Below are 144,179 nucleotides of genomic sequence, written 5' to 3' on the forward strand. Positions count from 1 at the left end.
TGAGCAGTTTTGGAGATGAGGTGTAGTGTATTCAGTAGGGAATTTATTTTAGGTTGGGAGACCCTGATAGCAAGCTTGGTGTTTCTGGGTCAGAACTGTATTGGTCCTGTTGCTCCTGTCCGTCATTGTGTTCCTGCCTTTGAGTAGGTATCTCAAGCACGCGTTGGAGTGCAAATACACTTTACACCTTTATGGCTACCATAGGCCATCTGTGCTGTTCCCAATCCAGTCTCTTTCCTCTTTTTTCCCCTTCAGCGTACCCAGTTTGATATTGCTGATTACCAAAAATTGTTCATCTTAAGTTCAGTTTTGTCTTCTGTGACAGCAGCAGGAGGGTGGAGAAAACCATACATAATTCTCCATATGGGAAATTATATGAAGTGGAATTAAGAAGTCTGTATTGCCAGGAAAATGAGTGCTCAAGGAGCTTCTCTGGTATGTCAAGAAGCAAGCTCTTTTTGTGACAAAAATGTATTAGGTCAGTTTTTCAGTATGGAGGTAGAAATATTAAATCAGAAATCAGTAAAAAGTATTTGATGGTTGAAAGAGTTGAATGTAAGATTCTTCTGGTTTTTTAGATTTATTTTTTAAATCATAGTGATAACATTATTTTTAGGAATTAAAAGTTACAGTTTCCTGTGATAGCAGGAGAGTTTGGGCCAAATGATGCTTCATATTACTAAGCGCTTTTGATGTGTGATACTGGCTTCTTGAATATATACATATAAGTATTTTCAATGTATGTGTGCATATATATGTATCTGATTATAAACAGCTATACACCTTAGATTTTTTTCCTTGACTCCTTTTTATTCGTCTTCACTGTACTGATTCATTATTTTCTATTTATGTACTGTACTGAAACTTTCTAATGAAAACACTTGTTAAAAATATTTTCTTTCCTTTAATTGCTCTGTACAGATTATGCTATCACTTCTTCATACCTGACCATACTCTTTAGTCTTTTTCTGCGTTAATCTTTGTTTTACTCTTACCTTCACCTCTGTCCCTGTTTTCTTAGTGCTTGGTCCTTTGTAGAAGAATAGCTGTTAGGCTGTGGAGCACTTCAATATTTTTTTTCCACATAAAAGTCAAAGTTGATACTCTCTTTAATTAATTCAAGGTTCCAGTAAGATCTTAAACTGATATGCATTTCTAGTTACTCACTACATCTTTTTCTTTTTTTTTTTTTTTTCTTTCTGGGTTTATTGAAGTGAACATAAAGAAAACAAAATTATCACATGATATTCTTTCAAGGTCAGTTTCCAGTTAGATTTCAGACTCCTTGCTCAGTTCTGTCACAAATCACACTTACTATTTCCAGTATTATTAAACCAAATTACTTTTGGGTGAGGTACAGTAACATCAGTAAACAATCAAAAACCATCTTATTATGCATGGGGCAGAAGGGACTTCTGGTTAGGTTCCAGTTATTGATTTTTTTGATAATACAAGCAAGTACCAACGTTTCTGTTATATAAGGGGAATGGTTTAAGGGGTACAAGACTTCCTGCAGGTATTTTTGAAAGTCACATGATTTGTTTCTGTGTACAGAAACAAATTCAGCTGTACAATATTTGAGAGCTGTAGAACTGTTTGTCGTGTTGTTGGTTGTTCTGAGCTGGGGAAAGTTATCTTCCAATTTATACAGCATTCCAACTACAGAATTTATTTTTGTTTTTTAATGCTGCTCACCAGTCTTGAGAGGCTTGCACAATGGAAAAAAATTGTAGTGAGAAGGCTGCAAGTTTTGAAGTATACTGATACGTTTTTAGTATCTCACGTGCTTGTAAAACTCTAAGGTGAATATCTTGGTTGTAATGTGAGGCCCAAATTTCACCTTTTTTTTTTTTTTTTTTTTTTTAATTCCTGTCTTTCCCAAATATGCAGCCTTAATCGCTTTGGTTTAAGTTTATCCTGTTCTGTGCCGTTACTTCAAATGTTTATGTGGCTGATGTAGTAATGCCAAACTGATTGAATAATCCATTGTTGTGAGATGATCGCTGCATGGGCTTTACATGTGCCTGTGGTGATGTTCTGGATGATGAGTCATTTAACCCTAAATATGTACCTTCAACAATGAGAGAAACCACTCTTATTGTTGGAATTTGAAAATCTTGGAATTGGTTATTGGGGCAGGTGCCAGAACGTTCTTGCTCTGCTATTAGCTATGTTTTTCTGTGTGCATTAAGAATGCAGCTAGGTTAATGACATATTTATGTAGTGTTTACTAGGTAGTACAAAATCTTGAAAGCTGCATACTAGCTGAGAATCCATCTATAACATCTTAGTAATCTTAACACATGGAAATATGTAACAGTTAATGTGATTTGCTGGGATATTGAAATCTAAACCATCTTAGGCTTTCAAGTGTTGAATAAAAATATTTATTTTTTGGTAATCTTTTTATTAGACTTGGAGATTCGAAGTTATTCTAACTCATGTGTTATATGGTCTTTATAAGCTGTTGCATATTGTTAGCAGAACCTTTACAGTAATTTTATCGTGGTCTTTAGAGGTGTATAATAAGTTAGAAGATAATTGATAATGACAGATAAAATAATTTAATTTTTCTGCCTTAAAAACAACTTTTAGGTAGCAATTGTTTCCCCTCCTCTTCCCTGGTTATTGTATCTGCCTTTAGGTTAAGAGGTTGTTTTGGCCATGATCTGTTTTCTGATTTAGGAGGTCTTTAACATTTTGGAAAATTCTATTTTTATATTTTCTGCTTTTTTCCTATTTCAGATTCACTGGAAAGAGAATGAAATAAACATGGAGTCTTCTAAACTGGAATATATTTCATGGGTCAAAGTTAAAAGTAAAAAGAAGATGGAACAAAATGAGAGAACAGGAGTATAACACCTGTCAAGAACTTTCCATTTTTGTAATATATATAAACTTGTGATATAATACAACTAATGATTTAGAGTAATACTTTCTTGATATCCCTGGACGGAGAAGTCTGTTACTGTGCAATTTACTTAATAAGAACTTTTATTCTAATAACTTTTAACATGTTTTAACCTTAACTGGACACCTTTTTTTTTTTTTTTAAAGTCTGAGAGTTAAAAATTTTGTATAGCTGTATTTTAACTGTGAGACTGATCCTGATAGATGACTGACAGCTGCTCATGGGAAATGGACTTAAAGTCATGAATGGTTACTATTGCATGGAGTTGAATGGAATGCCATGACTTCAGAGCAATTCTCTTAGGACCTTCTTCTTTGCCTTGCACCCATCATATCCTTAAATATTTAAGTGTAAATATTGCAATTATAAAGTCTAAAAAATAATGGCATGGGTGAAATTCTTAAGAAAACCTGGGGGTAACCTTGGAAAAGTTTACCAGCCTGGAAGTATACTGTCCCTGGCCCCTACAAAAGGCTTATTAAATGAACCAGGACAAAACAGCTGCTTTCTTAATAGTGCTGTTCAGGTAAGAAAAACTTGATTTATTAAACAGTTCTGGTTTTGTAGCAGCTTAGATGGTCATAGCAGGGAAAGTGTTCTCTTGGCAATGCTGTTTTTACCATTTGTATTGCAGTACGTGTATTCTACAGAAAAATACAGCACATTTCTAATTGGTGTTAAATTCAGTTCTCAGTTAAACTTCTTAACGATTCCAAGTAAGACAGTATAGCATGTATTTTTGGAATGGACTTCCCTAAAAAAAAAAAAAAGTGGCAATCATAGGGGAAAAAAGACAGCTGTGTGGAAGTAATTTTATTTAGCATTTCATTTTAAGGAATTGATTGAGAGTATTAAATATTTAATTTTGCAAAAAATTACAGCATGTTATTGTGTTTGCATGCACTGAGAATATCAGGAAAACTGTATTTGGAAACTTACGACTCACAACTATAAAACTTGCTGCTTGAGTTTGAAAACTAATGTTTCTGTCAAACACAGCAGTTTTATTAATTGGCAAAATTTACAAGACACTACTTAATCTAGGGCAACCAGTACTACTACTTGTATTGACTAGGACACTATTTTTATTAAAATACCATTTTCTCAGAATTAGCACATGATTCTGTGGTACTGGGGCATATCAGAAGATGCACATAGAGTTGAAAGCTTTTATTCTAATCTTAGGAAAGATTTTTGGAATTAGAGTAGGAGATATACTTGATACCAAAGAAATATGACTTAGATGTCTTTTTACTGTTCAGATGTATACGTATTACCGACCAACTTTTGCATGTGTTTACCTACACACTTTTCTATTTTTACTTGAGCTGTAATTGAAAAAATGTTGGCTCTTTAGATCTCTTAAGTGTAGTTTAATAGTACAGGGACATTAGCATGATTAAAATTGAGCTTTTACAAGCCTACTTATGACAGGGAATATGAGGATCTACTTAATTCTGTGACAGAGCAGTGCTAGCCTTTCCACATTGTCTACAAGTCAGAATGCCAGGCAGTTTTTTTAAATCTAGAAATTAACAACAGCAACAACAGATTTCTAGGCTGTGCAAATAGAGCAGAACAGTATATTTTTTTTGTATTGCTTAGATTTTTGGACCTGATCATTTTCAAATTGTACAGAATTATTTGCCAAACTGGCAGAGGGCTTAATAGATGCATAGACTTCCTAAAAAACTGTCAGTCTTAAAAATGGTACAGATTTAAACATAGGAGATATGAGAAAGAGATCTATGTGGTGTGCATGGTATCTAAATATGTTTAAAATAAAAATGTACAATAGATTTAGTAGAATGAGTTTGCTGTTTTACATTCAATGGGAACAGCATGACCTATATTCTCTTGCAGTTTTGCTATTTTCCCTTAGGGTGCCCTAAAATTAAACCCTAAGTAATTTTCAGTTACAGTTTCAGACAATCCTACTAGTTCACAACCTACTGCTGTTTATCAGATGGTGGCTGATGATTGGTGACTGCCCTTTTACAAGGAGGAATGTGTTCCTTTCTTTTCTCTTCTTTTGACCTCTGTTCAACCTTCAGAACTGAGGTTCGGATGTTCATTTTCAAATGCATCCTAGTTCATTTTAGCTTTTGTATTTATAGATAGGATTTTTTTTTTTTTTCTGGATTTGCAGTTATGTTACTGTGCCTTTTGAGAACTGGTTTTTGGGGTTTTATTTATTGGTTTTTTTAACGGGCAACTTTCTCAACTACTGCACTGATTGTATACCTAAGACATTAGATACTGAAAGCAGTGTACTGTAGCCAAGCTGACATTACCTTTATATAGAGTTGTTACACAAATAAAATGTAGAAACATACCTGATTAAGTACCAAGGTTATTTTGATCTGTGGAAAACCAAATGTATTTAGCAATCATTTTAGTAAGAGGGCATAAGAATGTAGTATAGATTTAACTGGAAATGCTGCTTGCATTTTACTTAGCAATTCAGTTTCCGTGTTTCCATCTTCTTTTTTTATTTGAAAGAAAGCACGGAGCAGGGGAGAGGGAAAGAGAAATGAAGTAAACCCCATAGCTGCCTTCCTCTTATGTAAAGCCATAAGATGACTATTACAATCTCTGTACACAGTTTAGCTTGCTGCTTGTTCCCTGAAGAGTACTTCAGCTCTTTTTCCACACAAAGTACACCATTTGCCATTGTTTCAAAAAGTTTCAAAAGGACATCTAAATTTTGAGTGGTGAATGTGAACCTTCCACCTCCACAATTTACCAAACTGATGGAAAAGGATCATAATTCTTGTAGCAATGTTGGTGCTCAAGTTATACATGTTATGTGAAATTAAAAAGAAATTAAAATCTACTATATGTTGCTGTGTTCGATGTAGAACCTTCAGTACTCATTACTTATTTTCTGTAAAACTTTATTTTTATAGGTATTATGGCAACTTGACATATTTCGACGAAGTTTAAGAGGTTTAACTGGACATGTGTGTCAGGGAGATGCGTGCATATTTTGTGCTTTAAAGGTAAATAATAATTTTTGGAAGAATCATCTTTCAAAACGAGGGGAAAATAATTTAACTAATTTTTACTAATTTATATCCCTATCATACATATGTCTGCATGACTCTAAGTCATTCTTGTGTAAAGAAACAATTTAGATTTAAGGACATTTGTAAGAGATCTTTGTAGCAGAAATATTTTCTTGTGTTTAAAGAAGAAATTTTACAGTACACAAATTTTACAGTTTGCTCAAACATAAAACTTTTGTCTATTAAAAGACAGTATAACTTATTTGAAAATTTCTAGCTAGCCTCTTGGAGATACTTTCTTCTATTTGCATGCATATGCTTTTGTTCTTTCCTGTAGTGTTTGAATACAGTTCTTTTACAATAACTGTACTACTGTCTGATAAGGTCTCAAGACTTTTTTTACTCAGTAGTTGATGGTAACGGTGCAGAATTTAATTATTCAGTTCGAGTAATGAAAGGTGGGCAGTGGTACTGGAAAACTACTGAAAGCTGGTAATTTTTTAGTGTTTGAAAGTAAGTCAGATCTGTGTATCTTAACTAGCACATAAAACCGGTGCTTCAAACAGTTTTGTAACTCATCTGAAGTCTGTAAACAAATGTCGAATTCTGTTAGGTTCTTACTGGTTTTACTGCAGTGGTATTTGGCTGCATGCAGTTACTAGGAAAATAGCTGTAAGCATGATACGTCTGTTTCACTGGGATAAAAATCACAATGAAAAAATGTGTAAGGGTATATTTTTTTTTTTTTAGTAGTATGCACTTTATTCTTACTGCAATTTGACAATAAGACACTTTTGGGATTCTAATACAGGACTGTAGAATGTATAGTCATATGGTAGTAGATACGGTGATATACGGAACTGGGAATCACTCATCTGTAGGGAGCTGAAAGGGACAATGCTATTTGAAAACGTAGTTCACTGAGGAAGTGTTTTTTGATGATGCTAAATTGTAGGCAAGGATAAGCCAAGTATTTTAGAATTTATTCTCTGGAAGTTTCACAGACCAAACCTTGTTTCTGAATAAGCGTTTTAGGCAAGAACTGTTTGCGGTGACATTTATTTAATCTTTCAGGAAGTGTATAATCTATGTACCGTGTGGGTTTTTTCAGTCATTTTTAGTGTTCATCATGATTGCAGTATGGTACAGCTGGTTTCGAATGTGTCTCTTGTCTTTTTCCAAACATAGTTTTTTCTAAAAGTGCCATTTTATTTCGTTGGTTAAAATGGTTAATTTTAAAAAGCCAACACGTTGAATTAGGTTGAGACTACACATATTCAGACTAACTTCCTGAGGCTTTTATTCCAACCTTTTTACAAGCTCTTGACGCTACAGAACTTCTTGGGACTTTTTGTTTCATCGGTGTTTTGATGTACATCATGTTCTTCTGTGTGCTGGACATTGATCTTGTTGGTACATAAAGTCCAGACCATACCTCAGGCATACCTATGTTTTCAGATAAAATCTTCTGTCTGTCTTGGGATGATAGCTTTAGTTTCCTGGAGTTTTGTGTGTGTAGGGATTCATGTTCATATCTGATGTCATAATATAGAGTAAACTTTACGGCCTTTTCCTTTTAATTTGACCTGTATTATATGTGAAGTTTTGGTCATATACAATCTTGTTCAATGCTGCACTGGAACCGCCTTTAAGAAATGAAGAGGGATTGAAAGGTGACAATTGCTGGAATATATGTGTTACACTACATAATCTTAATGACTAATATCACTGAAAGCATAGTAAAAAATAATGTAGCAGCTTCAGTGTGCTCAGAAACATGAAGAAGGTAGTGCTCGTGGTGTGTTGCAATTGAACCTGTATGTAATGAATCGTTCCATTCTAATGGTGCACTTGTGAAGATCAGGTGCTTCTTTTTTTCAAGCTGAACATACCACTTGATGTACCCTAATACCTTCTCTCTTCCTGTAGTTTTTGGGGCTCCACTACAAAGTAAGATAGTTTTTGCATCGTTTTAAGTCACCTTCCAAAGCAATACACTAGCTTCAGCTGCTTCATAAAGCCGCTGTAATTTAGGACTTGAAATTTTCTTTATTCTTTCAAGTATCTGTTCTTGAGGGATTGATTACTCCCATGATGCATCATCTTGTACGATTTATCTAAATGGCTTACTGTACCTGAATATTTTGCATTGCCTGGACTGTCATGTCTTCCTATTTTCAAATGTTCCCAAGAATACTGATAAGAAGTGGTATTGCTGCCTGTTCTGAAATTGGTTAGAATGGAACTAGTTATTGTTTTAACAGTATAGTTGTGATCTTTAGAACTCCACGGCTTATAGCCTAGGTACTGAACTCAAAACATTGTGGTTAACTTATTTGGAAATATCTGTCCTCAGTCATTATGTACACTACTGGGTTTGTTTTCTTGGCTTCTTAGAGATATTGGTTGAGTGATTCTGTTTGTTCTGTGTTCAGAACCTGGGACATTTTGATTTTTCACTCAGTGTATATGCTGGATGAGGATGCATTTCAGTAGCTTGTTTGCGTCTTGGGTTGTTTTTTTGGGGTGTGGGGTTTTTTTGGTGGTCTTGGGCTATTTTAACCCTTCTTACTTGTTCACTAATAAAGAAGAATGTTTTATCTATATCAGCCTCTCCTATAAACTAAAAGCATAACCAATAAATTCTGGTTTACTTCAGTTCAATCCATTATCTTTTTCTTTTGGTGGTGTTCTGAGAGTTAAGTATGCTCTTTTCTTCTCTGGATAACACTGGGGTGTGACTTTGACTATGCAGGCCACTAAAATGAGCATACATATCTGCGTAACTGCTTATCTGTACTTCTTTTTTAGCTGGACATGTAAGGCTCTGTTGCATACCAAAAATGACCTAGCAGCCAAAATGAGAAGTGATAAATGTCTTCAAAGCAAAGTTAACTTGTATTACCAGATCTGTTAAAAACTTGATTTTGAATGTTTACATTGAGATACTGACTGTCATTTTTATCAGTAGCCCATGCTTTTTGTTATGAGAGGGGAGTTTAAATATTTGATAGACACTTACCCTGGAATGCATCATGGTTAAAACACTACTTTCTGTTAGCAGTGAAACTTTGCTTCTCTGTTGTATCTTTGCCATCTGTCCAACGGATTTTTTTAACTGTAGGAGGCCTATGTGAAGAATGCATATCCTTATTTAAATTTTACATGGCTTCTCCTGATTTTCACTGCCTTTATTTTCTTCGTTTTTCTCTACAGTTTCACTTAGAATTCTTGACAGTGGAATACACCCTTTAATATCTGCAGATGTTTTCTCATTCATTTAATAGCATTTAACTTCCAGTTCTTTCGAAATCAACCTCCCTTACTTGTGGAATGATGAAATCACTTGCATATGTATCTCTGCCAAAAAGAAAAGAAGTAGCCAACTATCTTTTCTGGGAAATAAAGAAAAAAATCAAATGCAATTTATCTCATGTTCTGGAACTGCAGATATTGAACTGTTCTCTTGTATTGGGTGCACTGGTTTAGCAGAGAGCTGATCTAATAGCAAAGATTATCAGCATTCTATCTAATTTATGGGAGTTTTTTGCATATGCATAATTTTGATAAAGATACACTTCTGTCTGAAGTAGTAATGTAAATGTTACGTTACGTAATGAATGATGGGTGTTAAACTAACCCAAGTGGTGTTACATTGTGCCCTAAGAAATACCATGTGTAAAGGTGAGGTATGTACGCATGAACTGCTATTCCAGTGGCCAAATTAAAAAAAAAATGCATAATTACAGACCAGGGCTTGTGTTTCTTCTGGCAGCTAAGTCAATCACTTGCATTTTTATATATTTCTATGTTGGTTTTCTACTGGATCAAAGTTCGGTTTGGTAGCATAACATCTTATAATGGAATGAGTAATAGAACACAGAACCTAAGGAACTTCAGGAGAAAACAGTAATTTCTAAAGTTGCATAGATGTATAAACATTTTATATATGTGCTGTTTAGGCATGCTGCATAAGAACTGAGGTATTTGTGTAGAACCGCAGTGTCTAGTCAAGCAGCTAATGAAGCTAAGTAATTTTATTTCTTCCTAGGCAATATTTTCACAATTTCAACACAGTCGAGAAAAAGCACTCCCATCAGATAATATGAGACATGCCCTGGCAGAAAGCTTTAAGGATGAACAGCGTTTCCAGCTTGGCTTCATGGATGATGCAGCTGAATGCTTTGTAAGTATTCTTTGTGACAGTTGAGTAGAATTACGTTAGTTTTGTGGATGCTAAGCTGGCCTGTTGTTTTGGTAGCTCCAGGCTCACAGGTGGGATACAAGGGACATAATACTACTGACCACCTTTATGCCAGTTTAGGGGAACAGACGTGTGGAGTAAGTGTCTGGTAATGTGGGATGGGGTAATCTTGCATTCAGTCCATACTTTCTTCCCTAACTCTTGTAGCTGAGGCAGAGGGGTATGTGAAACATCGTTACTACAGGAGGTCAGTGAGGATGATGAACTCTCAATCACTCCTAAAAGTTTTTGGATGGATAGAAGGGTTATCTTCTCGGGAGAAGAGACACCTATGGATTTGAATATATAGTCTGTTTCTCCAAGAATTGTGTCATCAGCTATTGAAATATGTTCCATTACAACTAGCCAGCTCATTACTGAAGTATTCTGCAGAAGAGATTTCCGTTTTCTTATCCAAGAGTGAACAAATACTTGAAGATCTTGACTCTTGCTGCCATTACTTTCTGCTTTTATGAAGTGTCTCATTGAAAAACATGAGCCATTACTGTGGCTGTAAAAGATGACTCAAGATCGCATAGAACGCTGGTAAAGAAGCCTTTCTAAGAAGTCCTGTATTAGACAATGCAAATTTTTCACCATAAAAAAAGAAGAATCAGTATTAACGTTCAGGCACAGTTTTGAGGGATGGAAAATATGGGTGCTGCTTTGATTACTTTCAGCTTTGGACACCCTTTGGAAGTATCCACAAATGAATACCTACCTGCCAGATGCATTTTCATATACATAGGAAAATCCAGTGGAGGACTCCTGAAAGTGTCTGTCTGAGATCTTGCAGTCAGGTTAATGGATTGCGTTCATGAAAGAGAATCTCTCATTAGTGCTTCATCTAATCAAAATGCAATTGGACCCCTGAAGTAATCAGCTGTATGAATGATATACCTGAATAGATTCACTTCTTCCCATTACCTCTGGTATTTTTGGCAAAAGAGAAAAAAATGGCCATGCTGATTCAGGGGTCAAACTCATGACAATCATAGTACTTTTTTTTTCTTTTTCTTTTCCTTTCTTTTAAGGTTAAAAAGTGAGACTTGGGATGGGATCAGGCATGTGCTGTTTATGAGCTTTTTCCATGCTTCTGTCAACAGTAGTTGTTGTGTTGGCGCATGTGCTAAACGTGATCATCTGACCAGATTGATATGCAGAGAAAAAACATAAAAGTGTGAAGAACAACTGAGACAGAGGCCTGATCCAAAAAATATTTTAGTCATTGCATGCAATGACATTAGTGTCATGTCTTACTGTAAGAACAGCTTTTTAAATTTTCCTGTAAGATTCACTTCCTTCGAAGGAGAATGCAATCTGGAAGAACAGTTGGGTAACTGTTGTCTAATGCTGTTTTGTTGATGTTTGGAAACCTTGAGATGAAGAGAATTCCCATCCACTGGGCTGTGAATAGGGACGGAATTAAATATACGTTAAACTTGTAGGTGGACTGTTTGGAGCCAAGGGGAGTAGTTGGAGTATCAAACTGTAATGTTGCTCATATATTCTGACTTCATCAGTTCAGTTTATATTTGCATTATTATTTCTATTTAGGAAAACATCCTTGAGAGGATTCATTTTCACCTAGTGCCAAACAGTGAAACAGATATGTGCACTTCAAAATCCTGTATTTCTCATCAGAAGTTTGCTATGACCCTGTATGAACAGGTCAGACCTTTATTTGATTGCTTTAACAGATAATTTGTTCCCACTGTCCTGAGTAAATAAAAATAAAAGTATTTTTATTTTTGTAGTGTGTATGTCACAGTTGTGGAGCATCATCAGACCCATTGCCTTTTACAGAATTTGTGCGTTATATTTCTACTACTGCCCTGTGGTAAGAGGTTTTATTCTTGCAGCTCTTTTTTCTATATACACCCTTCCAAAAATAAGCAAAGCATGCCAGAGAAATCCTGTAAGTGTTAAAAATAAATGTGTATTCCTTTGTTAAAATGTGTTCTTGAGATACTGTCCAAAAGTAACATTTGGATTTCAAAAGGAAAATGTAGAGAGAGCTTGAGAAAAAAGTATGTATTGCTACTGTTTTACCTCTGTATCTTTTCTTTTTAGTCATAAGATAGAGTTAATTGAAAGTTGACTGAAATATGTTAATTCTTAGGAAGGGAGATCCACCGTTATTTCCTTTTTTTTTTTTACAGTAATGAAGTAGAAAGAATGATGGAGAGGCATGAACGTCTCAAGCCAGAAATGTTTGCAGAATTGCTGCAGGCAGCAAATACTACTGATGACTACAGAAAGTGTCCTGTAAGTAAACAAAGATGTTGCATTACTTTAAGATACAAGTGAGAGCTTTTTAGGGTATTAAATCAGGCTAAAGCATTCCCCTAAAAGCAGGATTACCTGTGGCCACTTCAGCGCAGTCCTGCTTAGTGTAAAAAAGCCCTTAAACTTACATTTTATTGCTCCAGTTATAGATAAACATGGTAGTGTAGGTGCAAGTGGCCTCTTTAGAAAGTCGAGTTAGTAGGTCTGTGTTTTATTCTTCACTTTGTGTTCAAGGTACAGCTAGGTGTTTTTGATTAGTTGGAATAGGTGTATTTTCTGAGTGAAGCTCCTTTAGTTCATATACACTGACAGCTTGACAACATTGTCTTCTATTGTCAATAGAAGCACAAAATTATTCCAAAAAATAGTCTCTTTTAGATGGTTCTACTTAATTCCTCTCTTCCTTAAATGGTCCTGTATAAATACTGTTAATTTAGGAACCATAGAAAAGCACACAAGAACCTACAGACCTAAGCTTAAAAGATGAAATGGAGGGGGAACAAAAGAGAAATTGTGATGGTGACTTGCATGTTTTCAGAGATTTCTGTTTTAAGGTGGTGATTGGGTATAGAAGTTTAGCTATAGTCTTCATTAGAGTGTTTTTATGATGAAGATTTTTATCCTTAAATTGTTAGACACAAACACCATAATTAAATTTGAGAATTAGATGTTAACAGAGTTGGTTTGTTGCACTATTTCTTGTCTAGTAACTCAACTTTGGACTTCCATTTTTTAAACATCTTTGTTTTACCTCCCATCACTTTTTTTTTCTTTTTTCTAGAGTAACTGTGGTCAAAAAATAAAAATTCGTCGTGTTCTTATGAATTGTCCTGAGATTGTCACAATTGGTTTAGTCTGGGATTCAGAACACTCTGACCTGACAGAAGAGGTTATGCGGAATCTGGCAACACAACTTTATCTTCCTGGGGTATCTGATCTAAAACTTACTATTTGCTTATTCTAGAATTTAAATTACATGTGTTTTATGTATATGTAAATATATACAAAATATATATACATACGTATTTTTAAAAAAGCACAATTTAACTTCAAAGTTTTTGTCTACTTTTACCATTCTTTATAATGTGCTACTTGATGTAGTTTCTGTAGGAGGAAGGAGTCCTGTCAGAAGTGTTGGTCTTGTGCCTAAGCACAAAGATGAATGTAGATGCTAGGAATATCATGTTCAGTTTGAAATTTGTGGAATTATTCCAGAGAAAAATTGTTTTACCCTTTCAACTATGCAAAAATAAATGTTAAAATAGACCTAATAAGTGCAAAAATCATTATTTATACTCATGAAAAATTGTATAATGCAACAGGATATTTAATACCAATTGCCTTGGTGAAATGCCAGTAGTAGGTCTGGAAATTGAGGCTAAATGTTTTACTCATATTTTAAAATAGATGACCATTTTTACAGCTGTTTTACAGGGTTACAGATGAAAATGCCAGAAATAGTGAACTTTTTCTTGTGGGAATGATTTGCTACACGAGCCGACATTACTGTGCCTTTGCCTTTCACACCAAGAGTTGCAAATGGGTGCTGTTTGATGATGCTAACGTAAAAGAGGTAAATATTGTTTTTATTGCTACTGAATTTAGTGATCTTTATTTTTCTAGAATGCATTCTTCTAACACCAAACTTGAAACAAGTCAAACAAATGTCTTTTCTAAAATAAACCTTTGGTTTTGTATATCATTGTTCACAACTGAATTTTAGAATTTACTTCACTACTTTATAGTTCTACTTTCCAAATGCAGAATGTTTCAGAATGTTAATGCACTTGTCTACTGTTGAATTTGTACTTCTAATGAAAAAGAAGACCTAATTACTGGCAGCTGTATTCATACTGTTGATGTTATGGTTGTTAGCCCATGTAATACTGATTCTAGCTTTTTGCCATAATTTACATAAGTTTATGTGCCAAAATGTTGACTCTTAATGTACCTTTGGGGGTTTGTTTTGTTTTTTGTTTTTTCTTAGATCGGAACAAAATGGAAAGATGTGGTCTCCAGGTGCATTCGAAGTCACTTTCAGCCATTGTTGCTATTTTATGCTAACCCAGATGGCACAGCTGTATCTCCAGAAGATGCTCCAAAGCAGATTATTCACTGGTCTCAATGCAAAGCAGCAGGAGGAAATGGGGAAGACTTGGGTAATTAAGATTTCTTTATTTTTTTAATAACAGTATCAACTATATGAAATGTGAATTATAAAGAAAGGTAATGGATTAGCTGCTTTGTTCTTAAATACTTTTATCAATAATTACCTAAAGAGTCTCAAAAGAGATTAGTGTATATATTCAATATTAGAACTGTTTGTTTTGTGTCTGATAAGGAAATACAAATTGAGACTCATGGGTAATGGGGAAAAAAGATTTTCTATTGTAGATTGTTCATAACTACTTCACATGTAACTTCAGTAATTTCAGAAGAAAATCATAGTATATTTGTATATGCGGTTGTTCTTACGTGTGCATTGATACTTTTAAAATACCTTTAAAAATGCGATAAAAAGATTCTTTTAAGTAAAACTTCATACAAATACAGAGATATGTTTGGAGCACGTGTGTTTGTATATGTGTCTGTATATATATATATACACACACGCACATATACACACACACACACACACAAAGCACAGTTCAGAACTTTGGGAGAAATCAGGAGCTGCAGGAAAATTCTTTTCTACAAGATTCATATAGCATAGGCCTCAATATGTAAGAATCCAGTCTTTTGGTTCTATTGTTTGTACGGCTGTCTTGGTTGGGGTTTTTTTGGTTTTTTTAATGTTAAGCATAACATACAAATAAATAAAAGGCCAGTTGAATTTGACATATTCCTCTTCACATAATGAGTAGCAATAGGACATAGACTGCTTCAGGGAAGAAATAAATGAGGAACCTATTCCACTGTAGTCTACCACTGTAAATATGGTGGTATAGAAAATATTACAGAACCTTATTGCCTAGCATATTGAAATGTGTTGTGGTTTTTTGTGAGGTTTTTCTTTTGTTTGTTTTTTTTAAATTTGCAATGAAAAAGTTCTCTTATTTTTTAATTTAGATATTGGAAACTTTAAATTAGGAAGCCTTTCATTTCTAACAATAGCTGTGTTATTTGATAGGATTTGAAAAGCATTCTGCTCCTAAATCAGACCACATGAAAGAGAATGGAATTGAAGACCCCACTAATCAAAGGAGTAATAAAAAACTTCAGCCAGATAATTCAGCATTCAGTAGAAGCCATATTCAAGCTAGTGGTGGTAGAGGTCCAGGTATGTATTCCCCACCCCTGACTCCCACCCCCAAAAAAAGCCCTGAATGGGTCTTATTATGAAATATTTCAGTTGATAGCATTTCCGGTATGTGCTAATCTCTGGACTAGAACTATTTCTAAAGGAAGAATTCCGTCATGTACTTGAATGGATCTTTGAATAACAAGTAATGTTTAAGTAATATCTGTGATGGAATGTTAACTTTTCTAGAGAACTGTAAATGCAACATTGTTTTTTATTACCCCTCATTATTCCTGCACTAAAGTGGCTCTTGAGGCCTTGGTCTATTTCTCAAATATCATCATGCCTTCCAATCATATTGTCAGTTAAAAGGCACATTAGAAACTTGAAGCTGATTGATCTTTTGGAGGACATGGTTTGGCTCTGTGGATCATTGGCTATTTGAGGAACACTATTCCCCAACAGTATTGTGATATGCAGAGCTATTTGTAGTCCTGTATATTAATGGACTTTATCTTATGTTTGGAAAGCTTAGTAAAAAAGTTGTCTTAGTGTTGAAAAATGCATTCTATCTCTACATTAGGCTTCCAAGCGAATCAAGCTGTAAGAAGTCATATCAGGGCAGTGACTTCTGCGTTACTTGTCAGTGCCTTTGCTCTAAACTCCCCATGCTTCTCAGGCAGAGAGATGCTGCGTTCTCTTGAGATGTGTTTCTCCTCTGTCTTTATTGTTGAATTCCTAGACTTTTTAAAACTGAGAATGCTTAGCTTGGTAACTTTTTTTTTGATGGAGCGATGACTCAAAAATGATCAGTATTTACCTTTTCAGAAATAGAAAGATTTGTTTTTGTAAACAGTGACTCCACTGTTTTATTAAAAGTAAACTTTCACATTTAGACAAGATTAAACTTAAATTCATTTTTTCAGTATAATTCATAAAATCTTATGTAAGTAGTATATGCTTTGAAAATGCCTCAAGCATTCAATTTTAATACATAAGAGGTGTTTGTAAGACATGCTTGACATAATGCTGCTTTGGTTACTTTCATTAGCTCCATTTAGTGGACTCCTTGGAGATACCCATGCATTTATATCTATACTATACATCTTATTTTCTTAATCTGTGTTATGTAATTCATTAGTCTTTTAAGTAGTATTAATATTAAAAACTAAATGTTATGGTACATAAATATACTTGTGTGTTTTGATGATGAATGACTTTTTAGTAATGATCTTTGACAAAAAGTATTTTTTGCAGCTAAGTTAGGTTACAGCAATCAAAAGGACAGGCTAAAGGACATATCCAGAGAGTGTGCTCAGAAAGCTGCTGATATGAAAAACTTCTCATCTTTACGAAAAGATGCAGACAGAGGACCAAGAAAAGAGTCTGGGAGACAAAGAGGTACATTTTAAAAATATGACCACAGAATCAATGGGTTAAATAGCTTTTATTATCAATACTAGCTGTCCAGATTTTTTTTTCTCTTTTTAAGAGAACACACTGTAAGAGTAGAGTTTCCCAGTTGTCAGTATTTGTTGAGATAGTGTAAGAAACATAAATACTGTGACAATATCAGCTAACTATTAATGAGAACTTTAATGGAGCTTTTTTTCTTCTTATAAGATTTGATTGGGGAAGATTGTTCCAATGTTAAGTCGGGGTCTCCTCCAGTTGGAAATGGACTTAGACACTGTGCTGATCAGCGCATATACAGCAGCCAGGGAAGAGGCTCCTATAAGCATAACAACGCACCTCACCAAGCAAAGCTTTCTGTACAGGTGCTTGGATCAAATAAAACAGAAGCTTTTCCTCCTGGGGAGAAACCTATGATCAGGACCCGGACTGATGGTATCACGGGCTATGATACAGACACCAGTCAAGACTCTAGGGACAAAGGAAGTATCAGCAGCAGCAGAAGCAGAAGTAAAGGTTGGAAACCAATGCGAGAGACATTAAATGTAGACAGCATTTTCAGTGAGACTGAGAAAAAACAGCACAGCCCAAAGCACAAGACAAATCTGAACAGTAAGTCTAAGCATGAAAAGGAGCGAAGCTTTAACCATTGGTCAAAAGAGAACCAAATCAAGAAGGGTTTAATGACTATTTATGAAGATGAAACAAAACAGGATACAGGAAGTCGAAGTTCACTGGATTCGGAGGGAAAAGGGAATGCTGAAAAAAGCAAAGGATTTACAGAGAGAAAAGTCCATGGTGATAACTGGCAAATTCAGAGGACAGAATCTGGATATGAAAGCAGTGATCATATCAGCAATGGATCTGCAAATCCGGACTCGCCTGTTATTGAAGGAATCAATCCGGCAGATGTCAAGAATGTTAAAGAAAGTGCTTCCTGCAGGTAATGCTAATGCTCTTAGAACTTGCATAGATTGTATTTATAGAAAAATAAGTTGTTCTGATGTTCATGTGTTGTTTCAAAAAAAAAATCAAGAAAACATGCTTTGGAACTTTATACGCTTGAGGTCAGATGTCTAGAAAGCTAGCAGCGTATCTAGAATTAAGGGTGTGGACAATCAAGTGTTAAGTTTACCTTCACTCTGAGGTTGCAACTCTAGTTCTGTTTGGAAGGCACTGAGCCACATTACTATGGCACTGAGCCAGAACTGCTAAGCCCTGCTGAGAGGCAGGGTGTGTTAATTTGAAATAATTGCTACACTTCTTTAGTTACAAGTTTTTTAGACTGTGGGTAACTTGTGATCTGTAATGGAATACAAGTGTCTATATAAATCATATCTGTAATAGTTGTACAGACAGGCTGCTGACAAGGAGATGGGAATGGCAGTAGGTGAATCTTCTATACTGTTACTAGTCATTGTTCTGAAATTCAGTTTTTTAGAACACCTCAGATATACATTGATCACTTGATAATTGATTGACCTGTTTGAAAGAAATCTTTGCTGAAAAGTGTAAAATTACTAAAACTGGCCAAAAATGGGATTAGTAGCCAAATTTTATTAAACTTACTAAGAATTGGTATATGCTAGTAACAAGTATGTTGCCCAGAGGCGTCGTGGAGTCTCTGTCTGTGGAGGAACTCATAACCCAACTGGACGTGGTCCTGGGCAGCCCGCTGTAGCTGACCCTGCTTGAGCAAGGCGGGGTTGGACTAGATGATCTAAAGAGGTCCCTTCCAACCTAAATGATTACGTGGTGAAATATAAAGTTATCAACCTTCCACGTGCAGTTTTCTATATTGTGTGTATTTTCTGTATTCTGTATCTGGAATGTAGTTCCTACTAGAATCCATACATTCTTCTTAGAATCTTGCTTATATCCATGGAATGGAAGGGCACAGTTGTGAGACCAAGCCTAGCCACAAATGATTGCTAGGTTTGAGCAAATTTTTGGATATATATTTTCATGAAAAGTTATTTTATGGGGGAAGAAAATAGCAAATACCACTAAATGAAAAGGCTCTGAGTTCTCTAAGCAGAAATACAACATTTTAAAATGTATTTAATGAAGTATTGTATCAAGTTATCAAAACAAGTTTTTTATTTAAAACATACAAAAAACAGCTTCTGTATGAATTTAAATGTCTTTAGATTATTTTGGAACTGCAAGAAAGCAGAATCGGTCATTTGCTTAGTTCTTAGTTTCCTAGGGAATTATTTTATTTTTGCATATAGAAGCATAAATAAGGACTTAAAAATGGCCATGCCAGGATAGGGCCAAATGTTCATCTAACATGCATTCAGTGTATACCAGTAGCCGGTAGCAGATGCTTATGAAAGACAATAGCAGATAGAGTGGTGTTTTTTAAGTGTATTCTTTTGGCCTGTTGTATTTGGCTGCTTCATGGACTTTTTGAACTGGAGATTATGACTGTGGTGTGTACTTCCCATTAAAAAACACTTTTTACCCCATGCCTTTATCTATCCCCCTCTTTTCCCCTCCCCGTCCTGCCTTTCCCCTCCCAACAAACTGTACAAAACCCCACTTATACAAAAACCTTATGGGCTTTTTATTGGTTAATGATATAAATATGTGTAAAGCTACTCCAAGCCATGTTTATATTTTCAGTGTTTACAGTTGCCTCGAACAGTGATTTCTACAATTATAACCATGCCTCATTTTTAAACATGCCCCAGAGGTAATGGGATGCCCAAATGCTGCATGTGTCTTTTTATGAGAGAGAATATGATAAATTTAAAACAACATAGTTCATTAAGAATCTGCTTACACTGTTGTTAAATATTTGTGAAATAAAGAAAAAACCCATACTTTATCAAAATATAAATGACTTCTTGGGACTTCCAGAAAGATTTTATATGACTGGTAATTAGAATTGACTGGCAATACCCAGTAGTGCCCTTCTAACTATTCAGACTTTCTCTCATAAAACTGAAAAAATACAAATGAATTACTTGAAAGTTCTTTTCTTTTAGAAGGTGGAAAAAGATTACTTAGTGTTTTGTTTTCTGTTAGGTTCTTTCTCCATTCTTGCTGTTTCTGTCAGTATTTTTCTTGTTTTCCTGTCCTTTCAATAACAAATCTTTTTTTTTAATTGAAAAATGCCACTGTGTATCTTCTTCCTTGCCTTACTTTTGGTGAAGGAAGTAATTGGCAGGGTGTTTGTCAGCTCCCTATCTGGATTGGTAAGGCATGCTTTTTGCTCAACTAAACCAGCAAGGTTTACTAAACCTGCTGATTTTTTTTAATGATTTTTTTTTTCTCCTCTTGGGTTTGCTGCTGTAATCTTCCAGTTTTCTTCCAGTTTGAGAAAATTTTTTTAAATTAAAATCCCTATGAATGAAAGACCAAGTGACAGTCACAACTTACAGAATGATGTTTGTTGTCACAACAGAGTATTAATGAATAGCAAAATGTCACACTAGGAAAATGGACAAGATAGAATGTTATTGTAACAGGTTACACATACTTAAGATACTGACACTAATGAGATTTTTGCATTTTTAGAAAACTTAAGCTTGTCATAGTCAGATGCTGCTATATATTTAACTTTGAATTATTCACGGTGTAAACTATTAACACTGAAAAATGTATTTATTGCAGACATGGGTGATACTGATGATGAAATTGGAAACCATATAGTACCACATGGGTAGTATTCTTTTGCTGCACTAAAGTGGCAATTTTAGGTAAAACCTCAAATAAATTGAATTAGGTGACCAGTGGTGTCTGTTCCATTTGAAAATCACTACAGAAAACAGGTATTCAAAACTGTCATGCTTTCTTGGTGATCTCTGTTAATAAGCACTTTCTGAAATTTTTACGAAATTCTTTAGTTTACAGTGAGAAAAAGTGCAGTCGGTAGTTCTTTCTCACAGGTGATACATCATTTTTCTATTGCGGTGTTAAAAGTATTAAAGGGCCGCCCCTACTATCTTACGTATCTTATGTAAAGTGCGTGTGTGTTAGTAAAAAATGTGGCAGTGATGATAACAAGAGTTAGTTTCACATAGACAAAGTTTTTATGCTTGTATGCACTCGAGGCAATAAAGTTTGTGATCATACATCAGTAGTTTAAGCCTTCAAATTACATGTGTGCTTCTTTTGCAGCGAACAGAACCTGTTAATGAAAAAAGCTGACAATGTGTTACATTCAGTATCCCAGCAGAACAGAAACTTTTACGGTAAGGACTTTAACTTGTATAAAGAATAAGAAGTTTTCTAAAAATAATTTAGATGTACCAAAATTTTAATACTGTCTTACTCATATCACACAAGAGATGGACAGATTTCTGATTAGCCTTTTGTATTTTATAATTTTGCTCCAAACTTAATGTCATGATGCTTCATAAAATTGAAAAATGTATGTACAATTTATCATTGCTTTTTTTTTTCACAAGCCATAACCAAATATTTCAAAGTTAGACAATTTGTGTATCACGTTGGCTGCATTTAGGTGGATTAGAAGAAAATGGGCATGGAATTTGTGGCTGTTTTGGCCATGATGTTAGGGTTTTTTATATACTTTTTTCAGTAGACAGCTCTCTTGCTGACTCATCATAGCCTGGGTACTCTGTCTTTTTAAAACAGCAAAATAAGTCTGTTTTGTGGGGTTATTTCCTCCACAGTGAATTGCAAATTTTGTTCTTGTGCATGTTTTTAATCTTTTCAGTGGGTTAGACTGATGGATAAAGATGGAAAGTGTTCATTTCCCTTCTTGGTATATTTTGATGGAAATGTGATGGAGCAGCAGTTCAATAACCATATCACTTTTTTCAGGGGCATTTAAAGCATTCTGCTCCACAAAGCACCTTCATTTATTCAGTTTTTTGGCTTTCTTGTAGAGCAAATGTACAGTGTAAATGGATTCCTAGCTATCTGCCGTGATATATGGGTTCCCAAATGGAGGGGTTGGGTTTTTTCAGTGCTCCACCATCATGTGAAGAAAATTGTTTCTGTTATGACAGTAGCAGCAGCAGTAGGTCCCTGCTTCTGTGCTAGGTCATGAATATGCATGGTGGGAATTCACCTTTCTTAGCATCTCCTTTCAGACAGCAGTGGCAGTGCTCAGCTGTGTGCTGAGTCGTGTAAAAGCATGACATGTCTCCCAACCAGTTGTTTCACATGACCTGTAGGACCAAAGCAACAGGCTAGGTGACTTTTTTGTAGCACTTGGATCTATTTTAAATATGGTATTTTGGTGTGGAAAATGTAAGTATTGTTTTGGGAGGCCACAGCTTCCTTATAAATTGTTAGCTAATCAGGATACAATGATTCTTCTTGCCACAGTCTTCCTCCCCTGGTGTGTTTTGTTACAAAGCATTTTCTTTATAGGTTGATAGAACAGTTTGTCCTTCCTTGTGCATGTCGTATACCACTGCTTCTTCAGGAAGTGACCAAGGCGTAACTGCTTCAGGCTGGTGTAGGTTCTCTGTACAGGAACCGAAAACACTATAGTTCACCGGTATTAGTGATTTTTACCAAGGCCTGTAGTGACATGACAAGGGGCAACAGTTTTAAAGTGAAAGAGGGTAGATTTTGATTGGAAGGAAGGAATTGTTTTTATGATGAGGGTGGTGAGACACTGGAACAGGTTGCCCAGAGAAGTTGTGGCCGCCCCATCATTGGAAGTGTCAAGGTCAAGTTGGACGGGGTTCTGAGCAGCCTGATCTAGTGAAAGATGTCCCTGCCCACAGCAGGGGGTTGAACTTGGATGAACTTTAAAGGTCCCTTCCAAACAAAACCATTCTGTCATTCAATGATTCTGTGATTTTTGGATGACCCTATGCTGGCATAAAACATCCAGTATAATTTATTTTCACTGGCCTTAATTGCTGCTTTCTTTTTAATCCAATGGAAATGATTAAATGTCAGTCTCCATTTCTGTTGCTTATATTCTGCTTTGAGAACATATTTCTCAGTTTAATGGTTTGTTTGAGGTTTTTTTAGCAAGTGTGCATGTTCTCTGCTCCACCCCAGCTCCCCACCCCAAAAAAAAACCAACCCCAACCCCAAAAAAGAGAAAACATGGTAATTTTGTTTACTCCCTTTGTTTTCCCCAAAAGCATTTCCGTGAGCTTGCCTGGTGGATACTAAGGAAGATATTTTTTTTTTTTTTTAAATGTCTGGGTGGACTGTGGTACCATTTGTTTTCCTTCAAGATATGAAGCAATATCAGGAAGAAACACTTGTAATAAGGAAATCTACTTCCTTTTACATACTAATATGTCTGTTGGGTTTTTATAAAGTTGATAAATGCCTTGGCATATAAATATTATAGGTCAGCATGAGGCCAGCCAAATTCATTATCTACTGTTGCTAGAACAATGGAATGGTGCTTGTACAAAGAGGTGCAATAAATATTAGGCCACTTCCCCAGGAAATGTTTGATTTTTATAGATATCATACTTCTTTTCAAATAATGTATAGTATAGTTTCTTCTAAGACTTAAACTGGGGGGGGGGGGGTGTGCTTTTCCATACCACTTTTATCTTTTCTGTCATTATTCAAATTTATTTTTTGGTTGTGGAAATAGAACTGATTTGATGTTTGTTTATTTTGAGAACAAAAAAATCAAACCCAAAATTGATGTTGCATGGAATGCAAAGATCTGTTTTTGCATGACATTTATTCTGCTTTAGTTCTGTACTGTACTATACTTCTCATACCACTGGGAAAAAACCCACACTTGGATAGCAAAAAAAAAAAAAAAACACACCAGTGAAAAACACATAAAGGACTCTGTTGGAATGAAAAATATAGGTGGGTTCAAACAATGTTTGAGCTTAATAATGAGTATTCTCTGGAGAGAACTATGTACTGTACTTAAGTATACTTAAAGCTTTCAACATGCATCGTACCTTTTCTTTAAAAACGTGTAGTGGTTCTAGGTGATTCTTAGAGTTATTATAAAACATTGATGATAAGATCCCATCTATTCAGTTATTCTAATCCAATAACTAACTTTTGAATAGTTCTATAACAAAACTGTATGTATTCTAAATCAAATGTGAAGTTCTCACATGTGTGCATGTTTTGGACAATAATACTTTTAGTGGAAGTGATTAATGCACTGAAAAGATACCTGAAGAATTTGATCATTTCACATGTATTTGGGGTTAAAGATTTATTTAGACTCAGTTTTTTGGTTGTCTAAAAAGTGTGTCAGGACACCTTTAGCAAGGGCAACAGTAGTCATTTACAGGTATCAGTTGTATCACTTTATGTTGTATCTCTGAATATTATGAACAATACATGAGTTGGTAGGTGAATACCAAACGGAGTCCTAGAAAATAGTACTTTAAGAAAGAAATGCCCAGTCCTTCCTGAGAGAGGAATGGAATGTAAGAAATCTTTGTTAGCCTCTCGTGGCAACTTGAAAAAAAATATCTGTGTGGTTTTTTGTGTGGAAAACTTCTTATGGAAATAATGTTGGACTTCTAATTATGCCCACCATTTGTATAACTATGCTTTACCAGCGCTGCATTTTTAACTGGAGCTGAGTAAGGCTACTGTTCAGCAGTTGAGGAATTCTGTCCCTGACTTACAAAAATAAACTTATTGTTAGAGCATTATAAAGATAGTGCATTGGATCACACAGTGGTTATGCAGATCAAATAGCTGCCTCTTTCACTGGTAGTCAGCAGCAGATAACTGTTGTGCTGAAGCACGTGTCCCACAAGGCCAATCCCTAATTTGTGTGATCAAATTTTGGCAGGAGAATGTGGCTGTTAAGTACGCAGATACAGTCTCCTTAATTCATATTAATGAGTTAGTGTTTATGAAGTTTGAACTTGATGAATTGTAGAGGCTATTGTTTTTGTTTGTTTGTAAAGAACATGTGACATGAACAGTGTGAGGGCAAAATTTCCAACCTCACATTCTTCAAGTGGAAGAAGGATGACTATAATTCTTGGAAGTTGGAAAGGGCTATAGAATTTTTTTAATGGGTTTTCAGAGCAGTCCGTGTGCTAGCTACCGATAATCATTTTCAATCATAAAGGGGTTTTTGTTGGCTTTTGTGACAACCCTCCCCAATTCCTAAGGCAGAGATGTCTTCATGAAATTGCCACTCCTGACAATTTCAATAAAAGGCATTACTGTTGGGAGGGTTAAGGGGAAAAAAATAATAAATTAAACCCTAGAAGCCTTGTTTTCTAGATTCCTCTCCTCCCACCCCCCCAAAGTTCAGAGCACTTCATTCTTGACCTAACCTGTCAGTAGAATAAGCACTGTGATTAAAATTGGCCAAGTGCTTGATGGGCTCCTATTTAAGATGCAGTATTAAAAGTTGCAGTTCGTGATCTCAAAAATTATGTACTTGGAATCAATGCCTTAAATTAATAATTTCTTCCCTTTGAAAATAAATGCAAAGCAATGCTTGTAATAGTACAAACCCAGAGGTTTTCCCATTAATAATTATTCAGTTCAATAGCATGAGACAACTCCAACTGAAATCTAGAATCATTCTGAAGCTCTGCTGAGTATGTAAGAAGAATCCAAATTGCCTTTGTTTGTCACTTCAGAAAACCCCACAAACCAACCCTAATTCTGAAAAAACTCATCTTCTTAGGAAAACCATACATTTATAGTAATAATTTAAAATATGCAACTATATTTAAGAAAATCCAGTTGTTAACCTTGTGGTGCAGTCAGTGTATGTGACTGTTGTGTTTGAAGAACTGGGTAGTGAATTAAAGTATGCAGCTACTTAATTTACTTAACATGAAACAGAAACAAATAAATGCTTTTCGGGAGTGTCTTTAAAGTATTAAAGATTTTGGTTTAAAAAAAAAACCCAACAGCCCAAACCCTAAACTTTCAGGATTTCTAAATGCAGTCAAGCAGCCCATGAAGACTGAAATGTAAAGCACTCACATTTGTAATTCACTTTATTAATGTGAGAAGTTTTGCAATTTAAAATTAAAGACCTGATAAACTTCTTGAGATGGGCAGATCAGAATGAAGGGAGGGTAATAGTTGGTGTTCTTTGTCGACTGTTGCTTCACTTCAAAACTTACTTGAACTCTCACACATCTGCAAGAATGTACCACCCCACCCCCCAAAAAAAAACAACAGTGGAACTTTATTTTCATTTTTTCCAGATGTTTAAAGCCATGGAAAAAAATTCCACTAATGAATATATAAGAAATGTTTTGCAACTGAATGTTGCTCCAAAAGGAGAATTTCTTGAAAATAAGGGGTTTTTTTCTGAAGGTGGTCATTGTTTTTTTAAAATAATATTATATTTTGGACAAGTTATAATGTGTTTACCTTCTTGACCGGGACTATGTGTTTGCTCCGCATTTCCAAAGCTTCCAGTAAGTTCGTCTGTCATTTCAGTTGAATACAGAAGAATGTCTGGGTTCAGGGAGAGGAATTTGCCATAGTACTTGTTACAAAAAGTATTACACCTTGGGTTTTTTATTGGCAACTTAAAAAAAATAAATTAAAAGATCAGGGAATCAAAACTACAGGAAACATGCAGCTAAAGCACATTAGAAGGAAATTGAATTTAATGTGGTGTGGTTTTTTGGGGGTCCCCCCCCCTCCCCCAAAATTGGGCTTTGCAGATTTTTGCATCTGTATGTGTAAATGGAGATATTAGAGGAGAACTTGCCTGTTTTACCTGTTAGCTACAGAATGATTGTTAATCTTCTGAAAATCTAGATTGGCTATTCAGATGTGAAAATAGATCTTCATGAATCTTAAAAGCAAACTGGTTTGTACTTGAGAAACTGGAGTGACATTTCGTTTATTGGTAAGCTGCTTATGACCCATTGATAAGGATGTCAGTCTCCAGCCGAGCGCAGTGCTTGTGTGCCCCGTATTTAGGTTTGCAAAGAACGTAGAGCCAAAATTCCCAACCGAGGCTGCGTCTGGTTTTAACCATGCATGGATATCCTGTCAGCAGAAGAGAAAATAACACATCTATTTTTAAGTGAGCTGGAATTCTGAAGGCACAAACCAGCTGGTATCGCTGAGCAGCTTTGGCTGAAGGTGTGCCGTGGTCACAGCACCCTTGGGAACAGCTTATTAACCTTTGCTGCCGCCTCCGGACCGACTTGTGGTACTGCCTCTGCGGGGCTGAACGTGCTACAGTCCTTAGGACTTTGGCTTGGAGTAAAGGCAAAAACATGAAAATCTGTAATCTTCACATCAGGCGGTTTGGGGAATTAAAGAGCACTTGTATGAGCGAATTATTTGCGATTTTTAAGTAGAAGTGCTCTTGTATAAAAGTCGATATATTCAAAGTCTGGAAGTTCAAAACACTAGCTTCAGACACGGTTAACCTAGCAAACTGCTTAACTGATTCTTTCTTAGAACTCTATCCTGAAGTTGGGACTAAGATTAAATACTGAATTGGAAATATTCACAGGAAATAATGTGGCAGAGCCTGTGCATTTTTTTTCCAGTAAAGCAATTTACAGTTCATTTAAAAGCTGTAGCAGAATCAAATGTTTTCTGTCGGAAGTATTACCTCAGTGTTAGCTCTGATGCCATGGCCCACTGGAGCAGTTCTGAACTTTCTTTCAGGTTAATGTCTTGTCCCTTGGCAGTGTCACACGGGCTCATTCAGTAACAATATTTTCCTCTAAGTGTTCTTTCTAAGGTTGTGGTGTTGTTTATTGTGCTGGAATAGCAAGAATTTTTTTGTTTTTTTTGTTTCATTTCGAGGCTCGAAGGAAAGCCATATGGGGGCTTTGTCTCTTGTGCTATATGCCATTTTAGCCTCTACAACTTGTGTTCTTTGTCAAAAATTTAGTGTCTTTAGTCTTCCATCAAGTAAAGATAGGGCAGATATTGACCCTCAAAACAAGTATCACCCAACAGCATCACCCAAAGATTTTAGTTTAGTTCTTTTATGTTGTTGAGGTTTTTTACTCATGAAGCAAAAGTTCCAAGACTTTATTTAAACTTGGGGAAATAACAAGTGAATAAAAAAATATTTTATCTTAGTAAGATTACATCATTTAAGAATAGATACAAAATTTTTGTAGCTTTTCTTGATGGGAGTATGGAACTGCCTGTGTTATCCCATTGGAAATGGTCTAATTTAGTACTGTCTACTAAACACAAGATTATTCTACTAGAAATCAGGCAATGTATGCCGCCTTTTTTGAATTTAATTCCCATTTTTCTGAAATAGGCTTAGTAGTTATATGAATCCAGTGCATACATACACAAAATAAGACTTCCTTTGAATGGCTTCAGAGCAGGTGACTGATTATAATGGGCCAATCATTGCATTAGGAAGACTTCTAATATCTATCTCTAAACAAATAGACCATTGCTTGTCACTTGCCAAGCGAGTGTTTTATTCTGTGTGATGTCGACATGATGCTTCAATGCGTCCTTTATTTACTGTTAACTAGGGGCTGCATTGTGCAGAAATTGTGTATTTTTAGAGAATGATTCTTTGCCTTTGCCCGTGAATAAAAGGAGCTTCTAGAGTTGGAGTGTAGTAGTGCTGGTCCAGGCACTCTCGTCTTGCGTGTTTAAGGCACGTGGCTGAGAGCGCTCTCTGTCTGTTCAGCATCTCTAAGAACTGTACAGTTTGCTGTAAGCTTTTTAATCTGTTTCAAATAATGCATAATGCATGTCTTTAAAAAAAATAAAATAAAAATGCGCAAACAACAACAAAAAACCAAAGCACCCCCCAATCCCTACAGTATTAATTCCATTTAATTACTACATGATGTGAAATTTCAGAAATCATAAATAGTTATTATTTTGAAATTTGAATTAGTTTTGGATGTTTGAATAAACATGCTTCTATAAAAAGCTGCTTTTGAAAATGTGCTTTTAATTAGATGAAATATTAAGATGATCTTGAAAACATGTCTATAGGACTTCAAAATTGTGGTAATTACCTATTTTTCTGGTAACATTTTAAAAAAAAAAAAACAGAACATTTCCTCCAGATTATTTTCGATTAATATAAGATCTGACCTTCTGTGACAGATTGTCTTCAAAATGGTTATTTTGATCAATGTCAAATCTTGAAAAGAATTAATTGTCCTGTTGTGTTTTGTTCGGTTTTGTAACCTGTGAGGAATTAGAAAGAAGGAATTGGACTGTATTTCTGATTATTTTGAAATAATTTTTTTTATACCCCCAGATGTGAGGAAAGACCAAATCAATTCAGAAGTTAACTACAGACCTCATGTTAATTTCCCGACAGAATTACATTTGCAGGTGCCCAGTCCTCCAGTAAAGAGGTAACTAATACTGGCATTAATTTACTGTGTAATAGTGTAAGAAATACTGAATTCTGTTACATGATAGCAATCAATATTAAGCATGCAAAAGTTAAGGTATTGAATATTTTTGACAATGTCTTTTGTATGTTACATAATGGATAGGGCTAAATGCTGTCTGTCTTTAATTTTGGTGCTGTCAGTGGAAACAAATAGCTTACATTGTTTTAAATCATCTTAACGAGAGCAAAGGGCTTTAATAGTTTTCTGTTTTGAGTTTATATACTACAACAGGCAGTGGTTAACCAATTTGTGGTTAGCACAATAACCCCATAAAGTTTTGAAAAGTTTGGCTGGAAGGGGAGGAAAAGGTAACTTTTGTTTAGAAACTGCTGCTATATACCCGTTGTTTCTAATTTGAACTGTAAGTACTCAGTACCTCCTAAAAATCAAGAATCTAAATACAAATTTAGCACCCAAAAGTAACATCTAATATTTGAAAAGTGAACGAATCGGACTGAGTCACAGGGATGCTTAGAAGAGAGCAGAGGTCATGTTTGACAGAGTCCTGAATGTTGAAGGAGTTTATCTTACCTTACAGATATTCAGTCTCTTGCAGAGATATTTTGGGGCACCTTACATTTCAAATGAAAGAAACCTTGGAGTGATTTAATACAACTTTTAATCAAATGGCTGTATGTTAAGCAGATCCCAATTCTCTAGTCAGTTTGAATACTTAAGCAGTGTTACCAAGGCCGTCTTTGAAAAAAGGCCTTGGGTTGTTTGAGCTTTTTCTTATGTTTTCATGGATACTTACATCCTGTGTGTTTTTGTATTTTAGAGCTGAAATGCCTGAGACCAATAGGAAACTTTTCCCATCGTCAGCTCTACAGCCAGTTCTTAAAGACATAATTAAGTCGGAAAGTAGGAACAAGGCAAACGAACAGAATTCTTCAGAGTGGCTTAATCCAGATAAGTTTGAGAAGATGAATGTGTCGGTGTATTGTGCTGATGGTGTATCCCACCCCTATACAGAAAATGTCTGTGGAAGGAAGCTGATCAACAATGATTTTCACTCCTCTTCCCAGCCGCAGCCTCATCATGCAAGAACGTTTGGTCCGAAGGTGGGGTTGTCGCCTTATGTGCCACAGAACCTGTCAGAAAGGCCCATGGTGCTTCCCCCTCCTGGTGAACATGCTGGGCACCCACTCCGAAGGGTGGATGCTCTTTGGGTGCCTGAAGCAGTGTACCAGAATCTTCCTCCCCCTTTACCGCCGAAGAAATACGCTCTGAATACTTTGCCAGGATCAGAAAATAACTCGGCAGCTGATGTAAAATCAACAGAAGTGTTGCAAAATAATCCGTTAAGGCAAACAGGTACACCTTTAAAATCTGCGACAGAAGCAAGCGTATTTACAAACGAACAAAGGCTTAAAGAGCAGTTTCAAGGGAATGAACTGTTTGTTCATAAACCAGATTCTCCACCTCACTTATCAGTTAATAACTTTTGGACTGTGTCTGAAAACTTTTTAAAGAAAGGATCTCGTCACACAGGACCAAGTGCTAGCTATGTGGATGGAAATGATAGTGTATCCCTAACGACTTATTTTTCAGTAGATAGTTGTATGACTGACACATACAGGATGAAATACCATCAGAGACCCAAGCTGTATTTTACAGATAGTGGAAGCTTTCACAAAGAAAAGCATCCTCCACCAGCTGGAGTAGAACTGAATGCTACATACCATGCTACTCTTGAGCCCAGGCATCCCACATCCGAGCAAAGGTACAAGGCAAATGTAGAAGGCATACACTGCAGTAGATAGAGTATTAAGAAAAAATAATGATCTGGATCTGACTTTTGCATTTCATGTAGTCTGTAAATGGGCCCAAACCTTTAATCTCTGTGTGTGTGATAACTAGGTACCCAGTTGACTGTACTTTGTTTAGGAGTTACGACTGTTTAAATGAATATGCAAATAGAGGTGAACAGAGGAGAAGAGGTGCTAAACTTCTGGTTCTTCGATTTGTTACTCTAATTGCCTTAATGCTTACCTCTGTTACTCAGCTTGTCTTCTATGGTTTATATTAAAGATGGTCCCTTTAGGTGTATGCATCTTACAGCAGTGGGATCAACGAGATGTTACTAATTTTGTAAGAAGATTTAATTAGTTGCAGTTTAAAAAGTGTTCCTTCAGACTGTGGTTACTACATACTTCTAGACTAACAAAAGGGATAAACGTATTACCATATATAGTGTAGTAAATGTAGTTATAACAGAGCAGTATTTGTCCTGATAGGTAGCATGTGACATGGTTTTTTTCAGCTGACTTCTCTGAGAGTCCGTGCTTTCACAAACCTTCAAGTGTCTTCAATACAAGTTTACCCAGAGAATTTCTAATTTTTTTATTTGAAAAGCCTTAATAATAGTAATTCTTCAAAACTGGTTCTGGTCTGCAAGTGTTAAATATTTAAGATTTTCAAAGGGAATTCAAGTAAACTGCAGTAATGGACTGTCCTGTTAATATACCTGCTCTATGTTAGTGTACGTTTTTAAACACATTTCTCAGATCTGTTCACCCTATAAGCTGTATACTTTAAGTTATTAAAATTAAATTTAACCACATAAGCTACAAACTGATATAGCAGAATAGGATGGTAATTTTAAAATACAGAGTTATCATGCAGCTATGAAAGTTTAATTTTGTAAGGTTTTAGATATATTTACTATTTATGTTTAGTTCTGATTTATTCTACAATTGCATGAAAAGTCAATGCTGCTATTTATTGAACTTCCTATCTTTTTTCAGCTTGACATTTTGAGCGATGTTTAATGGGGATCAGACATTTGACTTTACTGGCAATGTGTTTTCCTGTTCGGAGCAGTCCTACACATGGATATGTTCTGTATTAGCAGATCAGGCTGACTGAACCTGCAGTGGTTCAGACTGTGGTGGCTGAGGAGGCATGAAAAGAAGAGGTTCCTCTCTTTCTCTGCTCTAGCACTCTGCCATGCAGTTTTGGCAGCTCTGACATTTACCACATCTTTTGTTAACCTGACTTATTTCAGTAACAAAGAGGAGGATTTATTTGGCTTTTATTTAGTTCTGTGCACTGATGTAACTAACCATCTAGTGAGTGGTGAGGGCCAGCACGTGCCCCACTGAGGGCTGGGGAGGAAAGAAGGGAGAACAGGATTTCACCCTCATGGCAGCCCTGATTGTTTGAAATGTCCCACTCTGTCTTGTGGTGTCAGAGGCGGGGGCTTAGAGTTCAGTTTCAGTCTTACCATAACATTGAACCATGTATAATTTAGAACTACTGTCAGCAAAGCCTGACACAATCCGAAAAGGTTAAATTTTGCCATTATTCTTATTAAGAGTGTTAGCTTCGGGTGCTGCTGATTACATCTAAACATCAATGCCTTTTAGTTAGGAAAAGAATGCAAGTTTAAATATGCATAATAAACACTCTTGCTTATACTTCTACTGTTAGTCAGAAAGGCTTTTTTATGTTTATAAATCCTACGAGTTTTAGTGCTTCAACCAAATGTTGGCAATTGTTCAGCACGATTATCCAAGGTATACATTTAAACAGTAGTTCTGGTTATTCTGTGTGAAGGTCAGGGTTTGGGTTTTTTTAACTACATGTAAGTTACAGTAGAACTGGAACATGATATATGCAACAAACCAGGTATCTCAGATTAATCTTCTTATTTCTACCTTCTTGATCAAAATTTGTTGTAGCACTTGGAAAAAAAATTAATTCTAGAATTCGTAGTGCAAACAATTATGCATGTTTAGGTATGGCTGCTGGTAAACAGCAACTTAAACTATCCTTTTGTGAGGAAATCAGTTGAATACAGAAAAAGAACCCTGAAAATGTAAGAACTTGGAAGATTCCAAATTGTAACATTTTTGAGAGAGATTTTAGAACCTGTAAATCAAACTTTTCTAGTTCATCTAGCAATGTTACATAATATATGTAGCCAGTTAAGTAAAACTGTCTTCTAATACTTACGTAAAAACAAAGATTGGAATTTGTAAATAATGTATAATTTGTAAAATGTTTTGCAAAAATCTTGTATTTGAAATGACAGTATTTTTATGTATGAATAGCACAGCAACAACTGTGAATGATGTTAGAACACTTATTTTTAAACATGCATAGCAATGTTCATACTTCTGTACAATGAGCAATATGAATGCCTATTACTGATACCAATGAATTTGGCTTCCAGTAAGCACAACTGGTAAACATATTTTTAAAGTAGCTGCGGTAATTTAGGTGTATTTCAGTCTCCTTGCTTTGCTTGAAACAATCTTACCAGACAACTTTCTATGTGACCCATGTTTACCGGGTATTTAATTAAATAGACAGCTAATCGAGGCACCTTTGTTTTTATATTTGACTCTGCACTCCATGTATGTATGTACGTAATATTTGCTAACTAATATGTGTTAACTTGTTTTAACTTACCTAGGGTGCCTATTTATTTTTTTATAAATGTCCCCTTCTGGCTATAGATTTGTATAAGAGCCTAGACAATTTTTGTAACAGTAAAGACATTAACAAGTCTTGTAATTAATATATTTTTCAGTCTTTAGAATTATTTTCTTGCAAAGTTCCGCTTGTTCAAACTATCAGATAAAAATTCAAAATATCTTTTGTCTTCTGTGCTTTTTGTACTCCACATTTTTCTAAAAAAAAAAAAAAAAGTTGGCTTTCCAGAACTACACTTTTAAACAGTGACAGATAGTACTGCCACTAATGGTTCAAAGTTTTGCAGAGATGGTGGTTCAGTTACCTTTTTTGAACAGTAGAATTAATCTTCTGAAGTATTTGTTTATAAAGCTGTTAAATGTATTTAGCTTTCTAAATACCTATGAAATGCATAAAGCAATTTTAATACCATAATCCCACAGACTTGATGATGACCGATGGATTACTTACAGGAGTTGTCTTTCTACCTTACTACCTTAGCTCTGTTAGGGACAAGTGAAACTTGCCTTCAGACATGTATTCATGTGCTCCAGGAGTGCATGCGATAGCTTGAGCCCACTGCATCACAAGCCTGCGCTTTGTCAGCTTTAAGTTTTCTGAGATACGTAAAACCTTGTATGTCAGATCTGGCTGAAGGAGAAAACTAAATTAATTAGAAGATACCTTGAAATTTAACTTTCCAAAGGCTTTTAAGACTTTCTTTCACCTGTCTTCCTTACCAAAAGAGAAATGGAGCAAAATTACAGTGCTTCCCTAATAGGTTGTTCCCTTGTGATTTCCCTGGTGAAATCATGTTAGAGGAAAAAAGAGAGCAGTGAACTTGTCTCTTTAATAGCTTCATTTGAAAAACTGGAGAATTCATTCTTCTGTTTGTGAGAATGCGGTCACAGTTCAGCGCTGTTCTGCACCATGAGTCAAGAACTCTGAAACCGCTGACTTCTTTCAGAGGTACCAGCAGCCAAGATCATAAATGCTAGCAGGTACAGGCATCTCGGTTCTTAAAGCACAGCTCTGATCTGTTGACAGTGGCTTTCTTTATGTAAGAATTGTCTTTAACAATGAAAGAAAAATAGAGCATATGCCCACTTTTGTATCCCAAATCCTATTTGACCTGATAGTAGCCTGTCTTCATTTAATGTGTTAGAAGACACTGAAACACTCTACACTTCAAAGTCTCTGAAATCTAGTTATTTTATTGTATTTATTCCTGAAAAAAACCAAACCAACAACCATGAATTGTACTTCTCAGAACTAGAAACTAGTATTCACAAGGGAAAAATACTCAAGAAAACTGAACCCCCTTCACTGATATTTGAAGACTGTCTTCCCCAAAACCAGATCAGGTAAAAAGCCTACTCCATGTACTTAGCTTCCTTCTGAAAATGCAAGAGACTCCTTGATTTAATGCTGTTTTGAACGTCTCCCTATAGTGAGACAGAGGAAATTTTGATGGGGCATGTGGAAGTTGAAACCTATTACTTACCCATTGCTGTCTACTTACAGTTATCCATGGAAGGCATACGGAAGAGGGCACTTCACATGTAACCTGCCAGCTACTCAAGACAGCTGTTCTTGTAAGCTTACTCCTTCACTGTTTACAGCAAGGAAATCTGAACATGTTTTATCTAAATCAGTAAGTGAGGACAGTAGGCTGCTACTGCTGTTAAACACTGGCATGTTTCAGAAGGCATAGTAACTGCTGAAGCTAGAATCTCACAGGTGCTGTGGTATAAAGAAAGAAATGTGTAATAGAAAACCAAACAGCAAACCCTCATGATTAATTTTTTGAAAGTAAAACAGCTGGATAAGCTTCATCTATTGAGGGAAAAGGTCTGAGTTGCAACTTCAGTCTACATAAGAGCTGGATTTTATTCTCGGCCACTCTGCAGTCTGTCCTTTCAGTTGATTTTATTCAAACAGTACAGATTTTCATTTCTGCTTAACAAACCTTTAGGCACTAATTACAAAAGCACAGTCAAGCTGTCTTACGTGACCTTTAAGGCACAGTTTAGAACACAGAAACAGGATACAGGTTAAAACCTGAACAGTAACACTGGTGATACAGCCAGAGATCTATTATGATACAGCATGTATATATATGCATCGTGCAATCAGATGCAAGCAGAGTCGTGTTCCCAGTTGTTTATACTGCACAAGTGGTCCTCCTCTTCCACTGCTTGTTTTCGTAAGGTGCATCCTGTGATTAGACAGTGGCTCTACAGAGAACAGAGAAAGTCTGGTAACTTTTGCAGTGCTATACAGTCCTTCGGAAGATACAGCAAACAATGAAAGAAAAAGCATCAAGCGTACTTTCTGATCCAAGAACTCACACTGTATTTTTTTTGTTAAAAAAAAATAAAAATCAAGCTGCTGGAATTAGCTTTACGCTTCTTCCGAGGTACTTGTGCTTTCCAGGCCTGTCGAGGCTAGGCTGCTGGGACGCTCGGGGCCGGGCAAGCCAAAGCTGCTGGCCGGTGCCCGCTCCCCGGCCGGCGGCAGCACCTTCCCCGGGCTCGCCCGCGCGGGGCGCCCCCGGGCCCCCCAGCTGCTGACAGCGGGAGCTGCCCCCCCGCGCCGGCCGCCCCTTCTCCTTCCCGGAGCCGGTGCCTGGGCGCAGCGCCTCCCCGCTACTGCTCGCCCAACGGGTGGGCGGAAGCCCGCGCCGGCCCGGGGGCGCCCCGCCCCGCCCAGAGCCGGCCCTGCCCGGGCGGCGGGCGGGACCCCGGCCCGAGCGCACCCGCTCCCCGCCGGCGGCTGACCTGGGCTCGGCGCCTTTAGGGCAGCAGGTAGATGACCACGAAGAGCGCCAGGTCAAAGAGGACGAAGAGCCACAGGTCCAGCCAGTAGGACTGCCCCGACAGCGACAGCGCCTGGCCGCCATCCGCCGCCGCGCCCCGCTGCTCCCGCTGCTGCTGCTCCCGCTCCCGCCGCCGCGCCGCCTCCATCTCCTCGGGGGTCGCAGCGCGGCACGGCGGCACCCAGCGCGCAGGCACCAGCTGCTCTTCCGGGTGGGGAGCCAATGAGAGCGGAGCGCACGTACTGCCGCCTCGCCCTGCGGCCCACGCGGGCGGCACCGCCCTTGCCGCCTCACGTAGCGCCCCGCCCTGCTGGGGGTGGCGGTTGGTGGCCGTTGGGGCGCCGGTGGCGCCGCTGCCGCCTCCGGTGCGGTCTCCGCCGTGGCCCGGTGAGGGCGCTGGTGTTACGCCGCCTGCTCCGAGCGCGGCCGCGCTCCCTCGCTGCCCTCCTGGCAGGCTGCCGCCGCGGCGGCCCCGTTCCCGCTCGCTGCTGAGGGGCTAATGGCGGTGCCAGGCCGCGCTCGTGTGGTAAAGATGGTGGATGTGGAGGGAGCTCCAACTTCTGCTGCTGGTGTGGGGAGGAGTGATGCTTGTGGAGGCTCTCTCTGAGCTGGTGACTGATACTTCTGCGGTACTACCTGGTTGCTGCTCCCTGCCAGTCCTCAGGGTGCTTGGCCAGGTGAGACAAGGGTGGGAGAAAAGCAGGTGGTCTGTTAAGCTGTACTGGGGCTTGTGTGGAAATAAACATTCACAAGTTCTTCCTGGTACGGTTTGTGGGAGAGCAGATGATGCCCTGGAAGAAACTAAAAGACCTTTTGAGAAATCCTTCTGTGAAGAAGTTCAGGAAAATTGAAATTGTTTTAAGATACAGTCTTATCCTTGAAGGTTAGTTGGAGCTTGTACACCCTAAACAAACATGGGAAAGTTCATCTAGATAGTGTCTACTGTGTGCTTGACTTACACAAACACAGAGCTGCGTGAGAAATTAAGGTGCACAACCTGATGCCGTACTCATAGTTGGGATGTACTACCCTCAATCCCGCCAGTTCACTCAGTATCGAAGGGAGTGTAATTATTTTCATTGTGTCTAGAAGAGTGACCAGAAACTTAGGAGTATACTAAATAAAAACTGCCTCCTTGTAGCTATTGACCCTTTTTAGCCTCATATTAAGAGAAAAGGCAATAGTTGCTGCAGAGTGCAGAGCAGGTGTATCTGATCAGAGTTCAGCCTCTCATAAGCATGCACTTAGGGGTACCTATTTTCCTTAATAAGTTGTATCATTGGAAATAAGGATGAACTTGTATTTATCTTTATATAGCAAGTGTTGGTTAAACATACATGTGTTAGGTGAAGTGTATTAGAGATTTTGGGGGAAAACAATGCCAATACTTCCCCTTTAAGTCTTGTACCCCCCTGTATTACCTCATTTGAGCAAAAGAAACTGTGGATTGTAGGTTTCCCCAAAGCAAACGATTTCCTATTAGGTTGCACAGTAATGTAATTCTGAAATTCCTGCTTAGGAAACAAAAGTCTCCTAGTCAAATTTACTAGGCTATCTCATTCACATTCTAATATTATGATCTTATTTATTAATTTACCAAAGCTGTACCACTGTCCTCCATCCCTTTAATTGATGATCTTATCTCAAGTATTGGAAACTGAGTCTTTAAAGATTTTTCCTTATGTTTTAAGTACAGCTGCTGACCACATCTGTCTGCAGTATTTGGGGTTCTTAAATACTTTTGAGCTCTCATCTTTTTTTTATATATATAAATAATTATCAGATTACTTTTCAGTTTGTGGCCTTGTATGTAATCCAGAATTAACTAAAATAATTTCTCAAATACTTGATGGAAAAAATGCCCAACTGATTATTGGAGCCAATCAATCAAACAAATCTGGTAACCTAGATCAAAATAACCATGAATTGGGGTGTTACTGGGCTGGGTGTGGCAGAGGTAAGTGCATTGATACCAGGCATGGGCTAGAGTTCGGTTTTCTGAACCAGAAGGGTGCAAGACTTAAAGGGTCAGCATACTCAGAGAAGAAAGAGGGAACACATTTAGAAACTTAATACAGGTTTCATTCCAGACAGTAAAGTCTTTAAAAGAAAGAAAATGGCATTCTCCAATTTCCTGAAACCTTTGACATGTAACTGTTAGCATACTTCTGTGCAATTTAGAAGCAGTAAGGACATGCAGCTGATAACAAAGGTCAAATTCTGTAACAACATTTTGATGGTTAGGGCTTCTGTCTTACAGTTTAGTCTGCTTTTTCAGTGCGCATAGCTTAACTGAAGGAATCTGTCACATAGCTTATTGCAAGCCGTTATTCTTTATCCCTCTCTCTTTGAAGGGCTTTAGTATATAAACAAAATAGCCTAGAGATAGAGAGAATTTTGTAATAGTGTTGTTTCCAGATTTTAGGGTGTTGGTTTTGTTTGGTGGGGTTTTTTTTTAGTTTTTCATACCTTTGCTTTTCAGTTTTACATCTCTTTGTAATTGAAAATTGAAGGCCTGTTTAAAATAGTATTCTCTTCATTGCGATATATGTGGTATATCTACCCACTGAAAGCTATAAAAGGTATCTACACTGGAAGTTGCATACAATCAATATGTGGGGGAGGAAATCTAAATTCATCAAGAAGGGTGAGCTGTCCTACTATTAACTTGAATACTGTTTGCATCACGAGAGCATTTTGGCAGTAGAGGGAGCTATGAGACGCTGAAGACCCCAAAAATACAGGCTGAGAGAGGATTCAGTTATAAAAATAACTGAAGGAAAAAATGGTTTTCTTTTTTATTCATTTAGGGCCAGCAAGAAGACAGTCAAGGAGAGCCAAGAAAACAGGAGTAAATTTTGCAAGGTGCTTTAAAAACCATTAAAATCACAATGTAAATGGACCTGTTCAGAAATGATATTTGAAATTGGACCTGTAACAGCACGTGAATAAGCACATGGCAGAAGATTATCTAGCTGTTTACCATCACCAGGGAATTCTGTGGGAAGTGCTGTGAGACTTTACAGATACGGCTGCATTCACATTTTGGGTTAGACCTCAGGGCTGTCCTCAGGCCCATGTGGTATTGTGACCTTTTAGCAAAGCCCTACATGAACCAGTCTTTTTCTAATCGTGGTGGTAGAAGCATGGGTGCAAAAAGCTCAGAAGCCAAAAAGAGAGCTTGGGGCATATTTGCTGAAGGACAAGAGTCCCGGCAGCACACAGGTTTGTTCTGCTCATGTGTCAGAAAGGGTCCAGGGCTGGGAAGCAGGCTGCCCTGTACACATGGGGACAGGACTAGATGACCACCAAGAGGCATAGTTAGAGGGACACAGCAGATCTGAACTAGTGCTGACCCTCGAGAGGCAGTTTTACTGCAACCCTAGGAAATAGTGCAACTCAGGGGAGGTGAGGCTGGGTTGAAAATAGCACTTACAGACTGGACGACATGAGCAGATTTGTCACCCATCCGAAACACCAGTGTTTGAAGTCAACGTAGTCTGAAATCATTCTTTAACTTGTTGAGATACCTTCAATATTTTTATTCATGTCCTGACAGAAACTCACTCAGAGCCTGCTAATACTCTTCCTGACGCGGAATGATTTGAACCCCTGATAAATTGGAACAACTCAAAATCTGCATGTTTAAAAGCATGGTCATACTTTTGGAAACAAATACAATGAAGTTACTTTATGTGAGATATCTGCATATCACCAGTATGCGTTTTATTATTCCTATTGATATGAGTGAGGTATCAATGGAGTATCATTTAAGTCCTCCAAGTGAGCTGTATTATCACACCATATTTTATGTTTATTCCATATTTATATTTACATAGAACAGTCCTACAGACTTCAGTGTTGCCAGGTTTCTCTTAGGTTTTGCCATCCTTATTGCACAGTATTCAATACACAGAGAAACTCTTTATCAATATAAATATTATGGTAAGGAAACTAAGTTGCCATTTGAGAACCAGTGCAAAAACATATTTTAAGTTCTGCTTATAAGTTCCTGCAGCCTTTTACAGTATGGCAGTCAGGTAGGGCTTGTACAAATAACATTTTAGCATTTGTATCAAATTGTAATTGGATTTTGTTTATTCAAGGCAAAACAATAAAGAAACTAGGCTTTGTTATCAACAGGGCTAAGTAATTGCAGCTTAGGAGGAGCTTTGAGGGGATAAAAGGAAAAAAAACCAGGCTATGTAGAAAAATGATCTTTTTCCATTGGTTTTTGATTCTGGTGCTGTTCTGGGTGAAGTACTTAGCCCCTTTTGAAGACTCTCTTGGCTTCAACTCCTTCATATACATAGGTCTGTTAAGAAATTAAGAAGAAAAATCAGTGGCTGCTAATACAGTTTCATTTCACAGATGCTATTGAGAGATGGTCAGTAGTGATTTAATTAATTGTGACGGGTGGCCGTGTGGGGCCTACCAGCCCTTGCGCAGGCTCTGAGGAAAGGAACGTAAGGAAAGCAGCCTGTTGTCAACAGGAATAAAATCTCTATGCAAACATTTGAACCGCCATGGGACAACTTTTGGGGTCTTCAGAAAAAGCCCAAAGTGTTGAAGTGCTGTATTCCCAATACCACTACTTAACAAGTTTCATCTATGTCGCTACTTTTATTAGAAGTGTCAAGGAGCACTGAAGGGTTGGACTGTATGTATTTGATATCTCATATCTCACAGCTGTCCATAAGGTTGGGTTTTTTATTTATTCTTTTAAGAAGCTTGTGACCCGATAGTGGAGAGGATCTTAAAGCATTACAGTTCAGTTCAGTTTCTGGCTTTACTGCAGAGCTGTGAAACATTTCCCTTTTGTCTCAAACTTACCCGTCTGTGCCGTCATCCCCTGCCCCAACCCAAACTTTGTTTTAAAAGGGTATTTACCAGCCATTGACAGCATTACCCTGTAGCATCCTCCTGTGGTAAGGTGTTTACAAGGCAGATGCTTGGAAAAGGGCCTTCAGTCAGAACACATCCATCTATCTATCTATCCATCTGTCTATCTATCTTCTCTATACAGCTTGTATTCATAGGCTTCAGAATGCATTGATAAACAGTTCACAAGGGTAGAAAAATGTAAAAATCACAGATTACGAGTTTTATTTTAAAGTTTTACATTTTGAGAGATTACTCAACTTGAGAATTTTAACTAGAGATAAATGAGGTTATTTGGCTTGAAGAAAATATTTCCTATTTTCAGAACAGCTTTTAGAATTTTTTCAGTTCATTATATTGTAAAATTGTATGTAAGTGACTGCTTAACTCACCTGAACAAGTTCATCACCTATGATTTCTCTGTGTGCTTTCAGTGGTTTTCCATTATCTTTTCTAGTAAATGTTCCTACAAGTTTATTTCCTTCCATGTTCCAAGAACCCTATAATGGGAAAAAAACCCAAATATTTTGTAATAGATATGACACTGATTTGATTTAAAGACTGCAGGAATGCTTAAAAGCGAGAAGAGATTAAAACAGTGGAGTAATGCTTTCTTGGACATTGATGGAGAGGCTGTAAAAATGAAATTTTAATAAAACCACTAGTTTATTTAATTGCATAATAATCAATCTAGATATTTTAATGCTCAGTACACCTTATTTTAATTAATTGTCTCAACAGAGAAAAAGTAATTTCTTATAAATACCCACTCTGCACTCTAGGTGGTGTACTCAAGTATTATAACAGGTAAAATTGCAATCACCTGGATTTCATCGTGTGAAAATTGCTACATACTCTGCTTTTTGGGCACTCCATGGAACCCTGAGTTTCATGGTACAGTGTTGAACCATTAACAGTTAAGACTACCTTGTGTTTTTTTATATAAGCTGCAAGCATTCCTGAAAAGTCACACTTTAAAAGTAAAATTTAGATTAAAAACTAGGAAGACAAGACATTAATCTTGAAACTGTACTTCAGAAAGTTATTATCTTATAATAAATAATTATATAGAAAGTGTCTTACAGTAAGTTCAGTCCCATCAGCCAGACTGTACTCAAAATTGACTCCCAGCGTGAATTCAATATCTATGGTACGGAAGTTGCTTGATTCTTTCACAGTAAATTTGTTTCCATCTTGCTGAATAGTGATCTTCAGATTATCATGGGCTCCTAACTTTCTTTTCATCATGTTAACACCTAGAAAAATCAATTAACATCAATCAGAACGCCCTACCCAGAGCATCATATTTGTCTCTTTTTAGTGACTTTTATGTGGTCAAGTGAGTTTATTCCAGCATTCTGACCTGAATTTTTATTATTCTTCACCATTTATTGAGGCCTTATTCACCAGTACAGATACAATACAAACCACTGTCATACTGGAATGGTTGTGTTTATATCCATATAATGCACAGTTTTTGCAAACTTTAAGTATCAGGATGTTAGAATGACTTTAATCATGTGTTTCTATAAAACTGAAGAATGATGATTTCCTCCCTGTGTAATTTTTAAACTAGTTTCATGTTATCAGAATAATATTCCTGCTATAGAATTCTGCTTAAAGTTTATCACTCAAATTCTCTGAGCCTTTTCCTCAAATGTAGACTTAGAGATCCTTTCCTCTGCTGAAATAAATCTGCTGGAATTAGTTAAGTTGCTTAAGATTAACATAATGTAATTAAAATCAGAACATTTCTGAGTATCTTCCCCCCCCTCTCCATGGCATCTTTTGACAAAAAATGCAGTACACTATGCAAGGGCAGAGCAGCAAACAGCAAAAGGTCTGGCTAGCCAGAAGGTAGTTCACAGACAGCTCAAGTTTGTATTCAGCCATAGTGGTGGTATTCTTGTAGAAGGCATTGGAAAAGTGAGACTTACCCATCACCTCCATGAACTTTTCATAGTTTTCATTTCTGTCTATTTTCCAAGTACCATTAAATGCCATGTTTCTGTCTGTAGGGGGACTGTTCTGAAGTAACAGATCTTTGTAAAGAGAATTTATGTACTGGCTTATCTTGAAAGCAATTTACAGGATGATGTGGCTGACTAAAGCTCAACTGATGCACTGATCTTTTCAAGGAGAAGTTTACTGTAGTTTAATCAAATTTCCAGTTGTTACTACACTTCCCTTATTGCCCCCAAATCATGACAGTATCTTTATTGCTCATCTTAATAAAGAATTGCTAATCCACTAATTTTATTCACCGTATTTGAGTTGTAGTAAAAATCAGCTATCTCGTGAAAGCAATAATTAGACTAAGAAAATTTCATGACATTTTCTATCTCTGTTGTATCTTCATGCTTGTGGGAGAGTCTTTATGCAACTGGAGGAACTATATTTACCCAACAAATCAAACACAAATCTCTACTTTGTCTATTATAATTTGGTAGAGATCTCTTCTGCTCAGCCTAATAAGCATGGGGCAGAGGATTTACTGAATGTCTGCAGGTTGTTTCAGAAAACTATCCACTTGCTTCTTGTCTAGTGCTGAACTATGAAAATTGGGATGATACTCTGTATTCATGTGCTCACTCTTTTATATATAGTTTAAATTCTGAGCAGTTTCTACAAAATTTCTTCATTATAACACATTCAGTGAATACTCTTTGCATCTAACCCATTCCTACAACAGAAAAAGATGTGCAGCTAAGAGAATTTATCTGATGTGGTTGATTTCCATAGGTCCCAGATTGTGTCTGTTCAAGGATAATGCAGAACATGAGTCTTCCCTGAATTAGCTGCCTCTTCCCCCACTCCCTCTAATTGGTGCTATTGAAACTGAACAAAACTATTGACCCAGCTTTTGTCTTTACCAAGTATAGGGTTATAATTATTCTGTTCACATGGATGGCATCAGCTTTGCTATCTGTTAGCTTCGAAATGTAAATGTGAATCCTGAACGCCAAATTGGATTTTGCTTAGCACCGAGGTGGTGGGTTGTGCTCTACTTAGCAAATTTTAACAGTGTCTCATGTTATCATAATCTTGTACATCTATGGATTGCAGCCTGGAACAAGAGGTTTTACTGAAGTGTAACTATAAATTTAGAACTTTGCTAGCGATGCCAGAATAGTGTGGCTTGTCACCCCAGTCAGCTTCATTTTGAAATCAGTAGTAATCTGGCTAATAGACTGGAGAGGAAAAATAGCTCAACATGTATTTCTCACTTGATGAAAAGAAAAGAAAAAAGAATGTAAGTTCAGATTGTTGCAAATAATGTAGGGAAGGGTGCCATACTTGCAGCCAAAACAGGGTGCTAGAAGCTGACTATGCGTTAAAATTAACTTTTCCAGACCCTTTGGTGTTTTGAAAGATGGGATTTGGTGCAAGCTAGTCTGCTGTAGTTGTGAACACCTTGTGTTCCAACTACAGCTATTCCCGTTCAGGAAGACTCTCCCAGCAGTCATTTGCAGAAGTTATCTCAGATCTGCCAACAGAGCTCATTTTATGAGCGTTACCTAATTCATTTGAAGTGAGCCACCTTCTTTTACACAGCAGATGTTTCAGACCTGGGGGATTTGCCTAAACTGTGTGGGGAAGAGAGGGGAATACAAAGAATCTCATTTGCCGTTGCTGTGAGGGTGCAGTACCCCCAGCGCAGAGTCATGCTGAACGTGTTGGAGCACTAACCTGGTGAGCCAGCGCAGCTGCAGCTGGGAGAGAGCTTGAACCCCCAGCCACGTCCCTGTTCTGTGTGGGAAGGTTCACCTGCAAGTGACGAGGATTGGGGTTGTGGACATATGTTGTCTTCAGGCTGCAGCTTGTCCTCTTGTCTTCCACTGTTCCAGCTGCTGTTGCTCGCCTTCCTCAAAGCCATGGTCTTCCATCTTAGAAATGCCTTTTTTTCTCTAAGGCTAGGAAGAACTAGAGCCTGCCACTCTTCCTGTACTAGCTACCTGTTCTTTCCTCTTCCTACCTTTTATATTCCTGTCTTGCAGGGTAAAGAAGCCTGCCAGATGGAAGGCGTTCAGGCTGTTTACTCTTAATGGCGGTGAAGGAAGTACCTTACAACATCTATTTAACAACACCATGCAGGTCTCATTATGTAGTTTTTACAAGCAGTTTCTTTCCACATTTTCATGCAGTTTTTATCACCTTGTTTTACATAAAAGTTCTAAAATAAAATTCGCATAATTTCGGTAGAAAAAAATCCTGCCTCTATATAAATACTAGAATTCCAGAATTAACATCTTTTGTGAAGGACAAAATTGAAATACTGCATCTCACTGTGAACTGGAGCATTGTGAGGTACAGGCAAGACATTTGACTTAGGGAAATATATACATGCTAGCCCCTGTAATTGGAACTGGGTTAAAATCGGCTAACTACAAATAGGAATATGAGTAGTTGTGTTAGCATGGTGCTGAATCCAAACTCAGTGTCTCATGTCATAGCCCATGCCTAGTGCTCTGCTAATCATGGATGCCCATCTTACGCTTCAGCCAGCTCAGAAAATGGGCAAAATGAGTTTCTATTAGAGTCAGATTATCTCTTTTTATTGCATTGGAGTGTATTTTGACCTTTGTAGTTATCGTTGTCAATCTATATTATTTATTTAGTACATATACATAAACAAAAATACCTGGTGTCTGGTATTTGTCCAATTTATTGTTGCTTAACAAAATTATTCACTCTCTTTACAGTCTTTGCAGAAGGGTTCTTTCTGACAGTAGTGTAGTGTAATTTTTCAACCACTTCTGTTGTATCCAGTAGAAAATTAAGGCCTGAAATAACGTGAATAACTCACGTTATTTCAGGCATATATGAAATCTAACAAATAAGAAATGACCTTTTATTTTCAGCATTTTAAGAAAGCTTTTCTACTTTTTAGGTGGGTTCTGCATTCTCTCCAAGAACCTGCTGATTCATTTCATTTAAGAAATGCTAAACTATCTGAAGTAGGGAACTAATGTTACTGATTACTTTCCTCATTTGAATCCAGTCTATCTTCTTAACCTCTGAATAAAACAACTCAGAGTAGTGGCATTCTGCAGGTGAAGTATGAATTTCTACATCAAACTTACTTCAGCAGTTTTTCTGAACCTTAAAAAAGGGGGAGGGTCTTCTGGAGTGAGTTCTCAACTAACAGGAAGATCTCTCAGGTGTGCTTTTCCAGTCAGTTATCTCACAACTTGCCTTTCCCCTCTTGTGATTCTTTGGTCTCCCTCTGAAATCAGGCTAACCAGCCAGCTCCAAACCTTTTCATCATGGCAGCAGCGAGTAGCTGGGTCCTGAATTTCATATCAAAGCTTGTTGCTCCATTCCTGTCCCATTTTTCCCTTCCTTAACATTTCTTTTCACTGGGCATGTATCCTTAGGATCCTGTTCAGATCAGCCCCACAGATCTGTCAGTTAAGTAAGAATCTCCACAGGTGGTCAATATTTACGAGTTTCATGGTGTCTCTATGTCGGTGTAGCGCTGACAGCATAAAGAACTGTTCTTCTCTGAGGTCTGATGGAATGTCAGTGCTAGAACAAGCAGCTGTCTTTTTAGTCTCTCACAATTTACATGAGTTACTTAGGACTATTAACGCACTAAAATCAGACTTCGGTTTTCTTACATGTACTAGAATCATACGATATACACTTTATTCAGAGTTCTTTTGAGTTCCTATAAAAGCTGGCTTTCCTTCTAAAATTATAATTAAAATTGGTTTTGTAGATTTTTTTTTTTATGTTGGAATATTCCACAGCCTTTTTCCTTCTTCTGTCTACCTCTTCCTTGTGTGGTTTTCAAAACTACAATTTTTGCTTAGATGGTGCATTGAAAAACTTGGTTTTTAGTATTGCTGGTTGCCTGAAAGTCATGAAAGCTAAGGGTGTGTATTCTTGGCTTCGTGGCTTTCTTCCACGTGCCAGCTTCAGAACACTGAAAATGGACAAGCTTACTAACTTTGAAGTTTGATCTTTAAATGAGGTAGATGGAAGTAAATTATTAACTTATATGGTCATGCCAATCTCATCACGCCAGTCTGTGATAATATACCAAGCTGTATTATGATGGTAATTGACAATGAGGTTCCAAAGATCAGGGTGACAAAAATGCTTTTGCACTGGATTATATTTGTCTATCCAGTTTCTTGTTTGTGGCTCTTCAAGTTGTTCTGCCTAAAATTAGCTAGGACAGCATAACTCAGCTTTACCATGGAGTGATAATGGCTTGGTGCCAGCATAAACATAATACACTTACGTAAATATTATTATATATAATATTATATATTAAGAGAGAGATGAATCCCCTATTAAAGCCATGCAGATTAACTGGTTTCTTTCAGGTAGTTGTGAACTGATCTGGCAGTGTTTATGCATGTTTTCTACTGCATGATTCTTCTGTATGTCTTGGGATGGATTGCAAAGATGGTTGGGCACTTAAATAATTTAAGTGCCCCTGGATCCCTTATTGTGAAATTCTGCTAAGCATTTGAACCACAATACTCAAATTTATATTGCTATGGTAAATAGATAATTCTATGCCAGTAAAGCCAACTTTAGCATAACTATGGGTGGCCTAGCAACAAGGAGCTCAATGGAGCCTAACTAATGCCATCTCTTGAATAAATAATTTCAAAGTACATATTGCAGCTGGATGTTGTATTGCAGCAGGATTAGATCATACTTGAGCTAGATTTTGTCCTACTCCAGCTGCCTGTTTGCTAAGTTTCTGGTTTTATTTTGGTTCAAGGAGAATCTCCTGGATGCTGCTAATGTGCAATCTGCTCAACATGAAGATTCAACATTTGAAGATTACTTAAAAATTCCCAGTGAGTATAGATCCATTTGTCTGATTAGTTAGTAGTGGGCTGTGGATCTTAAAACTTACTCTTAAGTGTCTATATACACTCCTTTTTAATTTCTGTGTAATGGTTCTAATCCATAAAGTGCTGCATGTTTTTGAGAGTCGATTATTGGAGAGAACTGAAGTGCGTGAGCTCATAAGCTCCAGCTTAAAAAAATCTAGAAGCAAAATACAGGATTTTCTTAAAGCAATAACAACTCTGGTATTTACTTCATCCATTATTGCATATTAAGATGAATCCGAGGATTACCTAGAATAGTAGAATCTAGCCTCGTTTCAATGAAAAGAGGGTGACAATGAACAATTGCCAATAAAAATAACTGTGTTTTCCAGTAAAGGTTATATGAACCTCTGAGTATTAGTGCCATTTGTCACTTGTCACATAGAGACTGATATGTCAGTTGACCTGTAGGGCTTTGTGTCAGGCTTATCTAAGGTATTTAAATGTATATCTTAATGCTATTTTCCAGGCAAATACTTAGTAGCTGGTAAATTTAGGGAAGTAGTTTCTTTTTGTTCAGAATATGAAATGTGATCAAAGGGTGGGGTTGAATTATAGTCCAATGAGCTAACAATGTACAGTATTCAGTTTCTCCAAAATTTGAACTGGACTTTTAGTTCATTTCAACATAGCTGTTTGCTGATCTTTTGCTCTTGATTATGATATAGCTCCAAACTCCACCAAAGATTATTGTGATTATCTGGATTAGTGACTTGAATCTAATCTCATCTGTAAAATAGTGAGCTTCAGAGTTCTTCTGAGCTCAGCATAATAGCAAGAGAGCACCCTATATGGCTTAGATATTTAAATATTTGTATATCCAAAAGGAAAAGATGGCTTCAAGACAAAACATTCTTTTGTTCATGTCTCACATAAAAGCAGAACGGACACCCATATCCTGGTTCTCTTTCCAGCTCAGAAATGGACTTTCCATGTAACCTTGATCATATTAACCCTTCTACTTATCTGTAACATGAACTTCCCTTCCATTAAAAAGCCGTTCATATCACAAAATAATGTGCCAGTGAGTTGATTAACTACTACAAAAAAGGATTCTGAAGAAATGCCTATATGTGAATGTATCGTTTAAATTAGTGGTATGATTTAACCATGGATTTTACTCCTAGTTTTTGTTAAAGATCTTTGATGATGTTAAACAAAAGAAACCTGTGTAAAGTATAGATCTATTTATCAGCCATTATGAACCACTGGGTCGGCAGTAGCAGGCTATGGCTGAATTGATTATCCTCATATTTCAGCAGGAAATAGGATTTTATCTTTACTTGATAGTACAGATTCAGAACAGAAAATAATGCAGCTGTTGGGAGAACAGTTCAGTCTCTTATGAAGTGTAAAAATAAATTTCCATGTTAAACAAAGTAAGAGCTTTGGAGTAATGGGAGGAAAACATGCAGCCAGGTATTTCAAGAAACTCTGAATTGTAAATATTGAAGTGAAAATTTACTGTGTTTATAACTTGTGATATTTTTCAACTGAAATTGAAGTTCTAAAGTTCTGTACATGCTAAGAAATGCTACTGTCCTCTGAAGTGCAGAAAAACTCAATGGCTGTCAGAGTCCATAAATTTAGATCCTAAAGCTTACTACTGTAACAAACCTACACAGTTGAATTCTTTCAGAAAAATCTTAAAGGGTGAGATTTCATGGGAATGTGAAATGCATGTCAGAATTAGTTGTCACCGCTGTTACTAAAAATATGGCTGGAGGAAGGAACTATTGTCTTTTCCATTTGTTAAAATGGCGTCATAGCTGTGCAAGATGTGAAAGACTGAGTGTAATATTCTTTTTCTCCTCTTCAATAAAAATGCCCTTGTTCAAGGTTATATTCTTTTCTGAGTTGGGTAAGAAATGTATTCCAGTACTCCTGTTGAAAACTGTGCCACTCTTCAGAAATTAATTGAAACATTCAGTAGACTAGTGAAGACTAAGCAGGAGCATGACTAGGTTGGTGAGTGGCCTGGAAAGACTGTAGTCCCAACAGCAAATGGTTACTTGATATATGTAGATATACATAGACAGTTGCTCAGTTGCACTCATAAATTCCAGTTGGTTCAAGCAAACACTGCTTGTGTTTTGTGCTGAACTAAATCTGGTCCTTCATAACTTTTTGAATGAGACTGTTGTTTGTCAGGGATGTACATACTTTTTGGTTTTGCCTAGAGCTAAAAAAAGTCAAGCCAGAAGTGTTGCTGCGGAGAACCTAATAGGCAAAGAACAGAAATTGCCAAGAAGCCCATTGGTCCAGAATTACTTCTAGGATCAGCAGTTTGCACATGATGAGGCTTTTGCTGTCAAAAGTATTTTTTTCACAGTTTTGTTTGAAGTCACTGGGTTGACTATTTCCATCTCTCTTACATGCTACCCCAGGAATTGATATTTGGGGGCAGATGATGAGGATGGATCTGTGTAACAGTTATATTTGCCAGTTCTACTTATCTGATAAATAAACTGGTTTCTGACAGCTCCTAGTAAGTGTAGCTGCAGTGCTCTCTAGTGGTTAGTAGCAGTGAATTATTTTTCGTTGTTTTTAAACGAGAAGTACTTTACCACTGGCTCATCTCAGTAGTACTCACAAGTATCTTGATATTAATAGTTAAGTTTTTCTCTTCAGGATTTCTAGGACCTAGAAGTTATTATAAAAGATAAATTTACAGAACCAATTTGAATCAGGGAACAATGAGGTATTAAAAATTCAACCTCGATAATATTAATTAACAAACAGTAAAATTTGACATAATCCTTTTTATTTTAAAAAGCATGAAGACAGTAAAAAGAGAAGAATGAGGAAATAAGTAATAAGCAGCAGTTTGACCATAGAAAATAATCTGACTTTATATTCTCTATCATCAGCTGTACAGTAAGTAGGACTAATGATTCTCTTAAGTAATGTAACTAGTTTTACTAAGTAGTCATAGGACAAAAGCAAGCAAGAACACGTAACATTCAGAACACTTTAATACTGCTTAAAGGCAAAACATAATATACAGAGTAACCCCCTTAACCTAGTACAAAAATACTGTGCCCAGAAACTATATATTTGTTCAAATATTTTTAAAAGATAAAAGAATATAAATGCACAAACTCGGTGGCTAGTGACTGTGATTAAGATTTTTATTAACTACAATAGAAATGTCTATTAAAACTATTTACAGTGCATTTCACACTACATTCTTTAAGAGACACATGCAGGTGTCTGCCATGTGAATACATAGAGGGCTCAAATTCTAACTTCGGTTACATCCGTAAGGTACCTTGGGCATCAGCGGAATAGCTGAATACAGCAAAGAGCAGGTGAGGCAGGTGTTACCAAGGGTAAGAGTTTGGTCCCTCTTTGTAGGTAAAAAAGGTGGACTTAACCCATTCTTTCACTTTCTATACAGCTCAATCCAACTCCCGCTGAGGTAAATGTGAATATAACTGACTTCAAATGGGCATTTGAGCATGTCTTAGGCCCTGGCATGACAAGCTCATGCTGTGAAAGTTAGTGGAAACTAGCTATTATGTAGCATTGTTACATAAATACACATATACAGACAGTGGTACTTAGGTATGAGTTTCTCTATGGAAACAAACTTCTTTATGTGGAAAATAAACTTTCCCATGCAATTTCCATTCATCTAGCAATGACAAAGATAAAATATCTTGCTGTCACAATTTGCTGTATTTAGCAAGTGTCACGAATTACCAGGCCAGATTCTGTGATATTTGTTGTTCCTGTGAAAGTCCAAACCAAAAAATCCAGCCCTCATTATTTATCATACTCTGGCCAAACTTAATGGTCAGAGTTGGCCAATGTTGAAGCTTATCTTTCAAATTAGTGCAAGTGCCTGGAGAAGTACAGCAGGGAACTGTGAAATAAAGCTGAAACCTTGTGGAATGTAAACTGCATGTGATTTGACATGAAGAAGAAACTACAGCATCACAGAGACAAGACTCCTAACTAAAGCTAAAGTATAAATTTGCCTGAAATACTAGGTCTCTATAAAATCTTTAAAAATGTATGAATTTATTATGAGTGAGGCATTTTTTCCATCAAAACTCTCTTCTATCTTCTCATGCGTAACTGCAAGGGGCACGAACCAGATCACTCAGGCAACATCCCCTAATTTTAAGGGGCTAGATCTGACTTTTTATAATCTTTCTGTATAATAGGTTGGAAAATCACTTACCTAGTAATTTTGCAAAATCTTATGTATGAATTAGACAGTGTTCTGATTTTGTCAGTTCATGCCACTGCCAGATAAAATGCATTGGATTGGAGTTCAGAAGTTTATCTTTAGATGCATGCAATTGTCAGAGGGTGATGCATAAAACCAGGCTTCAGTCCTCTCTTCTAAAGAGAGATCAGCTGGTCAGCAATGAAATAGATCACTCACTTTTATCACTAGCCCACTTGTACTTGTATTCTGTGAAGATATGAGGGTAATCTGCTCTTAACTTTAAACTGCTACTAATTAAAAATCAATACCATCTCCAAAATCAACATTACATTATTTTCCCCTCCTTTCTTTTATTGTGTGAGATAATAGAAAACCTAGACATTCTACAGCTAATATTGGACATGTGACCAACCTGTTTGAAAAGAAGTACTACCTAGAGCTTAAAAGCCTCACTGTTATTTTTAATTAGAAGAGGTAGGGTTAATCAGTAATTTTGTGTATGTTAATATGTATGAAAAATAATTTTTTCAGAAGGGGAACAAACCAGAAAAATGTATTTTAAGCATTAAACTGTGCTGTAGAGTGGCTTTAAAAGAAAATATGTCCGTGTTTGAGAACAAGTAGGATACTAACTTAGATGTCTTCATTGAGACAAGTATTAAAAATTAGTGGGAGAAATTCTGTACCCAAAGACTTAAATATCAAATTTCACGATGGCTTTAATGGACTTAAGACTGAACTGACAAAGTGATAAACTCCATTTCAGCTTGTTTCTTCTATAATCCACATTGATTGCTTTAGCTAGACAATACAAGTTGGGGAGAGTATGTTTGAGACCCAACTAAAATAATTAGATACACAACTCATGATGAAATTAATGGCAGCTGTATGGCTGCAATCCACTTACTGTGTTTGAAAATGTTGAATTCTGAAGGCAATGAATTTCAGGCAGAAAACAGCCTGGCTTTTTTTCATATTGTCACCTATCTACATTATGAAAGGAATGAGCAATTTTTGCAAACAGTTCACACAAAGCTATAACACAAAACCAGAACACTCTGACTTTGCCTTCAGGCAAAGTAAAACACTATATAAACAATTTGATCACTCTCTGAAATTTCATGAAGTACAGCAATCTGTGCTTTTAAGGTTCTTAAACCAGTAGTTTAAAGGGTTTGGTTTTGTAGAAATACATACAGATACAGGTGTATTATGACATTTAAATGGTTTATTTACTAGGAACTGTATTTCTATGTATGTTCCAATCTTTGTAGTGGAAGAGATTCTGTGGGATAAATGTGTACAGATATGTAATTAAATATATGCACATACTGTATAACTGTGTATTTTAAGTGACCCTTTGAAAAAATGCAATGTCATGTCCATTTTTTTCAAGTCAAAGGTATGAATCCAGCACTCCTTTGTAGTAGTTATAAATTTATGTCATCATAAAGCTTTGCTGAACACACAATATAGCAAAGAAATACTGGGATCTTAATGTAAATGATACATCACTACACTGTAATATCACCATAGTTGATTTGCTGTGTTGTCACCATGAATTACTAGTCTCAACCATACTAGCAAGAATACACCTTTATATACATATACTTTGTTCATATTTATATTAAGTATGTATCTCATCAGTTATATTTCAGTATCTCGAGCATTCAAGGAAAAGAATATACAAGGACTATGCAAATCCTGAAGCAAAGTTTCCTATTTATCAAAAAGTATCTAAAAACTTTTTTTTTTTTTTGGGAGGGGGGCAGGCTGCTGTCATTTTTCTGCATAGCTATGACATACTACATACATATATTGTACTGTGTATGGATATAAATACACATATGGAGCACTGCATAACGGTAGCCCTGGAATTCTTAATTATTGTTGAATTCCATACTTTTTTGAAAATCTGCGAAAAAAAATCAGGAGAAATACTCTCGTAGAAAAATGTTTTCAAATTCAGCTGCAATAATATATTACTGGTAGTCATTAGAGAAGTTTGAGATAGGATTTAATCAGTGACAAATATAATCTAGGTTGGCAGAAATTCTGCAGACTATCAGAATACCTTATTCTACGTTTAAAAAAAAAAATTTACTATGAAACTCATTATCATCAAACATTTTGAAACATTTGCTTCATCTTTTGTTAGCTTCTGGTATAGTTTATCTAAATGCAGACTGATAACAAGAGGTTGTTTTCATTGTCTTTCTGACCAGCTCTTGCAAGGGGGGATTGATAATCTCCTGGGAAGAAGAATTTATTGCAATTTCCAACTAGAATTTTCTGCATTACAGTGATAGAAATAAACTCCCACACTTCAAAGTACAATCCAAAATGTATTACTTTTGCCTAATACTGTTACTGATTTTAACTGAAAAACAATTACTACAGATTAAAAAAATATATAATTTTCTGTGTCTCTGTGCAGCCGAAGTTACACCTACTGCTAACCAGTCTTAGATTGTTGACATTAATCTCCTAATCCTGTGTAGCCAAAGAATAGTACTCTCTTTGCATTACTCTTTTGGGGTTTGTCTAATGTGTATATTTTCTTCAATTGGTTCCCAATTCAAAACAATTTTCATTAGTCATCTTCATTTAAATAAATTATCAATGTTGCTTTTTTTACTAGTGCAAGTTAATCGACTTCTTTCTTTTCTGAATGTTAATGCCTCATACACAAATGGCAAATCCCTGTAGCATTCTCAGCTACTTTTGCTTTCAGTATTCTTTTTTCCTATTCCTGTAAAACATTGTGATTAATCATTGTTAACATTAACTAATGCTAAAAATTATTTTTAAAAGATGTTAACATAAAACTTTCTTCAAAGTGGTCATAGCCATTTCATAATAGCACTGGCCTAAAGAATCAGTCATTGATAGTCACCAGAAGTGTGCCATTCCTGCATCATTCTGATTCAGATTTTCATCTCTTGCTCTTGCAGTCACATTCTCTTCTACTCTTCCTGCCCATGACTCAGTCTGTTGGTTATGATGATGTTAAATTCAACTTCCAAATGAAGTTAAAACCAGCGTATAAAAATGATCCTGTTTAGTTTCCATTTCTCTGTGTGCTTCTTGCAGCTTTCTATGGGAGCCATTCTTCCATGGCAGCCTGTCAGTTATGTTGTGACATTCCATCAATCTTCAAGCATTTTCCATTATTCATGGATAATTATGACACTTCTACCACAAAACTCTTAAGACCCCCATTGCCTAGTAATTCACAGGGGTTTAAAAAATTTCTCCAAATGTAAGACATTTGCTAAGACATTCCTCTAATATGAAAAAAAACTACTGGGTGCACAGATTCTGGGGCTTTTTCACTTCAAAGCCCAGTTCTGTCTCCTGAAAGAGGTTATCATAGTATATGCTGGATTAGGCTCCCCAGAGTTAGTCCCAATCTTTCCTCTGAACCTCTGGGAAAAGAACAGGCAAGACTGCTCATTGCTTTTATAACATAACACAGCAAGATTGGAAGAGGAAAAAAGGTGCGAAATGCAGTAGTCTTGAAGATACTGGCCACAACACGATCACTAAACAACTATATACATCTATAAAGTAATAGGCTCTCGGGGACGGTCGAGTAACTGCACTCGTACCTTCTTGTGGAATAGGGTAGCAAAAACTACCCTTGCAGATCTTTGTCCATCTCAATCAGATGTAATAAAAGAAACATACTATCTTTACATAACCTTGGCATATACATGGTCACACTATATCTTGAAATGTGGAAAAATAATACAGCAGTGGCAAAACATAAGCCAAATTCATACAGTGTTCAGCAAAATGCAGTACTCCCCTATTACTATGTCTTCTATGTGAACTTAAGCTTGTGGTTGTTAAATCAGCATCTCAGTTCCGTTTGGCTTGATTGCTTTCTCCATTAATTAGATTCTTCTCTTGTTGTTCAGCTAAGGATTGCCATTTCTGCCTATTTTTTCTACAGCCATCCAGTAAAGGGTAGCAGGCCTCTGACACATGCGTTAGGGCCTGAAATAAATTAAGAACATGTGAAACAGATTACGTTTAACAACCAAGCAAGTGTTCTTAAAGATGACCAGAGGGAGACCAGAATGACTGAAATACATACCTATCTATAATTGAAATTGAACTTGTATTTTGAACTTCAAGGAAGGCTTCCTGCTGCACATCAAACATGAACACAATTACCTGGCGCTAGTGCAGATTAGACTGAGTGGCAGCGTCCATACAGCACTTGATACATAGGTGCAGAAGGAACCGTGGTAAGTTTGTTGTATTCTGCACAATTGACCTGTCTAGTATTCCTAGTGAAGTACTATGCATGGACTTCGTTTGCAAGCCAGCCCTTTGAATGTATAGCAAGATTGGTCATAAGGGTGACCTTAGAATGGTAATCAGACACAGAGCAGCTATAGTCAATGGGACCATATTCACTGATGGTGTATCAACTGATTCGGAGGAGTTCTCCCAGAAATATTTGAATTCAAGACAGTTAGCACACAATAGATAAACTACATTTGACACTTAGTGCTTTTTAGGAATAACTGTGACTGAAGTCAATCAAGTATTTTTCATGATGTGGTTGTGTTACTATATCAGAGTGAAGGAAAAATGGATTCTGATCTTTAAATATAGAATTGAAAAAATAAATAAAAGAACAATTCATAAGCATTTTCCTATGTTTTTCTTTCCTGATGGAAGTGATGAAGATGTATCCTCGCACTATGACAATCAGTCCTTGCTTGCATAAAGGGTTCTGTTGGCTTTTGGAATGAAGTCACACTATTCAGAAGTGTAAAGTGGGAGTTTAATAGTTCAGATAGTGAGAGACAACAAGGTATGGGAAAGAGTGTTTGAGCCCACTGATTCTGTAACTACTATGACCGACTGCAAAGTACACAGAGAAGAATCCTGGCCCCTCTGCCAGTCACTATACAAAATGTAAAATCAGTCAGTATTTCACATGGAATTCAGGTCTCATTCAAATAACGTGAGGTAGCAATGTCTATTCTCCTGTAACTTTACATAGGGACCCTACTGAATTATCAACTTTTATAAATCTTCATAGTTCCTTTTGGCTTTAGAGGCTGCTTCATTAGTTCCAGTAGACCTAATTGAATTATTCTTGATTTACACCACTATAAGAAGAATGGGGCTGTCAAACGTCTCTGGAGTTTTCCTGTTTTATTTATCTGAATATATCTAAACAGCATTTAAAACTGCTAAATTGTACTTTTTTCAATTAAAAAATGAGGAGAATGAAACACATTTCTCTTTATTTTTTCAGATTTCTGTACTTAAACGGAAGAATTGTAGATCAGTCAGTTTAACTGCAATGGTTACCTAGCTAACACAAGCCACGCAACTTCAGTTCATTGGGATCTGACCTACTCTAAATAACATGGTAAGTCACATACTTGCAGTGCTGTATTGGGAACTCATCTCTGCTTGCATTGTGTGTCAAATTCCTACTGACTGCATGAAAGCTAAGAAAACAGTGAAAAGGCTGTCATGACAACCCTTTTCATTGTTTGCTTTTATAGCATTAGAACGTTGGAGAGTGAACTGTATGCTTGTTCATTTTCAAAGTAACGCTGAAGTCGTTTATATGTTTTACCATTTATTACTAATTGAAGAAAACAAAAATCTCTGTAAGCAGGTAATATACCCTACTTGTACTCCAGTCAAAATAAACACTGGATCCGCTCAAAACATAGCCCCTTCCTTGTATTTACCAGTACTGTTACGGGTTTTGTCACTTCTTCATAGGCTCCCCATCCTCTTTAGTGCTCTCTGCCCCTGCAGGTAAGTCACTCTCACTTATCTGTGAGGTTAGGACACATGCTGGCATACTCTGAGTCTATATAAAGTTCCACTGTCAGCCTGCTACATGCTGTTCCAGTTCAGGTCAGACTTTGAGACAAGATGACAAGTAAGAGTGATACACTGAAAGCTGTAAGAGGCAACATGTTCCGAACAAAAAGATGCTGCTTAGACCCCTCCTGTGGACGTAGCATCTCTTTCTTTCTTCCCCAATTAAAGAGAAGGGAGAAGACTCCAAACATTTGTAGGTGCTTTTGGCTGCTAACAGGAATGGCATTGTATTCACTATGGCATAACAAAACTGCAGTTACAAAGCAGGGGCACAGTAGCTAGAAATTACTTGTGCACCTCATTTCTTTGAAGGAGATGGGTACAGTTTGGACTGGTATCACTTAGTAACTGTTGGTGTAAGCTGCAGTGCATATTTCAGAGTAAATAATTGAAAATTTTCTGGTCCTTTCATAAATGGAAAGGTAAAGCCCTCCCCTAACACGAAAAAGTATAGAAGTTCAGGCTCTGGACCTGTGGGCATTCACACCTGCTCAGGTGTACTGTTCAAAGAATTCTGTTTGTATAGTCTGTACCTTTCCACAGATACTCAGTCTTCTTTCAATGGCCTACTTCCTACAGTTTCTGAGGCTTCCCAGCAAAGGCTGCCTTATTTTCCTGACAAAAAGTTTCTACAGCACAAAAGCATGTGAGTTTCAGGGGCAGCAGCTAGTAGCTCCCTCTCCTTCCTCTATCCTTGTTTTCTTCCAACTGGTGGATGTGGATTCTTTTTAGAAAAGTTTACTGTGTAAGAGGGAAAAATTTGAGTAATCACCTTGTTCCTCTCACTGGAAGATTCTTAAGAGTTAGGCTATCTGTTCCTCACCTTTCTTTTTCTCACCTCAGTTCCTGTAAAATACTTGCTACAGTCCCAATGAAGAGGCTTTCACTCTAGTGCTTTACTGGTTTAAAAAAATCAGAAATCATTATGTTTTGTTTCACACTGTATCTGACCAAGTATCTGCTTATACAGTTTGTGACCAGGATGAAAAACATTACAATGAATTCTCTCATGCACTGCTTTTGTGTGTGATGAAAGAAAAAGAAAAAAATGGGATGGGAAATGTTAAACTCAGGTAAATTTCCTATACATAGCATATCACCTTTTGCATGAAGAATTCTGAATTCTTTAAAACTCTTAAACAACACTTTTTATCAATGTGTTACACGGACACCATTCTTTTCCTAGATAGCAAAGCATTAGTTTTGTGACTTTCCCTGATGATCATGGCAGCTTACTGGAGCTGCTGGAATCCAGAATATAACCCAGGGATCTAACACCAAGTGCACAGGGCACAGCAATTACCACTAGGTTTTAAAAAATTATAACAAAATACATTAATCAGACAAACATACCATTAATGATAAATACAAAAATAATAATTTCTTCAACTGAATAATGAACCATACGTAATATATAACAAAAAAAATCTTTTTTAACTAAGGGACTATTTTTTTATTTGATTTTTATTCTACTTTCAAATCTGCATCTATTAGAGGCTACAGCGAGCAGTTCTGTTTTTAGATATTTGCAATTCTTTCTTAGGCACCATACCTCATACAGCTGCAAGCAAACAGCATCTATGAATCCAACCTGCATGCTGGGAATTTTATTTTTCTTCTCTCTGTTCATTAGATCCTGCAGATAAGAAGTAAACAAGCTCTGTGTTTAAATGCATTAAATAAAAAACCCAACGAAACCCAAAGAGACAGGCTGGAATTAAAAAGCAGCACCTTAAAAAGCACAGCAAGCTCAGCACAGCAGGGTATCAGTACATGTGTTACAACACAGGTAATTTGACTGCATGACTTGACTTAGGAGATTGTCTTTGGACTGAGAGCCCAAATAGCTAGATGAATAGACAAGCTTACTGGGTTTGGATAGGTCGCAAATAGGTACCAATTTAGGAATGTATTTCCTAGACAATTTAGTAATACTGATTTAGAAGAAATAATGCTGTCTGTTCTTCTAGCTCAGAGATAATGACACACTGTTGGTTGTTTGGGAACCGCAGAAGAAAACTGCCTACTAGAAAGACAGGGAAGGAGTTGGTCCTATATTCTGGTCAGTGGGAGAAACTGTGGCTTTTGAAAGGAATGTGAAGTGCTGTTTGTAGAAGCCATTTTGAAAGACGTGATTCTGCATGATTCTGCCACTTACTGTTGGTTCTATGTTGAGTTCCTTCCGCTCTTTATCTCCTTGATCAAAGAACTCTGTGGCTACAAGCTCAGCAATCTGTAAGAGATTTCACACATTGAACGCTCTAAAAGTTTGCTTGCTACCTAGAATCAAAACTGTTGCTTGTGTTTCTGATCTCTCCTTAGGATATGTCAAACTGGGACCCCCCATTAATGAGACTCTCCAGCTTAACAGCTAGCTTTTAGAATTCTTCATGCACACATCTGTGAACAAACAAAACACCTGTGTGTGCTGATATTTACTCTGACAAAGAAAAGTGAGTAAAATGGCACATAGGCATCTTACCACTCTTAACAGTTGGAAGGATCAACACATAGAAAAAGGTCAGCTGATACTAGGGCATTGTATCAATTGCCTGTCTTGTAGTAACACAGAAATGTTGGAAAGAACAAAGATTCCCGGTTTACCTTCAGATTACTGCTAACATGGTGACATAGCTAAATGCACAGATCTTGCTACAGAGACCTGAGAAAGTCTTCCATCCACATACAACATTTTGAAGGACTGCTTTCTAAGGCTCTGCGTTTCGCCACTGCCTTTGCAATAAGGACTGGATGGAGGAAGCAGAAGCTGTTACACAGAGTTTGTATTTAGCAAATCTTAAAATTAAGCATGTACCCGTTGCTGAACTGGCCATGGTTTGGTTATGGCTGATAAATCACAAGCAGTCATCAACATTGCTCTGTAGAAAAAATAGAAGAAAAAACTATTAATTACTGTATTGTGAAATGTATGTAGCCACCAAGTCAAGTGATTAGTAAAATAGAACATAAAATTTCAAGGCACATCAAAGTCAGAAAAACAAGTGAAATTAAAGCACAAATAGGAATAGACATAGAACATGACTAAATTAGACCGGTTTTTAAAGGCACTGAATTTGAAATATGGAATCCTTCCTTTCTGAGACAGACTATGTAAGCCTGCTTTTCTGTAGCTGTGCATTACAATATGTGTCTCTATTCTTAAACGTCTTTCTTCACTGCCAGTAAGGAATCAGCTTCAAAACAAACTGCCTGTCCTGAATCTTTAGTTACTGGTTTCAGCAAGTCAATACTTAAGTATCAAGTATCAACAGCAAAAGAACATGGTACCTAGACAGGAACCCTGCACTCTTCAGGAAGAAGAGAAACGCTCATGTAACTCCACGTGCTACTTAAAGTTTATTATACAGGTTGCAGATTCAGTAATTCAGGCCCAGGGAGTCATTCAGTGACCTAGTTGCCAGTGCCAGCTTGTACAGGCCCAGAGCACCCAGATGTGCTGGTTTTAACAAAATTCACAGCAACATGGCATGGAAAATTGGGTACCTAATAATACTAACTGACTTAATCATTCTGCTTTTACTTACAAAAATAGCTCCTTCTGTGTAGGATCTTCCCAATTAAATTGCTTCTTCCTTAGAAGTTCAAAAAATTCTCCTCTCCTCCTTTAAAAGAAGGTAAAACAAAAGATTTTGCAGCATGCTGGCACAATCCAAACATCCAGCAATGACTATCCAGCCAAACTTTCCTCTGACTTACTTTATGTATAGTGCTAGGTCTGTGGCAAGAATGGCTTGTTTTATCATTTTCAGTGTGGCCTTGTATTCTTCAATGGAAAGGCTGCTGAGAATCTGATTTCCCTTTACAAAAAAACAAAACCAGTATTATCAGTAAAATGGGCAACAGCACATCAGTTTGCTAAAATGTCTCTTAGACACTAAATCATTACGAGTTGCTTGCTGATATCTGATGTCATTCTTTTACCCTGCTTCTTCTTGCAGATTCCGCAATTTAAAAATAAAAATTCCAGTCTTCTTGAGTAATGGCAGAAAGCTGCACAACAGCAGCATCATAATCGACTATTACAAAATGAAACTGCAAGCAGAGCAACATCAAAGCCTTTAAGTCCATTTCGTTCACCAAAATTAAATTTGCCACTAGCTGTATTGTAGCATCTCTCTTTCCTCTTCCCCCCTCCCTGAAGCAGAGGAACTATAACAGATTCTAGTACCTGCCTATACACCTCACGAAAATGAAAATATTTTCTTTTTATGAAGTAACATAAATAACAAGCTATTACATAGAACTATAAGGTCAGCAGCCCACTGTTAAACCAAAGCACTATGGAACTGGTGAAATGGCAGCTTGCCTCCACTTTTTTGTCCATATTTTCCCATCTGAATAGGAAAGAATCATTACAATACAAAGGATGCCAGAAGTACCATACCTGTGATATGAAATGAGCAGTGAAAATACACTGCTTTGAAATGATTGTGCATGCTGAATAACTGGTCTTAGAATTAGTTAATAATATAAAACAAGAAGAATGTAGTTTTATTTGCATATTTACTTAACTTAGGTTTGGCTTCACTTTGGAATGTCAACACTAGCAGTGTTTGGTTTGGTCTCATCAGGACTGCTTTGTGTATGTTTTTTGAAAAGAGAGCAAGGACTTGGGTTTGTTTGGTGGTTCATAAGAGGTCATGAAAATGGCAACAAAACCTTCTGTTTCCTTTGGTCCAAGGAAGCAGGTACTCAAAAGGCTATTAGCAAGGCTTCCCTTATCAGGCAACACTTGGAAGGGTTTGGTGGCACTCAGCAATGGAACTGTGATTTCAAAACTGCTGCATTAGCTTTCTTTACCCAAAAAGGAATAAAGATCACTTAGGAATGTATAAGGGTGGGAATCTATCCAAAAGCTAAAAATAAAAAGTAAACTAGGGAATAGTTTCCTTCAGCATACATGAAAATGTGGCACTCACTGGACTATTCAGGATCATAAGGCATTGATCAAAATGATGATGCTCCATGATTGAGTGGCAATACAGTTGAGCCAGTGGATGTTCACTTCTGAGGAGTAAAAAGACCCATCAGATGGAGAAATCAAATTAAACATACTACTAATCCAGAAATAAATTCCCTTTAATGTCCTTTTCTTATTATCAGTTCACCCCCACCCACCCACGCTTGTTCTTAACCAGTTTCTTTCCCCCTTCTGTGTAACTGGCCAAACAAAATGAATACATTTGGAAGGATGCAGGGGGAGTACAGATAGAAAGACAATGCTGTTACTTCGTCAGAGCACTGATAACTCTAGTTTTCTGCCTTCTGTTACTTGTAGAGACTAGCTGCACACAAGGAGTGAGAATGTAATACAAGGTTTTATAAAGAGTGAAACTTCTTGTATGAAAAGCAAAGGCAACAAGAAGGGTTCATTCACAAGCAAAATTTCAGTGACAAGTTTTGGGTTTGGTAACATTTTAAACACCTGCCTGGCATATTTGATCAGCTCAGCTACTGAGCTTGTACGTAATAATGCAGACCTGATCAGAAGCCCAGTGGTACCAATGGAAAATTTGGGCCCCTGGTGCAGGGCCCAAAATGTTGATAAGGTAATTTCCCAGTATTAGTAACTGTACTGGTACTTCATTCATCACCACTCTCTTCACGACCAAACTACTGCAATATTGTTACCTACCCTTTGCCCAGGGTAAAATCCAAAAGGGAAACAAGATGATGGCAGTGAAAACAGCATGAAACCAACTGTGTGGATGCAGAATTTAAAGTTATCTTAGTCTAGAAAATAGAATCTACTGTTTGAGTGGCTTTAGACAAAATAGAGAAACTCCTCCTCTCTGAGGATTTCTAATTTCCCCCTGTTCCTCATTGCATAATACGGTTCTTAGCTTTTGCTACTGTATCTTCATTTTTCAGTCCCTGGTCCCACATTGCTTATGTCATTTCTTCAACTAAATCAGGATTCTTTTGGAAGTCTGTTTTGCTGCTGATCCTGAATCTATTACTCCAATTACAATCTGACCTGCAGATGTTTAATCATGTAAGAAACTCTTTTTTAGCATACAGTTCCATGGGACTTTGTGTATGGTTAAGGATCATTCACATGAATTAATGGTTGCAGGATTGGGTCCCCATGTAAGTGAGTGCACACAGAGACTCAAATAAGTCATAAGTGGAGACTCTGGGGATTTAAGAAGCACAAAAATGTGGAGAGAAAGATGGAAAGACAAACAAAAATGCGGAAAGAGAGATTAAAGGATGCAAGCCCCTGAGGATTATGGGCTGGCTGCCCAGCACCTCCTCTGAGACCACTGCAAAAGCAGTATAGAGCAAATATGCTTGCGTGTTTCTGTAAGGAAACAAACTGTAGGATGGTGCCAACACATGCTGGGTGAAATTCCCATTGAGTTAAGTGGGATGCATACTGTGTCCCCTAAAGTTCATCCTGACTGAAGGGAGAAATGTGTGAGAAATATCTTAGGTTATCTTCCCAAGTACTACATCGAACGAGAGCTTGCTCAGTACTTACGGACCCTGGCTGCCTGGGAAGACACAAGTGCTGGAAATAAACTCAGGTCCTACTTTGGTAGTACACAGCATTTCTATTAAGCCACCACGCCAGGCCAAAGGACACCATTCCTTTCTGAACACAGTAGTTTGGTTATGCAGTTTTCATACTCTGTGCTTGCCTACTTTACATGTGGGTTTGGAAGAAAAAGAAAATAAACCCCCTGCATATCTACCAAAAGACCTTTAAGCAGTTAATTTCCTGTAATTTCTACTACCAGGACCATTCTAATTTTTGAAACCCTGTTGCTTCAGAAAAGAATCATATGCTAAGTATCCACTCTCCCTGCTTCCAAGGAAGAAACACAAGGGATACGTTCCTGGAAAAAATAACTTTTCATTTAGATTTAAATGAGGGATTTAAAAACAAAATTCATGGAACTTTCTATTGAAAAAGAATTACTAAGCTGTAATCACCTCCGCTTTACAGCATGTGCGAATGTTAGATTTTGCTATCTCTGAGACTTTCCCAGGACATTTTTGAGAGGAGATGACGCATCTCCAGATGTCTTCCAGGAAATTTATTTTTAAATAAATAAAGCAAAAAATAGCTAACCAGTTCCAATCACTGCAAGGCTACAGTTACTGCTGGAATCCCCTATTAGGGAACTAGAAAAAGGTAACTTTTTCAATTTTGTGGGGTTTTGGGTTTGGTGGTTTTTTTTTTTCTTTACACATCAGTGTTAGTGTTATTCTGAAGATATATCTGAAAGGCAGGAATTCTGCTTCAGCTTACTTATTTTCTGCCTTTCAGTATTGTCTGCCTCAAACAAACTTTTCCTCCCCTAGTATCTTACTTTACACACAGCAAAAACAGCAGACCACTTCCTCCAAAGGTAGCTTCAAAACCACTCTCCAACTCTGCCAGAAAAAGATACAAGTATACGTTTCTGGGTATCTTTTACCCCATCTCTGGTCAGATCAGGACACATTGCCATATCACAGTAATCACATTATACCATGTTTTAAGTCAAGCTGTTTATTTAATCAAAGAATCATATACTGTTATTTGAAGTGAGTACTAAATTCACTGAAAAACACATCTGGGGCAGATCTGAAACTATTAATAAAGTCTAAAAAATCAAGTAGTTTTAGTTAAAAATTAAAATATGGAGACAATTTTAGAAGAGTTCAGATGCTTTGTTTTGATAATTTCAAAGCAAAATATTTTCTTTAGAAAAAATATTTTGTTCAGTAAAAATATTTTGTTTCAAGGTTTCAAAACACATTTTGACTTTTTGCATTGTAAAGGTTTTTCTGTAATTTCAGAATTGATCAAAGTTAAAGAGTACAGATAATCCAAAATCAATGCAAAACAGTCATACATTTTTAATCTGATTTTAAATATGGATCTTGTCCAAATCAACTTAGAAATCTGGAAAAACATGGCTAAATCCTGAGTAAAACTGAGTTCAAAACAGTAGGGAGACACCTTTGTATCAGATGCCTGCAGATCTCAGCTCTGTGCTGGCCCAGACTTGATGGGGAACAGCTGGTTGGGCAGGGAGCAAGCTGAAAAGCTGCACGTTTCCTACATGCTGTCCCTTGGAAGCTGGGACCTTTTGCTGTCATGGTATGGGAAATGGGGGATGGGACATCCGGAACAGGAGCAGGAAGACGCTGCCTCTGCACAGTCTACAAAGAGTTAACTTCATCTGCCACTGTAGTTAGTCAACCACTGAGGCCGTGCATCTTTGCTTTGGACTCTTGAATGTTTCTGGCTGTTCTTGCACTTACTGCTTTTTAAAAACCTGCTCCTTTGCACAGCCTCACAGCATGAAAACAATTAGGTTGTACTTAATTTAGCTCTGTGATTTTGGTATTCATTTTTTATTTAACTTATTAAACATGGTTTTTATTTAACTTATCTCAGATTTACTTACCTTTGTATGTAAGAGTTGTTCACTCCCCTGTGATCCAAATCATGGCTTAGAGTTGCTATCAGCAAAGCCAGTGTTTCTAAGTCAGTCAGTTTGCTCTATATGTAAAGAGCAATACAAGAAGTGAGTTAGCTTTGTGATGGGGATTTATTTTGCACAATGTGTTTTATGTCTGCTCTCTTGTCTTTACCCACATAGCAGATACAGTTCTGGCCCAAGGAGCACAAGGACATAAAATGGTATGCTGAGAATAAGGTTTATCTCTGAAGCTGTGGTGCACAGTAATAGTCATTCTCCATAGGCCTCAATGCAGTCTTCAGGGGGAACATCATCTAGCCCTGTATATACTGGTGAGAAAACTGATACAGAAGAAGAGGAAGTGACTTGCATAATGTCACTAATGGCAGTGAAGAGAGAGCATGAGGAACTTTTTTAAATTCTGGCCCCATGACTTTTAGCTCAGCTCCTCTATTACGTCAAGGGAGTTAGGCTACATTACCTAAGTAGGTATAAAAATTCATTATACAAATGTCCTTGGAATAATCAGAAGGGAAAAATGTCATGCTTTTCATTGGTCACTGGGCAAATAAATTAACAGAAGTTTAAAACCCATGGAAAACAAAATTAACCAATATCTGACTCATTATCAAAGAGTTTATTCTGGAGTTCCAACAAGGATTAGTGGAGCGGTTTCAGTTTCTCTTTTGTGCCTTTTTCACATCTTTAATATTGTTCAGTGGAATTGGATAGAAAAATTATGTAAATCTGTCCGGCGAGAAATAGAGGCTGGACAAAGCTACAGTATTCATGCAGCATTTTGTAATGGGACAAGAATAGCAGGCACAACAGTCAGGAAAGGAATTTGAAGAACAGCTAGTGACAGACAGCACTGCCACTGGGGGGCTGTACCCTCTGTACTATCAAATCCGAATTTCCTTTAAGCAGTTATAACTTCTGTAGATTTGCATCTGCTTTCTAGACAATGAAACCTGTCCTTAGTCTAGTCAAAAGACAAATCAGTTTGGCAATGACTGATTTTATGTTTCTTCTAGGAAGATGTGTCCCCCAGTGCTTGCTTTTCCCCTAAAACTGGAGAAAATTGACAGACTTACGTTCAATGCTGTTCTGACTCCAGAATCTAGGACATGAAAATCAGTGTGGATTGAATCCAGTGTAGTTAGGAATAAAACAATTTATGGAAATTGCAGTGGAGACTGACAGGATTCCAAAAATAGCAAGCAAGCTGTTGGGATCATCAGAGATTGCTAGGCTGCACACAGAGCAAAACTGCCATGTCCATTTCAGTATAGAAGGAATATGAAAGCCCTTGTCTTTGCCTCTTCCTCACCTTTTGTCTTTTTTTTTTTTAGTGAGACAAAGTTTGTAGAGGACAGGAATGCCTCTTCATTATTGGTATTGGGTTTTGGTCTACAAATAGGTTTTATTTATTCTCTCAGAAGTGCTTACTGGAAAATAGTATAAACCAACTAGTAAGAATTGTCTGTAATCAAACTGAAAAAACATGTTAAATCAGAATGAACATGTTTTCTTCAAGAATATAAAAAAAAACCTAAAAAGATATCAATATCTTTCTTATTTTGGGGATCATATAGCCCTCAGTATTTGTAATAAAGAATGATTAGGTTGTTTTTTAAATTATTATGTGTCTTTTAAGTGGAAGGTGGAAACATTGTTCAAAAGCATTGAAATGAGCATTTAAATCTTTATTTCCAAAAAATGTTCTGTTGTTTGTCTAAAGCTGTACTCTGCTCTGTGTTTGAACTTAAAAAAATTCCTGTTGAATATTATAAGGAAACATCCTGAAATAGGGTCAGTCCTTTTCTTCTCCATCTTTTTGACTTGCATGTAGCATAAGCATTAACTTTAAAAAAGGACATAATCAGGTACATGCCTTATTTGAGATATTCCCATTGGGAACATCCACCTGATAATTGCCAGAGGATTTAACTGAAACTGGGTACATAACAACATGACAACAATTTCACAAACCAAGCCCTTAAAGCCAGAGGTCTTCAGCAGAAATATTTTGATTTCACTACCAATACCACGGAATGATGAATGTCTTCCTGACATGACAATCAGAACTATACATCATTATAGAATTTGTTTAGCCAGAAGATTCGTAATGTAGAAACAGCAAAATGTACCTGAATTTTACCAGATTTTAAAGCAGCAAACATGCACTGCGCTGTATTAAAGGCATGTCTCCAATTGTGATAAGCAACATTTTTCCGATAATTTTTCTTTACACTTAAAATCCATCTGCAGAGAACCTTTAAGAAACAGCATCACATAGTTAACTGTAAATGTGTTAGAAATCTATTCTTTTTATGAAAACAAATCTTTCTCTAATCCCGCTTGAAAACTGTCTCTCTTACAGAAAAAATTTCCTTTTAATTCAATTAAGTTCAAATATAACATACTTGTAACTGTGAACATAGATAAGAATATGCTTACAGCCACTAGTTCAGCCTCTCATTGAGTATGTAATACTTGTGGGTTTGGGGTTTTATTACTAATGGCTAAATGTTAGTGTCAGATGCACTGCTGTTAATTCAGAAACTGAGTTATGTTGAGCTATCTGGGGGAAAAAAATCCTTGTTTGTAACGACATATTTGATAGAGAAATTTTTTTTTTTAATTACAGAGTTCTATTAAGAGCTGTTTTGATAATGAACATGTAGCTTTTCCCTCATATCAGCTTGTCAGTAGACAAGCAGAATTGGACTTTGGAAAGCAAATAAGTATGACAGAAAACCAGCGATTACTATATTGCTGGGTAGTATATTTTTATGCAGGAAGAAAGTATGTCCTGGATGTTTTACACAACAGTATTACAAGTTGTGGGTTATATTTTACTTCTAAAAAAGTGAAAGGTATGAAGGTCAGATAGTAATTTGAAGTGTACTAGAACAGGTCCCTTAGTTTAAATGCTCTATGTTAAATGCTGGCTGAGAATCTAGGCCTTGGTTTGTTCAAGAAAATTTTTAGTGTTCCTAGTGAAAGATGTTGTACTGACTGAAATGAAAATCCAGCATCATTCACCCACATAAATGATTCCACACAGACAAAAGCAGCAGTATTCTCTGCCTTTCCACTGTTAAAAATTGAGTGCTAGGCTACTGCCAGTTTTATTTACCTCTAGTATGGAAAGTTGAAAATGTAGCTTCAAAGCTCTCAATGTTCTCTTGCTTCTATTGAGATGTGTAATGATGTGTCTATTGTCATGGTGTTATTTTGGTTTTATAAATCCATTACAATTGCTCCACTAGGAACTAGAAGCCCACCCATTACTGGGCTACCTGACTCCCTCTCTTCTGTTGGGACATAGCCCTTAAGGAAGTACAAGTTCTTGACCTTACTACAAAGATTAAACTAAGTATTGGGATATTCAAGAGATCAGACTAGGTAACAGAGTACTCCTTTTGGCCCTTAAACACTACTAATCTAAATTGGTCTATAAACTGGTGATCTAGAAAACAAATACTTGTTTTCTTTTACTAATTTGTCTGCCTATGAAGTCCTCCGAATTAATCTTGCATTTTGATACTGAACTTTGGAAGTTTTGTTGAAAAATATATAAAGCAAAAATCAAGCGGTTAAAAATGAAGGTTTTTACAAATAGAAATTGTGTGTATTGATTGGAAGAGGCCTAAGAGTTTATCTAGTCTGCCTCCAGGGCCAGGAGCAAAATAAGAATATCTGTCTAGATCACCTCTGACAGATGCATATCTACAACTAGATCCATTGGTAAAACCCTTCGGGGAAATTTCCACAGCCCACATAAGTAATCTGTTTCAGTCTTTACCATCTCCATAACTATAAAGTTCCCCCTAATTTCTACTCTAATCTTTCATGGGGGAAAAGACTACGCTAATTACTTTTACTACCTTGTATGGACATAGAGAACAATATTACTGTCCTCTTTAAGTGTCTTTCACTTACTGAAAAGTTGCTATCATCTCCCTCCTCAATGTTCTGTTTTCTGGAGAAAACCAGCTTAATTCATTCAAACTTTGCTCAATCTCCTAAATTGTTATTTTTTTAGATTAATTTGTATCTCTGTGTGTCTCTTCAAATATGAGCTACAATATAATTACTCCATGGGCCTTAAATACCACTCTGTCAGTAAAGAAGGAAATTTGCCCCTTTTTGCTACTATGGCACATTATTGACTTTTACACGGTTTCTGGTACTAGTAGCTGTGTGTAGTAGTGTTTTACCACTAGCTATTCTTTTGATTACCATTTTCAATTTATGCATCTGACTGGTTTTGTTAGTCTTTATACATTTATTCTTGCTGGTTTTGAAATATTGCTATACATTTTCAAACTCATTTGAATTTTAACCAAGTCCTCTACCTCCACTCCTCAAGTTTTCTAAAAGCATTTTACAGTCCATTAACCAAATTACTAATCATCCAGTAGAACGAAACTGAGGACAAACCCCAGTGCTGCCCACTTTATATACCTTCCTAGTTTGCTAACTACTCTTTAATACAGATTTCCAATTATATTTACTGTAGGCTCGTTTCACTATTCTCCCGATTTTTTAATAATTAAGTTGTCTCTTTATGTGAAGTAGCATTTGATAGCATTCATACCTCATGTTTCATTTGGAAATTTTGCACCAGGTTGAGGTCTGTGAACATTCGAATTGTACACAGTGTTGTTTCAAAATCTGATAGCTCAAAATCACTGAAGTTGAAGTCAGTTAAGTTGAGAGATTGTGCGGATGGTACTACAGCAGCCTAGAGAAGAATAAGAAAACACAACTTAGCAGCAGGAAAGAGGAAGCATAACATAAATACCTGCTTTTTCAACAGAGAAATAGTGAGATACTATATTTTACCATCACATTATACTGAAACCTGATGACTTCTCATTTATCTTTCCTTAGCCTTTCTTGTTTAACATTACCTTATTTGCTTAGATTTAACACACACTTTTCCATAGACCAGGAGAATAAGGAAAGGGTTACCTGGTCAGTCTGTTATCTAAATCACCTAAGGCACATTGTAACCAAGAGTATGTATGAAATTGGGAGATTGAGAAAATAACGCAGTGGAGTTATATGTTTGTTTTTATGGACGTGCAGACATCAAAATCTGTAACTGTTGACATTTTTCTAAAAATGGTGAGAAAAGAGATGTCAGTAGAACAGACTTCCTAACGTGAATCCACGTTCAGTGCAATGGTAGTCAGAACATGTCCACAGGCAGAGCTTTCTCACGGCTAGAAACCTGATAACTTAGGGTTCATCTTTGATCAATAATCTTTAAAACCTGTGGACAATGTTTTTGGTGTAGTTTGAGTACAATCATAAACCTTCAATGTGAAATTTGAAATTATAAAGTAGACAGAAAACCCCAACTCTATACTTGTTAAAATCTGTAACTTTTATTATCAGTAATATCTCCATGTATTACAACTCTACTTTTTCTAGTTATAAAATTAAGAGTATAGGTATTGGTTGCCCTGCAAAATACAGATGTTAAGGTTGCTAACAAAATAAATGGTAAATCTTACACTACAGTAGTATCAGTTTTTTCACACCAAAGTGTGCAGGGATGAAGATGGGAAAAGCAAAGCTCAGCTTGAGTTGGAACTAGTGAGAGATGGGAAGGGCAACAAAAATGGTTTTTGTAAATACACTGGCAGCAGAAGGAAGGCTAAGGAAAATGTGGGACCACTATGGTAATTGAGTGGCAACTATAAACAGTTTTGCTTTGTTTCATGTGTTTTGTATGATGCAGACAGTATCCAGGCTCAAAGGAGGTGGAGACTGATGCAATATGACATTCTGTAGTATGTGGAACTGATGATGAAAGTGAAAAATTTGACTGCAGCCTATTACACAAGGTAGATAATAAATAGAATAGAATAGAATAGTTTAGTTCCAGTTGGAAGGGACCTACAACAATCATCTAGTCCAACTGCCTGATGAAGCATCTATTTTCTGTGCTATCAGATTATTTAGAAGTAAAACCAAGCAAAGCCAAAAAGGTATATCCAGAAGCATCATTTGAATGTATCATTGTATCAAGCCAGACAAAATATAAGTGCAAAATGAAAATTAATGAATTCTGAAGCCAAGTAAATTGCCATTCATCAGCTGACCCTCAATAGTGAAACAAAAGTTGTAATATGCAATGCGTTAGCTTTAGCCACCAGGGAGGATCCAGTTATGGACAGTGACTTGCTACATCACTGTAATTTAGGCACCTGGATCGCATCTCCACACATTACATCAAAGTTGTACAGTCTGAAGCCTGGAATAAACTATGAGTAACATCCGTCTATCACTTGAGACAAGGTGGTTATATTAGTAAGCTGCTCCACATGCTGATTTCAAAACTGAAGTCTTTCTGTGTTGTGTTAATGGGAAGATAGTCAATACAAAGGTATCCCAGTAATGTGGTAGAGATTATTCTTAATTAGGGGAAAATACTAGGGCAAGTACTTCACAGAAGTTTTTGGAAACTCTTTGTCAGCACACCAAAAAAGAAAAAAACATTCTCTACACCTTGCTGACAGTTTAAGTTAGATTGCAAGGAAAGAATCATTTGCATAAGAAAGAAACTGCCACGCTTAACGTATTTCCCTGAATTGGTAGTTGAAATAATCACTTGCATTGAACTGCTTTCTAGAATCACCTGCCTCTCTCCCACGACTAAGAGGAGAAGCTAAGGAAGTAAGTTAGCTTTCTCAACTTGGGTAGCAGGTACTCCCTTTGTCACTACTTATCCAGGACTTACGTTAAGACTAGGAATAGGAGTACTGATGTCTTTAATATGAATTATTTGATCTTGAAACTCACTTGGCCTTATCTCTTTTCAAGTACTGCTACCTGTATCAATGCACAGAAAGAGCAAATAGTTTGAGAAAAAAAAGATGGAGGTTGATAGTTGCAACATTTAATTATGTTCTACTTTGTGAGTACAGAGAGAAAGGAAAAAAGGCAGCAATGATCCTGTATCTCAAAGGGTACATGCTAACAACAGATATTTAAAGAGCAAGATTTGTCTCTTTCCCTTGTTTTAGGAATAAGGTTTTAATTGATTCAACTAAAAGACTGCAGTGCAGGATTATTAACCATGTGACTGTACCATGTGGATTTTTAGGGTAAGGGTCTGCAGTCTCATCATAGGGTAATTGAGAAGAAAACCAAGGCTATTGTCAGTAGGTTGAAATTCTGTCTGTAAGGTTTTGCTGCTCCGATCTAAATCTTTCAGGAGTCCACAAATTAAATGCATTTGAAAACTACAGTTTTAAATTAGAGAAACTACTTGCAGATAATTCTGTTGTCACAAATTTCATTTGTGACACACTGTAGTAATTTCTGTTGCCAATGCCATGTCTCACTAATAAAGTATATATAAACTGTAATGATTCAAAGATAGTAAGTACAAGTATCAATTCCAATATTATGCTATAAAGCTCAAGCCCTACATGGATTTTGATATACCATTGATTCTGCTGAGTAACTTTGTGACAGCATGTGTCCTAGCTAGGGGAAAGCTCTTATACTAGATTTTACATTGTGTTTAGTTACAAAATAACAGAAAGAACGGAATTTTTTTTGTACTACAAAGCTGTACACCTGAAAAGACAAGAGCTTCTTTAAATTTTTAGAGAAGAATGTAAACTTTTAAGGGCTAAGGGGTGCTGTATTCTTAAGGGTCAAGAGCACCTTCCAAACATAAATTGAGTTCTGCGATGCCCATTCCTATTCCTGTTCAGATAGCACAAACTGGCTGATCCCATCCCTCTTCCTGGTTCCTGAGAAGAGAAGGTGAATGGAACGGGGTCTGTCACTGATAGTCCTCATTCGTGGATTTGGGAAGATTTCAAGATTAATCTTTATTTGAATCACTTTGATCTTCTGCAAAGATGTATATATACCATCATGCGCTAGCGTGCTCAGGAGAGCTTATCCTATCTAGAACTATAATCAGAAGAGGGTTTCTTGACTTTGTTGCTAAGCAGGAAGAATCCCAATGTTCTGTTAAAATTCAGAGTGATGGCTTCATGGCATGAAAATAAGGGTATTTGTTTCCTGCCCTGGGATGTGATGTGAGGATATGTGGCATATCTGAGGCTGCAAAACCTGCTCGAATAGCGCTGCAAGACTGTAGGCTAGAGGAAGCCAAATCTGGTGCACTCGTCCACACTGCCTATTGGAGATGGCCTGTGCTATGTGGGCTGGTACTATGTGCTCTACTATTGCCTTAGAAAGTGGTGGTTGACATGGGCCAAGGTTGTGCTAGGAAGCACATGGATAGTTAAGCAGTAGAGATGGACACTGGTTCAGTGCTAGGTTTATCGTGGTTCTGTTTTATTTAGCAGTAAAGATGTAACCACAGAGATTACAACACAAGCCCTGAAGAGAAACCATAGGAGATCCATTGCATGCTGGTCTGGTCAGTGCCTCTTTATCAATGAGCAACAGCGTGGTAGGACTGAGGTTCGAAATCTGTGTGACGCTAACCATTCTAGAACTATCATTAGTCTTGTGCCTTGTTCTGTGGCACCTTGCTTGTCCAGTCCAGTCCTATACTACTCAGCTTGTGGTCCCCTATGTCTACCTTGCTCTCCATCCCTCCCATTTGTTTCATACAGCAGGGGTGATGCTATTTCCTCAGAATGTCTGCTCCAACAGAGAGAACTGGAGAGACTAAGCACAGGCTGTGCTTTGGACTACACTTGAACTCATAGCTGTAGTTACTCCTTAGGCAGTGGTTTCTAAACACAGAATTAAACATGAGCAGAACAGAACACTGCACAGAAAAGTAACCATAAAAATAAAAAAAAAAATCATTGCATTAACAATTAAATACAGAATTTCTGTGTAAGGCCATAAGGCCATACTTGGGATGCTTGAAAGGTACCAAAGATATGAAATATACAACATCCAGACTTAGCTGCAGAAAGAAGAGTTCTTAAACATTTTGCTTCTGAAATGCTTAATCATTGTGAGTTGATACTAACATTGCATCAGCTGTTACTGTCACTTAAACTCATGTGAAAGGCAGTCAGTATACTTCTGGTTCTCCTGTAATTGCAGCGCTCTGGCCAACCTGTATCTCTCTTTGTAGGCATTGTAATGTTTCCCTTTTATGTGATGTACTGATTCAACTCAGGAACCGATCCGTTTAAGCTTCACTGTAATTTTTGTTTCTGGAAGATGTGCTTCTGCATGTTTAGGGATCACATCTGTGTAAAGGACTGCCCTCTGTTGTTCTATTAACGGAACATTTCTAAAGTAGTAGTAAAAAATTCAATTACCGCTGTTACCTGCAGCTCCCTCGTTTCCTCCTCAGCAGCAGAAGCATGGTATGAGAGAACCTACAGAAAGAGAAAAGCAGCCCTTACTACAAACAAAAGAGCAATGTGATAAAAAGGTATTTTTTCTAAAGCAGAATTTTCAGCTTGTAGTTGCACTGCATTGCATTTGCTGATGAAATCTAGTGTCCATGCAGGGCCCAAGCTGGTTTTAAGGGAGCTCTCTGAGAGCGTATGGAGAGATATCTGCAGCTTTCACAAATCTCCCACAGCACAGAATCTTCCTGAGATAATTAGGCCAAGAAAACGTAAATAGTTTCTATAAAAGAGCAAAGAACTCTGATTTTCTCTTTGGAAAGTTTTCATGCCCCACTTTCAAAGACAAATAATACATGAAACAGCTATAATTATGAGCCTTAGAGACTGACTTTTTTTGTAAAGAAGCCATCTTATATACTAATCTATAATCTCTCTGGACTTCCTATATTATCTATAAAGTGTTATAGTAGGAGAGAGAATTGCTAATTTGCCATGGAAATAAGCAGCTCTTCTTTTAAAGCACTGAAATTACTTTCACAATAATTTTACCACTTTTTTATTTAACATGACTTAATACAGGTTTATTTGAGAGTTGTAACATTTCTTTTAGAGGCTACAGGGTACATAATACCCGTTTTAGGAATTCTGCAAACACTCTGTTTACATAATGAAAGTTAGGACATCCAAAGTCTACAAATTTTTCACTTTCAGCTTCAAGTTATCACCTCTGAGTAATTCAGCTTCTCAGACTAAAGTCCTTTTTAGCTATTAAACTTAACAGTAACCAATTCAAAGGCTGAGACCAGATGACGTTCATCTTGATATGGTTTGATGGAGTCTGAGGAAATTGCTGAAAACCTACAATAATGCTGCTGTTACTCCACAAACCCATCTGTCTAAAGGGCTGAGCCAAAATCATCACAGAAAACCTCAGACAAGAAAAGGAAGCCCCTAATCCCCCAAACCATTTCCCCTTCCTACGCAACAGAACAAACCCGCTATGTTGCCAATGTGTAGCCTCATGTAGAGGAAAAGATGCATTCAGTTCACCACTAAATCTCATGAGTGAAGTTAAAATACAATACCAAATAAAATAGTCTGCTGGCAGATATGGAAGCAAGCAGAAAAATTCCTGTGCAACGTTACAGGCCAAATACTGTTTTCCTGGAGAAGAACAATTTCTGTTCAGTATCCGTGTGACTAGCTGCACTTATGTATAGAACAGACAGGGTCTGGAGAAAATTAGGATCTGTTTCGGGCTAATTAAGGACCACCTAGATTTTGAGCTCACCTCTAATGTCACCATCTGTTTGGCCATGGCTCTTTCTACAGCTTCGTACATCTGCGTATTCTGGATCCCCAAGCCACAAAAGATGACAAATGCTTCCAAGAACTGTTCATCATTTCTGTTGAAAGCCTTGATTTTGCCCGAGTTTTCTTCCATCTTATTCACAAGCTGGCAAACCCCTATTCCAGGATACGGAAATTAAAAGAAGTAATACAGAGAACTGCCAACATATGTTGTATGGAATATCAAGAGAAAAATTAAGTCTAGGACAGTTTAGCCTACAGTATAATATATATAAAAGTGACACACAATATACATAAAAGTGACACACAGGAGTGCTGTAGGATTTTCCCCTAAGTTTTTTAGAGTAATTTCAATGTATTATAGGCTAAAAGCTGAAACTTTATATATTACTTAATAGACTCAAAAGTAGGATTTGTAAAACAAAAATGTAGGGCTTTACAGACTTGATTATCTTGTGAAATTCTAGGGTCGTTTTCATCCTAACTTTTATTATTAATAGTATTCTAGATTGATTTAATCCCTAAAGACAATTTGTCCTTTGGAGGCTAATTAAATTTTTGTAACCGTGCCAAAAGAACATTTATAAAAGTCAGAACAGCAGTACACAGTTTTCACTTCCTTGTTTGAGTCACTACTGGAAATTTTTTAAAATAAATGAAGTAAACAGAGAATACCCAAGTTGAGGCTCAAAGCTTAAGTATACTCGCTGGTTCTATGAGGACATGATTGAATTACAGCCTGCTCCAAAGACTACTGAACTCATTGAAAAGCATCTTACTGAATTGAGCTTGTTAGGTTCAAACTGGTTGATAGTTGCATCTGTTTATTTTTTGTTATGAATTTCTGGACTTTTCTGTGCACATGCCACTGAAAGGTCTGACAGGTAACTTCTGCCAAACTTTGCTGCAACTTAAATCCCTGACAGCATTTTAAGCAGAGGGAAATTCACACATATACCTCACTTCAGTTTTACCTAGCAGATGGCAGTTCTGCCAAGAAATCAGAATATTAATTAAAGCAGCTGCATTGTAAGTATACATTGTCTTTGGCCAAAACTGCTTTGGGGGTGATTATTGTCTTAAGTGAGTCCAAATGTTTTCTCAGTCTCATGAGTGTGAGTACTAACAGTTTTGAGCATAAAAGCTAGCATTTTCCTGGCCAACTGCAAATAATTATCCCAGTGAAAATAATAGTTGCAAATTAAAAATTCTGAAAAAAATTACAAAAGGAAGAAGTCTTCATTTTCTATAAATTACTATTGCATACCAGTTTGTATACTTCATCTATTTTATGAAGAACATTTTGCAGCAGAAAAAGTAATATATTAAATATGTATTTAACCAGCAAAAGAGAAGGTAACTGTTTAGCGTGATGTTTCCAGCACACTCTTAACAATTTTTAGGTTTTCTTCCTTCAGTAGAGCTACTCCTAATTTACACAGGATCTATGAACAGAACCTGGATGCCTTACACTTCACCACCATAAGGTCAGGGAGGCCGGATTTGCTCTCTGCTTACGGGTCAGGAAGAAATTATAATGAATACTATTTTACAGCAGTTCCAACAGTGAACATGATCAGCAGCTACTGTAAGGTCTTGTCAATGCTAATAATTTTTTTATATGAAAGTATTTCCAGCATTTTAGTACTCCATATTTACAGACTAAAAAAGCTCATTGAGGTTTTTAATTAAAAGGAAAAAAAGTCTTCAAGGGAGCAAGTGTGCATCTTCCCTGTTACAGTGGGTAGAAAAACTGAGGAAAAGGATGTAGCACACACATGCAAACTGTGTTTTTGGAACATTGGCCTTGCATGTAGAAGTTTTAGTGTCTGGTGACACTGTGTTGTTTCCAAATTACATGCTGTTTGGGGAACTTACTTTAGTATCACAGTCTCCTCCGAAGAGATCAGTAAGAATATTGTAACTGTAGCTGTAAACTGTTGTGACAGGCCTTGTGATATCTGAATACTGGAAACAGGATTCTGAACCTTGATCGAATGAGATGACTAGATACTTGAATGATAGTAAAAATATATAATCCCAGCAAATAAGGATTCACTAAGAACAAGAGTAACTTCCCCTGGGAAAAAGAAGCTGACTTATAAAACTCTATAGGAAAATCTCATGAAACTCAGTTTCAGATCTCTGTTTAGTACTGTTTATGACATTTTAATTATTTCCATAGCAACTGTGATGTAATGAACACAAGATTAAGACTCAACAGTGAATAAGCCACAAAAACAAATGAATTCTTAAAAGACACAGCATTTGGATGCACGTAAATGTCTCTTAAAAAAATGAAAGAATTTCAGTAAATATACTGTGTAGTACTTAAGACTCTTTAACCTTTTTCAAAAGCTTTCCCAAAGCATTGAGGGGTCCATACATTACAATTAAAGGAACTCAGAAGCCTTTTATTGGGACATAGTTATAAAACCACAGAAAGATTCTGTAAAGCTTTCACCACATACCTGAAAAATGTACAAGTCAGGAGAATAAAAAAGTTTTTTCATCTTTCTTGCCAGTAAGATTTGCTTGCTTTTGCTGTGGACAGTTTTTCCCACCCCATGCCCATCTGCACACCCCACTTCCCAAATTCTGGTTTTGGGTATACTCATCTTAAAAATAAAAAAGTAGACTTATAATAATACTCTTACATAGTATATACTATGCTAAAGGAACTTCTGGGTATTGTCCCAAAGAGAACTTCTTGACCTTGCCCTATTAAAGACCTGAACATTAGGCAGGCTGTGAAACCTTGAAAGACTTTGAAGAACATTTCCCAATGAGAATTACTCAGATTTGAAAAACCCATCTAAATGGGTGGCCTCACTGAAACTTTCAGTTTGAACTTCCACAGAAAATAACAATAGAAAAAAAACTATGAGATCAAATGCAACTGTTTTATCAGTAGCTATACAGCATAGTGAAATATCTCTAATTAAAGCTCAATAGTTCAATCTTCATCTTGGTCTTCTAGGGTCTGGTAGAATATTTAAAGCAAAGTAAGAAAAGAACTCATTAAAGAAGCTGATATCAAAAGAAATTTCAGAGAACTCCATTAGGTAAAGATGATGCTTCTCTTTCTGCTTCAGGAGTTAAAAAAAAAAAAGATCTATCTTCATGGAAAAGTGACCTCATATTTACTACATACAAGGGTTATGCAGTTTTGCCATAATTCTCAAGGAAAATTGTTTGAAGACCGTTAAAAAATGCATTCTTGGAACTCTTAACATTTACTTGCCAAATTTTGTAAAGCTGAGGAAGTCGGATTCATGCTGCTATCTAGAAATCAGTATATTTTATGTTCTGTTTGCTTGTGGAACTTACTGATGCCAGGAAAGCAGGCTGACACTCATTGCACTCTTCATGGGACAGGGAAGTCCTGGTCATTTCCAAAATCATCATCATCCCTTTGTTTAAGGTGAATCTGAAATTCACCGAAAGACTTAAAGCTCATTAAGCTGATTCCCTGACCAGATCCTCAAAACTATTTAGGTGTATACTCATCTTTGAGGACCCAGACCACGGCCACCTAAATATTTTTAGGGAACTTGAGTTAACTAGGCTTCTCAGTTTCCATCAGCATCTAGGCCTATGAGGACCTAAGTGATGTCAAATTACTTCTGAAAATGTTACCCCAGGAAATCAGTGGTACTATGGCCACTCTTTAAAATAGAAGAAAAGTAGTTCTAGAAAAAGCAAAGGAGATGCTGGGGAGAGATTTACACTGGGTAGCTTTAGACACTTAAACTAGTGTCTTACAATAGGACTGTAGGCTCCCTATGTAATCCACAGATAGAAGCAGGCACCTCTAAAGGGCAATTCGTAGCACCAAAATTGCACAGCAGCTAGTCTTCTAATGTATGAATCTTTCCGTAGCTGAGTCTCATTTGAGGAAACTGTCAATGTCTGTGCAGTTCAGCTTGCCTTCCCACGTGCCACCACTGTTCTCTAGAAGCCCAGCACTACAGACAGCTTAGGCCTGAAAAACTTATTTACTGATCTACATCTTCTCTTCCTTTCACTACCTTATAAAAGATCTGCACAAGCAGGAGTGGTAACTGACTCTCTGAACAGGAAGCAATGAAAATAGTTTTACTTACAGAAAATTTTTGAGTGCAAAGAAGCTATAAAAATGGTGAAGTATCACAGAAGCGTTGTAGATACTTGGTAACTTATTAGGTAAGCAATTTACAGTCAAGGTTGCAGTGGACTTGTTAGTTGAAAACATGATAATTAAGGATCTTTTCTCCTGGACTGAGATTCCATGTTGCTGAGATTTTACTGTGGAGCACAGAAATATTTCTATGAAATGTATAAAAATATTCTTTGTAAAGATACCTACCTATCACTTTATTCTTTTTCCCATTTTTTATTGGTGTACACAGCAAACTCTTTATGTGTTGACTTAAATTTTCTGCATTGCCATTCTGTTAAACAAACAAAAAAATACAGTTACAATTTTTAAGTGGCTGAAATGAAAAAGCTGTAGAGCTGGGGTCTACAACTTCTTGGCTTACATACTCCTTCAAAAAGGAACCATGTCTTCAAAGAGTTTGCACGTCTTTGGCTGGATGGTATAATAAACACTGTATCTGATACAAACTTTAGTGAATAATAATACAGGTAATGATGATAATCTTCATTCAGTGGGATTTTACAGTGACTTGTGTAATTGTGCTAAAAATGTGCTAATTTTATAATAGGTTCTTTCATTAGAAGGTACCGCTTCCATGAAAATGACAACTTTGCACCAAGTGTTGCACTCAGTGCAGCTGAAAAGAGATCAGATGGGCTTTAGGACACCTTTTTACTCTCATGAGGTGATGAACTGTAAAAGGAACTGACCTCTCCCCTTTCCAGACTATCCCCTCACTTGCAATATGGCAATGTAAGGAAGAGATGTCATAAAACTAGAGCGACTACCTGACATTAAGCTAACTGTGCATTTTGTGGCACTAAAATTTTTGTAAACTCTTTTGGTTTGTTTGAGATGCCTTGATTAATCCACCAACCAATGAAAGGAGTCTTAGTGGAGACCAAATTATGATCTAAAGAACAACAGGTAGGAAAACTACCACCAAACAGGTCAACATTCTGCAGTCTTCCAAAGACCTTTTATCATGTCTCATGCTCCAGGAGAAGGAAAAGGAATTTTTTGGGGGGCTGAAAGGGTGGAACAAAAAGACAATGCATGTTTTTCAAATACCTGGTGAGAAAAGGATGTAGTTCTGCCCTGACTGCTCCTAGAATAACGTGACAGTTGCTGAGAAGTAATTTGGTCCAATCTCTAATTGTACGTGACTCAAAAAAAATGGGTACACACTAATATTTCAGATCAAAAGCTTATTCTGCGTTTTTTTTTACTATTGTTGCTCTGCTCTCTGGTGATGTGCAAGGATTGGAGGCAGTTTCTTTGCAGGCAAATATACAAACATTATAATGCTTACAAGTGGCAACAGGAAATGTGATTCTTTAAAAAAAACATTGAAGGATTACATCATGCCAGATACTTTACATGACTCCAGGAACTTAAGTACTACTACTTAATAGTAGCCCATTATCAAGAGGGTATATGGACTAACTCAGGAGTAGGATTTGCTGTTTTCTGAACTGTGACATACCTGTGAAATCAGCTATAAAAAAAAAAAATAAGAATCAGCATCTCTCCCTAGACCTCTCCAGCAAGGGCAGCTGAGAAACATAAAGGCAAGCTTGCATGAAAATTGGTTTCTGGCTACACTGAGAAGAACCTGCTGTTTCATGGTAAAGTTCAGATGCATTGAAAGCCAAACTGGACTGGATTAGAGATAAGACCACAGTGCCCAGTGCTTAATAAAAATGCCTGACCCAGTAGTAATGAACAGGAAGGAGATTAAGCAAAAACAGGCTTAAATGCCTTTAAGGAGTCTTGTAGATATTTGAACTTTGTCTCCACTGCACTAACTTTGCTGGTTCAGGGAAGACTAAACTGACTGATGAAGCCTGACATTTGGTTTCTGAACTGTGCTTGTAAGTGGCCTGAACCTGAGGCAGGCAACATCACGGCTCTTCCATGAATAAACCCAAGCTGTTGTTCTGCCTCACGTCACTACCTAGGTAGCTGAGGCCACCAAAGCCTTTAGAAAGCACAAAGTTATTTTCATAAGGTGAGTAAGCATGCTGTTGTATGTCCTCCAAAGAAAGAGGCAAGCTAGGGTTTCTAGGGCACTAGGTACACCTGGGATTTCCCTCATGTCAGAGTTCATCAGATTTCAAAACATTTAACCTACAGCCCTGCCTTGATACTGCTCCTACACAGTGGTGGAGATGCAGCCACTGTGTGTTGAAAAACATTATCCAAAATTCCTTCTAGCAGTACTATTATTTTCTTTTTATGAGTTTCTTTTACCTGCATAAGGTGTAAGTCATCTAGATTCCAGGGAAAAAAATCAAAAGAACTCTACTGACAAAGTGAAAAGCCTTTTCAGACAGTTGTTCAGACGACTCTCAAAGTATTCATTTTATTTTAGAATGTCTTCAATATAATCACCTCTTTATTGATCTAATACAGTATATCCACCCAATTCTGGTTTTACTTCCAGTCCTGCAGTTAAGATAGCTTTGGGCCCTGTACTGCAAAGTGGTGAGCACTCAATTTCTGTGCTCCTCAAGCCTTCATAGAAACCCATCCATGAAACCTTGCACAGAGAAAAAGGGAAGCAGCACCCCCAAGGCCCAAGGGAAGACGCTCCCCACCATGAGCTTCTTTCCACTTACTGGAACGATCACAGTGAACACTGTATTTTCTGACTTTCTAGTTGTGCATCTCGGAACAAAGAGTTTGGTAAAAAGCTATCTGCTGATCATAATAACTCGTCTCCCTCTTATTACCCTCTCCCTGAGCCCCTCTAGTGAACTGGCTTAAATGTAATAACAAGAGCAGACATCTTTCTAATTTCTGCATTGACAGGAAAATGGAGAATTACAAGTTTGCGTTTTGTTGATGATGACTTTGAAGGCAACCTGACTGTAATCTGAGTCTTGCCAAGTGATCTTCCCTCCTAACTCTCCAGTATCTGTGTGTTCAGTAGTACACCATAACACAAGCTCACACTTGATGAAGTGTGAAGCAAAAGCTCCCAAAGAAAAGTGAAGTTGTTCCTTCTCCAAAACAGCAAAGAACTTGCATCTATAACATTAACCTCTGCCAGAACAAGAAGGGAAAGCAGAGGATAAAAGGGAAGGAACTTCTGAAAGCCTCCCAACACTCACAGTAAACTACGGAGGATTACTGTGAAAATCTCCAACCGTTCTTCACTTAAATGTTTTTCCATAGAACATTTTGCAAGCTCTCCACATCACACTGTCTATTTAATGACAAATTAATGTTAGGCTTTTTTAATAATGGCTGTAGAGATAAATCCCTCCCCTGGCCACCCAGCTCACTGCGTGAGTATTGTACCATTTCTTCACTGATAATGAATTTTATCAAGCAAACGTATCTTCCTTTGTGTTTGCATAATTCTAACTGTGGCCATTACATTAATAGAAATAATAAGGGGAAAACAAAAAAGGTTTGAAAGGTAAACAGAAAAACATTTTCCATTCTGAATTTCAAAGCTTAAATTTCAAATCTAAGCTTATTTTACTTACTGTCCAGGGAAATCTTCTGTCTTTGCAGACATCTGGGATGTTGAGAGGCTCCATTGTGTTCTTGACATACTGAGCATACATGTAATTGATTTTGTTTGTATCATAGTCCCTGAAGGATACAGCATTATTATTATATGCTTAATATGAAAATGGGTCATTTCATTATGCAAAGCAGGTAATTGTAGTATCTTTCCTGTATGAGGAAAGTATGTAACCAATAGATACATAACAGTTGAGTTCAAATCCTGTATCCTAATCCAGCTTTTGTCATCACAAAACTGCAGGGTGGATTGATCTATATGTTCCACCATTTCTTTAATGCTCAACAACATTAACATTGAACACCAAACTTAAGAAATAAACAAATCAGTACAGTTTATGCAGATGAATAAACAGAACTTTTTGAAAACAAACTCCATTCACAAATCTGACACACTTGAAAAATTGATACTGGATGAAGTTCACATATTCTTTAAATGGAGTGCAGCAGGTAACATTTGTGAATTTTCTCCTTCTAAGTTCATTTCAAATTTGCTCTAAAAGTAAAGGCACAATCAGTTGCATGGGGATTCTGTTACTGAAATAGAACTGTTTTTTCCAAATCAGGACATAGAATATCTTCACAGAATCAATCATCTCCTACTTTTTTAGGCACGATGTATTTAATTAAGGCATTTCAAGTCTCTTGGACCCTTTGTCTGCTTTGGAGGAGGACATATGTCCTAATAATAAACCTATTCCCATCAAGCTCCTGTAGTTTCCCTCTGATGTTTGACTTGACTTTAGTTATCCTTCTGGTGTAAGGATATTCATAGCGCTGGAGGAAGGGAGTTATTCTTTCATTATTTCACCAACTTGGCTATACAAGGCAACGCCCCACAATTCTGAAAACTGGTCTGATTTGGGGTTTGATTCAGGGTCCTTGATTACATAATAAGCCTGAAATTTTATTATGCAAAGTAATACTTCCCATCTAATCCATGTCATTATATTTCTGCTATTGACCAAAATTGTGCCCTTCAAGCATGGCAGAAGTACTAACTCCAATGGTTGACTCATAGTACAGTCCTTGGCATATAATTGTGCTGTCTCATGAACAAGATTCAGATATGCAATTAAGCCTCCAAGAGTCCTTCCCTATCAGTTATGAGAAATAATTTACTGATGGCCCATGCAAGCAGTAAATTACATTTTGAGTCCATTAACTAGTAACCATGAAAGGGATAATGAATAGGAAGGGTAAATTCTCTTTAACATTCCCATAGTGTAGAAGAGGAAGTAAAGGGGAACTTTATCTTTCACCCTGTGATCTTACTAGCCTGTTGTACCTCTGTACTTTCTGGTTGTACATTTCCTAAAATCATAATACAGCTCAACAGTTTTTAGTTGCTCAAGCCACACACTTTGGACCTAATTTTCTAACACATGGAATTAAATTTAATATAAAAAATGTTCACTGCAAAAAAGATTATGGATATCTCCATTTTCTCTCTGCACACTATGTCTGTAGTAGTGCATTTTATATACAACTGTGTCTCACTCTTTTGACATTATTTGAAACAACTGTTTTTGATGACAGAGAAAGGTAATGGATACAGTAATTTTCAAACTTCAATACAGAGTTTCAAACTAAATTTGGAAACTGTTTAATCTGGGTATTTTAATTCAATTATTTCTAAATCTTTCCCTTCCTCCCAGTTGAACTTCTTAATCGTTTCTCAAAGATTACTGAAAGTTAGAACTGTAGGACTTTATTCTTGATTTAGTCAGTCATGTTCTTTGAGTCAGCTTCTCTATCAATGAAATAAGAATAATGATTAAAATAATTGATTAAAATAATAAATAGGATTAGCACCTACTAATGTGGATATGTCTACAACATAGTCGTCTGCGCAGATTTCTTACAGATCTGTTTTAGAGCAGTGCACCAACTTAGATTTTTACTTCTCACATTTTTTACATTTCCATAGCTTAGCCTTGCGATACAACTGTGTACTTTGACCCAACAAAGTGAAGAGATCAGGCCCTACTCTCCTATTCTGCTCAGTGTGACCTTTTTAAGGCAATAGAGTTCGTCTACGTACCTTTCAGGGCAAAACTTGCTCTATAAAAATAGCAGTAATACATGGTACCCACTGGAAATAAGGTCTGTTATTATGAAAAAAAAATACTAAAAGCATAGTTTCTTCAACATTCTCCTGGGATGAACAAAATTTTGAATTCATTGTTTTACCTCTTCAGATTTTCAGCTGATTCTTCTAATTCGTCAGATTCCATGTGAAACACACTAGAAAATGAATCCTGGAATACCAAGAGGATATTTTAATATATAGGTGTGTAAGGTTGTCATAAGTTAGAATAGGAGTATTCATTAAAAGCTTGTTGCAATTATCAAAACCTATTCTGTAATAAAGACAAGTGTAAAATTATTTAACTTCATTTCACATCTAGCAGCAAGCATAAAGGATCCTACCACAAAAATATCTTTTGATACAAATTTAAATATTATTGAAGTGTCTTGAATCTCTACTGATCACTCTGAGAAGAAATGCCAGTATTTACAAGCTGTGCCAAATTTATCTGTCAGCACAGAACTTCTTTATTTTAATATTCATCCAATTCTAGACCTGCTTTGCTTGGACAGGTAAGGACATCAAAACCTTTTAAACATACTGACTGATCTCTGCGTTGATTTTCACGCAGCTTTTTTTAACAGTTGAGAAGCCTAAATGTAGAGTGAAACTAGATTCTCTCTGTACTAAAGATTCAAACTACAGACTACAAACTAGGTGCTGGAGTTTATCTTACTTGCAAAGACAGTGTGAATATATGAATACAAAAATTATAGAAATTTCTCTTTGGTATTCTTGTGTGCAGGCATGACTCTTCTAAATACAGTAAAGGTTGGGATTGTGGCAGATGATCACAAGTGCTGTGTGGTATTTCTGTGCTACAGAACCTGGAAATACTTCCTCACTTCCAGATCTTAGTAACACCCATATCTATAACGAGTAGGAAAAGTAAAACTAGCAATGGCAGTACAAGACTGAGGCATGCGACATAATATCCTGCTCCGTGTTCTGCAGCCTATTTTCAATGGGAAAGAAATACAGGTGGGCAGATTGGAAAGCAGTTGTGCTTTGCTTCAGTGAGCCAGGATCTTGGGACAGGCCATGATTCTGTTTAGATACTCCCTGCTTAGATATACTCAAGAAATAAAAAGCGCCATCAAAACTGATTCTGCACAGGAAACAAAGGCCACATCGTTTTTCTCCCAGCCTTTTCCTTTTTTCCATCCTACATCGGTAGCCAAGAAAATGAGTTATGCAAGAGTTCAACATTCAAGAGCTATGACACAGGAGAGAGCTTAGAGCCATAGTTTACCAACAGGTAATGCAAAATGGCTGCATAAAATGGCAGTCTGGCCTACATAAAGACCGAAGCCTCCCAAGTCAACACCTAACCTGAGCAGATGCCGTAAAAGAAAAGGCAGAGGATGAAACGGCAACAGAACATACTATGGGTTTGAAATACCACTGAGTCAGAATGGAGGGAAGCCCACATTGCTCCCAGGGAGTAAGCACTTCTGCCTTCAGACAAAAAACATACTCACAGTACAATCTTCATCCACTATGAAGATGGTACACCTCTGCACTTGCATGAAGGATATTATAGTGGCAGCTATCTTCTTCAGAATTACTTCCAAAGACTGCTGCTCTTCAAAAATCAGGCTGGCAAGATTAAGAAGCACCTGGGGAAAAAGGTCTTTTGTGAAATTTTGACTAATTGTGATTTAAGCAACAATTATCATTACTACTGTCTTTGATTCTTCTCCTTTTCCCCTAATCAAGGAAGTCAACATGTATGTCTGTAACCCAAATTAAGTTTTGTCTCTCACACAGACTGCAAGGTAACAGTAAATAATAGCCAGTTCGACACTTTTGATGGAAGAAATAAATAGCATATTTAGCTGTCTGATGTTTTCGGTCAGAGAGACAGAATAGATTTAGGCATTAACAGTTCATCAAAAGAAACTTGAGAAATCCAGACAACACAGTTATTTGTCCTTAGGAAACCCAATAGTTTCCTATGGCTTGTGTGCATTCTAAAAACAGTGATATTTACATTTCTTAAGACTTTTGAACACAATTATTATCTGTTGTAATTCTGACAGGTGCTAGTGAACTCATGTGGTGAAAACACCATTTAGATACAGGCTGCTGTATTTCAAAGTTGGTGCTGAAAGACTTGGCTGCTCAGATGTACTCATACTATATTCCTTTTTTCCTCACAAGAAGCATGGCACCAATTGGAGAAGATTATCCAAATTTGTACCAATTTACAAACTCTGATAGTCACTTGGAAACTCAGACCTACCAGAAAACTTTTAAAACAACTGCTGCCTAGTTGTTTTCCAAAACTTTTCATACTGTATATGGCAGACATATTCACACGTAAGGGCCATGGCATTAATAACCCATCAGTTATAAAGATGGCTGCAAAATATGGTTACATTAATCAGAAGGAAATTCAGTTTTCCATCTGGTCATTACTGAAAATACGGTTAGTGACTATTTATAGTTGTAGTAGACTAAAAGAGCAATCTGTATAACCTCTACTGTTCTGTAGGGATAATTCTATCTGAAATTTCTGGAGTGTGTACACCTCTGGTTGTATAATATATACAGTGAGCCACAGGAAGAGTTCAGGCAATATCGAGTATATTGACATGGCATAAATTTTCTGACATGTAGCTTTACCTCCTTCCCCTAGATGGTCCACTTCTCACAGCCCAAGCTGGAATGTGCCCAGCTGCTCTCAGTGCAGTTAAGAGTTTTATCAGAGATACATAGCATTCAATTAGAGTAATTAAAAATAGCCAAGGAATAACGGCCATATGAGAAATATCAGGAGCAGGCACTGATTACTAGTTAACCATTATAATTTCTGTATTCTCGGGACAAACCTGTTGACCGTACCTGATTACGCCTGTTCTCAAGCAAAGATGTCTCATACAGTTGAGCGTTGTGAAGAACAATTCCACAAAATGCCAAATACGCAGCAAAATCCTGAAGACAAATGAACATCAACACCTTTTGAAGATAATGTTTCACAGCATCTTAACTCTATTCAAAGATAAGCTACTGCAATTTTTTGTTTTCACTTTGAAGTATTAATTTATATTTTTAAGTTATTTTTGGCAACCACACATACAGGGTTTTTTTATTTTAAGTTACTCATAATTTGTTATTACCTCAAGAATCTCTTCTCCCTTTTTTAAACTAATGATCTTCACAGTTTATCCTAGGAAAAGTAGGATTGATACAAGCAGCAGCTTAGAGGAATCAACTCACTTTGCAGCAATGCATATTTTATCAAGAAAAACTCACTGCAGATAATCAGCCTCTCTTATTTTGGGGAATTCAATCTCTTGGAAAGTGGAAATAAAATTCTGCTAACATAGCAAAACCACAATTTTTTTCCCTTTTGGAATGGGATTAATTCTGCTATCCTGCAGGTACTTGGTATGCATTTTGCTTTAAAGGGGAAGTTTTCAAAGGGAAAGGGTGAATTCTAACTTTTTTATTGGTGAGGGTTAAGTCAACTTCTTCTATCTGAATGCAGCCTATTCTTTGCTATGCCAATCTGAATGTGACGTCTGGAAATGTTTGGAAAGCAACTGCAGTGTGAGAATTAGAAATTAAAGTGGTGTCTGCTATACTGATTATCTCATATATTGTTCATAATTTATCCAAAGCTTTTTCTCATCGTGTAATTGCTATATTTAGAAGTGATACAGTATTTAAAAAAGAATCACTACACAAATTTTAATATTCAAAATATGTTTGTTGGGGATGCCAGGAGAGTTAGAACCAATTAATAAAAAATGACGTCTATTGAAAGTTATGAAACTGTTTTACAATGCATTTCAGTAGAGTAAGCCTGTGTTTCAAAGATGTATGAGAGATACCATGCTGATCCAGAAATGAAACTATTTCACATCCACATTTCTCATGCCCTCATAAAGAAAGAAATTTGCAGTATTACCAGGGATTTTTACTTTTTCAGAGGTGTTTAATTTTTAATAACTTTAAAATTTCTGATCAGCATGAGAATAACATATCCATCCCCCATTCCCCTATGAAAATAGAAGAGACATAAATATCCAGCTTTTATACCTTTTCATCTTGTTCAGTGAAAGTGCCACCAATTCCAGATTTCTTATTGATTGCTTGAGCCACACCAACAACCTAGTGTATTCAAAATGGAGTAATTAGAAAATTTTTAGGAGTCTGTCATTGGATTCTATTTCTAGACGTATTTATAGAAGATAATAAATGATCATTACAGGTATTCATTTGGTTGACCTTTGGATAACGGAAGATATTTGAGCCTGTTTTTTTCCTAATTTATTCATATTACAAATAGCTGAGCATGAACCTGAAATATCCAAAAAAATAAGTGGCATGAGTCCTGGATGCTCTTATGAAGAGGGGTTGATTTGGTCCAAAATTGATTCTATAAATTGGAACAATGATCTCCCAGAAAGACAACAGTTTACGCTTCTGCATTCATAAGCCAGACCGTGCAACAGCTTTCTCTAAAGTTCACCTGGTTGTGTGTGTAGAAAATACCCTTCCTGCTAGCTCTGACAAAATTTCCAAAACATAGCCTCCTTACCAGATCTAGAGTTTGGCTACAGTGATCTTTTTGCATTTTGTATCTCTCTGAATCTGACCGGATTAATTTTCATCTGCTGAAAAATAGTATACAAAGGTTGTGTTCCTGCCAGGCTCAAGTTTGCTACTCAGACTTAGTACGCTTTTAAAGGTAGGCTTTTACTAAGACCACATTGAACCAACACTGAGAAGAGATACTTTGTTATGCTTCAGCTGGTAGTTAGACTGTCCTTCGTGCCACGATGTGCTGGTATCTCGCCATTTTTAATTATTTTCCCTATGGAGCAACTCAGAAGGTAGGGAAGAATCCTGATTTACAGGTAAAGAAGATAAGCAAAGGGTAAAAAGTCATTCACAGGTCCTGCAGGACATCTGTGATGGACTTAAGAAGCAAACTCATATGCACTGATCAACATTAAAGGCTTTCCGTTAAGTGGTTCTTTCTGTTCTTGGCACATGGCTTAAGTTGAAGCTTTCAAATGGACTATGTACTAAGATCACCAGCCAAGAGGCTTCATAAATTAAGGCCATCCACATAAGTAAATGAGTGCACAGAGAGTAACAAGGAGGGTTTCCCTGAACCTAGAAAAAAACTACTATGATTTATGAAGTAAAGACATCAACAGACCAGCTCCATTTACTTCCTTTGTTGGCTTGTCTCCTTTTGGATTTAAGTGGAAGAAAATGGAATCCATGTAACAATAAACCAAGCCAGATTACACATCTAGTTCTATTCTCATAAAGTTCTGTCTAAATTACATTGAATTCCAGATTATGCTTTTTTAGTATAGAAATAATCTGTGGTAAAATTTGATTTCAAGTTTCTGGACATAATTCCATGAATTGGGAGATCAGAACATGATTTCTAACAAAACAGAAAACAGTCCCTTTAAGGACAGTCAATTAAAGTCCAAGCTACTGGTGCTTTTGTAACTTTCTACACAGAGGATAGTTAGCCAATAAACATGTTTTCTTGATACAGGATGTTGATTTAGTTTTAAAAAAAATGTAAAATGAATGTGAGAGAACAATACAGCTGTTTAAGCATGATGCTTTTGTTACTGCCAGTCTTTGTGGAGTTCAATTCTGCCTGCTGGAGAGAGCCTCCCAGGAAACCATTCTGCCCTGCAAAGAGCTGAACTCCTTATAAAATTGAAAGTGGAATTCAGATCTTTGCTTAGTACTGATTCGAGTTTCTAATGCAGGCTCTAACTCTGACATTTGGGGAGAAAGGAAATTAGGTGGCTGCTTTGGACTTACTCTTACATACTCAACATAGATGTCTTCTCTGGTAACTTGGATCTGTTTTTCAGAGCCCAAGGAAATCAAGAGAATTTAAAAAGACCTTCCTATAAGTCAGTATGAAGAGAAAGTGAGCATTTCTTTAAAAAAATTAATTCACTGGGACAGTATTTCTGTAGATTCCCCACTGCAGTTATTCAAGCTGTGTACTGGCAGTGACCGTTCTGTCCTGTAAACTAGTTTAAACTTCTGGATTCTTCGCCTATCCTTGTACTTCCTTAGTTCTACTCTTCTGAGTCATAAATTAACCACGTAATTTCACAGCAGACTAAAATTGGAAGGCTTTCAGAAGGAGAAACAGGTTAATTTCATTTGAGATACTTCTGACTTTCACTGTCGATAAGGTGAAAATGAGAGGTTTTCTAGCTCAAATATTTTGTCATTCTATTAAAAAAGGTTATTTATTTTTCACAGAATCACTAAGGTTGGAAAAGACCTGTAACATCAAGTCCAACCATCAACTAACACCACCATGCCCATTAAACCACATCCCACAACGCCTCATCTACATGTTCCTTATGAAGATACTATTATTATACTACACATTACTAATGCACACTCTTGTTCTCTATTAAATCAAATTGTTACTATAATAAATGTTTGATGCATAAACATTTCCTAGATTATAGGATTTCAAGGCCTTAGCCTTTCCCTAATATAATTCAGTATGTTTCCCCTCCTTTTGAGACTTTGCAGATTATTACTAATCTGACTTTAGGCTTAAAAGAATTGGAGAAAGTATAGTTTCCTTGATTTGTGAAGTTAAAAAAAAAAACGTTCTGACTGTTAGTGAGTAATGACAGGTTTCTGTAATTGGCATCAAGAGTGGGAGCTATAACGTGGTAAACCCAGTGCTGTTTATCAGGATGGATGAGAAAGGTACCAAAGCAGATGACCTTCTGAGGAAGGTGCCAAGTGGAAAGTGGGGACAATTATGTCTGAGCCATTACTTATATTGGTACCCAGAAATAAAGCCCACAGTTTATGGTATCAAGCTGAATAGCCACTAGCAGAACCTGTAATGGATTTAGGTTAAGGCAGAGCTGAAACAGAGGAGTAGCTGGAAAGAGGGAGGCTGGAAACTAGGAGGAGCTGGAAGTCACTCACTGAAACCCTGCACTTCCTTACAGTCAGGCCATTCATCTATTTAAATGGCTGGATCTCATCTTCTGCTAAACTCAATGAATCTGCTGTGCAGTAAACTCAGGGGCTAGAATGTGCTAGCACAGATGAAGCCCACGTAGCCGAGTACAATAACATGAGAGAGTAAGTGGTAAGAAGTCATTAAGTACATGCAAAGCTTATATGCAAAGACTTTGAGTCTTTTCAGATTTTTTGGCACACTTACAACAAATGATTGACAAAGCTGCAAAGAACTTCCTTTGTCTGAGATCTAAGTAGTGTAAGACCAGTGCAAGGTGTTTATTTATTTGTGGGTATTTTTGTCATCCTCCTTTTTTGGGATAAACAGTATCAGAAGATAACTGTGTGGTGTGCATGTTTAAAAAAATTGTACTTAACTGTTAATTATTAAATTAATAATTGCTAAACTGGTGGAAGGCGTACAGTTTTATTTTTGTAATGGAAAAGACAATTTACTATCTCTCAGCCTAGCCTTCCCAAAATACTGATGTTACAAATAAGGTCATTGTTCTGCAGCATGAATCACTGCCAACTGTGGGCTCAGAAATGTCTGTCTGAAATAAAGCTTAACTGTCAGCTCCGTTCCATAAAACCCAGTTTTTCCCACAGTCAACCTCTCATTTACTTCAGTGAGGAATATTTCTTATCCAGTGAACTTTCTTACTGTAATAACAATGTATGACTAGCCTTATATACTTCTGTACCAGACTTTGAATAGTAAGCAAATCCTTTAACCAGTCAATATGCTTTTATGTTAACCTACATGTGCTGAGATTAATGGTTAGGCCTTTTCTCATACCACTGTCTTCTGTGGGTACTTATTTGATTTATTTTATTTTTTTCAGTTTTGATCCAGCATGAGCTAAGACAACTTCAATGAGGTCAGAGGCTTTTTAAAGCATCCAAAAGGTAAGTACTTTGATCTTGTGTAAACACATCCCCTCCATGAAAGGAAAGTCTGTGGTGCTTAAAAAAGCTATAAGAAAACAGTAAAAGGACCATATTAATATAGCAAAAAGACTATTTAGGCTCCCTTTATTAGCACTGCAGGTTTCTGATACATTAACAAAGGCATGTGTTCCAAGAGAAACGGTCATTTTTAGATCTTTGTTAAGGTCTTTCAATAAAAGGTTTTAACTGAAAAGGGAGGGAGTAATGAGGAGAACAAACCTAAAAATTCATGGTTAACTTGATGACGATAAAAATTCTGTGCAGATGCAAACCTTTTTGTTGTTGTTTCAGTGGCATTCTAAGCTTTTAAAGACAATTTTGTAGTACGTGCCTTTTTTTTTCATACAAAATAAGCAGTTTTAAAAATTAAACTGTTCCAAATTCTGGCCTCATTTGTATCATTACAAATTCCAGTGAACTTCACTAAATTCTCTAGAATGTGGTGGTGTAGAGACAGTAATGAGAAAAACCTCAGATGGATATTATTTAGCCATTGGAGTCTTGCCTGCAACCAGGTAATTAGGAGAAGATGTAGGAAACTCAAGAGGATCTGTTCCTGTTACTAAAGTAATTATGTAATTAGGACAAAAGTAAATCACATGGTATCATTTTAGGCCATGGAAAACATATGCCTGCATTTTAGAGAATACTAAGCACAGTATGAAACCCAAATCAACATTTTTAAAAATTACTATAAACAAATCTGAAATAACAATAGGCCTGATCTGTGATCTCCAGCTGGGAGTTAGGTTTGCACCGGCACAAAAACTGAATCAAAGGTGACTAACTACTCTAAGATTTCTGTATAGCTGAGCTCATTCAGATCACAGGTACATTAAAAGTGTGAAATCTTTGTGGCAATAAACAAGAGATATCTGAGAGAAAGCTAATTGTAAAGCTTGGAGAACATTGTAAAAAAATGACAGTCCACTCAAACACTTGCTCATGAAAGCGCTGTTCCAGTCTAACAAAAAGGTGTTACTTAGGCACAATATTTTATGTGTCTTTAATTCTCTAACAGGCAGGCACCAAGTGAACTTTCAAAAAAGTTGAGTCCTGTAGCAATAAAGCAAAGATACGTATGTTTGATTTTTTTGTCATTCTCCTACTATGCCTACAGAATTATCCTGTATATCTCTTGGTCATCCAAGACAAAACTAATAGGGAAGAAAGGGGTTAAAAACAGCTATGAAAAGGAACGACCACTAGAAAAGCTTAAGGTACGACACTGGACTGAGGAAAACCAAGACTAAGGGAGAGGAAAGACTGAAGTCATTAGTATCTGCTTATACTTAGATACCTGTGAGTTTATGGCCTAATCCCTAAAGTAACCAGTGAGCTGTTAAGTGCTGCACACTTTTTCATGAGCTTTACCCCCAGTCTGACTAGGTAGGTGAGATTATAGAACAAGGCATATCTATAGCAGTCACGCAGTCCCTAACAAGAGCCTTCATCCAGGATTGCTGTATTGAAAGCACATAAGGGGTGGGCAGAAAGGAACAAGCTGTATGTAAATGACCTTAGTGGTCCAGCTTTCTTTAAAGTCATTTGGAAAAATTCTGCTTGGAACAGAAACCAAGTACTTTGCTATTTTCCATTCAGACCACGTAAAACAGACATACACCATGAAGACAAAAAACAATTTTGATGATGGAATTGTTCTTTTACTTTCAGTCCTAAAAAGGGGGAAAAAACCCTCAAAAAAATTCCTGAGTCAATGTTCACACCTGTTTTACCACATCTGAACACAGCTTTCCTAATTGTATTCTTGCTGGCAACAAAGGTAATCTTCCAGTGCTGCTACTTGTTCTGTAACTTTTCTTCTCGATCTGTACCAGTTATCCTATTTAATAAAGCCTGATCCACATTACAAGGAGAGATTTCTTCTAATTATCAGAGCGCATTATTTTTACTACTTTCTTGCAATAGCTGACTCCTGCCTCTAAAAGTAGTAGGCTACCTAAAGTATTGCCCAATAGATGATGACATCACTTCAGTGCTGATGACTGTGCTCTGAATTTTATCCGGATTTTTTCTTGCTGCAATTTTTTGCGCATTAAGATTACAGGCCTAACTCTGCGAAAGCTGTTCCAGCTCTACAGGCAGCTAGTGCCCTTTTTAGTTCGTTCTTACTTCAGCTGGCTTTAAAATACAATTCATGTAATTTTGCTTTCTAAGAAGATTTTTTTTTTTTTTTATTTACTTCGCTGGCACCTGAAGAAAAATGACATCAAGCCGAAGAATGGTAAGAGGAAGAGAGAAACTCAACTTTTATCTCATTTTAAAGATGGGAACATATCCACTTGAGAAGGCAGACTAAGTGATTTTAACCTTACTTTGCTCTCCTGGTCTTGTAGAGGTTTGATTCAGGCTTATAAAATTATCCTGCAGGGACAGAACTGTATTTACAGACTTTCATTTTTAATCAACTAAACTTTCACATCCTCTTCTATCATTCATGCCAGCAGCAGCCTGCATGACTTCCAGCAGTCTAGCTGCTATAACACATGTCTCAGCATAAGCTGAAAATCCACCCAAGAAGCAAATTACTGATCTCCATAATCCTGCAGCAAGACTGCTACTGGAACTTGAGTTAGCTTCTTTAAAGTTAGCTTGGCTAGATCTACACTATACTGCAGTGACTGTGATGTATTATACCTGAAGTCTTCACTGTGGGAGAAAATAACGTGGCTGGCTAACAGTAACATGCCTGGTCACATTTTATACGATAAAATTCAACAAGATATTTTCAAAGGCTGTTGTAAATAGAGTAGCACCCCTGATTTGTTGGGAAGAGCTTCCCAGTGACAGGAGATAGGGCAAAGTAAACAACAAACGAAACAATTGGAGCGAGCATTGCCAGAATAAAACATTTCCCTAGCCAGTTAGTAGGAAGTTCAATCTTACATACTCAGAGCCTGGGAGACAGGTCTCAGTTAATTCAGCTAGAAGTTCCCATATAAGAAAATCCTACAGATTTTAGTAGAAATTAAACTGAAATGGAATTTTATGGAAATTATTTTCCACAATTGAAAGAAAAAAATGCAGAAATAACAGAAAATTATGTCATTCCTGCAGATATTCTATGGCAGCTGATGACTCCGTGCATCAGAGACCATCCATTCTGCAGATACTGCAAACCAGTTAGAGAGCTGTACTGAGTCTTGTCATCAGCTTTAGATAACTCCACGAGTTGGTTTAAGCTAAGGACTTCCATTCCCTATTCAGTTCTGTCAAATTTTGTCAAAATGACTGTTAGTTTACAAATGTCTACAAAACCAGGTGAAGAAATGTGAGGTGATAATTACTTGCAACAACTTCTGTAGTCCTTTTTCTGGGTCTCTGAATCCAAGACCAAACAAAATCAGAAGAAAGTGCCCCTGCATTTACTGACTTTCTTATGGGAGCTCTAGAAGGCAAATCAGTATCATTTGAAGCTTCTGAAAAATTAAAGGTTTAAGGACGCACCAGGAATGAAAAGCTGCTTTTTGAGATACGCAATGCTGAACTGCCACAACCTTAGGTCTTCTGCCAGTAGTGGTAAAACCCTGATTTCTGTATAAGCACTGTAGCACTGAAATGGTTAGCATTAATAGCTACAGCTAGAGCCTGCGGCCAGCAATACCAGTTTCCTCTTGCAAAAGAAATAACCCTTGTAACTCTGTAGAACGAGATGGCTAATACTAACTTTTTTCATTGGTGGCTTTTGTACTACTGAGGATAAAAATTCAGTCTGTTTTGAAGGTTTTGGTGTGTTCTCCGATACACATCGATAATCTAAGTAGCAAGTCTTACATACTGATGTTTAGCTAACTGCATACAATTATCTGCTCTTACAGAAGAATCACCAGAAGAGAAAAATCTTTCAAGATCAAAATGGAATCTTTGCTATGGCTTCACATTCACCTTATGACAAATTTAAATACAGGAATAGATGATTAAATGACTGGACTTAGAACCATTTTGGTTTTCTTTTAAAGTAGAATACAATTCAGGTTACCCAAGGCCTTTCTTCCTCCTTGTTTTCTTCAGTGGTGATAACCAGCAAATGATACAGCCTTGCAAGCCAGAAAGCATCATGTGGCAATACTTTTGTCATATGATGGGATGGAAAGAATTTCTGCTTAGTTATTAGAGATTGTGCAGCAGGGGTTTACAGATACAGAACTTTGTTCAAAACCCCTGAAGTCAGATGCAAAGCTCGGTCAGTTTACATTTGTAATTTTTCATGGGAAAATGAGAACTCTTCATAAAGCTAGCGCTATGCAAGCCTCTATGATCTGATCTTAAAAGACATAATCAGCAGAATTTTCTGCATCTGAAATGCAATGTTTCTGTGGCATTTCTGGACAGCAAGAATAGGTCGAGTAGGGGATTGAGAAAAGTTCTTTTACTATTAAGTGAACGTAATTCCATTCTTCATGTGCATCTGTGCAGAGCTAAAGTCCTCTTACTGAACTGCTTTTTTCTCTCATTGTTACTAGGTCCTGGGTCCTTTTTATGAGCTCTCCTGTGAATCAAATTGTTTTCTTCTTTTCATCTATGGAATTTCTTATTAGCTGTTATTTTTAAGTGAGACTTTGGTTTCTCACATGCCTCATGGAAATATAGGCAAATGTGAAAAACATCTACTGGAAAAATCCCCATACTTCAGCAGGCCCGGAGGATTTAATAATCAGCATGAGATCTTCTTCCTCTCAATTACTGACTCTTTTGTTTTAAAAAAGTAGTACTAGTACTAAACAAACAAACCGAAAACCCCAGTTGCTTCTCTTTCTCAGTGTTTATTTTTGGATGTGTTCCAGAACTGTCTTTTGACTGTGGTTGCTGACATCCTGGGCTAAAGCAGCATTCACTACCCTCAGTATTACTAGAGGGGCTTTGGGGAATCTTTTTTTTTTTTTAATGGGAGGAGCCAGTATTTTGGTTTTGTTGTTTTGGGGTTTTTTTTAAACAGAAAAAGCAGCAGAATGCAAATGGCAAATTAAGGACTGATTCACTGACTCCAACATCTGTCCAGAAACATGTCAGCCATGTGTTATGGTGAGAGGGAGAAAAACCTCCTGGCAGAGACTTTAAAATGAGAAAAAATTAAAAAGTGCTGTCTTTTCCTATAAGATAGCTTATAGTTTAGCTCCTTCAAATTATTGCATACGAGTAGAGTGTAACACTCTCCTCAAACTTCAGGTTGGCTGAACTTCTCAAAATAAACAAATTCCTGCTTCATTTCAACTTGCTGATGCACTTAAGAGTAGAAAGCTAGCTGAAGATACGGCCAATTGCAGGTTTATTCAGCCTGTAAGTCATGGTGTATTGGACCAACAGACTACCGCTCTTATTCCTTCCCCCAACTACCATCAGGACCTGGTGAGAAGTAAGCACTGTCATGTTCCCTGGCCGGCAAGATTTTGTAATTCATTTCTGATCCCAATTACATAAAGCATAGCAATTTTTCCATTCAACAAAAATAAAATGGGATGGCTTGGGTGAAATTTAAAGCCTTGCCATCAGCTTGACATGGACCACTGGTCCCTGACAGCTCTTCACACATCATCTGCTTTGCTCATCAGCTGGCCCAGGGCCAGCAGTGGCTGCTGCTGCCAGTTAGAAAGGGGAAGACTTTTAAGCGGGAGTGGGAGTAGGAGAGGATTCAAGTGCTGTCCTTGGAAGAACTGAAAAAAATTTTAAACCAAAATTAGCAGTAGGTAAAGAAAGGAAATCCTGGCTGATCATCTGGGTCAGCTAGATTAAGATTCAACAAACAAGTTAAATCAAGGGTTTAATCAACTTATTTAATGAAGAAAAGGTTCAGTGCAGTAAGAGTCAAGGTGACACATTCCATAAGAGGAGTAAAAGACGGAAGAGCAAGAAAAAGAAGGTATGATGTCTTCAAACCAATCGTGGCAGCATTTCTTTTTGGAGTTTGAGCTTTCTGAAAGCAAACTATAAGTACTCTGAAAAATAAAGGAATTACAGGAAAGAAAATCTCCATCTTAAAGCTCTGACATGCTCTGTAGAGAGCCTTACACTTTGTGAGTATTCTAAGAACTCCTGATGTGACTGAAGGCTACTACATTCAGGATCAAAAAACCCAAACTTACTTTACTTACTCCCTAAGTAAAACAGTGGACCTCACTTATTTTCCATTTATTGGCTTTCATTGACTTTACTGAATTGACTCTTCAACTACTCAGTGCAAGAAGACAGCATTAGTCCATAATAAGAATTCTTGCTACTGCAATAGCATCAGACAGGAAGAGAGAACTTCTGTGAGAAGTAGCATGGACAGGACGTATGTAAAAGAGTTCAATGAGCAGATTCACTTTGTTTTAAACTAGGAGTGATTTAAGTTATATGACTTGTGGCTGACTTTCCTGAATCACATTGACACTATGTGTTTTTCAATGCCTGATGTTAAGCACTTAGCACATTTCTTCATTTATTACTTTTGAGCTGGTTTAGTAGAATGTAAAAAACAGCCTTTTAGACAATGATAAAACCCAATTTGTTTCCTCTGAAGAAAATAATGTAGATATATGCTAAGCTGAAGTACAGTAACTCAATTGCAATCTGAGCGTGCACTGAGATAGACCAATAATTGTACAGAGAACTTTACTGCTGACAGATACTTGGGACAGGAAGCAGGAACAGCACTTCTAGAGTTAAATACATATATTCTGCTTCTGCATCTGGAATTAAACTCTTCTTGACAATACCCTTTGGCTTACATTACTGAACTAGATAAGATAAAATTGAAGTCCAAGCAAACATAAGCAGTCTTTTTAAAAAAAAGAGATGGTTTTATACTGTAAGATAATGACTGCCAGCTAATAAAAGTTTAATGCATTAGCATAGCTGGAAACAGTATTACATGAAGTGATCCCAATACTGCAACTTACCTCTTCCCTATGATTCTTTATTGGCATACAAAGAATACTCTGAGTCTTATATCCTGTGATCTGGTCAACTTCTGCATTGAATCTTGGATCCTGATACAAGAAAAAAATACAAATATTTGACTACTTGCCTAAAGACAAGTTCTTTTTTTCCCCTGGTTTAAAGGTTAAGAAAAGTACAATATTTGACTTAACTGTTACCCAGGATAACAAAGGTTCCATTACTAGCTAATAATTATATAAAGTTGTTACTATCAGTGTGTTAAAACAACAACAAAAAAAGCATTTATGTGGAACATGAGTGCCTGTGGATAAACACAACTGCCAGAAAGAACAAAAAAAACCCCAAACCTTAGGAGAAGCCTTTCCTGAGCACAGACCATCATTATATATAAATTTATGACTACCCATCCTTAGTATAGCTTTTATCATCAAGAAGAAATAACAGAAATATACTGAAAGACATATGGCCACAGAGGAACGAAGTTTCATGAATGTGGTTAGTGTTTTTGCTTTTACCAGAGATTGCTTATTTCATTTTTTCAGCTGAATATTATTACAAAACTCTGATTTTTTAAATCTTGCTAAATTAAATCAGACTATTTTTAAAGACTGCTCTTCTTTCTCTAGTAATTGATTTCAAGTTGAGCATGATGGACCCAATTTAAGAATGAAATTTTAAACTATAAGGACAGGTGATGTCGCACTGGAAACAAGTACTTCGCAAATGTTTAGACAGCTTCTGAGGCAAGAAACAAGTGTTTGTTGAAAATGAAACTATATGAAATCATACTGCTCTTTTTTGCTTATGAAAAAATCTACTCAGTAATGTTACCTAATTCTATAAACATGCTCAGATTAACTGAGAAATGATCAATCAGAAGCGGTAATTTTCAGCTCTGTATGCCTTAATTGATTCATTAACTAATTAATAAAGTAATTCATTAAAATTTCCATCATCCCTAAATTCAAAGCACAAAATCAGCATATCCAAAGAGCCTGGAATTAAGAAATGTCCTCTCCCAGTGCTGGATTCTCTTCCTTTTTTCATCTGGCCTTGTATTAAATAAATCACAGAGTGTCATTTCATTTGGGAGATCGCTTTACAGCTCAAACCCTCATCCCGTTCTTGTTCATTCAGCTCCTACTCTTTGTGCCTCAGCTATGATAAAATTCTCAAAAGTATTTTTAGTCTTAGGACTCCAGTTCTGCAGACAGTTACACTCACAATTTCATTCATTTTGGTGCAAAAGTATCTTATGTCCTTAAACAAGTGGAAATGTAACCACAGAAGTGTACAAAGCTTGAAATGCAAATACTGGTGTGCACATAGCTGGTTAAGGTGGGGCTGATATCTGACTGCTAATGTCAAACTTACATAATTTCTTTTGATGTTAGCATTCATCTAGCATTAGTCATAGCTACATGTTTCTGTATATGCATGTATCTATAATAGATGTACTGTAACCAAAAACATAGCTTCAGGTTTGCATCTTGACTGGTTTAAGTCAATATAGCTCCAAATACATATACTAAAATGGCAATATTACAACAGCTGATAATACGGCTTTTTCTTTTTTCAAAAACTGTTCAAGATAAATTTTCTTGGTTTACCTCATATGCATTCTTGATGTTCAGAGGCTGGCCTATAGCTGCTACGTGACCCACAATGCCCTTGTTCCACTCCAGGCGAATGCAGTTGTTGGAAGCTTCTTCCAGGGTGGAGCCTTCTGCCACGTCAAACAGCCTGCTTACAAGAAACTTCTCATTAGAGCTATCCTCACAGACCAAGAACAGGGAATAGCGATCAGCTGCTATAAGCTCATGGATATGTAGGAAAATTTTATGGCAAAGTGCCGTGACATCTAAGTGACTAGAAATATCTTTCACAAGTTCTAATAGTCTTGAGCACTGATCCCCTGCACTGGTCTCAATCCTTGGAGATGGCAGAGGCATCTGTTCCTTCTTTTCAGAGCCGGAGAGGAAGCTCACTGTTCCTACTGAGTCCTTGACAAAAATAGGCCTTAAGGGTCTGTCAAATTCAGAAGCAGAGATTTTCCTCGCTGGCGTCCCAGAGTTGGTGGTCTCAGCACAGGCAGGCTGGTGACAAGCACAGGATTCACTCTGGGACTTGGTTCCCTCCTTGCAGACTGGGATGGTGTGAACTCTCTCAGCAAACCATGCATTAACCATTTCTCTGTAAAACAAAAATAAAAATGCAGTGAATAATCTGAGTAAAAAATCCGCAGGAACTAATACATATTTGAAGAGGACACTGCAAAGAGGATAACTTTAAACCTTTTCATACAGTGGATGTGAGTGCACCTTTAGTGCTCCTCTGTATCAATATTCTTCAATTTTACGTAGGACTTAGCCTAGATTAAGCAGTAATGTTTTAATGCCCATAAAAAGGAAGCTATTTCTGCCTAAAGGAAATACCTGAATAGGGCAGAGGAAGACTGCTTATGCTGTGGCTTTCAGACTATGGAAGATCAGAAGTTTACACCGTAATTTTGTGCTTGAAAAATTCTGGTCCTTCCCATTCCTAAGATTTGGATTTCTGTATAAGATGTATATATATATTCATATGAAGACAAACTTTCTGTTTTAGTTTTGTTTTTTCTAGACCATTTTTAAAAAGATAATTTTGAACTTTAATTCTCTCTTGTCAAATCACCTGCAGCCCCTCCTATTTTTATGTTGCCTATACACTATTCTTAAGTTAACTCCCCCTGCTCTCTCAGAGTTAATAAAAACCACTGGTTTGACTCAAAGCACAAAAGTTTTGCTTAAAAATTGTCATAAAGAAACATGAATATTTCTAATTCAACCCCCTTCAAAATAATGAAAAGACAGACCGTTTTCATGCATCTCTCCTATTTCCTTTCCTTGCAGATGAAACTCATTGCCTAACTCAACCCAAAATACTGAATACCCCCAAAATTATATTTTTGAAGAGTTTACCATTAATTAAAAGTCATGTATCTCTAGTATTTAACTGTGTTTGTCAGATTAACTTAGCACTAGAATGCCAACCCTAACAACATCCTCACTAAATACAGTATAACTTGAATTATCCATAAGCACACATATGATCAATAACAAGTATACTTTTTCTTATCACTATAATATTTTCTTGTCCAAAATACGTTGGGTTTTTTTGTTTGTTTTGGTTTTGTTCTTTTTTTTTTTTTTTTTTAAATACAGGGCTCTTAATTTCATTACTCAGTGTCGAGGATTCTTCCCAGCACATGGTCTACTCTTAGAAGAAATGTTTTTTTTCCTGAATTACATAATGTATGGGCCTATGAACAGCAAAAATCCTATTAAAAAGTCTGATCTTTTGGAAACGTTTCATGGTGGTCATGTTTTAAATTTGGGATATTTTTTATTTGCTCAGCAGACCACAGGAATTTCGAGAGTGAAGCTGAATGAAACCATGGAAATCAGTCAGGTTAGTCAAGCCACTGATTGGTTACATGCATCAGTATATATTATATGTGAAAAGCACTGCACATAGCCTTTTTTTTCCTTACAGAACAGCTTCATCTATGTTGTAGAATGCACTACTGTAAGGGTAATTAACCATTAATTCAAAGTAAAGTAATGAATTAAAATCTGAAGTCCACCAGTATTATTTTTATTAGCAAGCAATCCACAACAGGAAACTTACTTGTCTTCTATTAGGAAGGTTTGAAAGAGTTTTTCAGATTTTGCTGTCGCATATCATTTGGAGACCTCAACTGTAAGCAAACATGCTATGAAAAATTGAATTGGTTTAGGAAATAGTGAGTGTAAAGGGAGCACCTGGGCAAAAGAAAGTCATCATGTTACTGTACCCAGTCCACTTCAGTGCGAGCTACCTGGTAGGTTTTTTCTCCTCAAAAAACTATGTCTGATTGAGGTAAATATCACTCAATGCAGCACTGTAAAACCAAATCCTTCTCTTATTTATTCACAGCAGTGCAACTCCAAATAAATGGATGATAGACTATTCTTTCTTTTGGCTTCTGTCTGTGTAGTGCGGTCCTGATCATGCAAAACCTGACATACGTGGTTAATACCATTTATAGCCCCAGCGATCTTCAAGGCTGAATGGTCAGTGTGGTCACATAGGACATCTGTGAATCTTCTATGACAAGAGTCCAAAACCACTGAATGAAAAGTTGGACACAATTAAGGTGGTGGGAGTTTTGCCTCCGAGTTCCACAGAGCTAGGATTTCATTCCATGTTTTTACATTTTCCATGAAGCTCCTGGAACAGTGCTTGCTGTAGCAATAATATACCTCAATCAACATCCATTATAAATTTCCCAGCAATCTAAAGCTAGTCCAATTACTGGAAACATGGTGCCAGAGAACACAATGAAATTCCATTGTTATTCTGAAAGAGTTTGGTTCATTGCTTAGCTACTTATTTTTAAAGGAAGTAAGCTCTGCTTTTTAAGTATATTAATTAAAACTACCAATGATCCTTCTTTATTACAGCAATGATACATATTTTTTTCTAGAGTTATCTCACCCAAATGTTTCTTGCAGTGAAGAAGCGTAAAGAACAATACATTATTATAACTTTGACTTTAACAAGATTACTTTGTAGTACTTAAATAGGATAAATATTAAATGTGGGAGCTGTGACCATGTATTACTGAAATGCATAATATAATTTGCATAGTGTAATATCACATTTGCAAAAGCTGTTTCATTGAGAGTCAAAATAAGAAGCCAGCATTTGATAACATTTGGAATTTTCATTTATTAAACTGAATGACAAAACAGAATGATTTGTGATGAAAATGACCAAAAGTATCCTTAAGAAAAATAAAAAGCTTAAAATGCAAAAATTTGTAAGTAAACACAATACAAACTCTAAAATCAGTGCTGATAACTCTTGTCATCAGATGTGTTGTTATATGTGGGTTCTTTTTGTTTTACTCTAATCTCCTCAAGAAAAGAAACTACCTGAAAATTTGAGCTTTTTCTAAACAAAATTTAGCATCTAGCACTAATGCTGCAGAAGAGAACCTGAAAATGCAAGCTGGGTGCATTTAAAGCCTCAGACACAAGAAGGTAAATAAAGAATAATGAATAGTTTTAAAAGAAGACTTGTGACTTGACCCAGTTTCATGATTGTGTGTGCTGACTTCATTTTTGAACATCAAGGACTGGCAGTAATGTAAAATAAGATTTAAAAGTAACTGTAATAACCTAGTATCAGATGGAAAGCGTTCTCAAACTAGCAAGTGATTAGGATGGACTTTGTCAAGGCATGTTTGAAAATACACAGGCGTGAACCTGTACTATTGCTGAGTGACACCAGTTTGTAGAGCAATCTGATTCATGACTTACTTAGACATGAGGAAAGGAGAATATAAAATGCTATCATTTCACCTAGCTCTGTTTTACACTGAATTTACATACATGCATGTGTTGAAATAAGATACAAGGCAGAGAAAGAATCAGGTACCCTTTGTGGACAAAGCAAAAGCTAAAGCAGAAATTTGGTTTATCAGTTGCAACCTGCCATTTTATCTATTCTGGAGTGTTGGGTAATGATGTCCCCTGGCCTTAATGGTGTAGTAATAGTAATCAGTAAGAACAATGTATTCTGAATTCTAATACCAGTTCTCAAACTGTGGCCATTAGGTAATTTAGTAAAAAGGCAAGAAGGTAAAAACTATGTAAAATAAACATTCATTTCTCTATCTTATGGAGGTTATTGAGGGATGTGGAACATAACTGTAAAATCTTTCACATGAAAGTAATTACATTTCTTTAGTAAGAACTGACTAATTGTTAGGTATCTGCACTATTTATGAAGCACTTTGACATTGAACAGTTTTATATGTGGAGCTGCATAATGATGAGTAACATATTCCTGTCCCCTTTAATGTCTTTTAGATGATGGTGCAGTAACTTGCCAACATAGTGTGTGATTCTCAAAAAGCTCTATAGGTTAACAACAACAACAAATCCTTAACTATACTGTTTAAAACATGCTTTTCAACTTCAAATCATTTAGGCATTTTTATTTGGGCAGCTGGAGAGCCGTTCAAATTCAGCTGGAATAGGAACAGTGTTCAGTGACCTTTACTGAATGCCTCTTCTAACAAGGAAACTATTTAGCTCCTTTTACTCACACAGTTACACACAGGGGTGGAAGAACTAGCATTTCACATTAACTGACGTATTCTAACTCTATTTAAAATCTATCAGACAAAGTCTTGACGTGCATTTGCTTGTTGACACTCAATTCTATTCAACAATGCGTGACAAGAAGAGTATTATTACGAACACAACTACTTTCTCAGCACAGAGTTAGCTCAACAGATATCTGATACCAGACACATCCTGAACCACAAGTGAGGTTATTGGAAATCAGTAACAACTGCTATGTATAATTAAGATGTCATTTTGAAAGGACTAGAGGAAGAAACAAACGCTTGTGACTACTCTATTCATATGAATAGTCTTCAGTAAGCATTGGCATTGTCAAGAGCTGATTGTAAGGACAAGACCCTTGCTGTAGAAGCAAGTTCAGAAGTTGCAGGAGTGTATTAAACAGGAGCAGATAGTTAAAACCAATGCAATGTCTCCATCCCAGCATAGCAATCACTGCATGTTGAGGAGTTACAGGCATCAGCATGCGTTCCTCATGAGCTGCATGCATCCTTTACTGCAGTATGAGCCTCCACCAGAGAAAGCTGTAATTTATCCCAGAGTTCAAAAACAGGAATAGTTGAATATAAAGTAACCATTTTTTAGTTACTTCTATCAGCCAAATCCAGTCTTTCCTCTATAAAACATGATTTCAAAGGAGCATGACAATAGTGACTGCTGAACTTGGCGTGTGACCTCATCAGCAAAATTGGAGAGGAATTTTGAAGAGAGAGGGATGAGAAGGCGATGAAAATACCATGGCAGGTAAAACATTTGACGGAAAAAAATGATTGTGTGATCCTCCCCTCTACAATCACTTGTATACAAATACATGTTATCTGCATTACATGAGAACTCAGGAACTTCAGAGGAATTAAGACTCTGCTGCTGATTTGTTAAACACTGTAGAGAAAGTAGACCTGTCCCTAAAGCAAAAGGTTTTCAATATGAATAGGCAACAAAAATAGAAAATCACTGAGTGAGAAAACACAGCCATAAGGAAGCGACATGGCTTGAGCCAGGTCGTGCAGAAGGGCCCAAGTAGACCTGAAGACAACCTCATGTCCAAGACCTGAAGAGAACCTGGCTTTATTTCCTGTGCCGTATGTATCAAACTACGCTAACCTGACACTACTTACTGTTCTACTCATACACTGGGAATATTACATGATTTATTGTACCCATCTTTGCTTCAGCGTGATTATCTTCAAAATACACAGCATAGTTCTCAAAAACAACCACCTCAGTGAAGATGTTTAAAGAGTAACAGCCAGGTTGTAATTCTGTTGCTCTCATACCACATATGTAAGACCATACCAGTGTGACCATTCAGCAAGTATTTGGTATCTTTGGAGAAAATGTGCAAAAACAGCACAAAAGTAATACCGAGATGCAACAATGACAGCATACTGCATCTTACTTATCTTGCACAAAGAATGCATAATAATTACTGTACCATAAAAGTACTGAGTGATGAGCAGTTTTCAGTGAAACAACAAGTAATTCCCCATTTTGTCTGTTGCTCATTAATCTTTCATATATACAACATTAATATTTCAGTAGTTGTGTGGACTGTTTTGCTAATTTTTCATTCAAACCAGCAGTTACTGATAACATACTTCAGGAAAGGGATTCAATCCAAACTTGCCTAGTAGAGAATGCCAGCTTTCAAGTATCTGAATTCCTGTGGCCTAATCCTGCTAGTGTTGAAATCAACAATATTTGAAGCCAACCTTCGTAACTATTCTCTCAGTTGCTTTCCTTAAAATAACCACTAGATGTCTTCAAATTTCTTTCCCACATCTTGACATAATTTAGACATAGAAATCATTTAAAGCATTAGCAACAACTCGAAAACTATTCAGTTTTAACAAATGAGTTTGAAAGTCAAAGTCACTTGGATATTATACTTGCCTTCTCATTTTCTTTCCAGTACTTCCTATTTCACAATCCTGTTCTAAGTGGTTTTGTCTCCTCTCTGGCCATGGAAAGATTTAAATAAACTGTATAAGGCCTCATTAGATGGAAACAGTAAACTGACTGTAAAAGAAGTGTTTTCAAGCTAACTAAAAAAGTAGATTGACAAAGACAATAGTTGTTTTTCCTTAAACCCTTTCCAATTATGGTTACTAGAGATGCTATTTCTAACAGTGGTAGGCAAGCAGTTTTTGAAGACTAAGTATGACTTAAAGTTGGTGGCAATTTTTTGGCACAACTTAGTCAAATATATAAGCATACATTTAACTTTAAACATGTTAAGCGTCCTGACTGACTTCTGTCTGAATACAGTTCTAAATTAAGAACTCTAATTCATGATTCAAACCATGCTCATGAAAGACTAAAATAACAACTTTTAGAACTATGAAATAATGTAACTCGTGCCTGAATGCTCATATTATTTTTTAAAATAGACGGCAGAGGTTGCTTTATTATTTGAAGCAAAAGTATTTGAAATGGAGGACTAACGTGAACAGGCTATTCTGGGCTATTTTCAAGTTTTCTTTAACTACCAAACTGCAAGCTTAACTTTTCACAAGAAAGCCTTCCTCTATAGAAGGGACTTTCTATTCACACTGTAAAGAAAGACAGAATAAATCCTCAGGGATTGAAGGTCAAATTCTAAAACATGAGCTTTACTTCTCCAAATGTTTACCTCTTGTTCCAAGCTCAAAAAAATTAAAAATAACTATGTACCTAACAATTTTGTTGTGGAAAGCAACAGGACAATGCCAGTGACTTTGGTGAAAGGCGGATTAAAAGTTGACATCTGCCTGGAGACCTCACCTAAGTCTTAGGTACCACTTCAGTTCCACTTAAATTCCTAAAATAGGGGTTAAGTAGGACTTAAGTGGTGCAGAGGCTTTGGGATGGCTCTCTGTGCTGGGGTGAGTTCACCATAATGCACAAATAAATGGGAAAATACATATCTTTTACTAAGTAAGTATATTTTGTGGCTATATTTTCACTGCCAGACCTAATGTGAAATTACAGTCATTGAGTTATTAACAAAGGCCATTTGAGTAGGGCTTCTTTTCTGGCACTTCGTAAATAGCTCCTTTTGTATTTAATGCCTTTTTTTTATTGTCTTCAAGTAAATCATATAAATGAGAAAGCATTCCATGTAAATTTATTTATGTTTCTTTGCCAGTAAGGAAGAGAAAGACTTGTGTTCTGTGGTTTTATTAATTATAGTTATTCATGACAAAAGCTAAATGCTTCCTCGTTATGGTGAAAAATAGGTGGTAGCATATTAGTTCCAGTCAAGAATATACTGTCTAAAGTTGCTTTGTTTGTAATTCTTGATCCAAGTCATATATTCCCACACAATTCAGCTTTAATCTAACACTCAAATAAGCATGAACTTAGGCTATGATGTACTTTATTTGATCTGAAGACATCATAGGGGACATATCATGATTTTTGTCCTTGTGCAGAGAGCTAGCACAATGTCTACACACTATGGAAGTCTCACTTCAGCTTCAAAATTAGACTGATTGGTATTTTTATTTTATATATGTAGTCTTTGTCCTAATCCTGTACAAAGACATGAATTTCCTCCTCACATGATGATTCTTCAACAGACACCCAACACAAAACTTCCATGAACTTCTACAGTTTAGAAATGAAAGAAAGGTGTCTAACTTCCTTGTCTCCCACAGAGGCACTGTATGCCTCAGCTCCACTTTTCTTCCCAGATGGCAGAAATTTGACCCTGTTCTCTAAAGTCTTCCCAGTAAGAGCAAAAAAAATGGAAATGAGATTGCAAATGCCTATCGGCATTACCAAAAGTACTGTAATACGATCATAAAGTTACCCTGAAACAAAAGAAGGCAAAAAGAGATGTTAACTGTTAAAAGTACTTCACCCCATCTTATTTTCTACCTGTCCTCTAAGGTTTACCAGTTGTATTTTAATTAATGTATTGTGCACACCCGTTTGTTTCTTCATTACCTAGGGCAAATGGTACATGGTAAAAGCACATTCTTCTTGTAGCTGCTCAGTACTATCTGCTGACTAGTTTATCTTCACACCGCAGATTCTGTGTAGGAGTTCAGGTTATAGCTTTTTGGGAACTGAAGATGTAAATTGCTAGTAAGTGATTTCTTATCATTTCTCAAATGACAGTTTCTTCAGTCTACAGTAATTGCTGTTTTAGACATTGTTTCCAAAATACTCCGGCACACACCTAGCTTTATCTCCAAGAATAAATGCCAAAAATACTTAATCACATTTAAACTTCATGAATGCGGGTAACACTCCTTACCTTCCCGAGTGCTTTTTGAATCAGGAGTTTAAAATATTTTGGCATGATCTTAATACTTTGCAGTTATAGGCATAAGGGTATGGATACATTATTTATAAGTGGGACAACTATGGAGATCATTAGACCAGCAAGAAAACTTTCCAAGACTTCAGAGAAATGGATTTTTTTTCTGTACTTCATTCTCAGAAAAGCTCTGTAAACATCTAACAAAACCAAGTAGTGGGAGAAAATATTCTGATCCCTGCATTAACACCACTACTTCCTGTGGTTTTCAAGCCATGGTCCAAAGAATCAGGGGGTCTGCAGTCCTCTTGTAAATGCTTCGCACAGGATAACTTAGGAAAGCGAGTCCCCTTTCAGCATATTCAAAGAATTTGCATAGGATTCTGTGCCTCCACTGGAAAACTGTTAGGGGTCCTTCAATCCTAAAAGTTTAAAACCCACTGCCTACTTGCCACGGTCATGTTAGGGATGAATATATATATTTTTAGGATTATTACTTTTTTGTATGTCAGTAATATCTTTTTAAGAAAAACACAGGCCAAAGCACATTTCAATGCAGAAAATCTTCAATAGCTCTATTTTAGAAAATCTGAATTTTCATACACTTGCTCCAAAAATTAATTTCCTTTCAATTAGAAAAAATTAAGCACACATACATTACCAAACAAAACAATGACATAATGCATATGACATATAATATTTATGAGATTAAACATCAAATAGCCAGCTCAAAATGAAAGACATTTTTTAAAAGCCCTCTAGACACAGAGATTAGAAGGCAAATGTCCTAAGTAACTTAGTACTGCAGGCAGCACATTACAAATGGATTGTCCACCAGCCTTCAAGAAGGAAAAAAAAAAAAATAACAACTCTACTTGAGTTTTTTCAAAGTAATAAAGGTAACTGATATATTCAAGTTGTGCAATCTCTGAATTCCAGCAAAGTACAGTCTCCCAGTAAATGCCACTTCTGGAATCCTCAGTGAAGCGCTATGAAGTACCATGCTGTTAAGGACATTATTTTTCCAAATACAACCCCACCTTAATTCATTGGTAAATATTTCCCAACCCTGCTAATAAGCCAAGATGTATTTATAACAAAGTAATCTTATTTCCCATGAAAGGCATACAAGACTTGGGTTAATAATTTCTATCTATCATGCCATACATTTAGGAAACCAGACAAAAACTGCCTGGAACAATGCAGTTGCCTCTAACCGAGAGGAGAATTTTTACTTTGGCTGTTTTGGCAGTCTGCTGCTTCTGATTGCAAAGAGCACGAAGAGAGAATCATTCCCATATTTTTAAGAGTAGGGAAAAACAGGAAGTCAGAAATACAGAAGTATTCCGTAGGGGGTTAAAATAAGTATGATGTTTGAACATGACAATGCATGGATTTTTTTTTTTTAAAGGAACATAAAAAGATAAGACTTCAGGAAGACAAAAAGGTTAACGAATTCGGCCATAAATGTAGTACAGTTTTGTGACAAAAAAGGCTGAAGATTATGCCTTTATAACGTCTAGTTAGAACAATTATATTTGTAGCAGCAGCTACAAAGAGCTTTCAACAGCAGTACGGGTAAACATACGACACAATCTAAAAGAAGAATCATTTTACTTCAAAACATTTCTGCTTTCTGGGAAGCCAGAATATGATAAGCAATTCTAAATCTTTGAAAGGGGAAAAATAACAAGAGGAGCTGAAAAAAAGGAATGAAATTTAGTAGGAGCTAGGTATTTAGAAACTCTTGAACCCGTAAGTGTGCAGTAACAAACTCTCCAGCCAGAAGGTTCCTCAGCCAACACACTGTATCACTAAGTGAACCAAATTAATCTCGTCACCGAGCGTGCAGGTGACACACTTCCCCTTTGTTGTTCTGCACTTTGATCACACTGTAACAACACTTCATGGATAATAGCTATTTATATTATCTCTGTATACCACTTGTCTCCCTGGTACAAAATAAAGTAATAAATAACTGATTCTTTAGCTTCCTACTCACGGGATCACAGTTTATTCACATACTTGAAGGAGGGAGCAATTTAAGGCTATTCACCTGGATTACACACTTGTAGGATTGCAACCTTGGGCTGTACAGGTGGAAGTCAATCAACAGCTTTATCGCAGGGTATGTCAGTCCACCTAGCCATCAAAGACTTGAGGAAGGCAGTAATGTGGCCTGCCTGTAGACACTAGTCACCTCAAGGCATTGCAGGATCAAAATACCAGGTATAAGCCATCTGTAGATAGTTATCTTCCACACCACATTTTAGGGGAGAGGAGGAAAGCAGGCGTAAATTTGTTAAGTAGACGACCTGCAGCCCTTCTCCCCAAGAATCCAGAATATGGATCGGGGAGCCTAGCAACTCTAACAGTTGTCACTTTATGAACAATAGTTAATACAAACTACCTGTGAATAAAAAGAAACGCTTTCTTTTAAAGTGCCACCTTGCTGAAAATGTAGCTTTTATTTAAACCATGAAAACAGATACTAATATCAAACTGAGCTATGCAAAATGGAACAAGAGGTAACTATTGAATGACTGCATGAGATGATGCGACTCCCATACTTTAAAAAAACAAAACAAATCTGCAGGCATAAGACCACCCAAAGCATTTATTTTATAAGTATTATTTAGACACCTAATTAAAACATTTTTGTGGGAATCACCAGAAGAACTACTGTGTAAAACACTATAGGAATTAATTACTTGCAGAGAAAAAAGAATTATTTAATACCTATCATAAAATTGCTAAATTAGGTTCTGATTCAAAGCTCATTACTGTCAGTGGAAAGGGCTTGTGTTACTCTAATAAATAGTTGAGCCGGTGATCTTTTCCTATTCCTCTGTATAAATATTTGAGAAACAGATACAGAAACTATCTTTATCCACTAGCAATTGTGCCTTGCAACGTGAAGTAGAATATGCCTCTGTGCTCCGCAAGATACCAAATTAACTAACTTCTTGGTCTATTGCTTTTAGGACCTGTGAGGACTTTGGCATATTGTGAAGCAAAACAAAAAATGAGCAGCAGTAAATTACGATTAGAAAACAGTTGAAACTAGTTCAAGGAACACTCCTTTACGTGACAGAGTAAATACAATGCTAAGTAACAAAACATTAACAGCATAGTCTTTGTTCACTGTAATGCTGTTGTACAAAGATTCAACTAAAACACAGCATGGCATTAAATTTTAGGGGTTTTCTCTTTTCAAGCTCTAAATAACACTACAATGTAGAACATTAAACCTTTACAAAGTACACCAGTTCTTTCAAACTGCTCAGCTTTACAGGTTATCATTTTAGTGAATAAAATTTGAACCAACACACAGTCCAGTAACTTGTCATTTGTCTTTTCAAATACAAACTTACATATAAAAGAGGTATTCCTTATTATATAGTTACAGTTTTCTATTTGCACAGAAAGGACAAAAAACCCCCATTCCATGCAAGAGAGCAGAGAAGAGAGTTTTGAGACAAATGCAATGTTTCACACTTCAAACACATCACAGAATTGTTGCCAAGCAAGAACTCCAAGTCAAGTTTTTCTGCAAAACCCTCTCTAAATGCCGAGGCATCGCCGTCACAGACATGACTGAATTGTATTTCGTGAACTACTGCCCGTTTCAGACCCAGACAAACACAAAACTGTGTCTCAGCATTAAAAAACAAAAAAAAAAAAAGACTAACCAAACCTCTCCATGGGGAAAACAAATCTGACACAGCGGTTACTATTAATTAGCATGTCTGTTTGTTCAATACTACTTCCAGTTTCCAAAGGAAGTGTGACAGGCTGAACTAATAAAATGCTACTTCGCAAAGCTGCTAACACCCTCTTTCTTGGGCAAACAAGCTACCCTTCATTCCACACCACGCACGAGTGTTCTGGAGAACATCACGGTTAACTACTTCCATCTATGCATCCCACACCTATGCACAGCCTTTTTAAAAAAACCAACGTTTAAATGACATTTTTTAAGGCCATTTTTATTATTTTTCTGTTAAATGAACCTAAGGAAGAAGCAGCAGAAGAAAGGGGACTGCATGACAGATGGTCACAAGAAAGCAGGTGACCCCTGAAGCTTTCTAGCTTGCGGCGAGTCAATTATTAATGGGGATTTCTCTTCTTACCGCCCCATCCCATGCAGAGAGGAGCAGCAGCAAACCCTCATTCAGAATGCATCCAGCCCTGCTAAGGGACTTGGGAAAGCAGTAAATCGGCAGCGGTGAGCAGATGGTGGAAGCGGCGCAGGAGCGGAGCGGAGCGGAGAGGAGCGAAGCCCGCGGAGGTGGCGTGGCCGAGGAACAGACCACAGGACTTACTAACCCGAGCTCTCACTAAGATAGACCGCGGGAGCTGCAGATCGCCTGTGCTCTGCATCCCCGCTGCTGTGTTTATCGGAAAATACTCAAAATGGAAACCTGACTCCACTTCTAAAAATAGCCGCATTTACTCGATTTCAACTTGAAGTCCCACTGCTGAAGTGTGACAACGGCGAGCAAATACCTCGTCTTATCTCCAAAAGGCAGCATGTCAAGCCAGGGGGGAAAAAGCCCGGACGAGCTCTCCAGGGCTCCGCATTCCAGGTTCCTTCCAAGAACCGCCACCACGGAAAGGCGAGCGCCCAGAGGCCGCCCCCCACCCGCGGCGCTCGCCAGCGCTGCCGGCCCCGCGCTGCCCCCTGCCGGGGAGGCTGCCCCCTGCCGGGGAGGCTGCCCCCTGCCGGGGAGGCTGCCCCCTGCCGGGGAGGCTGCCCCCTGCCGGGGAGGCTGCCCCCTGCCGGGGAGGCTGCCCCCGCCGCAGCCGGCGGGGGTGCCCAGCTCCCCGCGGAAGCCCTGCGCGGTGCGGCCCTCCCCGCCTGCCGCCGGGCTTTCTGCCCCCCAGGCGCCTGCAGGGGCAGCGGTCCCCCGCCTGCTGCGCTTCCCCCCCGGGGCTGCAACCCCCGCTCCCCTCCCTCCCGCAGCCCCGGGGCGCAGCAGAGCGTCCCCAGCTGCAGCAGCCCGCTTCCCTCAGCATCTGCGCTCCGCTTATGGCACCCTGCGGTGCTCGCCCCACCGGACAGACCCCCGCGCCCCCCTCCTCGGGCGGAGCTCCGGTCCCGACTGCACCACGTACGGCTTCCGCGGCCGCTCGCGGCTCGTCCGCTCCCTCGGCGCTTAACCCATCGCCCTCTGCGTCCGGTGGCCGCCGGCATGTCAGAAGGGTGACAAGCCCACGGGGTGACCGAGCTCTTCAAGAGCAGCGCTTTGTTTCGGGATTACCAAGCAGTGACATAACCCGCCCTCCCGAAGAGATTAGATGTTATCTGCGGCTTCGACGTATCTCTATCTAGTTCGCGGGGCAGGGGAAAATACATTGCTTGCTACTCGCGGGAAGTTGGCTATGTCTGTTTTAAACCAAGGAGAGCACAAAATAAGTAAAGAGAAGCCCCGGGCAGGGAGCTCCGAGGCTGGGACAGCCTCGCAGGTCGCCCGCGCTCGGCGCGCCCGGCCGGGCTGACGCTTCCCCGCAGCAGAGCGGCAGCGGCCGGGGGAGGAAGGCGAAAGCCCGCGGAGAAGCGCCTGCATGTGCGCTCCGGCGGCAGCCGGGAGCTGCTGCTGCTGCTTGCTTTCAGTTCTTGCTCTTTCCAGGGTGGGGGCGGCGGGGGGGGTGGCGGTTTTTTTCTTTTATTTTCTCTGGAGACAGCAAAGGGACACGGGAGAGCCACCTTCTGCCGGGAAGAAAGGGTCTGGCTCTGTCCGCCGCCGCTCCGGTCTTACCTTGTCGCCTTCCGAACAAAGTAAGAGCGGGTGAAGTCGCCGTGATCGTCCAGCCACGCTTCCACCGCTTCCTGCTCCGGCGGGGGGGGGCAGCTGCGCTCCATGCTCCGCGCCGCCGCTCTGCCTCCTGCTGCCGGTGCCGGTTTCCCCCCTCCCGGCCCTCGGCCCGGCGGCGGGGCGGCTCCCACCCCCCGCCTTCGCGCCGCTCCCAGGTGTGCGGCCGGCAGGAAGCCCGGCGTCGGGCCCGGGCCCCGGCCCCAGCGCCGCGCCGGCGGCACCTCAGCGCATCTCCGGCCCGGCCGCCCGTCCCGCAGCGGACAGCCGGCTCCGGCGCCGGCTCCACCTCCGCCGCGGCCCCGCAGCGCCCCGGGGGGCTGCCGCGCCCCGGCCCCGCCCCGCCCCGCCCCGCCCGGCCCCGCCGCGGGGGCACCGGCGGCAGCCCCGGCCCCGGCCCCGGCGCTGGCGGGAGGCAGCAGCAGGCGTCCGTGTGCGCGGCCCGGGGCCGGCGGCTCTTCTGCGCCGAGGCTGACCTGAGGCGGTTGGCCCAGGCAGTCCCCGCGGGGCTGGGGAGACAAAGAAAAGCGGTGAAGAAGTAAATTGTTCTCCCCGAGCCTGGCAAAGGGGTTTTCCTCCCCCGCCCCCACTTGGCAGTTACTTTCTTTTCAAGGTATGGCCTGTTTCAGCCTCCTTCGGAAAAGTGGGAGATCGGCTGTCACTTTGGAGTGTTTCACAGCTGGATGTCGATGCATGATAGACCTCAGCCTGGATATGAGTACTGAAGCCCTGGCTTTTCCACCCTTCGTGCCTACAGTGAGGCTTTTAGATCCCTTTTAGACATTTAATAAGCCCAGCCTAGCTTTGAAGATGCTCCAGACTCGCAGCTCCTACTTTCTCTAATATTAGACAGCTAGGATTGGAATTTTGGTTAATGCTGAGCTTCGCTTTCATGCATTCTAGTTCCGTACTAAGATACGCATGTGCACGCATTTATAATAATTTATAATGTGCGTTCACAAAAGACCTTGCGCAAAGTGGGATGCACATGCATGGTTTCCTCTGTCGTCACATGCAGTATCTTTGAAGGTAAGATATGAATAACAAATAGCAGCATGTTTCTGGGGAAAGGGATGTACAGGGTCTTTAAAAACATTCTCCCGTGTTATCAATTGAGAAATATCATATGAAATGTTTTCTGCTAATCTTAAACCCCTTTCAATTTATGCAAGGCAGCACGTTTCAGATAGAGCAGACATCCCTGCACACCTCAGCAATTTTTTTGCAGTGCTTTTAGGGACTCGACTTACAGAGACTTGACTTACAGAGAGGTGGGATTCTGCAGCCTGAGAAGGGGCAGCAGGAGGAACTTCACAGCAAAGGGATTAAGAGTCTGTCCGTGAGCTGGGGGGAAAAGTTTTCTCTTCTGCGTCTTTGTGTCACATCTGTGTGTAACACTCACTTAGACCTGTGTGTCTTCTGGCTGTAAGAGTCTGTGGGTAATATGAGGCACACAGAAAGGGAAGTTTTACGTGAACATCACTCTGTTATAAAAGGAATCTCAGGAGAAATGTGCATGGTGACCAAAGAGAAAATGTGAAGATAAAGTATAAACCAGCTAAGACATGCTGCAAGAGTCAAGCTGCTGTTCAAGGCAAAGAGAAATCTCTCAGCAGTGAAATAGAGAATTACCAAGCAAACTGCATAAACAGACAACATGGCAATCAATGAAGCTGATGTTTGGTGTCAAAACCTGGAAAGCATGGTACCTTAGAAAAAAGAAAATAAACCTGTAACGTAACTCATAGATTTCTCAATTAACTGTTTCATTTCAGGAAAAGGGTTTTGAGGCTACAGTAGACATGGCAATAAAAGCTTCTAAGCTAGGCAAAGCTTTTGGAAAATAACACTATGTTAGAATGCTTAGGAAGTATAACAGAAATGTAAAACATCCAATTATAAATGCAGATTTTATAAATATCTGAAATACCATTCCCTGAATGGTCTCATATGGAATATTGATTGTAGTGCTACTCATCCCATCTCAAAAAGCAGTTGCACAATTACCAGAGGTGATCTAGACAGGAAAAACAAGAATGACCAAAAACATGGAAATACCTTTTCTGTAAAGAGGCAGAAGAAGTTTGTTTACAAAAGGATGAATACGAATATATAATTTAATTACTGGTATTTAAAAAGTAAGATAGGATTATCTCTCTGTCTCATAGGAGAATAACAAGGTAATGCTCAATGAAATTATGTCAGCTGCAATACATAGCATCTCATTTCATGTAATTAGGAGTAGCACTAATAGAAATAAGCATTTATGCTGTAGTAACATCCAGTAAGCCCCAGTCAAGAGCAGATATTGTACTGAGCACTGTAAACATGTAATATTAAATACTAGGCTAGCTGAGAAGCATGCAGCACCCCTGTACTTCATGCCGCAGGTGCGGGGACCCGTGGGTGAAGCTGCCTCTGCTGTGGACAGCTGCCCAGACTGGGCCAGCGTATGCACCCCAGTGTACCATAGGAGGGGGAAGTTGGGCGGTGCAGCAGCACTGTGCGCTTTGCTCCGGGTTGACAGCCACGCCATTATCTAGCCTACAGATAAGAATCAGTAAAGCCAATGCAAATGATTACCTTCCTGTGAATTCAATGGCAAAGCAGCAGTTCAAAAGACTGCTACCCAAGCAAAGAATAGCATAGTCTTTCCCAAAAGAAATAAAAATGGAACAGTTGGGGAAAAAGGGGATACTTTCTCCGTATCCGATGAATTTCCATGAATAATAATGAACATGCTGTTTTCATTTTTAAGGTGACAGGAGGAGATGAAGGCCAAGCATAACAAAGAAATGAATGGTAAAAGTGGAAAAAGTCTTCCATAATTTTGGCTTCTAAAGTGCTCTGAAAAAGCTCCGTGTATCTTAGCTCACGCCCAGCTTTCCAGTTGGTTTCCAGAACTCAGATGACAGGATTGGTGTGCGGTAGCTATAAACCTGAAAAGGATTTGTAGTAATGACATACAAATAAATATGTCTGGGTCAAGTTTAAAAGCTGCTTGTGGCAAAGCAGTATGCTTGAGAGCTCAGTATAGAAGCCAGGATGCTTTTCCAGCAGTAGGCCGTTCTATAGCAGGACTGGTTGATGGAAAAGCTTTTTAGCTGAAGTCTTTCATTTGCATGTTTGCAAATATTGCCAGGTATGGAGATAAGAAAGGTGGGGTTTTTTGGTATGTCCAAGGCACATACATTAGAAGTGCTGCTAACTCATGATAATTAGTAAGAACAAATACGAAAGTATGTAATCAGAGAAGTATTTACGTGATATTTTATGCTCAAAGAACTGTAATCTAAACTAATTTGAAAGTAATTGATTTCTGTATCGTCTCCCTTTACAAGAGAAGAAAATCAGGTTTCAAATCTTACCATAGTTGACTTATTTGTCTGACTTACTCATTAGATGAGTTGGAGCAGCATTTAGCTTTGCTAAGAAGTGGGAATTGGCTGTTTTTCTACCATCTCTTAAATCTGGAAAACAGTTGGTCCATTTTGGCTCCTAAAATTTAGGGCTGTACTATATTGCCAGTGAGGCTAAAATACGATAAGGTAGCGGAAACTATTCTGCTTCTTTATTAGCCAGCACTTAGACACACACATGCAAACACACACGCAGTGGAAGAATCCTAATATTAGTAAAGCAAGTTTCCATTTCCCTTCCATTATTTAAGTTGCATAAAGAGAGTGAAATAGCAACCAAAATCCAATTCATTTAAAATCTAATTGTTACTTTAGTGATGAAAATACTAAATCATGAGAATGTCTTATCAGTTTATTCTCTCAGTCCTTTCCAAATAATTACTGGAAATGCTTCCCAAATAAACATAGCTATGCAGAGCTGCTTGCTCGTTGCATAACCTGCCTTCTCCTCTGGGATAACATTGCATATGTCCTACAGGAAGCCATGTAAAATAGTAGCTTCCTCCTATTTTGATTTGAATGTGATTGAGCATTTACGTCAATCAAAGTACCATGCAAAATTATTGTTAACCTCAGGAAAGCAGCAGCTTCTCAAAGTTGTTTGTAACACACAGACATTTGTCTGGAAAATACTGTCTAACTTCATCTCCTGAAAAATGTAATTTAGAATTTGAGTTTAACGTATTAGTATTTAATATGTCAGCTGACCAGTGTGCTCAAATTTTAACCTTTTCTACTTTCTATTGGAAGTCTCAGGATAAATTTGAAGGCTGCTACCAAGTCTCTCTCTTTCTCAGCCTTCTCTCCTTTAAGCTAAGTAGTGCCATGTCTTTCAATTCTTCCTTGCACGTGATGTTTTCCAGCCCTCTGATCATTCTTTTTCACTTTGGACGTGTCCCAGATTGTCTCTACCACTCCTGCGGTGTCTCACCAAGCTAAGATCAAGTAATCCAGTTGAATGCATAGCAATACTAAATTCAGTGGAAGGGATATTTTGGGTACCTTGCAGGCTATATTCCTGCTAATACAGTCACCCTTGGATATGCCTTCTCGGCAACGGTCTGATGTTGTTGACTTGTGGTGATCAACTGTACTCTCTTCCCTTTTTGTAAATACTTGCCATGCAGTCAGGTGTTGCCTGTGCACCTGCTTACTTCTGCCTAACTGTATTTTCTTGCTCTTGAACCTTTTTATTTTCATCCTGTGCTTGCAATCCATTTCTCCAATTTATCAAGATTATTTTGAATTCTAGGTCTCTCCTCCAACGTGTACTTGGCCTCACCAAGCTTCGTGCAAATTTGCTGAAGGGCACAGGTCTGGGCGATGATCGGCTGTGATGCAGGTAGGTGAAATTGTGCGGGGACTTCTCAGCGTCATTACCGGTTTAGCTAGCTAGAGCTTCTGGTGCCTACGTGCTAGAAGCACATCTTTGGTGAACACGCACACACAACCCTGATCTGAGTAGGGGTATTATGCCACGGTTGTATCGTGTGGGATAATTGACCGGTTCAAATGGGCTACAATCCCCGGTAGCTGTGCACCTACGTAGTCCGTTTCCAGATGCATTCAGCAGACCCTTCTGGGCTTCTGACATGGTGAAAATTGAAGCTGTGATCCACCTGTTCTTTCTTTTAATGTATACTGAGAGTTTGGCAGAGTTTAAATAGGAGCTAGTAGGTAAGTAGGAAACTTGTGTAGGCCAGATTTCGTTCCAGGCCCTTCTCAAGTCCTTAACAAACCCTTTTTTTATTTACATGATACATAGCTTATTTTTGAAGAGCTTTTTAGCAACTACTGGCTAGTTAGTTATTTTCACTTAGCAGTTGTTCTTATTAGTACTTTTACTAGCAATTGTGATTTTGAATTGAAGTATTGATTTTATACTTAGACTTACAGATAATTATGAAGTCAAATTATAAGGGGCTTTTTTTCCTAATTGTGGTTGTTGGGAGAAGGAGACTCAGTGGTGAACTATATAAAGCAAAGGTTAGTCAGATGTTTTTCAAGTACGTATCTTTGCAATTTGGACCATGCTGTTTAGGATTGCATGGGCTGCTTAAGTATATGTGAGGAGGAGAACCCTGCCTCCACTGGAGTAGTGCAATAGCTTTCACCCATGTCAATGGATCCAGAATTTAATTCAATTCACAGAATCAATCTCTTTCTGCATTCTCAGTTGACAGCTGTAAAGAGTTGCCCTCATGCCCAGTAGCTAAAGGCATCTTTCCCACCACCATGCAGCTCTCTGCTATTCTTCTCTCTCTTTCATGTTTCTTAAACATAATGCTGCTTCACTCGAGGCTTTGCAGCAGATAAATTCTGTATCTGCAGAAGAGAGCAGGATACGTATCAAAATCTGTTGAGGATCTGAGCAGCGTTGGCACAGTGGGCGGCAGGATGTCCAGCTCAATGTTTTCTGCTGTGAGCGTTTGCGTAACATAGAATGCCAGAAATGGAAGATGGGGGAATACTCTCCTGGGGGAAAACAAGAAGTAAATCCACACCAGTTTGAAATACATTACTCTTGTGATGATCTCCTCATGTTTTCCTAATAAAAGGCCATGGAATCTCACCCAGCAATTCAGCATTAATGCAAGGTTTTAGAAAGACTATTGTTTTTATTTTGGGATTCAAATCCAACACGTCCCAGAGTATGCTGTTCACACAGTTAGTTTTCCTTGCTGCTGAACATTTCTGCTGGTTTTCCTTTACATTATCTGTCTTCAGTAGCATGGGTTTTTGCAATAGATTAGAAAGCCATCTACTCTCCCATTTCTGTATTCATAGACCATAATTCTCTGTTAAACTTCTCAGATATTAACCTAACAATTGGAGTTTCTAAAGGCTCCCTATCATCATAAATTATTAGTATTCTTTCTCTCAGTGAAGCCCTTGGTTTTCTGGACATGTTTTTTGCAGCACATTTTCCCTGTAATGATCTCTGAAACTATAGAGAGGTGTAATAGCACCAACAACTCCTACCCGCTATCCCCCGTCTTGTACAATAAGAATAACTTTTGCCTACACTTTGCCCTGAGAATGTGTGTCTGCTTGGGTCTACTATTACTGTTTCTTTCTTTTCAGAGTCACTGCTTTGCACAAAATCATTTTCCATCTTGGACACGAGACCAATTTTCTTCATTCTTTTAATGAACAACTTTGTCTTCACTGTGTCAAAATATAGTCCAGACTTTACTAAGTGATCTTAGTTGGTCTATATTAATGGCCTGCCCTTCCCATTATTTATCGCTCTATAACTTTTTGTAATTTGCAGCTTTTTCCAGCAATGATTTCATACTCTTGTTCAGAAAATTCCGTATGGTTTGGGTCCATTTGGTGTGGACCGCACTGATATTATACATTGCTGGGGTTTTTACCAAAAATGCTGTAAAGGTGTGAGCCAAAGCCCTACAGAAATCTTACAGAAGTTTCCTTTATCAAACTAATCTGCAATCTCATGGGAAAACAGGAAGTTGTTTTTTTTCTGACAAAACTAATTTTCTGTGTTGACTGGCATTAATTGTACTATCATCCTTTAATTGTACACTGATTGGTTCCTGTAGCAGCCTTTCCATCAGTTTTCCTGACATTGATGTCAGGCAAAATGATCTGCAATTTCCTTATTAAATAATGGAACGATGCTTGCTTCTCCTCTGTCTTTGGGAACTCGCGTGGGATTTCAAGGCATGTTTTTCTTACTTTGGTTCTTTTTAATTTTATCTTACTGAGGTTTAGGGTTAATACCTGTTAAACAGGTATTATATTAATTACTGATATTTTGGAATCTTAGCAGTGAACAGATGAATCTCTGCTTCGATAGATCACATGAGGAATATTGTAGTGCACAGAGCTGGTTAATCTTTCTAGTACTGTTTGTTACTATCACTATGAAGTCTTCATAACCCAGGATATAACATTCACAAAAGTGTATATGCAGTTAATTTCATTGTTTTCTATCTTACTATAAAGAGTAAAACTGCTCTATAGTCATTGCTCTGGAAACTCTGTGAAGCATCTTCTGTACACTGTCTAAGGTGCCCAGAAAATTTGTATCACAATGCAGTCCTGCTACAAATAGCTGAAAGTAATAAATTTGGCTAGTGTCAAAGTTTTAGAGCATTTTATGAATCTAAAATTATACTCTCTCACTGACATTATTTACTTAGAGTAATAGAAGGCTTGATCTTGTCCAGACCCCAAAGTAATTAAACTGTTGAACATTTCCTATTGACCTATGTGGAGGACATTTCTGAAAGATGAGGTGTTCCTTTGACACAGCGTGCACTGTACTTAATAGAATAAATTAACTCTTTTTGACCCATTAGGAGGAAACATACTTTAGTAAAACTGTGATCTGATTTACTCATGAGAACAAACATCATTGGTATTGTATCTGCATCACTGGTTCTGGAAAAATAATTAAGAATGAAAATCATCACTGTACTTTCTAAAGACCTCAAATGGAGTCAGGACTTCTTTGTACTGCAAGCTGTACCACAAATATATCTCTTTCTTGGGTGGGTATGTCATCAAATATCCACATATTTTTTTAATTTATGGAAGGATAATACAGAGCCTACAAGTAAACACAGAATATATCACTGAAGTAATAGGCAGTAGGCATAAAAATTGTTTTCAGGGCATTTTAGGAATGCACAGGGATATTCTGGTAATTAAGTAAAGCGTTAATCTGTGGTTGTGAAAGAACAACAAAAAAATTAAACAGTAAACAACGTGAATAGAGAGATTACTTACGTATAACATTGATATTATAACCTAAAAGTATAAGCACAAAATCTTCACTGTTCTGAACAAGCAAGGAAAATGTGTAAGAGATTAGTTTGTAACTACGGCTAACTGCAGCACTGCTAAATGAATATATTGGGCTTGTATGGCATTTTAATTACACTCAAGAACAAAATGTATGAGAACAGTCAGGCTGAAAAGAGGTTGTTATACATGACTGTGTGTCCATTTCTGGATCCCATTTGATTTTTTTCAGAGGGGTGTGGCATACTCAGGATCCTTCCATCTTATCCTTCAGTTTTCATGCCTGTCCCTCAAGACATCTGTGGGGTAGACATTTGTTCAGCCAGGGGAGTCTGAATGAGTGTATTCACAACGTACCATTGCTGATCCCAAAACAGCTGCAATCTGGTGAAGAGGGGTTCCCCACAGTGGCTGTTCATGCTCCCTCATCTCTTTTTTTTTAAGCTTTGGCTGACCTCAGGACCTGGTGCCTTCAAAACCTTTTGATTCTAGGTAACTAGTTTCTGTCTGGTAAATAAGAAAACTATTAGAGCACATCAGTGAAATGGATCATTAGACTCTCCCATCAAATAGCTTGGGGTCAGCACCACCCTGCCTTCCTGAAGAAGTGAAGCTGTATTTCTCAGGAAAATAGTGAGTGATCCAAGAGCTGCCAGGTCCAAATTGTCATGGCTACATATCCTTTCACACTTGGTGCTCCATTTCAGAAATTGCTACTTACATTTCATCGCTGGCAGGTTGCACACTGTTAGGTTTCTGAGGCAGGGGTTGTCCATGGCCATGTGTTTCTGCAGCATTTAGCATAGTTGGTACTTCACGTGCTGCTGTAAAACCAATACAAATGACAAAGTAAACCAATTTTTGTTGGAACCCAAATACCATTTGCATCTCTTAAAAGCTTTTCTATTAATCAGTGTGTCCCCCGTTAGAACAGTGAGGACAGCAATAGTTGTCAGTGGTCTTGTACTACAGATGGCTACAACAAGTGGAAAGATTATGTGATTTGACTTAGGCTATAGAAAAAGTTTCTGTCATAGCTAAAATTACATCAGATGAGTCACTTGTTTTTAGTATTGCGTTTAGTCTTCTAAACCACTGGGGAGCTGATTTTTAATCTATCTGTGCTTTCTATAGCCATAGGGGTTACACAGCTACTTCTGGCAGCTTATACCATATCCTAGGAGAGACAGAAAGAGTTATGTCAACAGCATCTTGCGGGCTGCAAGCGACACCACCTGAGTCTCAAATGTGGCAGACCTGATTTGGTGTCTTTGCTCCCAAATGGATAATATGAGTGTCTGAAAACAGCACGTACCTCACCGGTGACTGCCTGATCTGCTGTCCTGTGGGCTTGTGGTGAAGGACAAACTCAGCCACTCAGCCCTGAAAACAAGTAGCTGGCTCATCCCTGAGCAGGGCCAAGCTCATAGGGGTACTCTGAGGGGGCTCGGCAATAGGCAGTTCTGGAGTATGACAGGGATTTAGTGCCTGAATGGGACACCGGTATGGACGTAGGTGGCTCTGTTCATATCTTTAAGCAGTCGGTTAGATACCTTGGGTTTTAAAATGCCAGCACTGCCGTATGTAAGTACTACTGGAAGCCGCAGCCAAGCATCAGTGACCAGCTACCAGGGATTTTTCACTTTGAAAATGTAGGCATAAATTTATTTTGGTAGAATATGAAGATGTGAACTCTGGCTTTCATCCTTCAGAAGGAAGAAGCCTCATATCCAATAAAGGAGGCAAGTAGCTGCATGTTAGCTGTTGTGGGCCCCCACTTTTAAGGCCTTCAGTGTAGATTTTAGACCAGGGGAGAATCAAACTGTGTGAGAGCAAAGCTGCCAGAAAGAGCTAGGTACACGGGCACAGTGATACGGAAATAAGCACATAATTTTGCTAAACTGTTCCAGTTCAGGACAACAATATTAAGGAGACTCTTGATGAGCCTAAGACTCCTTCCAGCTGCTTGCAAGCTACCGACTGCGCCTGACGTTCCTGCTTTCCGTCTGCAAAGTCTGGTCTCTTTTTAGAAACGCGAATAAAAACATTTAATTTTTATTTGAGCTTATTGAATTTCTTTTAATTTTATTTATTTCCCAAGTAAAACGGTTATGTGGAAACAGAAGTTCGTGTGGTGTTCGTGTGGTGTGAGCACCCTTGAGGAAATGCAGTGTGACACAGCACGGGCCAGCCTGCGAGGACAGCTGAGTGCTTGCAGGCTGCAGCCTGGCTTCTCAGCTCATCCTGCACCCAACACATGCACATCCCCTGCTATTTATTTTCCTCCTTTCCATATGAGACCGGATGACAGAGGTGCAAAATGGACTGAAGGGCAGGGTTTTTGTGTGTGTGGTACATGGCCTTTATCTGTCATTTTGTTTTCCTTTGTAAGTGGTCTAGAAGAGGGACTTACTGTGTTTTTTAAGAATTTTATGCCACCTAAAGCGCATGGTAAACAATGCCAGTGCAGTGATATTAACAGATAAGCATATGCAGAAACGTATTGCAGTACTAGACTTCAATGCATTTATATAAACTTCAGATTCATTCACACTGCGTGATCTGAATTTGCAGTGTATGCACTATTTTATCTTCGACAGCTGACTTTATGGGGTTTGTGAGGAAAAAACACTGCTGATTAAATTTGCATTGACAGGATTGGATCCTGTATTTACAGGAAAACGGTTACTGCAGGCCCCCCTGAATCACATCTCTTCCTCTGTTCTTACTTTAAGGTCCTGAAAACCCAGGATAAATCAGGGAACATTTGCCACTGTATGTTCTTTCAGTGTAAAGGAAACCCAACATGTTGTTGATAATTGACCAGAATAGTTCTTTTGATAACTTTACATCTTCTATCAATCTGCTGTTTAAGTGTCTTTCAGACGTGGATTGATTTATCCTTCCAGCATTTCAGTCTTAGGCAAAATCTTTTTGTTAGTTTATAGGAGATAAATCACAGCTATTCCCTTTAGTTACTTAGTGGCTGACTTAATTTCTTGATCTCTGTCTGTGCGTATAAAAATACGTCCTTGTTTTGCTACTTAAAAGTAGTTTGGGGAGATAAGAGAATACAGAGTTGTATGGAAGGAAAACCAGCAAAAGGAAAAACAAAACTAATCAGTCATCTTGATGGTTTTGAATTTTTAGTGAAGTTGAAAGATGTTCATTTTATATGGACTAATATTCAGTTTAACTGATGCATGGAGTTTCATATTACTACTAGGAAAAACAAATTTTGCCATTGCTGTAATCTTGTAATTCTATTTCTTGCTATAGTATGAATTATTTAGACTGGAAAATGTATAACAAAAAGGGTATAAATATATATATATAAAAAAAAGGAACGGGAACTGGAATTCTGTAATGCTTATAGTTGCTAATAAGGGAAGAAAATAAAGAAATAGAAGTTGTTCTTAAACTAGTCAGTAAAGTTGAAAGTGAACGCTGCAAGTTCTCCCAAGTGCTTTCCAGCCATAAAAACTTGTAGAATATGGATTTTAGCACAGATACAACCCCACTGAGCACTAGCTGAAACATGCATAGCACTATTGTTTTCATTTGCTAGCAGTCCTTACTTGCCTCCTGGCGCTGGAGCTTCAGCTGGAGCTCTGCACTGTCCCAGATGGGCGTTAGACAGTGAGGTCTCTCCTGTGCAGGTTCTTCTCTGTCTGTGGTGTTAGTGTAATTCAATTAACAGTCTGTCAGTCACAAAATACAAATAAAAAAAAACACAGCTGGATTTATTCTCCTGCTCCCAGAACAAATGCTTCTCCTGCTTCACGCTGGAATCTACCTGCTCTCTTGCTTCTTTCCCTCTGCTAAGGTTGAGCTTAAACATTTCTTACCCACTACTTCAAAAAATGGTGTGGAGATAGCCTAACTTTCATTTGCTCTCCTGTTTTTATTTTCTTTTTGGAAGGAATCAGAGAAATGTCCCTCTGCATATTGCCCGTCACCCTATAAATACCCTTCCAGCTTCCAGGTCGAGAATAAAGTTCTTTTCTGGTATCTAGCGTTCTCACCACATTTCACCATAGACCTTTTCGTGTGCGCTCTAATCATCACCAGTGCTTGAAAATACCTTACACTCTAGTGCAAAAGCACAATATCTGCTCCTATTCAAATCTCCCTCAGAAAACTCTTCTTTCGTAGCATTTAGAAAGGCAAATTAATAGCAATAGAGAGCCATCATTATCTGACGACGCACACGGGTGGTTCTGGTTTATTGCTGTCCTTTTGATCATGCTGTGTACTGCTGTATCACAGATCTGTGCTGCTTAGTAAAGGTCCTTGGGACACGGAGCGGGCCTTTTTGTGTTTTGTACCTAGTGTTATTTCTGTTCTCTGGCTGAATGTCTTGACCTTTAGAAGGCAACTCTGAGCCTGTCAAAATGTGTTTCATTTAATCAAGAATCTAATTCAGAGACAGCAAATCTCTGTTACAGGCCTGAAATTCTCTCTCCGTAGGTTCATGCCAACCCAACTTAGCCCACACAAATGTTCATGAAGCTCAAATAAAAAGAGCTGTAAAGACAGAAGAAAAAGCCTTCAAAAGGATGAGAAAAACTTTTCGTAATATTTACTTTCTTTCTTGTTGACAAAACGGGCAATTTGGGTTCAGGTTAATCTGTTTTTATTCCAAAAATGAGAAAAATATGACTGATATTTTATTCCTCAGCAGAGCAGATTAGTCAGCAAGCTAAGCACAACACAATAAAAGGAAACAATCGAAAGAAAGCCATTAAAGGTAAAAACAGTTGTGTAATCAACAACGTTCCCTTCAGTACAGGACATCACAAGAAAGTTGGTTGTGCTGCAAGTCTTGGTGATTTTCACTGACCACAAAGTAGAATAGAAACTTTCTACAATAAATCCTTGTGTGCTAATGCAAAAGGTGGCTGTTTAATCTGAGCTGTCTGACCCTGGCAAAGTAGTAGACTGTAAGCTCACTGCCTGAAGAAATTATTAAAAAAATCAGCACTGGGAGAAGAACTTGCTGTTTTATTAATGTTTATCAGATTAAAGAAGTGAAATAACTGAAGCAATATGAGCAGTGCATAAAAGCAGGGGAGTGAAAGGAAAAAATGCTTTTGAAGTGTGCCATGGCCTCTCTCAGAGAGCCTCTCATCCATCTCCCTTCCAATCCATCCTGTCAAACAGCTGGCATGGTGTGTGCTCCGCAGGCAGGCGAGCAGCATCGTTCGTACAGCTGTGCTATCTGGAGCACAGATGCTTTCATTTGCGCTTGGTAGTTCCTAGCCAGCTTCCAGAGTTTTGGCAGAATCAGTCACAGATGTTTGACACACAGAGATGAAGCAGAAATTCATTGAAAAGGGATCTGAAGTTACTACATAGACTCGTTTTACTGTTATCAGAGTCTATAAAGTCCATCTCTCTGGATCTGGTAGGAAACGGTGTATGCACATTGCATTAAAATTCCTTCTTGAAAGTTACATATCCCAGAAATTAAGGAAGGAAGCCCTTTCTGCTTTATTTGTGGGTGAGAGTTTTGATGTGCTTGCTGTCACTGCTAGGGCTGAGGTCCTTATCCACAGATCACGGTGCGTGGCTCGCTCTTCAGAGAGCCTTTTAATGTGCCTGAACAGTGACTTAGATTTCCTTGTCCTAGATGAGTCTCTGCCTGTTCACATCCCTTGGCTCCCTTAGGTCACTGCAGTTTTGCCAACAGTGAAAGCAGTAATGACTTTCTTACGTTAACACGGTCTGCTGGAAAGTGACTGGAATAAAAACCCTCACTTCTCGCACACTGCCAAACAAACTTCTCGCACAAAGCTTCCAGATGGGTGGTGGGCTTAGTTCCTACTAACTAGAAGATTTCATTGAAAGGAAAAAGCTTGAGGCAGCACATACACGGTATTTACTTAAGTGTGTGTTCTCCTGCTAGTTGTGGTTTAACTCATTCGCTATGCCTGGCTGCTCTGCAGCCTCTGGTTCTCTAATTCATTGCTGCTGCTGGGCATCTCAGCAGCCTAGCAGAGGTGTGAGGCTGGAGTAGCGTCCTTCTCTTCTTCTCAATACCGCACATTTGCTGTGGTTGACTAAACCTCCACGTCAAGAGCTTTTACCCTCGGGGCAGTTCCACAGAATGCTGCCATCTCCCCTGTCCTCCTCAGCATTGCTGTCGGAGTGGTAGGAAAGGTGCTTGGGATTAATGCCAGTGCATGAGAGCACAGAATTTAGACCAAAGACCTTTCTCATTATTCCTAAGGACTAAACCTGTCCCTATAGAAGTCAGTGGAAACTAGGTGTACATTTACAGGAAAAGAGAAAACCACACTGTGACAGACAACAAATATTTTAACAAGAGAATCTAATTTTTCCCTTTCTCACCACATTATGCAATGTACAGTGAGCACTGCATTTGCTGGCAAAGGAGGGAAGTCTGGGGAATCTATTCATTTTCCTCCACATTTAAACAAACACTTTCTCATAACCATGACCAAGAAAGGAAGCAAAAGTACTTAGCAAACTTATATTAAGTGTTCTAACTCAGTGTTTATATTTTGTTCCTGAAAAATATACTGACTGTATTGATAGCATAGTAACGTTCAGCTCCTGCTGTGGGAGAGGGCTCAGTGAATATTTTTAACCTTGTATGGAAACTTAATTTTGTTTTCAAAATACCTGCAGCTCAGAACAGTCTGAGCCACTCAGAAGCAAAAATTGTGGCCTTCAAAGAAAGTTCATATGACTCCCACAGGGTAATCATGTCTGGGAGAAAAAAGCTAGTAGTGTCCAGAGATAGGACTCCCTCTGAGGAAATCTGTCACTTCCCCTGACTCTCTAGTATTTTGGTAATGTGATTTTAAGATAGAGGTCTTATGAACACCAAGGGTGCTCCTGTAGGAAGGTGATTTCTTTCAACCAGATAGCTGTCTTAGATTAATTCCAAATCGCTACATAATGCCACTACTATCTAAGGTGTTACAGGTTTGCATTTCATGGATAAACCTGTGATTTCACTTACTAATCTGGAAGCTTCTGAAGATAAGCACAAATACTTATGAAATTGTTCTCTATTCCTGTAAGTCTGTATTTTCAGATATCGTGCCAAAAGTTCTTACTTTGGGAAATGTAAATCAGATTTTAAATATGTGATTGAAAAGATAGTTTGGTCTTGAGAAGCAAAAATATTTAAATTTTGTTCACTTTTTATTCTCATCTTATTAATTTTGAACATTTCATGCTACAGTTCCCCTGTGTGTAAGTAAACTTTTACTAGTTAAGGATGAGCCGTAGCTTCCAAATGCAATCTCCAAAGAAAAAGGAAAAATAATGAAGAACTATTGTATTTTAAGAATACATCCAAAAGATTTCGATAAAAGATTTTTGATTTCTTTCCAGAGCTTATCACCCCAGTTATCAAAATAATGGCCCTCCTGCCACAGAAAGGATCAGTCATAACTGCATTGCATGGCAGATCTTGTATTTTTAATGAACAGTGTTATCATTGTGTGGCTTGGTTTTCCTCAGGGAAGTCCAACGTCTTTCGCAGAGTTGAAACAAAATCTTTTGCTTTTACTTATTAGCTGCCTTGAAATAAATTAAGTTCATTGTAATGATGAAAAAAGGAGGAATTGTGAAAGACAGGTATTTTATGGCAAGGAGTGGCTCATCGTTTCATATTTCTGGGATAACGACCAGGTATGACGCCCATCAGTCGTGCCTATCATTAACCTCGCCAGCTGCAGTAATGCAGTGGGGACGTGACAGGCTTAGGATGAGAAATGGCTGCAGTGGATTCATCTTTGAATCTACCTGGATTCATCTTTGCCATCCACTTCACTGTCATAGTCTCATCACTACTGCAAAACTAAATATATTTGGGAAGCACAGTCGCTCTTTCTGCAGTGGGTCGAATTCTTCTCTTTACCCTGTACTGTATGTTTTGAGTGACTCATTTCACTAGGGTTTATCTAGATTTATGCCAGTGTAGTGAAAATAGAAGCTTATTCGAAGTGACATTTTGTGCCCTTTGGGAGATTTGCACCTGAAGTGGTATTTCTCTCAGAACTGTAAGGAAGCACCAAGTCTGGATGATGATAATGTGTTTATTTCACCTTGGTAATTTTGCTTTAAAAGCTGTTACTATTTTTCTTTACACTACCAGATTCAGCTTTTTCTAAAATAGCATATTTACTGCTTTTGTGTATCACAACAGTTTACAGAAATGGTCTTGCCTCTGTCTCCAGTGCTGTCGTGGGAATACTTAGTACTGTCCATCAGGCTGAGTATCTCTGAGTGACTAATATAGTGGATGAGCCGGATCAGCCCTATGAACTTTACCACCGCACAGGAAGTACAGTGATGTTCAGTAAGAGCTCAGTGTAGATACAGGTTATCTGTGTGATCAAATGAAGTAAAGAGATATCCTCTGGATTCAAGAATATTTGTTCTGATGCTTTAAGGACCTTATTCTCCATAACTCTGTGAGCTTAATTCAGATTTACATTGGTAAGGAGAGGAGATTCAGGTCCTTTTTGCTCAGAAATAACAGGTATAAAAAGGAAAACAACAAAGGGTCATGACAATCATTTCTTGGCAATTCCAACTTCCCGTTAGAAGCAAACACACATGCCTTTTCCAAAATGACGCAGATGTCTCCGCACGTCCATAGCTTGGGAAGATGCAGATGGACTCGTGTTTTGAGAAAAAACAACAGGCAGTCAGTTTGGAGAGGAAAAACAGTCTTCGATATTTTGTGGCTGTTACTTTTTGATAGAGGCATGCACACGCAGTCAGCCCGGCCGTCACGGAGGGAGAGCTGGTTAGCCCCGCACGAGTGCTTCACCCTGAACCTCCACAGCTGCCAGTGCTGGTCTTAGAGTCAGAGTGCGCTCTGCCGTGCACGTGTGGGACGGAGGGAGTGTGCAGCGGGCACGGGCAGGCTGCGGTGAGACCTCCCGTCAGCTCTGTCCCGACAGTTGTGCTGCCGGGATAGTGGGAGGCGACGCTCAGCCAGAGGTATGCGATGTGGGGGGCTTAGCACGGGCTGGGAGCACACCAGTCTCGCTCAGCCTGCTCTTCTGTTTGTATTGGCTTCTTCATGGAAAAGAAGAATTTCCATCTCAGAAATTAATCTATGGCTGCGGTGCAGAGACCGGCAATAAAATACCTGTGGAAAGATGGGTGGAAAGCTGGAGCTATGAACCAGAGAAAGGCACTGAGTACCTTAGTGGCTCAAGTTCTCAGTTTCATGAGCAGGGCTTCCAGCAGTGCGATTTCTTCCCATATACAAGTAGGGTTTTAGCTATGCTTCCTTCTGATTTTCTGCCATTTTTGTCTAATAGGCTAATATTTAGTGGCTTGCTACAGCAAAGAGTCAGAATTCCTTATCTCCCCTTCTACCACTGTTGCAATCTAGGATTATTTTTGTTATAACTGATTGTTATAACTAATTATTAACTTATTTCTGGACATAAATAAATTAAAAAAAAAATCCCTGACCAAAATAGTTCATAATTTAACATGAGCAATAGTTTGCATTATTTAATTATCTTTGTCTCACATTATTTCAGCTGCAAACCAGCTATAAAATATTTATTTTAATTCACAAAGGCATTGCAAACTTTCCTTCATTAACACTTACAAAAATATTTACATAAGAGAAATAAGAGGTGCTACATCATGTCAAAGTATTACTGAGGAGAGGAGAAAGATGTGGTCAATTCACGGAAAATATTCAGAATCCCATATGGAGAAGTGCACTGAGCATAGGCTTGAAACACCAGCCTGCCACTGTCATCTAACTGAATTTGGCCGGAAGGTGCACCATAAATACGTGGGATCTGCTTTGTCATAGGTTACCTTTCACTTGCCTTCTACACTAGAGCATCGATCTCTGATTTTGAATCATTATTTTTCCATGTATCAAGTAATTTGATATATGAAAGTATGTTAGTGATTGGAAGTGGAGAAAGTTCCCAATTTATCTTTTCTAAGAGATCATCTAGGAATCAGCAAACTGTCAACAAGGGTTTATTCCTGTTGCTGGAGTAAGGAGGATGGCACTGCCTGCTTGACATTTCCAGCCAGGTTAATTCAAAGTCTACCATTCACCTGCAGCTTGTACAGGAAAGGATTTTGTCTCCTTTTGAAATTTCCTGGACTGTGGGTGACACCAGGCAGTGCTCTGAGTTGACCAGTGTGAAAGAGTATAAGGGAGATCAGAGAACAAGAGAGAGGGGTTTGGTCTGTATCAGTTAGAAACAGCAGAAGAGAGGCTGTTATTTCATCCCCAGAATCTCTACCAGGGAGTGGATACTATTGCATGTGATCCCCGAAAGACTCCTTAAGTCTTTTATACAACCAGACTGGAAAAACTCATATATATCAAAAGTCTTCACACGCTACCATAAAGTACTTGGTTAGTGGGGAAACTTCAAATTCCTTTTACCACTGCAAGAATAAAATTGTCACTTTGGAACTTGTCTTCTATTTAAAGGAAAAAAAACACTGTAACTCTTTCCAGGAACTTAATCAGAGAAAGTTTTCAGGGAATATTTTCTTTTTAGAAGAAAACACCTACTTAAAAGCTCCACGTGGCACAGATTCAGCATACAGCAGTGGAGAGGGCTGGTGGGTACTCACAGGTATGTTGTTTGGCAAGGTAGAGCAGACAGTGTTTAGCTTTGATTGTGTCAGCTCTAGCCAATAAAATAATTGCCATTTTTTAATAATCTTAATCTGTGATTAATCTGTGATTAAGATTATGGGGAATTGCTGGGAAATAGCTACAGTGGTTAGGCATTTTGCCAAATGATAGCCTCTTGGGAGAAATTGTGGCAGCCTTGTATGTCAACTAGGTTTCTGCCCTTTAAAAGGGCAGAAAGATGGTAAAATCCGTTAACACCTTATCAGGGAAGAAAATGGATCAGAGTACCTTAGTACTCCTTCCTTCAGTGTCCTAAGGGCTTTCTGTAGTATGGCAGGTCATATTCCTAGTGGAAAAAAAGACTTGTTATGCCTTTGCTTGTCACAAGTCTTTCATTGTCCTGAGGAGGGACTTGACATTAAAATCATTTCCCCTGAAAAATGGGTAGATAATTCACAGCAAAAAGTGGTGGGTTGAACTGAAGCATTCAATACTAATGAAATGGTTAATGATCTGAAATTATTCAGGGGAATAGGCCTTATTACATGCAGTGTTGTAGAGAAGGACACTTTCCCGACTCATTTCACATCCCAGATGCAGGACTTGTTTCTGTCAGCAAGTCGTTTAGTGAGGCTGCTGAGCTGGGTCCTGTTCAGGCTCCAGCTAACTGGACTGATAAGGGTAAAGCCCCCAGTGCAGATTAGTTACAAGTTTCTCATCAAAACTTGCCCTTCCTCCAGCAGAGGTTACTGATCCCTAAAATTTGGTGCCACAACTATTCATGAAATTTGTGCTAAACACCATTCATTTAGTGGGAAAAAAAAGCAACTCAAACTACTCTTACTAATACTTAAACTAACCCGGATTATTTTGAAATATCTGTTTTAAGGACTCAGCTACCTGTGAATTATGTCAACAAATGTGAGGAGATGGTAATCTAGAAGTGTGATCATGACAGAAACCTTTTCATCCAGTTGATTTGCAGCCAAAAGAAGACAAGTGGCTTCTCCCTATGTCTTCTTTTCCAAGACCTTATGGTACTGTTTGTTTGAGAAGTAAGGCTTCTCTGAACCCAAAGACAGCCAGGAAAATTATTTTGCAACATAATTTACAATTTAATTTAATGCTGATAAGGCATTCTGAGAAGCATGGTAGTAATATAGCTGAGGGAGAGTGAGATAAATAAGCTTGCACTAATGCCAGCACTAATAAGGATCCTGTTTTCAGCAGCTGAGGTAGGGTGGTCAGAACTAGCTCAATTACGTCTGTGCTGTACTACAGCGTGCAGTGCAGATAAAACCAGAAAAACATTGCAGTGTCTGTGTTTGAAGGCTAGCTCTCATGGCAGCAAAATATTTGAGAGTCTTCCAGATGTGCTCATGGGGAATTTTCACTAATTCTTATTTGCAACTTGCAAGGAGATACAAAGCTTTCTTTTGGTGACTTGGAGAGGGTTTTAAAGAATGACACACAAGTACGTGAGTCTCACTTCAAAAGCTGCTACAGTTTTCATGCTAATTTAAGAGTCGGCATATTCTGTTGTGTAATGCACTGGATTGGAAGTCAATAGAGCTGGTTTCTAACGTTTCATCTCTCGGAGCTTCTTTCTCCTCCTACCTCTAGTCTGTTAGGAGCTAACAATCTAAATCTACAAGACAGCCTTGTATTACAGATATTGCACAGTTCTAAATACAGTGGGAACATGTCATTCAGGTTCTCAAGTGCTATTGTAAGACATATAATAAATAATATTAAACATTACCTTGAGAAGTAACTTTTCAGTTTTATGGTGAGAACAGAGATGCAAGTGTGGAATTCAGCTGTGTGGATGAAGGCTTTGGGGGCTTTAGAAATGCTAGTCGTTTTAAAGTGTAACTTCATCTGTGAGCTTGCAGGCATTTCAAATAAAATACTTTATTCTTTCAAGGGGTGTGTGTGTATAGATATAATTGGTCAAGTATGTACAAAAACCTACCTACAGAACTTGCCTCTCTACGTATTTAGGGAAACAGAGAGATTGTTTCTATAAGTTGTAATAAAATGTACAAATTGTATAGAAAATGGCAAACGTTGTAAAAAGTTGACTGAAAAGTTCAACCAAGCACTAGATACAAATTGACTTTGAATTCCAAGATTCCAAATCCACATATTTTTTCCTCTCTAGATTTATATAAGCTGTTCTAGTTCTCCATTAATTTCCTCTTAGTTCTCAGAGCTGTGTTTATGTTTGGTTCATTTGGCCTCCTTGAGCATCCTTTTCTACTGCTAGTCCTTAAGTTTGATTTTCAAGTTGAGCACTCTTCTGAGGGCACTCAGCACATCAATCCTTTGAGGGCTAAATCTGGAAAGCATGGCATCAATTGTTATGATTAACTGCCTTTAGAGTACATCATTGTAGTAGTGGGTTAAATGATGAATTTCCCAAAGCTTCCTAAAGAACTATTTCCTACTTTAGACCAGGGCACATGCTCTGCTATCTGTTTAATCAAATGACAGAAGGAACAGCCGTAGTCAAAAGCCAGAAGAGGCATGATTATCTAGTCAGATAATTTGAACATCTTTAAAAATTGACTCCACGGCGCAGTAAAGTATAATTTCATTCTCTTCCAAACATTAAAAATATTAACAAGAAGTCACTATGAATTATGAACAGTACAAAGTGTTCAAACCAAGTCAACTGTAAATTTCTTTTGGTGGAATTCCAGAGGTCTAGTTTAGTCTTACAGAAAAGATTTTTGGCCTGATACTGTGCTGCTTTTGCAGTTCCTTTGTTTTAGTATCAGCAAAGAGAAGCAGAAGACTTGACCAGCCATTCTTCAGGGCAGAAGCTGAAAAGATCAAGAAGGACTCTTGATATTATCTTTAAAAAAGAAATAGGCTACTGGCTAAAGTCAGGAGTAATGGGAGGAAAGTTATTTCATAACTTGTTTCGATATCTTCCACGAGTTGGTTAGAGAAAAAGGGTGTAATTCTGAAACGATAGCAGAGAAAGCACAAATAGCAAATTATTCTAATGAAAGCTTTTGTAGGGAAAGCGTTTCATTATAGCTGTTCAAAATGTGCAAAGGGCAAAGTAACAAGTGTAAATACATTTTGGGTTTCCTTTGAAGCAATGCCCAGTGTCACTTGAGCTTCATTTGTTCAAGTAAGTAGGAATATAGTGATACAAAACCAGATGGTGTTTGCTGTTACTGGATGACAGATGTTCTCTTATCCTTGAGATTATGCAGTTAAGTGTAATGCATTTATAGCCGGGTTATGCAAAATACTGAGCATCCTCAGCTCCCATTAACTGCCAGGGCAGCTGGAGGGTCTCAGTACCTCCCAGGAGGTGCATAGCACTTAGGAGTCAGGGACCTTATTAGCTGAACTCTTCACCTAAACACTTGCTTTTGAGATGTCCTGATCATCAGATCCATTGAAATCAGTGTTCTGCATCTTTGGGATCACTCTCCAGTGACCTTCTTTAGGCCTGAAATCAAAGACCTTCCCCTCTTTTCCAGAAATTGATCAAATGCCGAGGAACCGTATCTAAAACAGTCACTTGATTGATGCAATTACGGGAATGTAGTAATCCCACTAAATTATAACCTTATTGAAACACACATATATGTGTTGCGCGGAGGTAATAAAGAGAGATAAGATAATCTTAGTGCTCAGTAGAAAATGCTCAGTAAAAACTAAACAGTTCCAGATGCTGGACAACCTCCCCTTGAACTTAACACTGCTGCAGTTTCAAAGGGTTGGGTGAGCCCTCTAGCCAGCTGGGATCCTAAGTGCGTCATGAACACGGCCATCTAGAGTTATCAAGGAGATTTTTTTCTCCTTCAAAGGAGGTTTCTTTTGAACGGCAACCAGCATTTTTGAATTTATTAATATGGACCCTGAGATGAGGCTGGTAAATGTGTAGAAGTCAGTCAGTTTTAAAGAGCCACCGTACGAGTTCATAAAAGGAAAATACAAGCATTGGGTGTGCACATAAATATACTCTTCATACATATTGCACAAATAAATGGACCTTGCAAAGTGGGGCTCTGGCGATCTGCATTTTTTAAACGCAGGCACTGAAAATCAGGATCACCCTGTGAGAAGCGTCTGTTCCCAGATTTTGTGATCTCAGTTTGAGGAGAATGGTTTCTTATTTTCAGGAATGGTGGAGATCTACACCCTCTTTTGACAACACTTAGAATTTTGATGGCTTTGGCAGACTGGGTGTTGATCATTCTAATCTGAGTTGGGCACTCCAAAGGGAGGCACACAACTTTAGTGAATGCTTCTGAAGGTGCTGGTTCTTTTGTATTGTATTAAAGCACAAAGGCGCATTCCAGAGTTATGGAATAATTCAGTTGGTTTTTTTTAAATTAGCAAGAAAGACAATCTAAATATTGGTTTGGGCCAATGGGTATGAAATGTTTTGGAGGTAACCTAGGAGGAAGTGAATCTTAAATTTATTTGTGATAAATGGAATGAAACAATAGTTGTAAACAAAGTAGCAAACCCCCAAAATTATCATATGGTGGGTTCTAGTAACCTATCCAGGTTAGTCAGGACTAAAGAGGACAATAAGGAATATCAGAGACATCTAAGAAAACTCAGTAAGTGGATAGTGCAATTGAAAATTATATTAATTAGTTGTTTAATGCAAATAATGTATATTAAAAAGTGACTTCTAGAATCAGGAATATGTCTAGACTGGCTTCTGACTATGTTGATGGCATATATAGCGACTTCAGCACACATACAGGTAGATGTCATCTTAGGGCCTGTGTGTCTTGGTTACATTGCCACCTTGTCATTTCCAGGCACCGTTTCTCTGTGGTGCATGGCTTGTGCCAAAAGGAACTGACACCTCTACTGCTGCTTCCTTCCCACAAGGAAACTCGTAGCGTTTCCTCCCATGCCATTCGTATTACAGCCACTGGACCAGAGGGAGGTCACTGCTCTAAAGTGCCAACAGAACTGGGACACGTAATGCAATGCTTAGGTGCCTTCTCCAACTGCTAACGCCCTTGCAATCCCCCTAGCTAGCACTGAGTACTCCTGATCCCCCACAGCATCCAAGCACTGCACACTAAGCTCCATGAAAAAAATTCCCTACTAATGAAAATTTCATTAGCATTCATTAGGAGGAGTTTCTCTATGGTCATCGCTTACCAGTTTAAAGTCAGTGAGAAACTAACCTCTCTATTATTTCAGGGCTGGTTGTGTAGTCCAAAGTACAATCACCCATTCTTAACTTCTGGATGTTACCGCATACTCTAGATGGATATAGTTACAGAGCGACTCAAACATAATTTAAGAAAACATGCCCCAGGGTTTCATTCATCCTTGCCTTACAAGTTTCTAGATTCCTGCTGAACCTCAGCTTTGACTTTCTCTGAAGAGAAACAGGAGATAGTGACTTCAAAGTTAATACATTTCCTGGGTAACACAGTACGCTACCAAGTTTATGTTAGCACATATTAAAACAAATTTTCAACAGTTAATTCCAATATTATTTCATTTTATATTTTAGTGCTACAAATATGAGGATTCCTTCATATAAAACTTTAAATTTCATTTCACTTGATGGTTCTCTGCATTTTGAAAAGCAGATTTTTCTTTGTAGCCTATGAAATACCGTCATTGGAAAAAAATTAATCTCCAAGGAATTGCTGCTTTTAAAAAAGTGGATCTCTTATACCCACTCCCTCTAAATTTTTCTCTTTTTTAAACAATGCTGTATTTTTATGTAAGCAATATGCATGCCAGACACTTGCATGAAGAATATGATGTGTATAGTGCACTTCTTTTATTTCTTGACATAACAACATAAGTTGAAAAAACACTGTGGTTTGTAGGAATTAAGTTATGACATAAAACAGACTATTTATGTCAAGAGAAGGAGACAATTTGCAGTTAAAACAGAGAGACGAGGACTGGCTACATAGTTCATGCAAATCTTATGTGAATTGTATCAAAGTATGGAAGTGACTCACTGCATCCACGTGACAAAATGCAGGGTGTTGTCATTCCAGGACAGATTACACTACCAGTACAGAGTAGTGGTTTATTATGGAGGAACCTAAATTCTAAATCCAGTAAGCATACAAAACCCATTGCTTATGAAAGTCCTGGATGTGCAAATGCCTGGATCATCTGCGACCTGGGGAGGGTCTAGGGCAGTACTCACTGGCAGCACACAGTTTCTTGCCCACTATCTGCAAAGGGAGGAAATCAGTTACTTCAGGACTTCAGCAGGCACTGGTAGGAGTCATAGTATCACGTTAAACAAAACATATTGTCTGCCTGAAATTAGAACATAATTTCAGGAGGAGCAGGCCAGCATGAAATAATATTTGAGGTTCAGTCCACTTTAGGCAATTTGCCCAAAATAATAGATGATGGTTAAAAATTATATTTGGTTTCCAAATACCCATCCAAATGCATTCCACTTGGCAGCTTGACAGAATAGTCAGTTTTTACAATTTTATGCCATTAAAATCAGAGGTCGCATAAAGTGTAACTATCCAAACATTAGACTAATTATTACTACTCTGTGTCTGTAAAGGGCTTTGTTCCCTCTCAAGATGCCTTGACACTTTAGCATAAATACCGTAATTCTCCTCCCCTACCATCCCTCTCTTCCTCCACCCCAACCCACACACAAAGTGGCATTTAAATAAGACTCTTCACCCTATGTCATAAATATTAATGACATGAAACTCAGGGCTTGGCATTTTTCGCTAATAGCCCTCTTCATCACTGTTTCACACCTGGACTGCAGCCAGCCCCTATGTAACTGCCTGACTTTTTTTTTAAAACAATGTGAAACAAAATACTGAGATAATTTTTCACAAATTAAAACTGTTGGCAAACCCTCTTTCCACATTGTGTGCTTGGGATGTCATTTGGCATGACTTCTTGAACAATTCCCATGTTGGCTTGGCATGGTTTGACTTGTAATTACATTTTATGCCTTTCAGCTACTCCTTGCAATACCTCCAAATGAGCTGTGGATGGAAATTTGATGTAACACTTGGGCTGTTTTTGA

General features: G+C 37.9%; 3 protein-coding genes and 1 long non-coding RNA gene across 5 annotated transcripts; 1 reads left to right on the forward strand and 3 right to left on the reverse strand.

The window, feature by feature from the left end:
* The first annotated feature begins 2,854 nt into the window (after window positions 1–2,854).
* Window positions 2,855–33,988, forward strand: USP53 (ubiquitin specific peptidase 53). Of its 2 annotated transcripts, none has more exons than XM_059826818.1 (15): window positions 2,855–3,437; window positions 5,821–5,913; window positions 9,971–10,105; window positions 11,720–11,833; window positions 11,920–12,002; window positions 12,325–12,430; window positions 13,233–13,379; window positions 13,875–14,024; window positions 14,439–14,610; window positions 15,582–15,731; window positions 16,950–17,093; window positions 17,316–18,048; window positions 21,234–21,307; window positions 29,239–29,344; window positions 30,165–33,988. In XM_059826818.1, exons 1-15 carry the CDS (start codon window positions 3,294–3,296, stop codon window positions 31,147–31,149), a joined length of 3,336 nt encoding a protein of 1,111 aa, XP_059682801.1. In that variant the 5' UTR covers window positions 2,855–3,293; the 3' UTR covers window positions 31,150–33,988. The 2 variants fall into 2 exon arrangements, with proteins under 2 accessions (XP_059682801.1, XP_009819544.1); XM_009821242.2 differs by having other exon boundaries at window positions 29,245–29,344.
* Window positions 33,989–35,675: 1,687 nt separating this feature from the next.
* Window positions 35,676–36,726, reverse strand: LOC132318697 (uncharacterized). The gene is made up of 2 exons (XR_009484354.1): window positions 36,586–36,726; window positions 35,676–36,042 (listed from the first exon to the last, which is right to left on the reverse strand). It is a non-coding gene; the product is annotated as an uncharacterized LOC132318697 (long non-coding RNA).
* A 4,161-nt stretch (window positions 36,727–40,887) lies between these two features.
* On the reverse strand, window positions 40,888–43,508 carry FABP2 (fatty acid binding protein 2). The gene is made up of 4 exons (XM_009807429.2): window positions 43,442–43,508; window positions 42,588–42,760; window positions 41,897–42,004; window positions 40,888–40,938 (listed from the first exon to the last, which is right to left on the reverse strand). Exons 1-4 carry the CDS (start codon window positions 43,506–43,508, stop codon window positions 40,888–40,890), a joined length of 399 nt encoding a protein of 132 aa, XP_009805731.2.
* Window positions 43,509–51,182: 7,674 nt separating this feature from the next.
* PDE5A (phosphodiesterase 5A) lies at window positions 51,183–118,318 on the reverse strand. Its single transcript, XM_059826774.1, has 21 exons — window positions 118,286–118,318; window positions 103,712–104,294; window positions 102,101–102,190; window positions 91,305–91,376; window positions 90,105–90,194; window positions 88,739–88,876; window positions 87,359–87,426; window positions 85,126–85,234; window positions 81,836–81,920; window positions 77,468–77,643; window positions 76,141–76,200; window positions 71,457–71,603; window positions 69,001–69,126; window positions 66,836–66,930; window positions 63,350–63,437; window positions 62,127–62,227; window positions 61,955–62,032; window positions 61,225–61,288; window positions 60,568–60,642; window positions 59,962–60,045; window positions 51,183–56,543 (listed from the first exon to the last, which is right to left on the reverse strand). Exons 2-21 carry the CDS (start codon window positions 104,288–104,290, stop codon window positions 56,406–56,408), a joined length of 2,463 nt encoding a protein of 820 aa, XP_059682757.1. The 5' UTR covers window positions 104,291–104,294; window positions 118,286–118,318; the 3' UTR covers window positions 51,183–56,405.
* Between the last annotated feature and the right edge of the window lie 25,861 nt (window positions 118,319–144,179).

The sequence above is a fragment of the Gavia stellata genome, chromosome 19, assembly GCF_030936135.1.
Source record: "Gavia stellata isolate bGavSte3 chromosome 19, bGavSte3.hap2, whole genome shotgun sequence".
In the NCBI taxonomy this organism is placed as follows: Eukaryota; Metazoa; Chordata; class Aves; order Gaviiformes; family Gaviidae; genus Gavia; species Gavia stellata.

Excerpts from the sequence above, each read along its gene's own strand:
- USP53 (XM_059826818.1), top strand. The coding sequence starts at position 3,294 with ATGGCATGGGTGAAATTCTTAAGAAAACCTGGGGGTAACCTTGGAAAA. Across the intron at positions 11,834-11,919 it reads CTATGACCCTGTATGAACAG|TGTGTATGTCACAGTTGTGG; the intron begins GTCAGACCTTTA and ends TTATTTTTGTAG. Across the intron at positions 15,732-16,949 it reads TAGTGGTGGTAGAGGTCCAG|CTAAGTTAGGTTACAGCAAT; the intron begins GTATGTATTCCC and ends TATTTTTTGCAG.
- FABP2 (XM_009807429.2), bottom strand. The coding sequence starts at position 43,508 with ATGGCATTTAATGGTACTTGGAAAATAGACAGAAATGAAAACTATGAA. Across the intron at positions 42,761-43,441 it reads AAAGTTCATGGAGGTGATGG|GTGTTAACATGATGAAAAGA; the intron begins GTAAGTCTCACT and ends TGATTTTTCTAG. Across the intron at positions 40,939-41,896 it reads TAGGTGATGAACTTGTTCAG|ACCTATGTATATGAAGGAGT; the intron begins GTGAGTTAAGCA and ends ATTTCTTAACAG.
- PDE5A (XM_059826774.1), bottom strand. The coding sequence starts at position 104,290 with ATGGTTAATGCATGGTTTGCTGAGAGAGTTCACACCATCCCAGTCTGC. Across the intron at positions 88,877-90,104 it reads TTGAGAACAGGCGTAATCAG|GTGCTTCTTAATCTTGCCAG; the intron begins GTACGGTCAACA and ends CTTTTTCCCCAG. Across the intron at positions 69,127-71,456 it reads ATTTCCAAATGAAACATGAG|GTTCTCTGCAGATGGATTTT; the intron begins GTATGAATGCTA and ends TGTTTCTTAAAG.